Source organism: Agelaius tricolor, unplaced genomic scaffold, assembly GCF_023055355.1.
Source record: "Agelaius tricolor isolate 1412-34295 unplaced genomic scaffold, bAgeTri1.0.p SCAF_23, whole genome shotgun sequence".
NCBI classification, from domain to species: Eukaryota; Metazoa; Chordata; class Aves; order Passeriformes; family Icteridae; genus Agelaius; species Agelaius tricolor.
Window position 1 is genome coordinate 4,969,186 of NW_027269283.1, and position 108,400 is coordinate 5,077,585.

The following is a 108,400-nucleotide window of genomic DNA, read 5'->3' on the forward strand; positions in this document are numbered from 1 at the left end:
TTCTTCCATCAATCAGCTGTAATTCATTGTGGCAGGAAAGAGGATTAAAAACAAATGTCTGGTTATTATTCCAAATTTGTTTTGGCTTGTGCAGGGTACCAGAGGGCGGGGGATGGCAAAGCTTGCCCAGAGAGCTGCAGCACCCTTGGCTGGCAGCCCCCTGGATCTCAGCTGTCCCCACACCAGGAACACCTTCACCCACTCAGAATTCCAGCTGCTCCTGGGAAAGATGGCTCTTCCCTCTTGGAGGCATTTATGTGGGCATCAGCATGTGTGTCCCTGCAGTGAGAGCAGTTGTTGCCCTTTGTTCCTGTGTGGGAGCTGTTCCTGTCACAGGAGATGCCACCAGGATGCTGGGCTCAGAAAGCAGCTCGCTCTCAGGAGCTGCTGGCACTAAACCCATGAGCCACAACACTTCTGCCTGTGTGATCCCAGGCCCTGGAGCATCTCCTTGATTTCTTAATCCTTTGAGCCTGCATAAGTGGAAATTAACTCTTCTGAAGAATTTTGGAAATTCTGCTGCTAGGTCTATGAGGTGCCAAGAAATAATCCAGAGCCCCTTTAGATGAACTCCTTCTTAAGCTTAAAATGTGCCCTGGCTGTGTTCCTGCCGGGTCAGCCTGGGCTTGTATTTGGGTTTGTTTGTGCTTTGCCTGTGTTTTGGATTGCCTTCCTCTCTGCTGAGGTTCAGGGCTCCATCCGTGAGGAGCTTTTGGAAGGACAGGGTGTGCTGTATCTTTCCTGTGAGGAAATGATGGTTGATGCTGCCAGCTTTGGATACACTTGGTGTATAAAACAGGCTGATTAAAAATGTGATAACCTTCCCTCTCAGTAACATGTGACTTTATTTCCAGGAAAAGAGGCATCCCCCTCCCTGGGAACACTGTTGAGGAGCTCCTGAAGTATGTCAGCTATGACACACCACTGACACTCCCCCAGTTTCTAGAGAAATTTAATTACTACATGCCTGCCATTGCGTAAGTACCCTGCTTTTTGCTTTTTCCCCCTCACCCTTGGCAGGATCAGCCTCGGAGGTCCCCTGTGGGCCCTGAGGGTGACAGTGCCACTGCCATCCCTGCAGAGGTGACCGTGAGGCAGTGAGGAGAATTGCCTACGAGTTTGTGGAGACAAAAGCCAAGGAAGGAGTCGCCTACGTGGAGGTCCGGTACAGCCCTCACCTCCTGGCCAACTCTGGTGTGGTTCCCATCCCCTGGGGACAAGCTGAGTGAGTGATCTTGCTGTGCTGGGAGCTGCTGGGTGGCTGGGTGGGCATGGAGAAGGCATCCCCATGCCAGTCAGCCACTGTGCCTTCAAAGGCTGCTGTAACAAACCTCCTTCCTCCTCCCATGCAGTGAGAGCCAGCATGCTTCCACCTCTGTCTCCCACCAATGGGGTTTTTCACCTTAAACGCCTCTGTGTGCTGCAGTGTTTTAATGTCCCTTGCTCTGGGCACTGAGTTCTGTGCTCAACCATCTGGCTGAAGCCCTTCCCTGTGAGAGGGAAAGGAATGTCCCCATATGGACAGCCTGACCACAGAATGGGAGTTTGAGCTGGCAGAGGTGGTGGCTGGTGTTGGAGGGGGCTGCTGCTCTGATCCCTTCCTTTCATGTCATCCCCTGTGTGAAATGTGCCTCTCATTAAATCAGTGCTGGGCTCTGAGGCCCCTCCAGAGTGTGCTGTGGTGGGTGCAGAGCCCTGGGCTTGCAGAGCATTGTGTGCCCCAATGAGGTGCTCTGGCAAAGAGGGGATTCCTCTGCTCAGGCAGGATGGGCAGTCAGTTCCCTAAGGCTTTTCTACATCTTAGTGTCATCTGTGCCTGCTGCAGTGGTACAGGAGTTACACCTGTACCAGGTGAATGTGGCTGTGGCAGGGGTGTAAAAGGGCTCTGGGTGGTCTCACTGGGCAAGTGGAACCTGGGGCAGCCTGTCCTCATGAGGGGCTGCTGGGCTGGACCTGCCTGCCTCCCTGGCAAGTGTCTGGCCTCTTGCTGATGGCTTTTCTTCCCTGCAGGGGTGACCTCACTCCAGATGAAGTGGTTCAGCTCGTAAATCAGGGACTGAAGGATGGAGAGAGGGATTTCCACATCAAAGCCAGGTCTATTCTATGCTGCATGCGCCATATGCCAAGTAATGTATTGCAGCTGCCCTGCTGCTCTGCTCCCTTCCCTGAGGGGTTGGGGGGGATGTCCCTGGGGCTGGGACCCTGCAGGACATGGGGACAGCCCCAGTCTGTGGGGCTGGTGCAGCACCAGACAGTGCTGGGGGTCTCTGGGGGTCTCTGCTCCTTTCACTGTAGGGCAAAGCTCTGCTGGATGCAGGAATGGGGGTCTCTGGGTACAACCAGTATCTGAACTGGTTGTGCCTTGCTAGAGGGACAAAAGGGGCATTTCTGTGCTCTCCTGGAGGAGCTGTGCTCTCTGCTCCCTGCCCAAAGGCCAGAGCTCACCTTGGGCCAGTAAAAGCCATTGGCACAGTGAGCACTTGCATCTGCCATGAGTGGCTGGAGGTCTGAGAGCAAATGGTCATGGGAGGAGGAGCAGGCATCACATCTCACATTCCCTGCTCATTATCCTACAGCAGGATGCTCCTTCCTTAGCCTGGGTCATGGGGCAGCCAGAGAATCCACTGGCAGCAGCCAGTCTCTGCTGGCTAAAGCTGAAAACACAAGTCAGATATACTTAAGGCACATATATAAAATGTTTTTTATAAAATTAGCAGCTCTGACAAAAACTTACGTTGGTAATAGGTGCTGTGACCCAGAATAGTAAGAAAACCCAATTACCAGCATTTCAATGGGCTGCTGAGTTTCACAAGCATCTTCCTCTAGGGAAGGATGCAGCCAGAGAGAGCCTGTGTGACAGCAGCTATTTTATGTGCAGGTTTTATTCTGAGTATCTTCATATCTCACACCAGTTTTATGTGGGCTTAGTAGGGTAGATGGTGGAAAGATTTTTCCTAGTGAGTACATGATTAATTTGTGTCTAGAAATGTCATAAATTATATTCTTGGAAGCTGGTAGAACCTTGGTAGATTTGAAAGTGGGGTTTTCTTTTTTTTTTTTTTTTTTTTTCTTACTTGCACAGTCAACACCAAACAATACTTTGAAGACTTGATCCTTATATTTCTGGTTTGTAGGGGGGAAAAAAAATGTTTTTCTTTGTAGAAACTGGAGAGCTGTCAGGCACTGGCACGGTGATCTGCAGTTACAGTCCCTGCCAGTGCACAAGTGGTAAAGGCAGGAGGTGGCAGGAGCACCCAAGGTTTTGTGCAGCCTGCACTGCCCTGCAGGAGGGATTGCTGCTGCAACCAGCAGAGGTGACATCCTCATACCTGTGTCCCAGCTGATACCCAGAGCCATGATGTGCTTGATAAAAAGTCTTTAGCAGTGCATTCAGGATGTGCTGCACAGTGAGAAGCCACCCTGTAATTAATGAACTGTTGAGAGAAAGGCAGAGATACCTGCCAGAACTGACTCATATTAAACTTGTTAATAAAATAATGTCTCTAACCCGGCAAGTTGGAAAATGGTGGAAAAAAATAGATGATGAAGTTGCACACATCATCCTGGTGTGTTCAAATGATTTGGGGATTTTCTGTACACAGCAGGTGCCTGTTAATTATTAACACAACTGTTTATCTCTGTTTCTTGGCCTTTCTGCTAAGGTTAAGTGCTATGTGAGCTGGTAGATGCAGTTTCTCTCTCAGAGGTTATCTATCCTGATCACAGAGAGCTCTCAAGCAGTTGTTGGCCACTTGTTAGTCTCTTTTTCCCTGCTGGCAAATAGATAAAACTTCAGCTCCTTCCTATCGGGAGCAGAATCCTTGGGAGAGTCAAGGATGCCCTACAACAGCCTTCAGCACAGGGCCCCCCAGAGACCCCTCCCAGCCCAATCTCCTCCCTGGCACAGCTCACCTGGTGGGGCAGATCCTGCCTTTACCCTTACCTTGCCCAGTCAGGGAAGGGATGATAGCTCAGGAGTTGAGGGATTTCTCCAGCCCATCACGTTACAGCCCCTGGCAGTGCAGTTCATCTTACCTCGAGCTACTGCAGCAGTCACTGCTGCTTGGAAGATTTTTAATTAATTTTTTCCCCTGCTTGAAGTGAGCAGAAAAACATGATTGGAGCAGTTTTATAGCTGGTGAATGCATTTAATTTCCCTTTCACTGACAACAGACTGATCAGTTGACAGCTTTTATATTCCTGAAGATCACAGAGATGACAGACCTTTCTAGGAATTTGCTAGCTTTCTTTTTGAGCATCAAATTTTGGGAAAGACTAAAGAAAATAGCTCTAGCCTTCTAGTTATAGGACCAGGATTTGTTCAGAAAAATGCTGAAGGTGTGACCCTTATGAATGCTTCCTCCTGAATGCTGGTGCTGCCTCTCCCAGGCTGGTCTCCAGAGGTGGTGGAGCTCTGCAAGAAGTATCAGAATGACTCTGTGGTGGCTGTTGACCTGGCTGGAGATGAGACCCTGAAGGTGGAGGATTATTCTGAGCATAAGAAGGCTTATGAGGTTTGTGGAATAAGTTTTTAAAAAGAAATTACAAGAAGAATATATATTGAGGGGATGTGTGTGAAGGGATGCTTTTCAAACTGCAAACAGCTGGGACAGCTTAAAAATTAGTTGCAGCTATTAAAAACATTCAGTTAAATAGAAAAAGCATTTGTTTATATTTCCTAAGTGATTAATGGCAGGCATCATTGCTAAAGCATGGTCTTAGAGCTGGGGCTTGGCATGCTGTGAGTGTGACATGAGGTACATGGAGCCCAAATCAACTCCCACTCCTCTGCTGTTGGCTCCTGGGGCTTGGTGAAACCACAGCCAAGGGTGGAAGGGACTGGCCTTTCCAGTCTGGCAGAAATCACTGAGGAGCAGAGCAGAAACCACACATTTGTAGGGCTTTTATCTGATCATCTCAAATGCAAACACTGGAATGGCTTCAGGAGCCTGATCCCAGGCTCTCCCCAAACCTCAGCCTTTGCAGTGGCTCCGAGGGAAGGAAAAGCCTCTCTGCTCTTTGCTGGTGGAATTTGGGGCTGTCAGTCCCCACCATCAGTGGGGAGGAGGTTGTGCACCATCACTGACAGAAAGGGTGGTGGTTTGCAAGCAGTGCTCAGGTCTGAAAGGACTTGGGGCTTCCTTGGGGTCTTCACCCCGTCAGTGGGAGCTGATACAGGGCTGGCCTGCTGTGCTGAGTGAACAGGGTTATTATAGACAATGACAAGGGAACAGGGCTTCATTAACTGATGGGAAGGCAGCCTCATCCTGCCCTGGTGGGCCAGCAGTACCAGGTCCAGCCTCCTCTGTCTAAAGGATGCATCTTGTCTCTGTGCCAGGGGCTCACTCAGGCTCTGAGATGCTGAAGCAACCCCCCCTCCCATCTGTATTAAGTAAAAACACTGAAAAACACTCCTGAGTACAAAGCCCTGAAGGAATGTCTGTGCACAGCATCTGCTGCAAGATGGGGCTTGCAGCCTGTCTGCTGCTGCCAGCTGGGTGGCCCTTCTCCAGCAGAGCAGGAGCCAGGCTTCCCTCCAGGCTCCATGGCTTCCCAAAGCCCAGGTGGCCTGTGACCCCCTGGCAAAGAAATTTTCAGGGTGATCATGGAGCTGCACCCAAAGCTGCACTCACAGGGTCCCTAGGGCTGGGCTCCACCCCCAGCCCCTCACAGTGTCACAGCATTTCTTCATCTCTGCCCTGGGTTGCTTCTACACCCTCACATGTGGCTGCAGCTAGCCAAAAATGCAGAAGTTCCATAGCATGGAACTGCTGCAAGTTTCATGCAGAAAGGCAAGAGGGTGGAGGAAGGGGAGCTCAGAGCTTGCTGCTGTCTGGAGAGGAGGCAGTGGTGAACTCAGGCAGGGTTAAAAGCCCGTGAAGAGCCTGGCTGGGCTCCAGTGGAAGATAACCAGGATTTTTAAGTGTCTCTGTATGTGACATTACCGAGCTCTTGCAGCCCTTGGAGTGCAAGGCTCGTGATCTGTGGGCTCTTGGCACAGGAGCCTTGCTGTGAGAGCAGTGCCAGCCCCAGAGCTGGCTGTCCTTGCTGCAGGTGATGGCACAGGAGGATGTTCTGCCCTGTTTTGCAGGAAGCTGAGAGGAGTGGGATCCATCGCACCGTCCATGCTGGGGAGGCCGGCCCGGCTGCCATGGTCGAGGAGGTATGAGGAGCTCCTGCCTCAGGGCACAGAGGGACAGGCTGTGATGTGCCCTGCCCAGGGCACAGAGGGACAGGCTGTGATGTGCCCTGCCCAGGGCACAGAGGGACAGGCTCTGATGTGCCCTGCCCAGGGCACAGAGGCATCCAAGTCCTCCCCAAATCCATAGCAGAGTGAGCCCTGGGGACATGGGCGCAGATCTTAGGGCTGGAAAGGGATGTGCCAGGGGCCAGCTCGGGGTCGTGGCAGTACCTGCAGTGGGGTGGGGGCTCTGGGCAGGCAGGGCTGAGCTGTGCCTGAGGCTCTGAGTGCTTTTCCTGTGCTCTCTAGGCAGTTTATGTCCTGAAGGCCGAGCGTGTTGGCCATGGATACCACGTCGTGGAGGACCCTGAGCTCTACAAGCAGCTGCTGAAAAAAAATATGCATTTTGAGGTAAGGATGTGCCATGGGGCTGTGACAGCCAGGATGGTGCTGAGTGGAAAACAATCCCTCACTCAGGCTGTGCTACAGCCAGGGACAGGACTTGACACCCAGGTGCTGACCATGTGTACAGTGATGTTGTGTTTATGCCCAAAGCTCCACAGGAAAAATGTTGGGGACAAACCTGTGTGTTTGCTGGGAGCACTGGTGTGCACAGCAGCTTGTGGGAGGGATGTGACAGGGAGAATGGATCCTTGTGTGGCCATGGATAAATTCTGGAGGGCTTATTCACTGATTTATACACAAATCAGGCTGCTGTAACAGAGCAAGTCTGCTTAGAGGGTAGGAATGCCTGGGAGTTACAGTGCATGTAAGGATTTCTTTTGCTTTTCCCCAGAATGGAGATATCCACTAATAGAGGGAATATGTACTTCATGCAGGTGGTTTTGTAGCTGTGATTGGCACAGGGCTGGTGACTGACTGGCCATGGGGAAGATCCCACAGCCCCTGTCACTGTCCTGTGGGCTCCTTGCATCCCTATCCTGGGACACACAAGGGTCTGTCAGAGTAGTGCTGAGGGGCAGCTGTGAACAGAGCTCTAATCTGGTTTTACCAGTGTGCTGAGCTATCTGTGTCCACAGCTGGGGTTCAGATCCATGTGGTTGATTCTGCTTTTCCTGCTCAACTCCCCCAAACAGGTCTGCCCTTGGTCCAGTTATCTCACTGGAGCATGTTCTCCGGACTTCACCAAACACCCTGTAATACAGTAAGACTTCTCAATTATGTGAAATCTCAAATAACCAGGACTTGGGTTGATTACAGCTGTTTTATTGCTTTACAAAGCCAAGGCACAATGTCCTAATTATGTAGGACATTGTGGCATATCCGTGTACCTTGGCACAGGAGAGCCTGGTGCAGCTGGAGGGGTGTGGGGGTCCCTTGGGGAGGCTGCCCTGTCCCTCCTGCCCTGCTCTGAGCTATGGGGCACGAGAAACTACAGCCCAGCCACTCCTGGCAGGTCAGTGCAGAGCCATGAGGGGACAAGCTGAGCCTTGTGCTTTTCTCCAGCAGTCCCAAAGTCTTTGGTATTGCTGCATTTCACCCTATCACAGCCAGTGCTGTGCCCACCAGTTCAAGCTGATTTCCTTGCAGGTTTAAGAAGGATGGTGCCAACTATTCTCTAAACACAGATGACCCCCTCATCTTCAACTCCACCATTGACAAGGACTATGGCATTGTGAAGGAGCACATGGGATTCACTGAAGAGGAGTTCAAGAGAGTTGTAAGTTGGCTGGGTGCTCTGCTGGTGTCTCAGTGCAGCCCAGAATAACCTGCTGGTTTTTCTTTATAAGCTGAAGAGTTTTTAATGGAAAGCAGAAAATTCTGCTCTGGCCTTGTAAGCAGGAAAGTAGGGCCAGGCTCAAAGTACATATCCCAAAAATTCCTGAGTATTTAAAGACCTTTGCTTTGTGCTGGTCTCATTTCTCCTGGGACCGCTGCTAGTGATAGGCCAGAGCAGTTGGCATAAAATAAGGCCATGGAAATGAATCTGAGAGTGGAAACTTTACACTCCCCCTCGCCTGTTGCTGCTCAGAGCCAGGTGCTGGGATGTGCACAGCTGTGTGTTCATGTCTGATGTGTCCTAATGTCCCTGTGTTCCTCCTCTGCCTCCTCAGAACATCAATGCAGCCCAGTCCAGCTTCTTACCCGAGAAGGAAAAGCAGGAGCTGCTCAACAAGCTGCATGAAGCCTATGGGATGGTCCCCAATGCATCCTGACCTGTCCCTGGGAGCCAGCCTGGAGGGAGCCCCTCTTCACAAGAGCCTGGCTCTCCTCTGTGCCAGTGGAGCACTGGCAGGGGGTGCCCAGAGCCAGCCCCTGTTCCTGGCAGCCCTGTGCTGACCCTCACAGTGCTCATCAGAATCAGACTATCACACACACCTACCTGTAGCCCCCAGTGTCTCTCCTAATGGATCTCCAGCTTCCTGTCCTGCTGCTGTGCAAGCAGACTGGGTCTGCCTGCTGGCCTGACTCCCTTCTCCATCTGCTGGGCTTTCTGTGCTGCAAATGCAAACAGAACAACCTCCCTTATGGGTTTGTCCCCCCACCTCCTCTTTCCCTGTTTTACCTGTCCTGTCCCACTGACCTGCCTGGCCCTTGCCTCAGTGCTGAAACATCCACTTTCAGCTCTGCTGTGGCCTGGGTTAATTCACCTTTCCAGGGCAGAGGTGTGCTAGTGCTGGCAGCCCTTTCAGACACAGAGGCTTTATTCTTGTCCCTGTGGGTGGTCACAGCTATATTTACCCAGGGTTAGTCTTGTACTAACAAGACTGGAACAAGAACAAGCTGCAAGCTGCTGCCCCTGCCCGTGCACAGGTGCGAAGGGCATTTCAAACAAAATACAATTTTTTTGGCATCCTTTCTTGCAGAGGAACTCCCATGTATCAGGCCTGCCACTGTCACTGCTGCAGAAGTGCACACCTTGGGCTCAGGCCCCAGCTGTGCCCACAGCTGGCCATGACCATGCTTGCACATGCAGAGGAAGTTGGAACATAATTTTACCACTTCAGGCCAAAATCTGCCTTCTGGGATTTTCCCCACTTTTTTAATCCTGGAGAACTCCTGTGAACTGCAGTTTGATCTTCCTCTTACCTTTGTTTAGGACTTGGAAAAAACGTGATTGATTGCCTGGTTTAACAATTCTGCCCTCTTTCTGATTTGACTCAATCATTAGGCACTCTTAAGGCTGAATAAGTAAATTAACCTGGACCCAATGTCACACATTGACTCAGGTCCCATGTGATTGCTTCTCTCACTCAATTATGACACTGGCTAGAAGTCAGATCTTCAGTTTGGTGTAGAATTTATACAGAGAAACTCACCAAAATTTCCTTAGTGATTTTATGGCATTAGAGTGTTTTTACTCAATAAGCAATAGAGCTGTGCATCCAGAGAAGAGACCATTGTTTTCTTACCCGAGTGTGTGGTGTGCTTTAGCATCCCAGGGCTCTGCCAAGATGCTCACTCCAAAGATACTGTACCAAAAAGTTGCCTTTGAAAAGGGGCCATGGTCACCATTGCCACGGACAGACCATGGACTGGCCCAGTCCCTGCCAGCACTGGTGGTGTGCTGGGAGTATTTCCATTCTTTCTGGGCTTCCATACTGGCCTTCAGAGTAAAATACTCATCTCTGAAGTACGTGGTGCATATATACACATAGCTAGATAAATGAAGATGAGAGAGTGATTTTCTTACTTTTATAATGCAAAAGATAAAGTATAATTTTAAGGACATGATTGTGGTAAGAAACTGGTTTTGGGTCATTTTTTCCAACAATTGTTTCTGAAGAAGAGTTGCTTGCTTGGATTCTGGACAGTTGATTGTTAATCCTGTTTAATAAAATAACAAATTTATATTAAAAGAGAAATCCTTGTACCTTTCTGTTCAAGGGTGACTCTTAGGAGCTGTGGCCTGTGGTGTCCAATCCCTGCTGGGGGTTCATTGATAGGTGTGATGGGGGCTTTGGTACCTTGCCTGCTGCCAGGCTGGCAGGGAAGCCAGAGGGAAGCCTCTCCCTTGCCAAGCATCCCATTGGATTTGTGGCTCCAGGCTGTTCCAGCCTCCCTGTCCTTTTCCCTTCAGTAACACAAGGGCTGTGCACCACTGCTGGAGCAGCAATGCCATCACATCTCACTTTCCAGGTGTTTATCAAAAGTGGTCACTTTTTTTTCCTGTTTCCTGGGTTTTGCACAGTTGGTTGATGCTCAGAGCCAAAGAGGGGCAGTCTGGGCTGCTGGGCTTCACCATCAGCGTGGGCAGGGGAGTGCTTGCCCCAAGGTTTTTGGGTTATTTAGTGCTTTGACAGCTCTGTGTTCAGCTGGAAAGAAGGGCTGGGAGCATCCCTGTGCTCAGCAGCTTTGCAGATGAGGATGTGGCTGGATTAAGGCAGTGCCCTTGGTGTTCCAGCACAGGCAGTGACAGTGGCTGAGCTGGCTGTCACTTGCAGGGGGAACCTGATGCCTCTCACCCAGCCCCTGAGAGAAGCTGGCCAACAGCTCCCTACTCCTCTGCCTAAATATAATTCTGAAACAGATATTTTCTGACCAGGGAGAGCTAAGATTAGCCCACATTTGACTGTTGGAGGTCTGGGTGGTGCTCAGTCCTTCTGCGCTGCCTTGCAGCTCTGTGTGTGTGTCAGCATGAGCCAAAATTGCTGTTCTGTGGTAAGGAGAGCTGGAAATGGGGCTTAAAGCAGCAGGGCCAGGAGCTCCCTGCTGGTTTGCCCCTGGGCAGGGGAAGTGGGAGCAGCTCTTGGCCACCATCCCTGGCTCTGCAGTGACACCCAGCCAGCCCAGGAGCCCTTTGCCAAAGCAGCAGCCAGGGCCCCTGCCTGGCTGCCAAATCCTCATTTCCTGTGGGGGCTGGAGCTGTGGGGCCCTCTGGGCTCCCCCCATGGCCATCACTTCTCACAGACAATTCTCCCTCTGCCTGGCAGCCACTTCTCTGCTGATTTATGGCCTTGTTTAGGCTGATAAATCTCAGACTCGTAATACTCAGTTCTTCTGCAGGCTGGCAGGGAGATGATTTGTCACCAGTGGAGTTTCCCAGGTCAGCTGTGCCCTGTCCCTGTGCTGGTGGCCAGTCCCAGGCTGCTCCACTGGGATCAGTGAAACACCAGCAATGCTCCTGTAGTTCTGTGCTGCAGAGGGAAACACCTCTTCCCACTGGCACCAATCCTGCTGCTTCCTGGGCAGTCAACCTGGGAAATGGGGGCAGACTTTTATAATCTGTGCCCAGCTACACTGTGTGCTGCAACCCCCTGGGGTTTCACAGACCCAAATCCATGGGATTCTTCTTGCACAGCTCTGTGTCTCCCTATGAAACCACCTCACAGCTGAAGGAAAAACAAAGGAAGAAGAAACATCCAGGCAGAAAAAAACACCTTCAGTGCTTGAAGGCTGTGTCATTTATTCCAACAGCTTATGTAGTTTTATCAAACCATCTTTAACACAAAACATGTCTCCTTAAAGACAGAAGGGTGTGAGATCCTACCAGAGATCATCTCAGCTATCAGCTTGCAAAGATAAGCCTGAATTTCAACAGTCAAACCAGCAAAATGTTTCTCCCCGCCCCTTAATAATCTTGAAGTGTTCAAACCTGAAGAAAAAGATGCCTGTGGCTGGTGCTGCTGGGTCTCCAGGTGGGGCTGATCCCCACAGAGCTGTGCTTTGGTCCTTTCCTGATGCTAAGCAGCAGCAGCACATGTGAGTGGTGTTGACATGAGGGCAGCAGGACAGGCTGGGTCCTTTCCCCACTGCCCAGCCTGATGAGGGGCCATGTGGACAATCCAGAGGCCAGGTCTAAGATGAAGATGAGGGTGAGGCTTAGGAAAACCAATAATCTAAATTTCTAACCTATGGAAACAGAATAAATAATAGTCTAAATCTGCAAAGGAGGAAGGTACCTTGGACAGGAAAATCTGGTGTGTCTATTATTACTGAAACTGTTTTTCCCCTAAGAGAAAATTACAGCTAAGGCATCTTGAGAATGGCTCATACCACTACAACCATGGCAGTGTTGCTCTAAACCACTCGGGATGGGGGCAGAAGTCTTTTGGAGGTGCCAGTCCTTGCAGGTGTCTTGTCTCTCTCTACACAAGCACGGTTCCAGCAGAGACATTTGACAGACAACTTGCTGTTCCAGGTTGGCTTTTGTCCACAGATTCAACAAATCCTTGTTTAATGTTCACAGCAAGGCCCTCCTCCTGCCCATCCCACACCCTTTTTGCTCTCATGGGGAGGGGCTGCTTTCCTGCCCCTTTGGTCTTGCTCCAGGGTCGTTGTCAGAAGAACTGGCATCTCTTCGGCTTTCTGCAGAAGGGAGGAGTGGGAAGAAAGCACAGTTACACCCTGCTGAAGACACTTGAAGCCATCAGTGATTGCTGTAGCTGATTTCATCCTGAGAGACAAAAGATTTTTACCTCAAGATCTATCACTCCCCTCCTGTGACCAGATACTCGACCCATCCATGAGAGTGTTCAAGGCCAAGCTGGATTAGACTGGGAGGTCTAGTGGAAGGTGCCCCTGCCCATGGTCCCTTCCAAACCAAACCATTTTCTATGATTCTATGATTAAGAGATTTGGGCTCTCCCTCCACATTCCTGGAGTACAAACACTTCTCAACACGCCTGGCAATGCTGAGAGGGAGCCTCAAGGTAGGGATGTGCACTCACCCAAATTTCAAGTGCTCCAAAACTGTCCTGACAGCCTAGCAGACCCTGAGCTGCTCTGGTAAAGCAGCTCCAATTTGTGCTTACTATGGATGGGTGGATGGACACATGCTGGTATGGTCATGCTGAAAGAAGTACAGTGGGGTAATTAATGTACTTAAAGTGTTTTTATAGGCTAGAGAATTAAGCAAGTAAGGGGGAAAACTGAGTTTCCCTCCTGTAATGATAGTCTGTGTTGTGTTGCTTATTAGTGAAATGAGAGTGGCAGCTTTGGACAGAGGATTGAAGCTCCTCACAGCCTGCTGGCAGCAGACGCTGAGCAGGGTGATGCCTCTGCCACATTTGGGCTGAAGGGGGGGGATTTGGACATGACTGTTGGTGTGAAAGTAATTTCTGTTATTATTTATCTAATATATATATATTAGATATAATAGATATTATATATATTTCTATTGTACATCTATTATATACATTTCTATTATACATATATATACTATATTAATTATATATATATAATGTCCTGGGTTCTGACAGGCAGGAAAGCCCCATCCCAGAACTATTTAAAGGTTGATTTTTTTTTTACAACCAACCAAAATAGAAAAAACAAACCACAACTTGCCCATACATTATTTTTATAAAGCCTAAGGTGTAACTGATGTGTAACTTGCTGTGGCAAGGGTCTTGGCCAGTGAATGCTTTGTTTAAGCACCAGTGAGCAAAGGGCCTGGGCTGGAGCATGCAGTGCCAGGAACCAGGGACCAATCTGTTCACTGAAGAGTCTCCCACCACCTGAGTATGAAGGCACTGACTGAGGCAGTGAGGAATGAGATGCTCATTTTGAGCATCAGTGTGATGCTCCTGGAGACAGCACTGCTCATTTGCGCTGCCATTTCATGCCTGCCCTCCCAGCCTGTGCCAGGAGCTGCTGGGCCCCCAGGTGTGTGTGTGTGTGCATGTGCTCAGCTGCCCTGCTGGACCCCCAGGTGTGTGTGCATGTGCTCAGCTGCCCTGCTGGGCCCCCAGGTGTGTGTGTGTGTATGTGCTCAGCTGCCCTGCTGGGCCCCCAGGTGTGTGTGTGTGTATGTGCTCAGCTGCCCTGCTGGGCCCCCAGGTGTGTGTGTATGTGCTCAGCTGCCCTGCTGGGCCCCCAGGTGTGTGTGTATGTGCTCAGCTGCCCTGCTGGGCCCCCAGGTGTGTGTGTATGTGCTCAGCTGCCCTGCTGGACCCCCAGGTGTGTGTGTGTGTGTGTATGTGCTCAGCTGCCCTGCTGGGCCCCCAGGTGTGTGTGTGTGCATGTGCTCAGCTGCCCTGCTGGGCCCCCAGGTGTGTGTGTGTGTGTGTGCTCAGCTGCCCTGCTGGGCCCCCAGGTGTGTGTGTGTGCATGTGCTCAGCTGCCCTGCTGGGCCCCCAGGTGTGTGTGTGTGTGTGTATGTGTGTGTGAGCTCACCTGCTCCCTGCACAGCCAGCTCCCCCATGTCCTGGCTCAGCTGGCGCATGCTGATGGTGGTGGCCTCTCTCTCGATGTCATGGACAGCGTTCCTCCGGCCAGCCCGGTCGCAGGAGATGAAGTCAGTGTAGGTGCTGGACTCTACCTCCATTGCATCTCTATTCACTTGCAAAATGCTGTGGAGGAAGCACAGCTGTGAGGCCCAGGATGCTGGGCATGGCTCCCTCCAGGTTTAGGTCACAGCCTGAGAGAGCAGCGCCTGTAACTGTGCTCCAGTTCCTCTGACAGCAGGGACTGCAATATCAGACATCACCTCCCTCAAGTGGGGCAATGTGTGGGGAAACCCACCATGCTGGGTGACCCACTGTGCCAGGTGAGGGCAGGTCTTGGGTTTTTTGTGGTTGAAATATCTCTTGAGATATTAGAAAGTCTCTTTTTTCTTAGCCCCAAACTGAAGAAGAAGTCAAGATTCCTCAGTTCTGCTTTTCAAGGTTGTTTATTTTCTCTTATCTCTAATATTCTTTCTCTGACCTGCTGAGATCTGTCTGGCAGGTTGGTTTGTGGCACACTGACCACCCTTGGGGTGGTGTTAGCTTTTTATACTAAGAACTACATGTACTCTATTTACAATAATTTTCCAATACCTATTACCTATGTTAGACAGTCTGTCTCTATTCTAAACCAATCCAAAAGTGTTACCATCACAGCAGAAGATGGAGGACAAGAAGAAGGACAGGACACACCTGTTGTCATCTTATTGCAGGGGTTCCATGCTATTGTCTCCTTTTCAGAAAAGTTCCAAACTTTCTTGGTGTTTTTCATGGGCAGCTCCTCAGAGCACTGACTCTTTCTCCTTCACAAAGCAGCCACTGACTCCAGTTCCCTTCTCACCCAGCCACCCCACTCTTTTATAGCTCTCTTCGTCTCATTGGTCACAGCTGTGGCCTGTTAAAGTCAGGTCTGTTCCTGATCTTTGATAATTGGCCCAGCTGCAACTCCTTAGGGGTAAGATTGTTTTCTACACTATCTTTATTTTCTTATCGTCTATCCCCCTACACATGCCCAGATTCCTCCATCTTGCTTCTTGAATGCCCATTCTAAATTCCCAAAATTCTACTTTTTCACCCTGTGACAAATTAACTATCATTCTGCTCAAACCCTTGTGGCTTGTAAATCCTCACACAAAGTTGGTAACTTTTTCCATGGGCTAAAATCAAAGGCACAGGTGGTTTTGACTCCGTACCAAGGTCTCTGAGCCCCTGGCAGGGTCTCGAGTCCTCCAGAGCAGCCAGAGGGATGTCCTGGGTTCTGACAGGCAGGAGAGCCCCATCCCAGATGCCTGCCTTATTCTGCCTTCTTCCTGCAAAGGCAGACACGGTGTTTGTCTCTCCTGGGAGTTTCCAGCCTTCTCCTTTGGGCACACAAGGTCGCTTGCAGCAGCTTTTCCCTACAGGAAAAGCATTACAGAGAAAGCCCTGCTTCCTCCTCAAAATGCCATGGGAGCCTTGAGCCCAGGCCAGATTTGGCTCACTGCTTGGGGGATGGGGTGGTGATCCAACCTGAATTTGTAATGGGAAATGATGGATACCCACTGGAAAGCTGGGGGAGCAGGGAATATTTTATAGGTGTTAGGTGGTATTTTATACAGAGCTTGGAGCAGTACTGGCCTCCTCTGGCTGCTGGGTGTCACTGAAGAAGCATTGGGCTGGGCTGCTGTGAGATAAACACTTTACCATGTGAAAATCAGCCCTTCTGTGAGACATTTGGATCCCTTCACTGCAGACTTGTGCCAGTGCCAAGTGCACAGCACGAAGAAAGGCCTGGAGCAGCCACTTGTCACATGCCAGCTCTGCTGTGAGCCAGCTCTGAGTGCAGCTGAGGAATCCTTAAGTTGCTGGGTTTTCATTTTGGCTGCTGGCTCCCCTTGCCAGCACTTGCACAGCACACAGAGTGCAGGATGGTGTTGTGGGCATCCTGGCTGCAGGGCACAGAGCTGGCACACACTGCCTCTGCACAGGAAACCTGGAGCTCTCAGTTCCTGTGCACCCTGTCTGGAACTTTGTTTTACTGTGTGGAATCAAGAAATTAATTGCTGTCTTATCTGTGCCTCTGATCACTGTGAAATGTGCCTCCAGCCCCGCTGATTGCTGGCAGTGCTTGGAGCAGGCCCCCATTAGAAACGCTCGTGTGCAGTGAAAACAAATTCATGCACATTTAATGCACATTCACTGCCTTTGTGCCTTGGAGTTAATGACCCACAGAGGAGTTTGCTCAGCTTCCTTTACAAATCCTGCTTGATATTGATTTCCCTGCCAGGGAAATCTGTTGGCAGATTCAGGCACGAGCCTGAACAGGAGTCACGCTCCTCACTTTAATGTTAAGGCAGTAGAAAGGAGATGCAGATGAAGATGCAATAACTGGGATGAAAGAGGTCAGATTCTCTCTGTTCCTGAGCTGAGTAGGGTGCAGGAACCAAAAACCCACAGAAACCCAGCAAGTTTTGGCAGCCCCAGGGACTCCTCTCCTAGAGTAGATGCCAGCTCAGGCAGTGCTGCTCCAGCTCACTGGTGGGATGTGGGGCTTGGCCCACCCAGATCTTGCAGGAGATCCTGTTTCCCCAAAGCTTCCCAAAGCTATTCTTGTCACCACCTGCCTCCTGTACAGACTTGGCATCCATCTAGCTCCTGTTAGATGAGCCCTGGGAAAAGCTGCATCCTTTGCCCTGGGAAGAGATGCCCCAGATGTTTTTCCTCATCTTCTCTCCTTCCATCCCTGGGACAAGGCACTTACTCTGGGTGAGCTCAGTGAGCAAAGTGCCTTTCCCCAGGACTGTCACAGACATGTTTTATGAAAAATCCTTTCCTTAGGATTTTTTCTCCTGAGAAGCTGAGAGGCCTCAGGAACAAAATGTAAGCAATGATTATCTGCTGCTGTGGAATGCAACAGGTGGATCTGTGATTGGGCTCATGTGGTTGTTTCTAATTAATGGCCAATCACAGTCCAGCTGTCTGGACTGTCTTGGTCAGTCACAAGCCTTTGTTATCATTCTTTTTCCATTCTTAGCTAGCCTTCTGATGAAATCCTTTCTTCTATTCTTTTAGTATAGTTTTAATATAATATATATCATAAAATAATAAATCAAGCCTTCGGAAACGTGGAGTCAACATTCTCATCTCTTCCCTCATCCTGGGACCCCTGCAAACACCACCACACAGGACAGGACAAGCATCCATCATTCCCAGGCAAGCTCTCACAGGTCCCTGAAGAGGCTTCCCTAGGAGCGAGCCAGACAAGCCCAGGTGCATCTCCGAGCACTGAGGCCATTCCAGAGCTGCTGTGCTCCAGAGTCCTGCTGCCCTGGGCCCGGGGGCAGGACCAGCAGGTTCCTCCAAGCTGGGGAGCAGGAGCAGCCCCAGGGATGCAGCTTTTCCCCTTGATGTAGCTGCCAATGGTAGTGGCAGTGCTGTGCCATAATTGTATTTATACAATTGTCAATAATTGTATCCCCTCACACGGGAAAGGGATGGGATCCTGAATAAAAGCAGAGAGCAGCAAGTGTGCAGCGCTGGCTCCCGAGCCGGTGGCCGGGAGATGGCGCATGGGATTTATTTATTTCCGTGCCTGGGAGGGCTCCTGCCTTCGGCTCTCTGTGCACAGAGCTGGAGACAGGCAGATTTAACAGTGAAACTTTCATATTTGAGCGATTCCTCCGGGATTTTCAAGGTGGGTGGCTCTCAAAGCCCTTGCAGAGAGATCCCAGCCTCCTCCTCCGGGAAGCTGTTGGGCTCAGAGGGTGATGGGAGCAGTTGCCTCGACTGTGATAGGAAAACCTGACTTTTCAAAGAGCATTTCTGTACTTCCAGGCACAGAACCCACAGTTCTGTGGGTTTTCACTCAGTGACTGCTTTTAACATCTTGCAGGAGCTGCAAAGGAGCTACCTTGCCTCTTGCCTACACAGTCCAGTGTCACTGTGGGCAGTCACTCAGGCTGGCAGGGCGTGCAAAGGGAGCTGCATCACCTGCTGGCTGCCCACCTTTGGTTTCTCATTCTCCCACGGACAGAAGATAGGCCTGAAACTGCAGGAACAATCCCATGGCACACACATACAGCGTGCAAATGTCCCCAGGGCTCTTCACAGAGCTGATTCAGCTTGTCCCCAGAGGGGCCTTTCCTGCCCTCCCTTCCCTCTCTGCTGCTGGTGGTAGCAGAAACAGCCCCTGTGCCCTCAGCACAGTGTGCCAGCCCGCAGGGATGGGGCAGGGAAGCTGGGATCTGCTGCCTCTTGCACATCCTCAAAAGTTTGCAGCTTGGAGGGAGGCAGTGTCCCTCTGCCATGGGGACGTGGTGCTGCCTGTCCTGGGGCAGCTGGCCACAAGTGAAGAAGCCCCTCACAAGCTGCCACTGACACCAGGAATGTCCCCAGAGCTGCCTCTGCTCCTGTGTCTCCATCTGCCAAGCTCTTTGGTTTGGAATATTTTTCTGTGGTATCTTGTGAGTACTAAAAATTCTGAGCTGTAATAGTCTTGGCTTTGCTGGTGGGGACTTGGCTTCCTGAGTGGTTTTGCTGTTGGACTGCACCTGGGCTTGCTGGCATTTTCCAGGGAGATCACCCAGCAGCTGACAGAGCAGCTGGCTCAGCCCTGGGGGCTGCAGCTAAGCCAGCCCTACTCATTTCAGGGCTGAGTTTTGCCCATTTAGAAGGTGGGTGCTGAGAAATTAAAGGGTTAAATGTTTCCTCTGCCTTTTGGTAGAACAAACTGAGGCATTTCTTTTGGCTCCATGTCCCATTGGGTTCCACAAGCCTGCATTTAATTCCTGTGTCCCCTTTGCCTCCTTCCCAGCACAGATGCAGCAAACAGTTCCTGCACACGAGGTCAGAGTGGCAGAGAGGTGACCTGGGCACACCTGGCAGGGGACCCTCAGCCCAGGGCTCTGCCCAAGCTCTGCCATCCCAGCAGTGTCCAGGGCTGATCCCTGGGACTGGGTGGATGCCCAGTCACACCCAGCCCTGACTCCAGTTTCAAGGAAACCCTTCACAGGGCCCTGCATCTGTCCCTTGTCTAGGTTAAACTTCTTATTGCTAGGAAGGGCTATTTTTGGGGTGCTGGTTATCAGCAGGCTGGGCTGAACTCAGCCAATTCCCCCTGCTTGCTTTGTGCCTCCTGCTCTTCCCCTCTCACCTTTCTCACCTTGTTCTCTGCACCTCTGCACAGCTCAGGCCCCTGCTGGCACATCCTCGTCCCTTGGGGCAGCCAGCACAGCCCTGCCCTCCGTGCTGTGCTGTCCCTGGGACACCTGAGGCAGGGACAGGGACGCCCTCAGCCCCCCCTGTGCCTGCTGCAGGCAGTTCCCAGCTTCAGGAGCCCTTTCCAAGGGGCTGCAGCCCAGCTTTGGCCTCATGCTGTCCATTCAGTGGCAGCTGGGACCAAGAGCTGCAGGTTTTGGTTGGAGAAGGCTCCCACATCCCACAGCCCAGCCCAGGACATGCTCTCCCTCCTGCTTGTGGGTTTCACCAGTGGATTTAGCCTGGCACCAGTCCTGCTGGTTCCTGGGCAGTAAACCTGGGAAAGTGGGGGCAGATTTTATAATCTGTGCCCAGTGGATTTAACACTCCCCAAACTTCTGGAGTCGTAAAGCCCCGAAGCTGAACAAAACCTTGCCGAGTTTCTGGGGTGAAATTCCAAAGTTCTGCTTGGGAACAGGGATCTGACCCCTTTTTCTGCTCAAGCATCTCATCCCACCAGCAAGGCATGAAGTGGTGCAGTCTCCTTGCAGCTCTGCCCATGGTGCAGTGCCCCTTGCCCTTTCATTCCAGGGTGCAGGGACTATTCTTAGACCTCTCCTGCTGGGGCCGGATCCATAACAACAGCAAAACACTCCACAGCCCTGCTGGGCTTTTAAAATATTTACAGTGCAGGATGGTTTACTGAAGGGGGGGCCTGGTAGAGCACAAAGAAGGAAGCACCGGGATTTCTGTGCTCCCTGGGGGTTTGCTCTGAGGTTTCCTGCTGGGAGAGTCACATCCAGCGAGGAGAAAAAAATATCCCGTAGGGCTGAAGGCAGCACTTGAGGTCAGGGGGTTTCCACCAACTGTCTGACAAGATCCAGCTGGAATTTCAGCAAATTTTCCACTGGGTCTTGTCTGGGAACAGGCATGAGGGGGTGTGCATCAGAGAGGAAGGGCTCTGTAATGGGGTTATTGGGGTATTTTGGGGTTATTGGGGTATTTTGGGGTATTTTGTGACTGTGTTTTACGTCTCATGATCCCCATGCACCAGAGCTCAGATCCATGGCCAGAAACTGAGCTGAAATGCAGCTGAGGATGAAGATGGTCCTGTTGGGAGCCCAGTCTGGCTGCAACAAGCTGTGTAAGGCTGGGGACAGGGTCTGCAGCAGACACAGAGCTGCCCTGCTTTCCTGTTGGCCCTGTGCTCTCCACAGTGCAGTGGTGGTGATGGCTCTCACTGGCCAGAACTGGTGTGCTCCAAACTGCTGAGCTCTGCCTTTCCTGGTTTGGTGAGAAAACAGGAGCAAGGCAGCAGCCTGATCTCCTACCAGGGCATGTCCATCTCCTGTGCTGAGCAGCTTCTGCCCAGGCAGGAATAGCCCAGGAAAGCCTTACAAGGCTTCAGGGATGAAGAGACATCAAGCTGGGTCCAGCACATCTGTATTTATGGAATGTTTTTCTGTGGGATTCCTTGTAATAACTGTGCACCCTCAGGCTCTTACACTAAATATGATAAATTCAGCCAGGACAGACATCACAGCTGCTCCAGCCCCTGCAATGGCTTTGCAGGAACAGAGCTTCCAGCATTCTCTAGGACTTGCTGGAAAATTTTAATTCCTTCAGGAGGAGAGCAGATACAGCTGAGGTTCAGTGTCCACAAATAGATCCCTTCTTTTCATTTGGCCTGGTTTTACAGTATAAAGATCATTTCATGCCTGTAGAACTGATAACCAATTGCTAAGCCCCGTGTTTAAGATTAGGCTTAGACTGACTCCTCTGTGACTTCACAAACTTTGTATTTAGCTCTGCCAAGCTCCCCAAACTCCTTCCCCTCCCTCCTGGCCTTCAGCACAGCCCCCCCTGCAGAGCCCTCACTGTCCCAAGGCACCTCCTGCTGTCCCACGTCCTCACAGCCACTGCCTGGCTTCCCACTGCTGTAAGAAATGGTGCAGCCAGATTGCAAACTCCCAGCTGAGCCTGGGCACGGGGCAGGGCGAGTCCCTGTGTGCTCTGCTCTGATCCCCGGGGAGAGGGGGAGCTTCAGGGAGGCAGGAGGGCAATGCTCAGCCCCTGTGGCCTCCTGTTAACATCAGGATGTGTGGGTGATGGTGGGAGACAGCTGCCTGTCTGTCCATCCATCCATCCATCCATCCATCCATCCATCCATCCATCATCCATCCATCCATCATCCATCCATCCATCCATCCATCCATCCATCCATCCATCCATCCATCCATCCACTCACCCACCAGGAAGGCAGCCCAGTGCCCAGCTCTGGCCATCCCCATGCCTGCAGCAGGCAGCATCCCTCTGTCCATCCCCCCAAGGCACAGGGGCTGAGAATCTATTCCAAAAATCCTCCACCATGGGAAGAATCACTGTTTGGTGGAGCCCCTCTGCTCCTCCCTCACCTCACTACCGAGCCTTGATGCAGCTTAAGCCTCTTCTGCAGCTTCTAGCTAAGTTGATTAATGGAAATAATTGGTCTCTTTGTGCATCTGGAGACAGTTGCCGTGACAGCAGTTGTATTTTTGTTTTGTTCCCAGGTCGAGCTTGTTTTTCCCCTCTCTCAGCCTCAGGTGCTAATGAATCTGGGCACTCTGGTTTGTCCCCCTCCAAAAGACACCCATGGCTCTGAGGGACGGGTGACAGTGGGGATAAAGCACCCTGAGCCCCTGCAGGCCTTCAGGACATGGGAGGCTGGCACCTTTCTCCCTGCCCATTTTCACCCCCCCAAGGCAGGCTTGTACTGGATGGACACAGAGCTGTGGCTCTTGCATGGCAGAGAGAAGAGAGCCAAATCCTCACCCAAAGCAGCCATGAGCACCCACAGGACCCTCTGTCCCCTGCAGGGACCCTCTCAAAGCTCTGAGGAGTCTGGGGCTTTGAGTCCCTTCTCCATTACTTTTATTTTCTCACAATTTCTTTCTTATTTGCCTTTATGTGCCAACACATTTTTGCATGAACAGCTGTGTGGAAGATCTGCTCGTGCCTGACGCTACAAAGCAGACAAGCCACAGACCAGTGGCCCTTCAGCTGCAGAAGTCCCCCAGCTGCTGTGGCAGGCAGGTCCCATGTATATGTATATATATATATATTTATATATATATATCACCTGTGATATCACCCTGTCACACCCAGGCCCTGGGCTGAACTCCTGTGCAATGGGAATCCCCTTCAGGCTTGGGTTCCTGCCTTCCTCCAGACTGTTCATGAAGAACAGGAACAGTTGGATTCCACCTCCAAGGCTGGAGAATCCCCAGCAGTCCCACAGCTCAGAGGCACCAACCTCTGAGTGAGCATCACCCTCTAAAACCCCACCTGAATCCCTGGCCCAGGGATGCTCGACCCCAGCAGCAGCTCCCCAATACCTTGCAGGCTTCCCTGGGTAAGGAGGAGACAAACAAGTGCTGAGGAGATGCACCTGGGGCTGTTTTCTAGCACATGTGAGAGGAAGGCAAAGTCACAGCAGCCTTTGGTGGTGTAGCTCTGTTTCTGGGCTGGGAGAGACCTCTCTACAAGGACAGAGATGAGCAAGGATGAGTCCTTATTTTTCTGCCTAAAATGAAACAGAGCTATGTAGTCCAGCTCTTCTCTGTGATCTGAGGAGCTGAGCTCTGCTGCTGTGGGAAAGCAGGGCTGGCATGTCTGGGGAGAGTTGTGAGGGCTGTAACTGGGCAGGTTTGGCTGCTGCTGCTGCTTGGGGAAGCTCTGCTCAGAGCAGAGTGCCTGGAGCTGAGACTCAGCCACCTGCCTTGGCTCTGCCTCAGTGAGCCTTGCACAATCCCACAGGGGTTTGCATCCAGCATCCAAAGAGTCCTCCCGACTCAGAGCAGTGGAAGGGGCTGAGAGAAAGGCTCTGAAGCCTCCTGGGGTGCCCTGGCAGCTCCCAGGTGCCTAAAAATAACCAGGGCACCTCTTCAGAGTGTCAGTAGAGAATGAAGCTGGTTAGCAAAGCCAGGCTTAGCTCTGCTCCCTGGGCTTGGCTGCCCTGTGTGTCTGCTCCACTGCTGGGACCCCCACCCTGGCTGGGGAAGGGGGATGAGGGAGATCTGTCTTTGGGGCTATTCCCCCAGAAAAGGGAAGTGCTGGGGTTCAGAGCAGGCTGGCAGTGAGGGGTGGCTGAGGCCCCAGGTGTCTCCATGGCTTCTGTCACCCAGTGGAATCAGGAGCCCCTCTGGCTGTGCTGCCCTGCTGGGAGCCCTGTCTGGGCAGGAGCAGCTCTGCAGGCCTGCACACCTCCTTTGCTGAAGACTTCTGTGCTGGATTTCAGTTTCCTTGTACCTGTGTCAGGTGACAGCAGCTCCTGATCCTTCCTGCAGGCAGGGTAAACCTTTCTGCCTGAGTCCCCAGGGATGTGACACCCAAACCTGAGCTGAAGTAGTGCTGGAGATGTGCCTGTAGCACTACCCTGGGGATGCTCAGTGATCCTTGCCAGCCTCAGGAAAGGGAAAGCTCCCAATAAAATCAATTGCCAAGTATTTCATGTGCAGCCTGGGCAGACCCAGGGCGCCTGCAGCACACGTGGGGAAGGTGCTGGATGCAAGAGATGAACTGAGACACCTGCAAGAGGAGGGAGCTCCTGAGCTCCTGCACTGCAGAGCTCACCCCAAACAGCCCTGGGAGCTCTGTGCAAGGCCAAGCACAGGACAAATGAAAGCAGTGCCATGATCTGAGGACAGAGGGGATGCTCTGAGCGCAGGAGCCCACGGTGAAACCACAGAGAGGGTTTGCCATTTCTGCTGGAGCTGTGAAAGGCTGAGCTTTGGGGGTTCCCTGGACTTGCTGGGCTGACTCCACAACAGAACAGAACTCACATCCAAACAACATTCCCCTGCAAAGCATCTGGGCAGCCTTTGGCAGGGAGAGGCCATGGAGCACAACTGGCACTGGGGCTGCCTGGAGTCAGAGCTGCAACGTGGCTTGGTACAAGGACACGTGGATAATACAGCAGGAAAGTCATTATGGCAGAATTGTTGGCATTTTTTTCCTCTTAGCAGCTTTCTAGCATCTTGTAATTCAGAATACAGAGGGGAGGTCAAGTGACTCAATGCTACAGGAAGGAAAAAACCCATTTGTTTGCAATATTTCCCTGTGAATAAAAGCTTTATGAGCCATAGTGTGAGTCCCTACCTGATTTAGAGGACTTTCCTTCTGGACATGACTTCAAACACGCTTCATGCACAGCAGGACAACAGCTTCTGGGAAAGAAGAAGGAAAAAAAAGTAAGAAAACATTTTCTGTGCTTGTTTTGGGAAGCACAAAGCTCAGCTGCTCTTCCCACTCTGTGTGAGCAGCAGAGGGGTGGCAGGGCTCTGCCCAGCAGGCTCAGACGGAGCCTGGCTTGGTGGACACAGCAGCCCAGGGGCTCAGGGATGTTGTGCTCCAATGGCGCCTCCTCAGGAGGGTTTGTGCTAATGGACTCGGGCTGTGGTGTCAAAGCACATGGAAAGTCCAGCACAGAGAAATCCTCTTTGGTTTTGCTGCTTTCCTTGCCCTCCCACAGGTGCTGGGAGCACTGACACAGCTCATGTCCTGACCTGCACTGCAGGGACCAGCAGCTGCCTCCAGACTATAAATGAATATTGCTCTGCAGCTCTTTAAAGAAGTGAAACTCCCATATCAGCTTCCCTGAGGTGAAAGGGGAAGTTTAATCTGGTTCTGGTCGCTTTGCTGGGTCTGTGTCCAGCTCTTTGGGTCTCTGCTGTTTGTGCACAGCTGAGCCTCCTCCTGCTGTCCCCAGGCCCTGCTCAAAGACATTTCCTCTGTGGCCTCAGCATCTGTGGGTGCTTTGCAATCTCCTGACCTGCAGGGCCCAGCCAACAGGACACTTGCTTATTTTAGCAGCTGTTTCAGCTTTCTGACTATTTTGGAACATCATGGACTGTGTTTTTCCCTTTGTCCCAGGGACAAATGTTAGCAGAACAGAAATCAAGAGATGAGCCACTTAACCATATAAGCAGTAGCTCATCCAGCAATTCATCTGTCTGGTCCATCTGGGCTGAGTACCACTGTGACTGGAACTATTTCCCATCATTTTCCAAACTGGGACAGATCTCCAATCTTTCTCTTTATTTTTTTGACCCACTTTCAAAACTTTGTAGTTGGAGCTGACTACTTGCTGGCTCTGGCCCTGCTTCAAGGACAGGGCACTTGCTGCTTTTATGTGTCAGTTTGCCCATCTGTTAAATGGAGCTATTAATACTCCCTCCCCCTGTTAGATGCTTCAAATATTTTAAAGCACTTTCAGCTCTGCAGATGACAGGCTTGCAGAAGTGGAAAATGCTAATTATGATCATGACAGGAGCTAAACAAAGACACAGGGATTTAACAATAAACTTTTGTTAGTCTTAACCCCATTTATAGCAAAGTGCTTACTGGAAACACTGGACCGGAAAAGAAACAGTATTCCCACAACTCTGGGAATATGCACTGCCCTTTTTGGGCACCAAACAACCAAACAAAAGCAGGAAGGAAGAAACACAGCTTTGGAAATCCACAAGTCTTTATTTTCCTCCTTTGCCTTCCTGCCCTGGCTTGTGTGTTCCACTGCCCAAACAGTTAAACCTCCTGCACTTGAGCAGTGTTGCAAAATATCTCAAAACACGTGGGCCTCTGCCAAGAGAGGCTTAAAGTAAACTGGAGCAGCAATGATGCTCTGAAGTAGAAGTTAGCACTGAGCAGCTCTGTTTGTGATGGGACATGATGGGAAAGCCCCATTTTCTCTCTCAAAACCAGCTGATTTTGGAGACAAAAACTCTTTAGCAGCTGCTATTGGTTTTCCAACCCTGCAGGCCTGGCTCTACCTAGATGTTCCTCCCCATGGTCCTTGCTTGGGCATCTGGAGTCTGCAGATTTGAAGCTCCATCCCCAAAGGCTCATCCTCTTCTGGCTCACCTGGTCCTGCTGCTCCCAGGGTGATGGGCAGAGCTCCAGAGGCCCCTCAGCACAAAGGCCAAGCTGTTTGGAACTTTTATGGTGGCACATGGATTGGTGCCACCTAAGGATGGGCTACAGTGAATTGTTAAAGAACACTTTGTTTTGTAGTTTAGTCCTGGAACACATCAAGGTACCACGGATTATTTTGAGACCCTAGTGGAAATGTTCATTGGCTAGACAAGCATCCATAGCCCATCAGGATGAATTACAAGGGCATCAGCACAGAATTATAGAATAATTTAGACTGAAAAAGATATTTAAGGTCATCAAGTCCACCACTAAGGGCATGTCCCTAAGTGCCACATCCACACATCTTTTTAATATCCCCAGGGATAATGACTCCACTGCTTCCCTGGGCAGCCTATTTCAGTGTTTGACAGCCCTTTTGGTGAAGAAATTTTTCCTAATACTCAACCTAAACTTTCCCTGGTGCAACTTAAGACCATTTTCTCTTGTCCTATTCAATGTGCACGACTGCACATGTTTGAGGTTCAGATTCCCTCCATGGCAATCAGCTGTTACCCAAAAAGAGCAAACACATGGAACAACCTCAGTTCTCTCAGCATTGCTTCAAAATGAATGCATGTTCCAAAAAAACCCACCCCAGAATGTTTTTTTGGCAGAATTCAAGACTATTCTACACAACAGCTGTTGTGGTGCTGCTTTGATCCAGGGAGGAAATCCTTCCCGGTTTCCAGCAAGGTGACAGCAGCAGAGAGAAGGTTGTCCTTGTGTCTCCTGGCTGCTGGGTAAACACCAGGCTGCATGCATGGCTGAGCAGGGCAGCAGCCTGGCCCTCCCAGAGCAGCCAGACTGCCTCATTTAGTGCCCTGTCTCCAGCAGCAGCTGGCATCCCCGGCCTCAGACGTACAAGAAAACCTCTAATTGTAATGGAATGCTTTTCATAAGTCCCTAATGACTCTGAACCAGGAGGTGTTACAATCCTTACAGTGCAATATCCTCTTAATCATAGCCAGGATTGTTTTGTTACTGAGATAACTACCTGATATCCATTAAAATGCCTTCAGAGCTCTTTGCTCCACTGGTATCTCATGGCACTGAGCACCACAGATTAATTACACTTTGTGGGAACAGTAACTCCAGTAAAGTCGGTGACGCTGTGGTGGGGATATGTTTGGCTTATGACATCACTGCAAATATCAACAGAAATGGCATTTTGGTGCTGCCAGGGAGTTCCCCAGCAGGGTTTGTGACCAGCAATGTGCCTGCATGGGGGAGCTGTGCAGAGAGCACCTGGCCCAGAGGGCTCTCCTGGGAGGGGAAGTGCTGGGGAGCTCACTGTGGAAACCAGAAATGGGTGGTGTAAAGTACATATTCCCTTAGGCTCAAAGAGAGTGAGAGTTTTGAAGTGGGGCCCAGAGCAGTTCATAGTCCAACTGCTGCTCTTCCTGCTTGTGCTGCAGGTTCCAGGCAAGGTCTGGAGTGATCTCAGCCTCTCTGACTGCCACCATGAGGAGCTTGGGACAAGGCCCATGAACACATGAACCTTCCCTTCTCCCTGGCTGCTGGCAAGCCTGGGGAGCAGCTTCCCTTATGACTTGCCTTTTTCTAGTTGTGACCAAAAGATAACTAGAAGCAATGGGCTTTTTCCCCTCTTATCCTCTCTGAAATGGGTGTTGTGATGGAAAACTTATTTTTCAGTCCATATAAACAGCTTTGGTGACATTAAAGAAAAATGGTGTGGAGAAACAACTGGAATGTGAAAATGGGAGCAATCAGAACAGGGTGACACAGGCAAGCAAAAAACCAGGTTGAAGCTTCTGCTGTTCCTTTCGGCTCCGTAGATTCACCCTCCATTCTGCCACAGACCTGTGTGAGCCCAGGGAAATCATCTGCTTTGTGTGAGACCCATGTAAAACAGGAATGATGCTGGTGCTTGGGTGCCCAGACAGGCTGGAGGCATTAATGCACAGTAGTGTGCTGCAGGAACTGGCTCTGAAATGTGGGAGATCAGGAAATGTTAGCAGCTTGGAAAACGTCTTTCATAGTTATTTTGGGTGGCAAGGTTGTGTGCCTGTGGGTATTCCTCTGAGTGGGACCAAGAGAACATTGATTTTTCTTTGGAATGAGAGGAAAAAGCAAAATTCCCCATCCTAGCTCCTCATGAGCCTGTACACCCCTCAGAATCAGCCTTGGTACAGAAGTGCCAGGTGGTTGGAAGATGCACAGCTGTGAACATTCCTGGGTTTCATCTCCTCATGACCAAGCTGCCCATGTACTGTAGCTAATGATCTCCAGTTCTCTGAGGCATCTGAGTCTGCACTCTGTGGAAAGTGTCCCCCAAAACGGTGGCATGGGGTGCTCACATCCCTGTGGAACTCTGTCTGAAGGACTCAATGCTGTGTTCTGTGCCCAAGGTACATTAAGCTCTATTGGTATATCCATGTTTATAAATGGCCATTTAACCTGCATTTGCATTATAAACAAATAAAAGACATTGAGGATCTCTTCCTGGATCCTTCCTTCTTAAACACCATTGCTCACAAGGGCTGAAAGGTGGCAATTTCTCAGCTGGGTGGCCACACATTAGCAGGGTGGCTCTTTCCAGCCAAGAGTCTCTGAAGCCAAGCACTGCCCTGCACTGACCAAGCTGGGCACGCTGAGCAAACAGCCCAGAGCTCGAGGGGCTGTCACCATGGGAGAGTCTCAGACACCCAATCAAGCCATACCCACCCCACAAATGTCCCTTCACCCTCGCACTGCATCCCACTGTGGCTGTCTGTGCTCATTGACCCCAGCTTGTCCTCCTCCCAGCTTGAGTCACCAGCACGGCCACCCAGGGCATTGCCTCTGGGTTCACAGCTATACTTGGCTCTTGGTCTGCAGAACCATTCACCCCTTCCAAGCAATGGGAAATTTCCCAAACACGCCTTTGGGGCCAAGGCATTACATGCATGTGAAAGCTCCCCACCACGGCTAGGCTCACTACCAGCTGCTTAGGGGAATCCAGAGAGAGGAAAGACACACAGCTTCGAGGTGGAGGAATTTGCAAAGCCTCTTGAGAATACCACCACACAGCAGTTCTTTTTTTATCCCAAGTCTTGCCTTTTCAAACATTTGCTTGGAAAGCCGGATGCCGGCAAGTCTCCGAGCCTGCTCCTGCTGCCACGCTCCCAAAGCTCCGCGATTGCGAGGGGAGTCCGGGCAGCCCCCGGCTCCTGACATCCCGAGGGATGGAGTCCCTGACATCCCCAGGGATGGATTCCCTGACATCCCGAGGGATGATTCCCCGATTCCCCGATTCCCCCCCAGCACGGACCCGGGCGCCTGTCCCGCTCCCGTGCGAGCACAGAGCAGCCCCCGTGCTGGAAGGGATTCCCTCCGGCAAACCGCTCGGAACAAACGGACACATGTTGGAAATGAGGCCAGAAATCCCCACGGGGGTCACTGATCCACGGCGCTCTGTGATTTCTATGCTCTGAGCCCTCTCTCCCCGCTACCCCTTCGCTGAACCGCGTTATTTCCCGAGCGGAGCAGCCGCCACCTCCCTTCCATCAGCCTGCGAGCGGCTTCTCCCTCCCGACAGCTCAAAATCCGGGAGGCAGCGCTGCTTTTTGAGCCCACGGTTTGCCGGCTCCAAAGCCCTCGCCGCTCGCAGTCGGCTGGGTAAAAGTTCATCGAATCTCCGAACAAACCCCGCTGGTGGCACGGCCAGAAGAGCTCCTGGCTGCCCTCCAGGACAGGTGTCCCTGTCCCCCCCCGCCCCAGCACAGCGAGCACAGCCCCACTTACAGCCCCGGCTCCCGGCGCTGCCGGCCCGCGGTCCCGCCGCCGAGGAGGGGATGGATGGATGGACGGATGGATGGATAGAAGGGATCGCGGCTGGATCCCACCCTCCTGCCCTCTGTGCCCGCTGTGGCGAGCAGCCAAGCCGGCCAGGAGCCTCGCAGCCGGTTCCAGACTCGCAGTTTCCTTCTGCCGGGAGCTGCTAAATGAAGTTGCACTTGTGGGGCCAAGGGGCGTGTTCTCCTCCCCTCGAGTCAGTCCCTGCCTGCTGTAATCCAATGCTCTGCCCGATGATGTCAAGCGGCTCCCGCTCGGCTCCTACCTTACAGTCGGCAGGAGGGATCCGTTTCCTTTTCGCAGCGATCTTTGTTTAGCTTCGGCTTGTAACCCCATCCCCCGGCAGCTGCGTGTGCCCGAGCATCCTCCCTGCGATGCTCGGCGCTGGGCTTTCGGCTGCCGGGCGCTCCCTCCTGCCTGCTGCTCCCCCAGGTTTCCCACCTGCATCCCACCCTTCATCCTCTCCGCCAGGATGGCCACAGACACCATCACACCCCGTGCAGCCTGAGCCATCCCACCAGGTGTAGCAGGGCGAAAGTGCCTCCCAAGAAAAACCTTTGTGCCTCCCAAGAAAAACCCAGCTTTATGTTGTTTTGGAGTGCTTCTTGCTCCTCTGCCTCCCATGGAGTAAATCCCAGGAGTATTTCAGCTCATCTGCCCCTGAGTGCCAGCTGTATTTGGGGGTGAAATGCAGAGCTGGCTGGTGACAGCGCCTGGATTTAAGGGGGAAGGTGCAGAGGCAGTACCCCATTTAAAACCCACACCTTTGTACCACCCTGCTGTGTGAAGCAGGCCCTGGGAGCTCTCAGGGAGCTCGAGGTCTACAGAAGAAGAGGAAATTTTGGATGCTCTTGGTACCACATGGTACCCCATGGATTGAGGAAGGTCCCTTTAGCTGGCATCACCTCCTGGTGTCCCATCGGCCTTGCAGACCCCACTGGGTGGCTGAAACCAAACAATCAAGGTTGCAGTCATCCTCTGGGCCTGAGCTCCTGCCTGGCCCCACCAGTGAGGAGGGAAGGTGTGTGAGCACACAGGAATGTGCACAGTGCTGCCTGGGACAGGGCTCATTAGTGCTAATAGCTTTGCTGAGAGAGTGAAAGATTTGCTCCATCCCTGCCCTAAGAACACTCAGGTCCTCATAACTCAACTGGGGAGCACAAAGGGTGTTTGCCAAGGAATGGATCCAGCCCCCACTCGAGCTAGGTGAGTTTTTGTTTCAGGTTGCATGCAAAGTGAGTGATGTGAGCCAGGAGCACTTTTCCAACTCACTGTCTCACTTAGCACCAGCCAGGCACAGAAGCTGCATCTCTGCATTCCTGCAGCTCTCCTATGACAGATGGGACCCAGAGCCACTCAGTGCCAGGTGAAAAGCATCAGCCTCTCCTCCCACCCCTGCACCACCCTGCACACTTGGACCTTTTCCACCTCTGCTGCCATCACCACCTCCAGCCAGAATCTGTGTGTGGCCAAAAATGTGGTGATTGCTGTGAAAGATACCCACAGGATCAGAGGAAGAGATAAAACCACCAACAACAGCAGCAAGCAGCACAGGAAACACCCTGATGACAATACTGTGGCACAGATGAAGGGGAGTGGACCTCAGTAGAGCAAAACACACCCATGCTCTGTGCATCCCCAAACCAACCTGGTGCAGCCTCCTGACTCAACTCAGTTTTTAGTTCAGAAGCAGCCCCAAGAAGCCCACTTGGTTTCCTGAGGTGCATTGCCTGGCAGAACTCATCTCTCTCCAGCTGTTTTGAGTCACACATTGCTGCTGCTCACCCAAAAGTAGCAGTAAGGGATTCACCACAATGCCCTGCCTGTCTTCATGAGCTGCCAGGGAGGGAGGAGGGCCAGCACAGCCTCAGGAGACTGCTCTGCTGGTCTGGCCAAGGCTGCAGTTTTCCCTTTCCTCCAGCTGACATTTGAAAAGGATCCAGAAGGTTATAGCTCCACACTAACACTTGGAGCACAGGGTTTGGAGGCCAAGTCTGGTAAGAATGCAAGTGCTACCCCAGTTACCCAGGCATTTTCTTGGCAGAATGTGGCCAGTACCATTACAGAGCAGACAACAAAGAACAATGGCAACAGCCAAGTCCTTTGGAAAGCCAGGGGCTCAGTGTATGTACTTCTAAATTAAGGCATGTCTTGTCTTGCTCAAAGCTCCCAATCCTGTGTGTGGTCCTGGAAACAAGCCCCCCAGAGCATCTACAACAAAGTCCATCCTTTTCTGCACACACTTGTGTGTCCTTACAGTGACTTTCTCATCTAACACCATCCCCTGTAGGGACTAGTCAAACATTTTCTATCAAAACTCATTTTAAGTAAAAAAAAAATGCAGTTTCAGTTTTTCTACAGACTGTATTTTTTTTTTTGAAACTGGGAAAAGGGGTGGCAGTCCCATGATGCCAAAGAGTTTGCCTGAAATCTTAGCCTTATCTATTAGGATAAAAATGCATGGCTTTCAGTGTATTCAGTCTTCCTGTTCTTAAGCAAAAGCTGACATTTTACAATAGTGCACATTTTACTCTAACTTCTAGCTGCTGCTCATGCTCACCATCTCTTTTCCTGCTGCTTTGTCCACCATTCATGCCAAGGTGACAGGCAGATGTTAGAGCTGCTGGCATGGCTCACCCTGTGAGATGGGTGGTGTCACAGCCTTGAGCTGACTGACTCAGCTGCAGCCACAATCAGCCTTTAGTGGCCCCTGCTTTACTCACACGGTTTTTTTGGTGAGGTTGTTGTATCCATCTGCCTCATACTGTGCTGTCCTGCGCAGTCCAGGATTGATGGTGATGCCATTACCACTCTGGACAACTGCAGGTTTGGCTCTGCTGCTTTTGACCTTGCAATTGGTCTGCAGGGAACTGTGAATTTTTTAGTTCTGTGCCACAGAGAGGGACGCAGAGAGCAATGCCCCAGGGGAAGGATGGTCCTGTGCTGGCTGGCAGCCCCTGCTGCGGGTGCCACCTCTGCTACTCTGGGACAGCACGGCTCAGGGAAGAGCAAGAAGCTGCCCTGCAGGCTGGCTGTCAACCCTTAGCTGGAAGAGGGACAAAACCAAGCAATCTTAGAGGTCAAATGTCAGGATGAGGTGAGAGTATCCCCAAGGGTGAGTGTAAAGCAGCCCAGCCTGCAGCAGCACCGCTGTGCGGGACTGCACGCTGCCTGACAGCCAGGAAAAGCAGCAGCACAAAGGACACTCTGGGAAGCTGTGGAGCCCAAGGAGACAGGCTGTCACTTCAGAAGGCTCTGACCTGCCTCTGACCCGAATGTTTTCACAGCCTAAGCCTGGCTTCCCCGAGAAGCCCGTGCTGCCAGGGCTGGAGCAGCGCGGTGGCTGCACGCACCTCCCCACCTAAGAGCAGCTTCCCCTGCCTTTCCCAGGCATTGAGGTCTCTGTGTCACTTGATGTCATCAAGATTGCAAGGAAATGTGGAATGGCACAAGACACGCATGGAAAAAATGGGACAACACGTTTTTGTTTTTTCCAGACTTCCTCTCGTAAAATAAATACTCTAAATAAACAAACTATTTTTGATCCAAAAACCCCCACAGAACATATTTCACTGATGTGCTGGGCTCCCCAAGGCAAGAGTGGATTTCTTAAGCCATCAAATAACAGCTTCACTTGGAGATTCATGAGAAGAGAAACCAACAAGTAAAAGCAGCTTTAGTGACAAGCCACTGTTTTTGCTGTCAAGGGAGGGACACAGTTTGCTGTTGATTAGGGAAGAGAGGGTGGGTGTTGGGATGTCGGAATGAATTACCCCGTGCTCAGACCCATTTTGTTTTTATAGAAGTTGCTCATCCAGAAAGGTTCAACAAGTGAAACACGGTAAAGCTTGTAATGAGGCTGAACTCATTAGTGACCCCCCTCCAGGGTCACCCCTATTAGCGGGCAGGGCCGAGCAGGGCTGGGGGAGCCCCCCTGGCACTGGGTGGGACCGTGGGGACACGGCTGCGGCTGCTGGCACGGTGGCTCTGTGCGGGGCTGGCATTCCAGCAGGGCAGAGCACACTCACAAAACTGTTTACTTTGAGCTGAAGCTATTTTTAGCTGCACTAATCTGTGCAGAGATGATAAAGCTTTTCATTGCAAAGTGAGTGGCTGTGCTTTGCTTCTGGGCAATTTCACTCCACGAGCTCATCCCTTCCCCCTTCCCAGTCACTTCTTTCCACTGACCTTATCTCCTCTGCCTCTGTGCCAAACTTGTCCAAAAGGTTTGTCCCAGCTAGATATGTGGGAGTCTCAGCCCACAACTTTTTTTTTTTCCATTTTTCCCTAGGGAACCACTTCAGTTTAGAAAATAAATGAATTTTGTGTTTAATAGTCCCCGAAGTCTAGTTCCAAGGCTTTGGTGGAAGCCCATCATGGACATGCACCTTCTCATCTTTCATTTCTGAAAAATCCCTTCTGTCCAAAGGCTCTTGCAAAAGAAGTCACTTGACAGCACAAGAGAGAAATCACTTGACAATTACCTCTTTGCAGCTGAAACAAATACAAGCAGATCTCCAGCTCGGATCTCATGGCAAACCAGAGTCCCCAGGCAGTGGCAGACTGCCTACACCACGTTCTTCCCAAGGGGTCCCACAGCCCATTCCAAAGTCCCTCACACAGTCTCTATAAGAAGCACTTTACCTGCTGCTGATAGGAGCAAGCATGGCGGCTGGTTCAGGGCACAAAGGCTACAAAACACACATAAATCCTGCTTGGTCAGGGCTTTGTTTGTCTAAAAGACTCCAGAAGCTTCTCCAGAGTAAACCCACAAAGGTCACACATCCAGCACATGCTTCATCAGAAAATCATCCCTTGTGGTAAAAGCTTTCTTGTCTGGGATACAGCGTGAATAACGTCTCTGTGGGCTCAGAGTGTGGTCAGAGGGGGGAAGAACATGCAAGTGTTAATTAAATTGGTTATCCTGCTTGCTAGGAAGGGTCAGATGTACAGAAAAAGCTAAAAATGATTGCCAGGATGAGAAGGTACAGGAGGAAAGGTATTGCTTAAGCTGATCATGACTGACTGCTCAGGTCTTACTGGCAAGGAAGCAGGAGATGTCCTGAGGTCCACAAACAGGTACTTCTTCCCTTTGTCCCTCTGATTCTGACAGAGAATGCAGCTGGAAGAAATCAAAGAGCAGGCTGAGTTGGCAGCTGTGCTTCTCCCTTTTGAAGAGCAAAGGGGTTTGCTGATAAATGAGAAGCAAACAGTCATCCCTGTCAGAGTTTAATTCATGCCAGAGCCACCCAGCCAACAGCTGATTGTTCACCGGTGGTTGGCACCCAGACAAGGATTCCTGTTGCCCATGTGCAGCAGACAAGTAAATATTTTGATTCCAACTTGTGCTGTCAGCTAAATGGGCTTTTATATGACTTTATTCCACAAAGTCTGCAAAGAGGACTACTGCTCTGGAACAGTGAGGGATCCAACTCATGTTATTAATCCTCTGTGCGAGTCAAAGGACTGCAAGCTTCAGAGTTCCCCATGTACACTCATGCTGTACCTATGGCTGGGAAAAAATTCAGCCTAAGCCCTTGTCAAGCTTCCTTGCTTTCCATGATTAAGGGAGTCTGTGTAACCAGATGCCTTCTTTGGAAGCTGCTGACCACTGCAACAGGCAGGATGAGCCCAGCAAGGCTGCTCTGTGTCCTGTGCTCTCCCATGCCCTCAGACATGGTGCCATTTATCTATTCTAGCTCTTCCCAAGGCCACAGACCCTGGGGTCAGGGAGGTGCAGCATCACTGGGACTTTGTCTGAGAGCAGCAGGAATTCACAGTGCTCCATGAGAAGAGCTCTGTGTTCTGGTCAGAGAACAAAATATTCTGTTTGTGCCAAGAGTGTACATCAAATAAAACCGGGTTTGGCTGCTGACCCGGGAGCATTTCCCTGGGGCCCTGCACACAGCCCTCTGCTCCCAGCACTGTACTGGCAGCCTGCCCTGGGCTTCAGTGCTGCCCAGGTGTGCAGTGGCTGCACAGGGAGGGGTAAGATGTGCTGACAGGGCTGCCCTGCACATTGGGTGGCCCAGACAAGGGCTCTGCCAGCCCAGTGTGGACACAGTGGCTGAGCCCTGTTCTTCCCTACCAGCTGTGGGCAGAGAAGAGTGCTGGCTCCTGGGAGGAATGCAGGATGCTGTGGGCCATAGGATTCACCAGCAGGCAGAGCCACCAGCTCTCAGTGAGTTACACCAGTGTCTCAGTCTGAGATCCCTGCTCCTTCGCTACTCGGGCAGTAGATCCTAAGGCATAGACCCAGCCTCAGAAATCTTATTCCTGTAAATAGCCAAGAGAGACAAAGTTAAAGGAGCACCTGTATTATCATCTCCTTTTGGAAGGACAAGCAGCTAAATGACTGGTACAGGGCAGATTTGCACCCAGCCCAGAACATGAACCATGTCTGCTCTGGTACTGGAGCTCCTCCATGGCCATCACAGAGGGATGGCCCAATGCTCTCATGGGTCTGTGCCAGCAGACAGACCTTCCTCACCCAATCATGGCCAATCTCACTCCCTGCTGCTCTGAGAAGTATTTTATGTACTGCTGTTTATGTCATGACTATTCCCTTCTGGTTATTCCAGGGTTTCCAGTTTTCAAAGGGTTTTTCTTACTCTCTTAGTTCACTACATTTGTTCCAGATTCTTACTTTTTCCCAAAGTCGGGCTGAGGTTTTCTGGACAGGTGTAAAATTTTCACTTTCATGCAGGATTATGGCTTTTTGGAGACAGAGTTAAAAGTTTTCATACAGATCCCTGTTGCCATTCACTTTTATGGATAAAATAATTTCTTTTTATAACATATTTCAAGCAATTGTAAAGCTCTCAGCTTTGTAAAACTTGGCCTGACAAAGTATCAAGGGTCTTATTCAGATTATGCAATGCAAGAACAATCTAGCAATAATATTTAAATAGGCAACAGCTTTCTGGAGCTATATGTCAAAACCTTAGCTCCACACCATCCCAAGTTAGATATCTCACAGAGATGTCTTGCAGAAGACCCTTTAATAAAAGAAACTGAAAGTGTCTCTTGGGCCAGACACTTTCAGTTGTATTTGATCTAAATTCTGTGTTTGGGGCTGGTTCCTTTCTCTGAGTGAGAAGTAAATGCCAGTCACCACCCAAAGCAGCCTTTGCCCAAATTGCAGTGGTGCCCAATGGCTCCTCACTCACACAGCAGTGGTGGCAGTGATGTGACCTGTCAGGTATGCAGCAAGCCATCAGTGTGACAGCTGTGCTGTTATTTCTGTATGGACAGACACATTTCTGTGTTTGAACCCTCTTTGATGTGCTGCCCACCCTGCACAGGGCTTGTTCCAGGGAGAAACCTCTACAACACACTGGACAGTGTCCCATGGCAGGGCTGAGCTGCTGACAAGGGGACATGGTACCAAACAGGCATTTGCAGTGCAGAATTGAACACAAAAGGGTCTCAGCTCTCCATCTCTATGGCAACCAGCACGAGATCCTGCAGGTCAGACAAGAAGTAGCATTACCTGCTTTCCTGCAGGAAAGAGGGCCCAAACTGAGTGACCAGAAGGGAAAATCCACTTTATTGTGGCTAAGAGGCTCTTTTAGTTGTTGTTTATCCAAGTATTCAGGCACTGTAATTTATCATTATTAATATTATTGACTCTCATCTGTCTTCAAGGATGAGTTGAACAAGAATGTAGCCAGCTAGGCACATGGAAGGATTTTTCTATGCCTCTTCATTGCAGGGGAAGTTCATCCCTATCTCTCCAAGAGCTCCAGCAAACACACCACTTCTGTCCTGAAGACAAAGAGTCACCAGCTTTTCAGTATCTGAACTAATTTGGGAAGTAAGTCTGCTAGATGTTGTGTTACTGGTTAGCAAGAAATTGTATGAAACTGAGAACTAGCATTAATAGAGAAACAGACCTGCTTTTCCCATCTTTATTTGCACAAGAGAGAAAAACAGACTCTTTAATCTACTGGTTTATTAGATAAAATTAAGATGTAGAATTACAGAAACCTGATAAATTTGATATTGAAATGTTGGATGTTGCAGGGAGAAGTGTGTGATCCCATGTTGAAAATAATTATTATTTTAAAGTAAACCACTACATGATAGGGTTCTTTATCCTAATAAACAATATGGAGGGGTTTGTGTGCTCTGAATTTCATCCCAATTCGCTGCATGCTGACTTCCTCATGTAAGCAGGTCATTTTTGGCAAGGCTTGTGGAATATTTACCACTGTTTGTTCCACGGTGCTTCAAACTGGGACACCACCACAGTCCAAACAAGTGAGCTGTGCCTCCTGGCCATGGATCCAGCCCAGAGAGAGCCAGGAGCTGGCCCTGTCAGTGATGGGATCCACACAGCCACATTTGGGAAGCAGTTAGGAGTCATCTTTAATCATTCAGCACTTTCCGTTGGGTTCGTTTAGTTCCAAGCTGGATAATTACAGCCTCATTATTTTTCTTTTTACAATGAAGACAAGCCTGCAAGCCAGGCAGAATAATTTCTTCTGCTACCGTTGCCAAGATATGATAGCACATCTACGCCATAAGGAATTTGTCATGGTATCAGTTTTATTAATGGTAAATAATGACTCTTCAGTTAAGCAACATCTTCACATCAGCTGGTGCCTAACCATAAAACACCAAGCAAATTTGAAACCCTACAGACAGGTAATTGAGTTGATATTCCCAGTGCCCAGCATGTTTCTTGCTGACCTGCATGTGTCAAGCTTTCCACGTTATTTTTTTTCACTGAAATTAATACCCAGCTACAATCAGACTTTAATTTTAAAACCACAAAAGCTCTTCTAAAAATAAGACATCAAAGTTCCCGTGGCAGTAAATAGAGGCCAGGACTAAGGGAAGGGTGGTAGATCAGGTATCAGGGAGTAATTCATCCTGTCTGTCCACCTTCACTGGCTGGAGGGAGAGCTCAGTTCTTGCAGGGACTATTTCTCAGCCAGAACCCACTGTTAGTGTGGCATACACTGAAACACACAGGGGCATTGCCGTGATGGATCTTGCATCAAATTGTTTGAAGACTGTAATGATACAAAATACATGAAAAAAACAGCTTTGAAAAGAAAATATCCACTAGAACTATACTGTGGGCCTGTCCAGGCATTGGGTTCTGCACAAGCCCTGAAAAACAAGGTAGGAAATACAGTTATACCAGCACGCCTTTTAATTGAAAATGTTAAATTGTCCTGTAGAGTCAGAAAAATTTCTGCCATTATCTCAAAAAACCCACAAATTCAGAACTGAGCTATTATTTGCAGCAGGGGGAAGTGACTCTGTTTCTGCCACTGAGATGCCTGGGTACATCAGGCTGAGCACTGTGACCTGCTTTGGTTTCCTACGGCGACGCTCAGGTTGGCAGGAGCACAACACACTCGACGTGCTGTAGAACGGCTGCGTGCATCTGCAGCTCAGCTTTCTCCAGTGTGCTCTGCAGCAGGAAGCTGGTTGTAAGATCCCCTGATAAACCAACACACAGCCCTCAGTTCTTCCCCTTCCTTCCCTTCCAGGATTGAGACTGTGCCTGTTTCTGCCCCCAGTGCATGTGGACGCTGTGAATGCTGAGCCTTGTCAGTTCTTGCCCTGCACTGCCTTCTGCAAACCATTTGATTTACACCCTCTTGGGCAACAGCTCTATTGAACCCAGAGATGTGACTAGCATGGCATTGTATGATTACACTTCCCCAGTGCACTTTTACTTCTAAATAATCTGGGATGGGAAAGACAGTTAGATAAAGAAGAATCTCATGACTCATTCCCCAATGCCACAGAGGTTCAGAACAACCAGAGAAGAGTTAACAGCACAGCCACCCCCCCCAGTAGTATTTCAGAGTTTCTAAATACAGAGTTCCTTTCTGAGCTGGATGCCCATTTTGGTTATCTGAAAAGTATTTCTGGAACTCTTGGCCAACTTTAAACAAACAAACAGGGAGAAATATTTATGAAGATAACACGGCTGAGAGTGTTTGGTTACTGAGTCTCTCTTAAGTTTAAGGTTTTAGTTTTTAGATTATTTCTCTAAAGCTTGTGAATAGAAGAAAAAAGTGCTCTGGAGATGTTAAATCACACAACCATCCCAGCTATGGCTTTGGAATAACAATCATTCAACTTAGCAAATATCAAACGTGGGAAGGGATTTATCTGACGCATCTATATGATCATGTGAACTCCTTTCTCAAGGAGAAACAGTCTCTGCTGGAGACACAAGAGGAAGGAACTGTTTTGCCTTCTTTAAAAAAATATAACAATATAAGCAACTGTAACATGCTCAAAGCTTCCTGGCACCAATGCAAAAATGCAACATCTGAAATGTCAGCTGGTACGCTGGGAGGATTTACATGATTTAAAAGATTTATGAGAAAGAACTATTTCACTGGCTTCAGAGCATCTTGGAAAGCAGCAGTGGGGGGGACAATGGAAAAGAAGGGGAAAAAATCTCCAGCTAGAGAAATTACCATGGCCAGTATGATTCTGTATTGCTCTTTTTAGTGCAAGAAAAAAAATTGGATCAGGCACTCATAGGATTTTAAGCTGCATTTAAAGATGAATGAATGGAGTCTGCCATGAGTCTGGGATATGCCCCTTTTCTCATATTGCATATTGACTCACATAGTCCTGTGGCTCACCTAAAGCCACACAACTCATTGCTGCTCAAGGCAGGATTAAGTCAAGAAATTCCTGACTTTTCCTCCCACTGTTGTTTCACTAGAAGCTGTTCTGCTTATACACAAAGGCTGGCCAGCTGGATTTCAGTGCAGGCTCTCAGGGGAGAGATGGGGTCACAGAGACAGGGGAAATAAATCCTGCCTGAATAAAAAGATAATATATCAAGCAAGGAGAAGGCATGAAACCATTTGAAACTATAAACTCTGCAACATTTATAAGTATGCTTTGGCAATGCTCAAGTGAAGATTGGCTTGGTTTGTGGCTACCCTCTCCTGAAGTGGGTACTTAAGAGCCTGGTCCTCAATTCCCTGCACAGCCTGAGGTGCTCCAGCACCAAAGTGAGCCCAGCTCAGCTCTGCCAGGGGAGCAGGGGTTGGTGCTGGCTCTGCTGAGCTGGGAGGGGAAGGTGCCAGCTCCAGCAATGCCTCTGGCTCCAAGGCTCCTCCTGGGACAGGTACAGCTGACATCAGCCCAGGGCTGGGGCTGATCCAACAGTGCCAGCCCCATCTGGGTCAGATCCTGCACCCCTGGGGACCCTGTGCTGTTTGCAGGGTACCACATTCACCTATCATGAAACTGCTCACTTCCTCCTCCTTTTTACCAGCCATCTGTTGCTAGTGCCTTCCATGGTTCATTCACAGATGTCACTGCAGATCTTTTGTGCAAAATATTTCTTCCAATCTATCTCTGTTTATGTTTTATTGTTACAGGGTTTTTTAATATAAGCTTTTATTTAATTTTATTTAAATACTTTTCAATACATTTAAGTTCCATGAATGCTTCCATAAACAATGAGATGAAAGAGCTCAGTAATATCATTCCAGGGTATTATATTAAGGTGAACATTTTTCTCCATCTGTTTCACCAATAACTTAAACTAATGCAGTTTCCAGACCAGAGCACATGATCTTAAGGGAACTGAAGAGAGTGAAAAGGTCTCTGGTGACATATAAAGACTTAGAGGAGATTGAACAAAGGTGTCCAATAAAATAAATTTCTGGCCAAACAGAACTGGAAAGACACAGAGATTACAATTCCTTCTATCATAACAGCAGTGACTCATCCAGTTGCATAGTCACTTGGGGTGAAAAAGAAAACAGTTACTCAATCTCTCAGGGATTTAGACACAGAAGAATATATTATGCAAGTTTTAGCTGCGTTACTAATGGCCTTGAAGCACACAACTCTACTATGACTCTCACTCAGCTCAGCAGATCACAAATAAGATGACTCACGTATCCATGACATGATAGGAAAATAGAGAGCCTAAGAAGTGCAGAGGCAGGTGCTAATACAGTCACAGAGCACGCAGTCAAGGGAAGAAGAGATTTATAAAATCAGGAGCAAAGGACTGCAGAGAAATCAGTTTGTGCATTTGGAGACTCGAGGGCATGGAGTGGGTTGATTTTTGTTGGTGTCACATCAGGAGGCTGTGAGTGTGAAGCCAGGCTGTGTGCAGAGAGGAGCCAGGCTCTGGGGACACTCACCTGTGTGTCCCCAGGGAATGGCAGCAGAGCTGGCCCTGGTGTCTGCATGGCAGCGCTGAGCGAGCTGTGCACAGCACCCAGGGAGATCACACACCACTGAAACTCATCCACAAACTTTACAATATTTATACTTGGCAGGACTTCCTACCCTGCTGTGCATTGTGATTTTGTAGAAGCTGTTAACTCTGATTGTTTAAAGACTAATTAAACCCACTGGTGGTGCCAGCCATAGCAGTATTTTGCCCATTATCTCATGACTTACCTCCTCATGGATGAGGGCTTTGATAGCTGTTCTCAAAGCACTGCTTAAAAGCTGAATAGTTGGGCAGAGCTCAACTCAAATTCTGGACTAAACAGCTGGAAAAACAGTTGTTCCAAGAAAACTGTAATTCTTTATGCTCTGGAGCTCAAATCAAAGCACAGATGTAAATGTAGCTTAAAGCTAAACACTTTACAGAAGTCAAATAATTAGGAGGATCATATTAGAAAGGTTTGCCAATACATCTAAATTTGGAAGTTTATGCTGGTCAGAGCACAGTAAGATGTTTAGACCTGCATATGAGTCAAGCCAAGGCTATTATAGAAACACAGACATTGTCTGATTATAATTTTTTAATTTTTACAGGCAGTTTGGCACAGCCATTCCAAGTTGCATTTCCCATCGCCTGACTGAAAGATTCTGGATGGTCAAAGGATTATTCAATTATAATGTGTCTGTGTGATCTATTACCTGCAAAAACACAGCCCATGAAAAGCAGGAACTCTCACATACTTAGGGGAAGATCAGGAAAAATTCTGTGTTTTTGTTATCACAGAAAGGAGACCCTTGAGAGTAACAAGAATAGCACTAACGCACAAGCTTGAGTGACAATTTTTTATGAGCTCAGTTGCACAAAGGAACTGCAGAGAACTGCTTTCAAATGACTAAATCTGACACATTTCCTTTAAATATTACCTAATTCCACGGGGTTTATTCTAGGCATTTCAGCTCACATATGTATGGGATGTAATGTATAGATACAGAAGGGATGCACCATTTCTTTCTGCTGCCAGAGCTGATTAGCAAACCAGAGCAGGGTATTTTTGTACAAACCAGGATAACCTCCTGCCACATCCTGTCTCGTTCCCAGAGCTGACAGTCCTTAGGCTGACTTCATCCTTATCTCCTGTTAAACATGGAGGGGTTTAGGTGATGTGATGCAGAATCAGAGGGGGTTTATGCTGGGAAGTAAAATGAGCACTTGGAAATCTCTTGTTACGTGGACAGTGGAAGGAAAAAGCTTTTTATCTGCATCCTTTGTCTGTGCCCAGCATAACCCAGTGGAGGATCACCAGTACTTAACAAAACTATTTGTCTCATAAATTTCCTGAGAAGAAAACACTTACAGGTTCAAGATTTAGATGAGTTTCATCGCTGCATTACTAATACACAATATTCCAATGTATTGGAGTTATTTGCCCAGGATTACTGGGAACACAGAATTTGTGATTGTGCCTTTATTCTGCATATATTCACTGGAACAAACAGTGAGGGAGCAGGGATATGGCAAAAGCCTTCTTAGAGATCCAGCTGGTGCAACCATAAGGGTAATAAAAATACATCAGCAATAAAGTAAAGGCTCATCTATTATCTGAAAGAAGCACAGTTACAATGATTTATGGAGTGACCTTTTTTTGAAAGAAACCTGTATGTCCTCATGAATAAGGCTGATTGCAAGAGATGATACTGCTAACATAGTGTTCATATATTCTGAGTGTTAAAACTGCTGTGGAAAATAAGTGGCAGGTTTACTGGATGCTCTTTGTCATTTCTTGGCAATTTCAGATGGCACTAAAGCTGTCATTCTGATTATTAGTGCCTTTCTGTGATGGAAGCAGGTTTTTTGGGAGCAGGGACTGTGTGAAGGGTCTGACAGAGTGTAAAGTGATGTGCAATAGCTGGAACTGTTACAGCCAGAAAATATCCTGTAACCCCAGCTGGTCAGTTCTGCCCTGTGATATTGTGCAACACTAATGCCAATTAAAACCAATGCAAACTGCTTTTCTAAACCTCTGTGCAAACTTTTGTCACATCCTTGTGCTGTTACATCATCACAGCCAACTCTCATCCATTTCATTTGCTCCCAGACGTTTGTGAGGAGGAGTGAAATCACTCAGCTGTCCCTCTCCAACTCCCCCAGGCTGCAGCCTGTGCATTGTGCTGGGAATCCAGACCAGCACCGTGCTCTGGGCAGCTGCAGAACAACACCTCCTTTCACCTGGCTCCTCCACCTTCCTCTTCTCCCAAGTTAAAGGAGCCCACCTGCAGCTTTTGCAGCTGTGTACCTTCCAAGTATGAACTGAGCCAGGTGTGAACTGCTCTAGAAATGTCACCTTGAGAAACTCCACCTCTGAAAAGCTCCTGAGCTTTCCCACTTCCACCCAGAGTTCAACACTACAGGGCAAAATTCATGGACAGCGCTCAGTGAGTCATAAAGGAAAAGAGGGGCAGCAAAGTGGTATTAGGAAAAGGTTCTTCATCCCAAAGGACAGGCTGGGACAGGCTCTCCAAGGCATGGTCACTGCCCCAAGCCTGCCAGAGCTCAAGGAGTGTTCGGACAACAGTCCCAGGCACATGGTGGGATTCTGGGCTGTACGTGCACGGCTGTGAGCTGGGCTCCATGATGCTGATGGAGCTGTCCCAGCCTGGGGCATTCTGTGTGATGTGAGTTCTGGGATTCTCAGGGCTGTGAGCTGGGCTCCATGATCCTGTGTCGCCTTGATTTTTTAAGATTTTCCAAGCCTTCTGATGTTTACATTCTTGTAACGAACTTTCTCACACACTTTCAGTAAATAACTTATTGTTTTGCATTCTTTCATAGAAGAAGAGAAATTTGATCAACTGTTAGTTTGTCCAGTGTCATTGGAGAGGTGGCACTTTCACCCTCCAATCCACTGTCACTTTTAAAAGACTATAAATGTTAGAATCAGAAAATAAACTTCCCTTTTCTTCACCTTAAAAACAACGCGTGCACTCGTGTTGTTTCGTGTCCTATAGCAACAATCCTGATGGATCTGTCCCAGCCTGGGACATTCTGTGTGATGTGAGTTCTGGGATTCTCAGGGCTGTGAGCTGGAATCCATGATCCTGATGGATCTGTTCCACCCTGGGACATTCTGTGTGATGTGAATTCTGGAGCACAAGCACTTTGTGTGTGTGTTACCACGATCGCTCAAGAGTGGGAATGAGTTACGCATTCTGCCAGGCTCAAACAGCTTCGAGAGGCTGGGCAGGTCCCTGGTGCCCTGGCAGGGCAGGTGACAGCAGTGTCGCCAGCCCCCGGGCCGCGGCCACTGCTCGCACCACGGTCCCCACAGGCTCAACATGAAGTGGCAGAAGGCTCCCCGCTCGCTTCCTCCGGCATGCCGCTCGTGGCGGTGCCGCCGGTGAGTCACGGTGACGCGGGTGTCACTCACCGGGCGGTGACGTCTGTCACCGCGCCGGGCGTGCCCCGTGGGCCCGAGGGCTCGGAGACACCCGGGGCACGACCCGCGCCCAGGCGCCCTGCGGGCTGCTGGTGCCCAGGGGAAGGGAAAGGCGGTGCGCTGTGTCACAATGCCGGGCGGGGCGGTGCCAGCCCGGTGCCAATCCCCCGGTGCAGGCCGGTGCCCGCCACCCGCGCTGCTGCCATGGCAACGGCTGCGCGCCCCGGCACCGCCGAGCGCCCCCAGCGGCCGCGGGCAGCTATGGAACGGCTGCCGTGCTGCCCAACGGCCTCACTCATTGGCTGTCACGCTGTAGGAACCGCCCATTCACTGTCCTTCTGACCAATCAGCGTCCTCCCTTCCCCTCGGCGAAGGCGGAAGAAGTGTTGATAAACAACATCGCCCCGCCCCTGCCCTCGCTGACCCTTCCGCTCCTCCCCCTGGCGCGGGGCTGCATCGCGCCTTCTCATTGGCGGGCGGCCGTCCCCACGCTGGGAAGCAGCCAATGAGCGTTGGTGGCGGCGGCTCGGGGCGGAGCCCGACTGGCACCGCCCCCGGCCGCGGGCAGTGGGCGGAAGCAGGAAGCGGGCGGAGGGCGGCGGCGGCGGCGCCATGGGGGCCGTGCTCGGGGTCTGCTCGCTGGCCAGCTGGGTGAGTACGGGCTCCGCTCCTGCCCCGAGCCTGCCCCTCACACCCCGAACCTACCCTCACATCCCGGGGAGCGCGGCCGGCCCGGAGCGGTGCTTCCGCTGGCGGCCCGCGTCGGGCCCGGAGTGGGACCACGCGGAGTCCCCGCGGGCGCGGTCCCGGGCCCGCCGGAGCCGGGGCGGCTCCAGCCCCTCGGAGCAGAGCGGTGCCCGGCTGGAGCCGGCCCTGTCCTTGCCAAAGCGGGTGGCTGGGGGACGGGGCCCGCCCTGGCGAGGCCCCGGGGCAGCCCGGGCCGATAAACTCGGTTATCTCCGGGTGTTCGCAAACGCGCTGACAAAAACACCGATTAGCGGCTTATCTGTGCGGGCGGGGAGTGGAGTGTCTCTAAATGCGGCTCGGGTTTTCCTCTCGGTGTCGCCTAACGCGCAGGTGTCAGCTTCGAGGGGAATGCCCTTACTATTCCTTTCTGTGCCCTTCAGATTCCCTGTCTGTGCAGCGGTGCCTCGTGTTTGCTGTGCCGATGTTGCCCCAACAGCAAGAATTCGACAGTGACACGACTTATCTATGCCTTCCTCCTCCTCCTCAGCACTGCGCTTGCCTGCATTATGCTGGCACCAGGCATGGAAGAGCAGCTGAAAAAGGTATGGAGGGGGAAAATCTTTTTCTGACTGTTTTAAATGCCATTACTTGTGCCAGTGACTATTGATTTTCTTTACTTGGAATGGATTATGTGTGAGACACAAACACCCAAGTGTCCTTGTTCCTGATTTAAGAGGCTGGATGTACTGAATGGCTTCTGGCTGAAACAGCAAATTCTGTGAATGTTCCTTTTTTAGTATGTACCTGGTCTCTGAAATCTGACCAGACCTGGAGACTGTCAGTTGTTATCAGAGGCCTGCTGCTGTGGTATCTTAATCTTCCTGGGTGAAGAGTGTTGACATGGGGAGAGACAGATGATAATGAGGTCTGAGCACAAGGTTTTTTTTCCTCTGATCTCTCAGAAGTTTGTTGATTGAAGGCCTTGCAAATGCAGACATAAATTCACAATGAAATGTAAATTCACAATGGAATGTGAATTTATCTTTACCCAGATACCCGGATTTTGTGACGACGGGCTCCACACCCAGATCCCCCACCTGGAGGGCTTTGTCAGCTGTGATGTGTTTGTGGGGTACAGAGCTGTCTATCGTGTCAGCTTTGCCATGGCCGTGTTCTTCTTCCTCCTCTCCCTGCTCATGATAGAAGTGAAAACCAGTAACGACCCCAGAGCTTCCATACACAATGGGTATGTGTGAGCCAGCTGGCTGCCCTTCCCTCCAGCTGCTTTCCTCCTTCCAGCTTCTCTGCTGAGCACAGTGGAAATTCCTTTAGGCATACACAGACAGCTTCAGCTTTCTTTTGGACCCAGTACAGAGTAGTGCTTTGGGCTCCTTAAAAGATCCCTATTTATGTAAGATGTTGAGGGTGCCACACTGAGGTGGGGTAACCAAAAGGGCAGTGCTCTGTGTTTCCATAGAGATGTCAGATTGCAGCTGGTTTATATTTCTGACCTTGTGCTGCCTCTGGCACTCATTGGGTCATTCTCAAGGCCAGTCTGACCCAGCCAGCAGAAACTGGTTTCTGATTTCCAATTCCCTGATTTAACTGAGTTAGTTTTGGGCTGGGTGACTGAATCATCATAGAGTCATTTAATTGGAAAGGGACCTTTGGAAAGCATAGAATCATAAAATTATAGAGTGGTTTGAGTTGGAAGAGACCTTAAGACCATCCACTTCCAACCCCCTGCTGTGGGCTGGGGCACTTTCCACTGGGCCAGGTGGTTCAGAGCCCCATCCAGCCTGGCCTTGAGCACTGCCAGGGATGGGAAGTCCTCGACCTCCCTGGTCAACAGGATCATATGATCCAAAGCCCTGGTTGGAGCAGGACCAAGCTGCTTACAGATCATGTAGCAGCACATGACTGCTGTGTGGGAACTCACTGTGTGTGGAGTAAGACCAATATTTATGATTTCTGTCTTCTTTTAAAGGTTCTGGTTCTTCAAAATAGCTGCCATCGTGGCTATCATGGTTGGAGCATTTTATATCCCTGAAGGGCCTTTCACAAGAGGTACAGTTGATGTTCATCATGGAATTCTGAATTGTATAAGGTCAATCCTTTTCACAGATTAATTGGCAATACTGAAAGTTCTTTTGTAGAAGATGCAGCTTCTGCCCATCTTTGTTGGAGTACCTTGGTCCATCCAGTATTTTGGTGACCAGCTGAAGTTATGGCAATAAGAAATCCCTTTTCAACCTAATAGGTTTTGATTATTAATAATTTTCTACTTCATGACACAGCCACTACTGAGCTGATCTTCTGACACTAGACTGGGGGCAACTTGGGAGACTGACAACTGCTAAATACTTCCCTAGAGTCTCTGAAAAATCTCTGTGGGAAACCTCTACTGTCTGGCCACATCAGAGAAACCTGAAGAGGTTGTTGACCCTCAAAGAAATGTGGCATGATGGCACTTATGTACACAAAGATGCCACATGTTAGATGATGCCTCATTCTGAAAATGTGTTGGGCTGAACATCCCCATGCTCAGCTTGACCAGCATTGGCTGCATCCCTGAAGAGCTGGGATTCCTTCCATGCTCTAGATTGAGGCAAAGTCATTAACAGCATTTCTAATTACAGTTTCAGGTTTTTTCATTTTTTGTTTGCAGTATAATCAAGACTTTTTCTGTTTTTAAACAGAGGTAGCATCCAGATGATGAAAGCTAACCCTTTTTTCTTGCACTCTTTTCTAGCTTGGTTTTGGATTGGTGTTTCTGGAGCCTTCTGCTTCATTCTTATCCAGTTGGTTCTACTTGTGGATTTTGCTCACTCTTGGAATGAGAGCTGGGTTGAGAAGATGGAAGAGGGGAATTCCAAATGCTGGTATGCAGGTAAGAATCTTAGCCTGTAAAGAATTTGTTTGTACTGGCCAGTACCCTGCAGAATATCATTTACTGGTTTGCAGACATACCTAGAATTAAACTGCACAGTGTCCCTGAGTCACTGCTGTAAACTCCTGAAATTAATAGCAGCAGTGTTTCCTTTTTCTTGTTCCATAAAATGTGAAATATTTTAGGCTTGTGAGTAGCACATCTGACAGTCCTAATAAACCACACTTGCCTGGTTTGCAGGGTGTGTGCAAGCTCAGAGCCTGGTTCTCTTCAAACCTGAGCTCTGCTGTGTCCCCAGGAGCTCAGTTGTGTCTGTGACAGTGGCTGCAGTGCCACACTGAGTGTGCCTTGGTGCCTGCTCCCCAGCTGGCCACTAATTACAAACTGCTAATTGTTGTGGTTCTTAGCTCATAGCTAAGAGTGCTGCAACAGCATTATGTAGCTTCTTACAAAGAACAGAGTGGAAACAAAAATGGGTGACCTCAAGCACAGGAATCTAGGGCAGGTAAATGTCCATGAGAAGTGTGCAAAAGCACTTTCTCATTATGCCACTGTGGCCTGATACCAGTTACACTAATTAAACTGCTGCTGAGAGGCAGGTCCTGTTCCCCTGATGGTACACTTTCTCTGAGCTGCTTAGTGAGCCCAAGCAGAAATTTAGCCATACCTTACAAAAATGCACTCTCCTAGTCTGGTTTGGTCACCCAGGCTGCCAGGTGAGGAAGAAAGAGTGTCTTTTTGCAGTGTTAGCTGGACATTAAGCCATCTCAGATGTACTACTAAAACTGTATGTGTAATGTAAATTTTCTTTTTCCCCCCAGCTCTGTTGTCCTGTACAAGCCTGTTCTATGCCTTGTCCCTGGTTTTTGTCATTCTCTTCTACGTTTTCTACACGAAGCCTGATGCCTGCACTGAGAACAAGTTCTTCATAAGCTTTAACATGATCCTGTGCATTACTGTGTCCATTGTTTCTATCCTTCCAAAAGTTCAGGTAATACTTTCCTCTGCTCTTTTCTTCTGACATACCAAGCACGGAAGTGAGAAGGATGTAGTAGCAGTTCAGTCAGAGATAAGAACTTTAAAACTTGGCTATCATAGCTATGCTAGTTAGCAACTTAAAAATAAAATCTTACTCTGAAACCATTTTACTACATAGTGACACATTTCCTGAAGAGAGGCTTTTTTTAGCTAACATGGTTTTGGACTTTGTTTCCATGTGGAGGACTGCTGGCATGGTTTTAGTGGTGAAGGCCCTGGCAGAACAGAGGAATCTGTTAGGGAGTAGCAAAATAGCTGGAGATTTATTTGCTTAATACTGTGGCTTTGAAATTAGGGGTAAACTTGTTTAATATAAGAGGAAAGTTGCATGTTACTTGATTCTGAACTGGTATTGCTCAAATCACATGCCAGATTCACATCTACAAAATTGTTTTAAAAGGTTGAGATTAACTCAGTAACAGCCTGTAACTGAGTCTTGGGCACAAAAAAAAGGATTTGGTTTGCTTTTTCTTCCTCTGTTTGAGTTGCTTTTTGCATAAATTACATAACTCTAAGGAATTTCTTCCAGTCTTTCAAACATAGAACAAAGCCCAGTAGCGATGGTTTTCATGCTAGTAATAGTTTTATCTGTGGTAGTGGGGTAAAACCTTCCAACTCCAGGTAAACCTTGCCCTTTTGACCTTGGCTTGCTCTTCTGCTTTGGAACAGGAACATCAGCCTCGCTCGGGCCTCCTCCAGTCCTCTGTCATCACACTCTACACCATGTACCTCACTTGGGCAGCCATGTCCAATGAGCCTGGTAAGCAGCACTCTGTCTTGACTCACATATTTTGGTGTGAAAGCAGAGGTTGATGGTTATTACAGATCACTCTGTGGGAATTGCTGATCTGTTCAAATCAAATCCAGTGAGGCTGAAAACCTGACTTGACTGATACCATCAAACTGCCTCTTTGCAGAACAAAACTGGAGTGTTATAGGGAGGGAAAAAAGAAACAGTGTCAGGGCATTCTGATGTTATTTATTTATTGTACTCTAGTCTAGTTCACAGGCAGGAAAAATATTGCAGGCAATTTCTGCCTCTGGAGAATCAAAGAGATCAGCAGTTAAAGGGAATGAAAAATTGCAAGTTTACCTTGTCATCTTTTCTTAGCTACATGCTGGCATCTCTCTAATCTGCCTTGAAATGCCTTTCAGAAAGAAACTGTAACCCCAGTCTGCTGAACATCATCACCCAGATCGCTGCACCCACAGCTGTTCCAGCCAATGCCACTGTCCCTCCTGCCACTCCTGCTCCACCCAAGTCCCTGCAGTGGTGGGATGCCCAGAGTGTTGTTGGACTGGTTATCTTTGTCCTTTGCCTCTTGTACTCCAGGTAGGATCTGCACTGCTAACCAGTGGTAAAGAATTGGGGTTTGCCTCCTTTGTTTGAATCTGTTTGAACCTTTGCAAAATGTACCTGCATTTATTCACAGCCAGCTGCCGTCTCAGGCCTGAGGCCAAATGTGGCTCATAAATCTGCATTTTGCTTTGTGCATGAGGATAAGCCTTGTCAGCCCAATCCAGATAACAAAACAACATGTGTTACAAGATGATTGGAGGGATGGAGCACCTCTCCTGTGAGGAAAGGCTGGGAGAACTGGGTTTGTTCAGCCTGGAGAAAGGAAGGTTTTGGGTTGGGGTGATCTAATTGTGGCTTTCCAGTGTCTGAAGGGAGCCTACAAGGACCATGGAGAGAGACTTTTACAAGGTCATGGACTGAAACTGGAAGAGTAAGTTTAGATTAAGTATTAGGAAAAAAATCTTTACTGTGAGGGTGATGAGGCACTGGAATGGTTGTCCAGAGAAGTTGTGGGTGCTGCATCCCTGGAAGTGTTCAAGGCCAGGCTGGATGGAGCTGTGAGCAACTTGGTCTAGGTGTAATGTGTCCCTGCCCGCAGCAGGTGGATTGGAACTAGATAATCTTTGGGGTTCCTTCCAAACCACACCTTTCTATGATCTGGGACTAGGAATGCTGTTTAATTAAGTTAACAAAAGCTTGGATGAAAACAGTTGGAGAAATTTCCTTATGCTTCGAAATGGATGATTTGCTAGTCCCATACATTCATTGTGGCCTATTGCTTGCTTGCTTATCAAACACAGCTGCCTGTAAAAGGAGTTGTTAACCACGTCTCTGTTTGGGTCACCCTGCAGCATCCGCTCTTCAAGCAACAGCCAGGTGAACAAGCTGACCCTGTCAGGCAGTGACACTGCCATCCTGGAGGACAGCGTGGGCACAGGCAGTGGCACGGCCGAGGAGGGCGAGGTGCGCCGTGTCACGGACAATGAGAAGGACGGTGTCCAGTACAGCTACACCTTCTTCCACTTCATGCTCTTCCTCGCCTCTCTGTACATCATGATGACACTCACCAACTGGTACAGGTAAGAGCCAGAGGGGAGGGGATGGGTTCTGTGTGGATGGGGGACTCCTCCTCCTGCCAGGCTGGTGAAGGGGCTGTCTCTGTGCCAGCTGCAGTAGAGCTGTGACTTCTCAATTTAGTGTTACTCAATTGAGGTGTGAGAAGGCAGCACAACACAGTCAGCAGCTGTGGTTCCAGGGCACTACTTCAGAGCTGCAAGGGCAGAAAGTGTGGCTGCTGTTCTTCAGCTGGAGGAGTAGCAGGAAGGTTACACATGGAATTGGTTTCAGGTGGCCTCCTGCAAAGTTTGTTAGAAGCCAAACTTATAAACTGCTGTGTTAGTGGCTCTCCATCCTGGGAAAGATGTGCAGGGACAGCCCTATGTGCTGCTTATCAGAGATGGGATTTCCTACATCTGTTGGAAACACTTGGGCGTGCCCTCTGCTGCTGCAGCTCACAACCACTGCTCCCAGGACATGGTATAAATTAGCAAATACCTCCTTGAACGGCAGCACATCAGCATGGGCAAGCAGGCTTGAAAACTGGGTTCCAGGAACCACAGCCTGTGATGGAGCCACAGGAAACTGCTGGCTTAGTTGTCTCACTGTGTTCTCACAAAGGCTCTTGCATTGGAGTGCCCCAAAGGATTGCCCTCACTTCAGATTCATGAGAGAGGTTCCAAGGAACAGGGGGAGGTGCTTTCTGTGTCTGCTAATGGACTTTTTTACTTTTTAGCCCTGATGCAGATTTCAAAACCATGACAAGTAAGTGGCCAGCCGTGTGGGTGAAGATTACCTCCAGCTGGGTTTGTCTGCTTCTCTATCTCTGGACCTTAGTGGCTCCTCTTGTCCTTACTAATAGAGACTTCAGTTAAGTTCCTGCACCTTCTGAGCTTACAACAGTGGGGAACTCTTTGCTGACAGCCAAAATGTTCATTTATTGCTTTAGTTACTGTTTCGTATGTTGGTATTAAAATGCAGTTGGATAGACAGTTATGTATTGCATAATGCTTGATGCAGCACCAAAATTATCAGTTATCTTTCTATTTTAACCTTTACCAGGGTTATCTTATTACTGCATTTTAAAAATTCACTACAGCTGTGCTGTCAAAGCACAAAAGAATTTATCTATTCTGTCCAAGAGCCACAACCTTCTACTGAATAGAAGTTAACATTTAGTTAGATATGAAGTAATATATTTTAAAGAGCAATTATAATCAGCATAATGCACTACTCTGCTCATGCTTCAGTTTCTGGAAGTTTAAGCCATGCTGCTTGATTTCTACATTCCACTGCTAAAGTTTATTTACAAGAAAAGTTTATTTAAATTACTTAACTTTGTGTTGTGGCAAAAAGCACCCTTATTCCTCACCAAAAGAACAACTCTGAAGTTGAAAAACTGGTTAACTCATAATTCTTTTTAAGACAAACTTGCCCTTTTTTAGAGGCAATTTCTGTGGTAACTTCTTTTTTAGAATGTTTGCCAAATGGAGTGGTAAGTGTATGAGTAGTTTAATCAACTTTATGATTATGTTGGAAAATAGAGCTTATTGATTGATTGGTTTCAGTTGTCCAATATGCTTAATAAAAGTAACATACATGGAATTATTATTATTGGCTCTAAGGCATTTGCACTGTAAACTCATTTGAATAAAGCAAACTAACTACTGAGTGGCCCAGCTCTGTTGAAGTATTAAGCAGCAGCAGTTCCTTCTCCAGTGGAAAATACCCCATGCAGTCTCCAGGTGGATGTGACTGGTTGTTTTATCTGTGCAGTAAATACTAAGTGACAGATTTTTTTGAAACAAACAGTATTTTGTGTGAGCCTGTGAGTCTGTGAGTGTCAAATCCTGTTCCTTGAAGTTGCTCAGTTTAAGTGAACTTTTGTTCTCCACCACATTTTGCTAATGCAGTGCTGTGGTGATTATGTGTAAATGTGGAACTTCTGTGTTGTTACTGGTATTTACAATAAAATATCTCAACATGACACAAGACAAACATATTGAAAATATCAAATGAGCAGTTGTTACAATGTGTTTAATCACTCAGTCATGCATCATAAACTTACACATTTTTGACAACTTTGTATTATAAAATGCAATATAAAAATAAATTTTATCAAAATAAGATGTACACTTAACCACCCAACACCTCTAGGCCCACACAAACAGAAAGCAAAATGAATATTTGAATAAGACAATGATTAATTCAAGCCAAAGTGGTATAAATTTAACAAAATGATACTTAAGATTTAACAATACAAGATTTAACAAAAACGATACTTCAGCCAGTTCCTGAAAATACCTCAGGGCTCATAACATCCATTTACAAGAGTATAAATTCAAGTACTTGTATGTACAGTTTGCAGCTACCTTTTGTGCCACCTAATGCCAATGCAGTTCAAGTATCCTTCCTTATTATCTATTTGATTTGGCAGGGATGGCTTATGTACTGGAAAAGGCATATATAAGCATGGAAAAGAAAGTTATTTCAAGTGGGAAGAAGGAAAAAATTGGTTGTAGTGCTGTAAAAACAAAAAAACCAAGCAACCCCCAAGCAAAAAAACTACCCCTCCTATAAGCTCTTCCTAGCTATTCTCTTAACTTGCAGATAAGGAGATGCTATACATGACACAAATGTTTATTTTCCAAACATGAGAAATTCTGGGAACAAACTGATGTCTTTGCTACTAAGTGCTAAAGCTCAAAGGACATTCTCAGCTCTGTAGCCAGGCACACAAAAGCCAGAGCTGTGCTTTCTGTAGGACATGCCAAGCACTGCTTAGAGAGACTTCAGGGTTAGAGACACAGCAAAAATTCCTGCCTCAGTTCTAAAGCCAAGGAACAGCAAATTAGAAATAAAAGATGCCTGATAAAGCCTGGCTTAATTCAGCATCCTGACATCCACTGCCCAGAAGCCAGCTTTAAGAAAAAGAAATTCTGGAGGCACAAGACTGGCATTTTTCAGCATTGGCAGTTGTGGTGGTTTAAGCCCAGCCAGCACCATGGCTGCTCACTCACACACCAACTCCTGTGAAGAAAATTCTACCCCAGCCAAACCCAGCACAACCCTAGAACCTCATTTATTATGTTTAAATCATATTCTTTATTCTTAGTGAGCAGAGGAAAGAAGAGGGTGAGGTGGATCTAGTCTGCCTACTACTATTGAAGGCATGCAAGAAAATATAAAAGCCTGAAAAAGGGTGAGTTTTGTAGAGGTTCCTCAGCCTTCTGCTGAACACCACTAGGTTTATTTCTTTTTGAAGGACACTAAACTGAATTTTGAATATCCAACTTCCCTCTCTAGTAGTTACATAAGGGGATGAAAGGAGCTGTTCCTACAATCACTATACCCCCACTTCTAACCCTGCAACATAATTAAGGAAAGATTATCAGTGAGGCCTTCATCTCTAATGGTCCATTCTGGTTTTCTCAGTGGTACATTGGGACTGAAATTAAGAGGCACTAAAACAACAGAGGCATCACTCTGTTCTAGCAGTTCAGCAGTGTGGGCAGCCACTGATCTGTCCAAGTCCTGGTGCTGTGTGCTACTGCCTTCTAGGTGGCAAAAAACAGAATTAATTTCTGCAAAACAGAGAGCATATTCTGGTCACAAAGGAGGAGCTGTCTAGCAGTACTCTTTTACCTTAAGTAGATGAAAAGGGTAGTTGGTTTTTTCCCTGCACTAAAGGTAATAGTTACCAAAGAGGAGTTAAAATTGACTTGTAAAGGTAAGAAAAACGAGATGCTTTCACTGAGGGAAATTAATCTCTTCCCACCTTTAATCTACAACTGTTCATGTGATGAGTTTGCTGCTCCTATAGATTCTGAACTGCCACACAGAAAAAAAGCTTCATGGTTTTACCCTTTTCAGAACCCAGTCTCTTTACAATGTCAGGATGACAGGTATGGCATTTGCCACCCCTTAGTTCCAGGGTGAGGTCTGCTGCCAGGTCAGGAAGTCATTACAGAAGTCTCCTTTTGGCAGTGCAGTCATGCTGCATGGGGGCTAAGAGGAAGAAAGACATTCAAAACAGTTTGGCACTTTGAAAAATGAGTGTCTGAGATCCTCAAGATAATTTAGTTTTCTATTTACAGAAACGTAACTGGTGCCTATAATCACATTTGGCACTAAATCAAGATTTCATCCAGAGAAAGTGCTCTAGTGATAAGTTCCCAATTAGAAGGGATGGTCTTTTCCACCAAATAGTGAATTATTTCACTTTGAAGTAACAGACTGTGCTTTCCTCGTCCTCGTGAGGTTTCCTATCTCCACACCATTATAGTGCAGAAAAATGTGTGCAAAGAGTGTGCTGAGAGTTAAGTGAAGACCATTAAATAAAATTAACTTGGGGAGTGGGAACAGCTTATTCAGACACAGGTATCTTACCCTGGTTTGACATCAATGTTAGTTCTGTCTCTAGACAAAGACCTAGAAGCACAGGCATACAAGTTATGGGTAAATATCACAGAGATGATTCAAGTCTAACTTCATACAGGAACATGACAACCAAAGACAAAAGAGGTCAACAAAGTTAAAAACCAAGTTGTAACATTTCACAGAAGAGCTGACAAGCACAGTGAACAAAATGCTACAATATCAGGAAATTTAAGAATGTGCTTTTAAAAAGCCTGTCTGCATTTGGTTTCACAGACTTAAAACTCAAATTCAGCCCAAAGTAATAAGCTAAAGCAGCACCTTGCTGTCCTACATGAAGTATTGCCTTCTATACATCACATGCCAACTGCTACAAAACCTCCTCACACATTCTGGGTATGAGGTACTTATCCAATTCCTTATCTCAAGCAGAAAAGAACTGTCAATGTGGGAAAGTGGCTGACACAGCTTTCTTTTATTTGGTCCTGAACCTCATTATTTGAGGCTGTTGTCCAATCAAAAGCCTTATTCAATGATCTGAAAAACATGCTGTTTTCTGAAAATGAAGATTGCATCTGCTGTATAAACCTTGGTATAGATGCTATGGTAGTAAATCCATCAGTCACAGTTCCTCCAACTATGAAGAGGTTTAAGAGATGATCTCCATACAGGTATTCATGAGTAAATTTTGTTCTGTATTAATTTGAAAGAAATATTCACTGAGATATTTCAGAAACACCAACTCACAATCTAAACCACATGACAGAGGACAGGCCAAATTAAGACTTCTATGGTTTTAAGCAATCTTCACTACAGAATTATATTTTGCAGGGTTCAAAAGCCATTTTCTTTCTTTCACCAGTCTGTCATTACTGGTGTTTGCAGAAGGGGAAGAGACCAGATAATCACAAAGCTCATAAATCATCCACACTTTTCACCCGTGTGGGGTGGGGACAAGAAATTGTCAAGCTTACCTACCTGCAATAATTTTTTCCCTTTATCATTAGAAAGAACAGGCCAGTTGGCACCATTCACACAGAGGTTGATGAGCCTCAAGTCTTCTACATAACTTGTGCTCTTTGCTTTTACCCTCCTCGAACTCTGCCCTGCCCCCATTGTGCCCTCTCCAGCTTCCTTTGGTTCTACAGTGTAAAGTGCCTCAGCAGTGTGTCCCTAAACTGCAGGTTTAGGAGTAAGGCAGAGTTCACAACATCCCTTAGCAGAGCAGATCTTAACTGTGCTGGCAAACCTCTCCCTCCAGTGGTTTGTTAGTAACAGTAATAGAGCTGAGGTTTCATCCCTCGCAGGGAATCATCACACTGCTTTTCATCTGCATCCCCACTCACTAGCAGCTCATGGGGAGAGCTGTCACATGGCAGCACCAGCTCTGAGAAATCATACAGGAAATCCTCTTCAGAGGCCAGCAGCAGCTCATTCCAGGCAGAGATGTCCAGCTTGCCTGCAGTACCACCATACTCCTCAGGAAGGATCACTGGAGGAATGTTTTGGTGAAGGGAATTCAGATCACAGCCATGAAGAAAAAACTGAAGGAGAAAGCAAAAGAGTTTTTAAAGTGCACATCAAATACTTTGCAGCAAACTGCTGGAACAGTCAGCTAACAAGCTTATTTTGAGCTAAAGAACAACTTTAAGAAGTGATGTGTTCATGGGCAAGTGGCAGCACAGAACAGGGGGCAGGTGCATTCAGACACACCAGTGAGAGAAGTCTTGAGACAAAATCCACACCTTGTGCAGATTAAATCCCAACAAGACAGACTTGACATGTGCCTGGGCTCAGGTTTCATATTCAGTTCATTCCCAAGTTCACTCATGGGATTTAAAGTACTTATCCTTGTGGACAAAAAAAAATCATCCTTGGCAACCACAGTCCTGTGGAGAGGACACTTGTGCCACACAGGACCCTTGCATAAGGGAAAAGAGCAAGGAAGGGGCAACACAGTTTTCCTGTGACACCACCTCATGAACTAAGTGCTACTGGGCCAAATAATTAACCACAGGGATAATGTCCTGGATACAGAGCATCTGTACTAAAGTTCCATATTAATATTTGGCCAGTATTGAGTTCCTCGAAGTTTCTGTCTCACAGAGAATTTTCTCAACAGGTGTATTTTTTAAAATTTAAAGCAGAAAGTAAAATGGCACCAACATTTTTCTAACTGTCAAGTATTATCATTTTTCTTTTTTTTTTTTACTTAAGAATGGCCAAGCAAGGAACTGACAAACATTGATATTAATGTTAAAATCACATAGATCCTTACCCTGTTTGCAATCTTTTCCTTCAGAAAAGGCTTGATGATTGCAAAAATGCCTTTGAATATACGAGGCTCATTTATTATGTTAACAGCTTTTATTCGAATGGGGAATCCATCCTGAAGGGTAAAGAAGATTTTTATAATGCAGTTTAAAAAACATTTGCCATCTTTCTCTTTTTAAAATTTTCTGAGACTGACTGCCAGCACAACCCACTGGCTCCCCAACTTTAATCTGAGGTACCAACATAAACCAATACAAGAGAAATTCAGCTTGTTACAGAGAGCAGTCCTAGGATGACATCTTGTGAGCATAAAAACAAAATCAAGGGACAAGAAAACCATCAAAAAATACACTGCTGTCAGTAAATCCTCATTTCTAATGTTGATGTTTATCTCCCTTGACAAGAACACTTAGATAACCCCTGTCCTTTGGGTATTCCCAGCCTTGGTAAGGATGCAGCCACCAAGTGATGTCTGCAGCTCCTGAGGAGGGCACCACCCTCAATGCCAGAGCAGGCTGCTTCTAACAGCATCCAACAAGATTTGGTGCCCAAGATACTCCAAAATGTGTTTTTATGTGAAGAAGGAATCAAATATCACTAGGAAGCACTGTTTCCCATACAGGCCAGTTCAAACAACACTATTGCAGCACTTCTTATTATGGGATTTTTGCTGCAGAAATTTATTTGCAGAAATATTTTTCATAGGCAAAAGCTCATGATCAGCACTTAAGGACTCAGTGAGGTTTCTTTTCTCTATAACAAGCTCTACATATACAAATCAGTCAGTGCTTGGAGTGAAAAGCAGACAAGAGGCACTGCTGGAATATTTTTCTCCATAGGAACATCAGTCAATTACCTCATCTGTACAGGAGCTGCAGCTCAGCAAGGTTGATGCAACACATTTATATTCCACAATACCTTTATGTCCTTCTCCAAGTCCAGCTATTGCTGTGTGAATATCTTCCAGTAGGAACAGCAGGACACCCATGGCTTTGTTTGTACAAATTAATTATGGGCTTACAGTTAAATGATACATTTAGATCATAATGTAAAGGACTGAGTTCTTATAAAGGCCTTCCTTAACTCAGCAGTCTCATCTCCTACACTCCCCTGACTCACCCTATCCTTCCTGATCCCATGGATACAGTAAAGGACGTAACCAGCTCAGGCCAGAACAAAAGTAATGATGGAATGAACCCATTCAAGAGAAGTTTTCTCATCTCACTCCTCCAGACTGTATCAACATTAAATGAAATCATCAGACCTTTAGCCACTTTGGCCATGCTACTCCTGAGTCCTTTCCCCTTCCCATTTTGTCCAGCTTCACCGTGTTTATACCCTTGCTCTAACTTGCAATCCAACACCTTCCTTCTACACATCCAGGCAGAGCTGTTTTCATTATGCCTCTTGTGCTAAAGAAGCCTCTGCCTTCAGGGCATGGATGGAAATCCTCCTCAAATCACACCCATTCAAAAGTCCTCTTAACATTTTTGCAGCAGTACTTGAGCTGGAACCTCCACTTGCCCCATGCTTGGCTCCATCTCAGCTGACAGGAACCATTTAAATATCAGGCAATTTCCTCACTGTCTCATCTCTAACTATAATTCTCTGCTCTCTTTCTTCCTTACCACTACCCAACAGAACTGCTTTTGTCTGTTCCAACTCAAAGTCTGCATTTCTAATGCAAATTTAGTTTTAGGTATTCAAAAGTCAAAAAAAGGGGCAAGTGAGGTAAATTGGCTGTAAGGGTGTGAGAAACTGGTTGGGCAGAGATTGTTTAACTCTGCTAGGGAAAGCCAAGATGATGACATTTGCAGTGACATAGTCAAGAACTCTACACACAGCAGCAGTCATTTACAATGCACAAGCTTATTTTCCCACCAGTTCAGGTCTTACCTGAAGAATTCCAATCACTTTTTTGGCTACAAAAGGACCAAAATGAGACGCCTTAGATAAGCTGACTCCTTTGTAGTCTGCCAGGATTACAATTCCATTCACCTGGGTCTCTTCGGACTGAATGAGTTTTTCTAAGGTTAAGTATATGGCACGAATGTTCTCAGTAATCGGATAATTACTGGGTGTCCATCTGTCTGAGGTTACAAGACAGGGATGGTAAGTCGGAGAGTGAAGATAAGCTAACAATACACATTCCAAAAAACTGATTTTCTGTTCTCCTGGACTCAAAAGTTACTCTGTATAGCCACAGTTCTAGTTCAGAGCAGCTTTTCTTAAGCAAGAGGTAAATGGCAACTCATGTTTACTTCAGGGAGCAAAGGCAATGGTTTTAGGAACCCCGTTCTCCACCCAGCACAGCTCATTAATAGCAGTTTCAGCTCAGAAAGAAGGCAGGTAAATGGAAAAGAGGAGAATGAATGGAGAGAAATTTACAGCAAGCCTGGCAGCACCAAAAGCACATGAAAGACTCTGATAATTTACACAGGAGTCAGAGCTATAGGTTTCTCTCTCTGCTTATTGTAAAAACATTATGTGCTTCTAAGGGTAGGCCCACAGCCCTATTTCAATTTGAGGGACTGCATAATAATTTTCCTTGAGAAATATTTCCTTGAAAAATTTCATCGACCCACCTCACTGCATTTTCATTTTGCCATGACCGCACTTATTGCTGACACAGGAAAAGGAACTGGAATAATGCTGGCTAAGGACCAGCATGTCCCTTCCCCAGTCAGCTTTTCAAATTTGAGAGAGCCCACATAGTCTGTGCAAGTCAGCACTGCTCAGAGCAGAGCAGGGAACAGGCTTTTGGCCCAGACACACCTCGAGGACGGGGAACGGACACACTCAGGACTGAGTACCTGGGCGGATGCAGACGACGTGACGTCCCTGCGGGTCCCGGTGAGGCAGCACAGTGACAAAGCCTGACTCCAGGACAGGCTTTATTGCAGATGGCTTCAGGTTACTGAACACCTCTGGCCAGGTCCTCCTGCAGGTGTGGTAGTTCACCAGGAGCTGAAGAGCTCGATCGTAATCAAACTTCCTGGCTCGGAGGAACCTCAGCAAAAAAGCATCGTCCAGGCAGGTCCCCAGGGAGGGATAGTCCTTGCACACCATATCCCTGAGGGCCTGCACGTCACGGAGCCTCCATTCAGGCTTCTCCTGCAGCTCCTCCCGGGCTTTGGTAACAAGGTCAGGAGACAGGGTACAGACATACTTTGGCCGGTCTGGCAGGAGCTCGTTGTCTGATGGAGACCCCGCTGATGGACTTGTCCTGGTGCAGTCGCTCTCTCCTGACATAATGCAGCAGGAATCTGTCAAAAAACAAGTGCTGCACTTGACAAACAAACCCACAGACTTACAACCACAGTGACTGTTTACATATTTATTATCTTCTGTATCCCTCTTGTTTCCTAACTGAAGATGCTTCCTTTCCAAAACCAGCACTAGAGCCAAGACACAAGGTTCATTTTAATTCTCCTACCAGGATTAGAAAGTGCAAGTTACTCTGATCTCTTTATCCTACCTAGCAGGTAGAGTGCTACCTTGGATGAAACCCAACCAATTAAAGTTAAAATACAGAATTACACACCTTCACTGCAAAGCAAAGAATTTTAATTTACTTTAACGTTTACTTCCTATGCCCAGTTGAAATCTAAAGCAGTTGAAAACTAAAGCAAAGCAAAGATCCCAGTTTCTCATGATTCTCACGCTTGAATTACACTCTCTTCTGAGAAGCTCCCCCACCTAAGCCCAGACAGCCAGGTGTTTTCCTTAACTTCTCTGGCAAACACATGCCAACACCTCTGCCCAGGGGAATGTTTTGGGCAACTCAGGAGGAGCAGCACTCAGGAATATAAGAAATGGCTACACTGCACAGACTGGATGAGCAGGTAAGAAAATTGCAGACTCTTACGCCAGCACTGCATGGATACTGAGGCTATCTTAATTTAGTTCTAACTTTTCAGTGTGATGTCAATATGTCTGACCTGGGAGCTGAAATTCTAAATCCAGTCACAACTGGACAGAGATGAGTAAAAATTAGAAAATCACGAGCCTGCCATAATTCCTCTAGCTGGACCTGGGGCTAGCAGTGCCTTATTTTAATAGAAACATGGCTTTATTTTGCTGAGCTGTTGGCACTCAGTCACCCCCAGCACATCACACGGAACCGCCCGCCACAGGGACACTTGTCACCATAGCCGCCCTCCTCCTGCACTGACAGAGCCCTCAGTGCCTCCCTGCCCTTCCCCAGGTGCGAGGGACGGCCCCCGGCACCGCTCCTAGGGAGCGATGTACCCGCGGGGTACGGCGTGGGCTGGGCAGCACCAACCCCGCCGGACCGGGGCACAGGGGCCAGGGGGCTGCCAGGGCCCGCCAGGCCCCGCAGGCCGCCTGCACCGGAGATCCCGGTCCCGCAGCTCCTGGGCCCACAGCCCGACCGTACCGGAGCTCCGGGACCCGCAGCCTCCGGGCCCGCAGCCCGCCCGTAGCGGAGCTCCCAGACTCCGCACCCGCCCGAACCGAAGCTCCAGCCCCGCAGCTCCCAGACTCCGAACCCGCCCGTACCGCAGCACCTGGAACCTCGGAGCTCCCGACTCCGCAGCGCCCGGCCCCACACCCGCCCGTACCGGAGCTCCCAGACTCCGCACCCGCCCGTACCGGAGCGCCCGGCCCCGCAGCCCGCCCGTACCGGAGCGCCCGGCCCCGCAGCCCGCCCGTACCGGAGCTCCCGGCCCCGCAGCCTGCCCGTACCGGAGCTCCCGCGGAGCAGCCGCGTCCCGGCCCCGCCGCCCCGGAACGGCCCCGGCCGCTCGGAAGTGACGCGGGGGCCGCGCCTGCGCCATGGCCCCGGGGTGGGGCCGCGGCCTCGGGAAGGGCCCGGAGCCTCCGGCGGGGCCGGTGCCGGTGCGGCTCGGGCTGGGTCTGAAATCTGGGCTGCCTCCGTCTGTGGCGGCTGCTCCGGGCACCGAGAGGGGGGCTCGGGGACGCTCCCCGAAGGGACACCTGCCCTTCAGTGCCACCTCATCCTCTATGACAACCGCAGCCACTGCCTCCAGCCGAAGGCAGAATTTTATATATATACACATACATGTGCATAGATACGTGTGTGTGTGTGTGTGTGTGTGTGTGTATACACATATACACATATATCTACACACAAATATATATATGTAAATAATACATATATTTTATAAACCACGTTTTATAAATACATTTTACACTTGTAAAATACATTTTATATGTATAGAGTGTCTTATGTATGAAATACACTTTTATTATGTATATATATGTATATATATACATATGTAAGTATACATACACATTTAAATACACTTGCATGTACACTTACATGTACATACGAAAATATGTATGTTATGTGTGTACATAATATATAATATTGTTATATAATATATGTAATTATATAACACAGCAAGTATACTGATGTATATCATCTATAGATTATATACTAATTATATATAATATATAATCACATATATAAAAATGCATTTTATTTTTACATATATAAATATATATAAATAAATAAATGTGTATATATATATATATATATATATATATACATATGTATATAAAACCAAATATATCCTATATATTTTCTATACAAATACGTATCCCAGGGCCTGTCCCTGCCAGCCTGAGCTGGTGTGGGATCACTGACCAGAGCTAGGGCAGCCTCAAATCAGGCTCCAGGCAAGCACAGCTGGATGGAAACAGGGCCCGAAAGATGTCCTGGCTGTATCCTGGATTTAAACCACAACAGAAGGACTAAATGTTAATAAAAGGAGAATTTTTGGGTAGTTTGGCTTTGGTTTGCTTTTTGACAGAACAGAAAACTATATTATCCCTACAGGAGGTGATGCCTGGTCTGTCTGCATGGAATTTGTAATAAAAAGCTGGTCCCTCCCAGGTTTGCTGCAATGCAAAGGGCACACAGGGAGCGCTGGGGAGGGGGAATGCCACGTTCAACCGCAGAGCTGAAGGGCCAGAGAGGCTGATTGCAAAGGCTCAGCATCCTGCAGGGTGGTTTCTCTCTCCTCTCTCGCTGTAAGCCGCCTTCTCAGCCAGGAGAGGGAGTCGAGGATAGCTGGACAAAGAGTGGGAGCCCCAGGAGCCCACAGTGGGAGCCAGGGCCCTTCTGCAGCTTACAAGGTTCAGCTCTCATTTATTTCTCTGCCAAGGGGTCACCCTTCCAAAGTAGAAAATGTTTCAGTGGTGCTGTGCCTGGTAAGAGAGATGCCAGCACGGGTACAAATGGAGTGTGTCACCAGTGTCACCTGCACAGAGCTGTTCCAGGGAAGAGGAGCACATTCATTCCAGCCTGTGCTCATGGTAAAAACCCAGACCTGGGTGCAACCTGTCAGGCTGGGTCCAGTTTGGATCTGAGTAAACTGGGCCTGTTTGTGATGTTGCTCTGTGCCTTTTCCAGCAGATTTTTGGGATAAATGAGGTTGGAAGGGACCTCAGGAGGACAAGAGATTTTGCATTGCTCCCATTTGCATTCATGCAGCTCCTGGGCACAGAGACCTGCTCCTCCTGCACAGAGACATGACAGAAGCAGCCAGGTGGGACCTGGAGTCCCAGGGGTGTGCTGTGCACATGGGTCTGTGGCCTCCCAGCTGAAGGGATGACAGAATTTCCTGGATCACCTGATCCACCTAATTGCTGATCTGAGAAAAGCCTTCAAAACACCAAACAGCTGGGAAGTACTGGAGCTGCAAACAGGAATTTATGCTAAAGGTTGCAAAATCTGATTGGAATTTGCACCTCTCAAACAAGGGAGGAAAATTTAGCAGGGAGGTGACAGTTCCAGTCCTGACTGGTTAATGGCTGCTGCAACAGGGTGTTAGGAGTGAGCAGGGATGTTTGAAAGGAGTGACATGGGAATGAAGCTCTGTTTTGGGGAACAAGGAGGGCAGGAGATAAGGGAGACTCAGTAACAATCAATTGAGAGATATGGACAATGAAATTAGAAGGAAAAGCTTTAGGCAGGTGAGAGAGAATGATGAAGGAAAGTACAAATGAGGATATTGCACAGTGAAGAAGAGCTGGGAGTGGAATATAATCTGGTGATTGCCCCCAAATGAAGTGACTGCCTTACCTCAGCTTTTTTTATGTGGAGAATGTTGAACTGGAGAGCAGTGGGTGCTGAATGGAAGTGAGGGGGTTCAAGCATCAAGCCAAGTTGTTGGGGGAGTTTGAAAATGCTGGCACAGGAAATCACAGGAACTGTAGCAAGAGCTTCTGTAATTTACTCTTCCTGGTGTTGGCATCCTGTGACTAGAAACCAGTAAAGGCAGAACCTGTCTATAAGGAAGTAAAAGCTAAAAACTGATAACAAACATCTAGGAACTGACAGTCCCAGGAGATGTGATAGCTGTAGCCTGAATTTAAATTCTCCTTCCTAGAAAGGAGAGTTTTGTCCTTGTCCACCACATCAGAAGGGAGAAGGACATGCTGCACCACATGCCCACAACCCTCCCAGCTGAGAGGAGATGAACCCCACCAACTCTGCCACTCCATCAGGTCCAAACCCGCATTCTTTGCAGGAGTTTTCATCAGGAATTGTGTTGTGACCTTGGGAACCACACCCTGAGCCCCATGGGGAATCCAGCCCTTCTCATGTTCATCTCTCCTATCACATGTGATTCATGCCTTTCTCAGCTCTCTGGGTGCTCCCATGCTCTGCCGTTGTGTTATAAATGAGTGGCTGTTGGTGTTGGTTGATATTTAATGAAGTCCATGTAATACTCTTCACTTATTTACTTATCCTATCCCAGTCTTAATACCCAGCCTGGGAAAGTTATCTTGGCTTCTTTAAGCTTTTCCACCATTAGCAATAAACGTTTTACAGTCTTGGCAAGCTGAGGCTGAAAAGCGAGAGCATGACTTCAAACAGCACTGCTCATAGAGAAGGCTTTAAACTGATATTAAATCACTAAACTGTGCAAACCTAACAGTCCTGTCATAAAGATAATCTGGGAGCAGTTCAGTCCAGGAGGGGCTCTGGTCCCTGGGTTGCAGGTGGAACCTCTGAGCCCCACAAACTACAGAACCTTTTTGGGTAACAGCATCAGAGCAGAGAGCCACTCATGCTGCAGGGCTGGACAAGGTCTGCCTGAGTGCCAGGGCTCCCATCTCAAACCTGAGCTGCTCCTCCTGCACCAGTGCAGCAGAATGGGAAGGGCTGGAGGGGAGCAGCAGTTCCTACTAAGGCAGGGCCATGCCAGGCTCCAGGCATGGTGCCTGCCTGTGATACAATCCTCTGTGCTCAGAGGATGAAGTGACTAAGAAAATATTCCCTAAATGACCACCAGTATTCCCCTCAAAGCCTGGAAGTGTGCATCCTCCAGGACAGGCTTCCATGCCTGCTGTCACCCTGTGTGAGGTGGTGTGAGGAGGGGATCTCACAGATGGGAGCCTCAGCTGGGAGCAGCACACACTGGGCTGCAGGGGACCATCCCTGCTCATGCCCTTCCAATGCACAGATGGCACACCAGACCCACACACACAGCTATGGAAACAGGCACGGATGTGCAAATGCACACAAATCTGTAGCATCTGCTGGCAGAGCAGCTGCACACAGGCAGGCATCACCACCCAGGCACACAAAGCTGTGCTAAGGTTCTGATAGACCCCCAGAAAGGCCAGTGTGTGGTGGGACACACACACACACACAGCCTTACCCAGCCCAGGCTTTGAGGGAAGACTTCCCCTCTCCTTGGCTCCACCAGCTTCAAGATGAGCAGTGTTTTTGCAAAAGCTTGGTGAGGAATGTGCTTGGCAGGACCTCTGAATGCTTTAAATATTACAGGATTTCTGCAGTTTAATTTTATAGAATCACAGAATAACTTAGGTTGGAAGGAACCTTTAAAGGTCATCTAGTCCAACGCCCAGTTTGCTCTGAACTGAGCATTTCCTTTCACTGCTTTTCATGATGGAGAATGCTTTTCTGGAAGGAGAGCAGCTGTCTCAGAGGCAGGATGGGTCCCTGGCAGGATTAACCCTTGAAAGGGGCTGTGATGGGGCTGCCCTGGGTCCCTGGCAGCTGCTCCTTGCAGCCCCTCCATGGCTGGCACAGGCTGTCAGAAACACTCAGGTTTGCTCCTGCAAGGAACCAGTTGGTAAATGGTGGAGGATACTTTCCAGGGGTAGAATGAGGTTGGACTGGGTGCTCCAGCTCCTGGGGCTTTCAGCCTGGGGTTCATCAGAAGCCCATGAAGCAGAGATGGGTTTTAGAGTAACCCCTGAGTGATATCTTTGCACTTCTTTGGGGTGAAGGAAGTCAGCTGCATGGTGGACTGTGATGGGAGGGGCTGCATGCAATAAATAGTAGGATTTCAACAGAAAATTAAGAGCCTGGAATGCTGGAGCTGTCTCCACTGCCTCCTCAATGGGTGCACAGCACAGCAGGTCTCCTGTGTGCTCTCCCAGGTGAGAAAGTGCCACTCTAATCCCACACCTCAGAATATGGTTAAGAGAGGGCTAAAACCCACTCAGCAGCAAGGATCCCAGTGGTTGTTCTTTATCTGTGCTGGAAGTGCTGTAGGTCTGAGTCAGGCATTCTGTGTTTGGCACTGAGGTTTCTCTTTGCTGCTTCTCCCTCAAGCTTTTTTCTGAGTAGCTTGTCCCTGCAAATCAGCTCTGAGTGGCTTCCAGGATATGCTTGAGCCAGTGTGCTCCATGTCAGTGGTTAATGGTAAGTAACCCATCAGCAGGATTAATTAAAATGTGTTTTTAAGGCACAGTGGTGTTTTGGGGAGTCCTGGAAAGGAGAAGAGTATTATGGGTTCCTTTATTGTAATGACTTTCCCGGTCAGTGAGGGGGAGCATGTCCTGTTCCAGCCAGTGCTGACACCTGGCTTGGCAGCAGCAGAGAGGAATTCCTGTCTGACTTGGGATGCTTTCTGTGCTGAGTGTCTGTCCAGGCATTCCCTCAGGCAGCTCTTGTGCTGTTTCTTGCACCCTGAGCAGTTCCAGACCCCTCCTCTGGTGTAGGGTTCCCCAGGCTCACAAGGGGTCCCTGGTCTTTGTGAATCCATGGGGTCCCAAGGGACTGCAGGTTCCAGCCAGGCAGAGCCACCAGATGGGAGGGGCAGGAGTGGAGACAGAGCCCAGGGCTTTGTGTAACCCACAACTAAACCCCAGGTTAGGGTGCCCTCAGGCCTCTGGAAGGTTTTGGCCATGATCAGACAAGCCTGGCATCACTCCAGATCCAAAGCCAGAGTAAGCCTAGGAAATGCAGTTCCCAAACCACCTTCTATCCCTGGGTTAGACTCAGAGCTCTTCTTCCCCTGGGTTTGAACTGGGTTGAACTGAACTCTGTTGGTCCCAGCAGCCTCTTCCCTCTCCCAGGACACAACTGCAGGTTGTGACTGCAGGGTTGTTTGTGCCAAGCTCTCCTGCTCACTCTCACATAACGAAGCTGACAATATATTGCCATTTTTATTGGCCTGGCTGGCAATTTTTCAGGCGCTAGGTACGTTTATGATTGTCAGAGTCACACCTCAGTTTGGAATGGGGAGAGGGATTTTAGACATACCCACACCTTACCATTCCTCCTGCAGCCTCTGTGGGTGGAAAGGACTGTGCAGCGTGTGGCCTGAGCTCCCCAGCTGGTTGTTGATATTTGCATTAAGCCCAGGGGGAACTGGCCAGCCTGGCACATGGAATTGCCTGGCTCAGCAGTGCCACGTTGCTGAGCTGTCCCTGCTGCCTCTTGGTGTTCATGACTATCTGTGCCTGTGTGTGCACTTGTGAGTTTAATAGCAGCAATAGTTGCTTTTGTCAGGGATGATATGCAGGCCATAAAACTTGTTTGCCTTTCCCCCCCCCCCCCCCCACACACTAAGATATGAAAGCTGTGGAAAAGGCTCCAAAGCCTGCTGGCTCTTTCAGATGGAAGTTATATAAGGAATATGAAAAGAATGCATTTCATGGTGGCCAAAGGACCTAAAAATACCACTTTTACAGATCTTTGCTTGGACATGATGAAAAGATTCCTCAGCTGGAGATGGAGCTCTCCAGGAAATCATCCCTAGGCTGAGCTGCAGGCACAGAGAGCTCTTGTATTTAAAAACAATGTAAGGGAAGTTGTGTGTCAAAGGCCAATCCTCAGAGCAGCCACCTCCTGTGACATGGGACATGGCCTGTAGGCTCCAGGGAACCCAGCAGGGTAAAACACAGCCCAGGAGTGGCAACACCTGTGTTTTAGGGTGATTCCAGGCTGGAGGGACAAAAGAGGTGAGAGTTGGGATTGAGGACACCAATTAAGGACAAGGTTGCTTCTGGGACAGTTCATGGGGTTTTTTTTTCCCAAGTGAGCTGAATCCAGCAATAAGAAATCTCCTGTAGGAAGTGCACTGATTTAAGATTAACCAGGTAAAGGGCAACCTTGATAGAGCAGTTCATGGGAAGGAGCCCAGGAGAATTTATTGCTTCAAAGATTTGATATTACATATATGGAGTTTTTAGGGCATATACCCAGGTAAAACCAACCATGAATCACAGCAGAGGAGTCCCAGGGGTTTTTTATTAAAAAAAAAAAAAAAGAATGAAGTCCTTTTCTTTCCCTTGACTGGACTAACCACTCAGTCCTGTGTGTGCTGGGATAACATGTCCTGGGACTGCCTTTGGTTCCCTTGTTCAGGCACTCAGCTGTGGTGCTGGGGCTCTGGATCATCACAGGTGCACAGGTTAGTTAAGATCTGTCCTGTTCTCCCAGGTCCTTGACTCAGAGTGGGGACAGGCTCTAAATGCTGTCTCCACACAGCCCTCAAACACAGCCTGCATCTCATCCCTGCTGAGTTCTCACCAGCATGACTGCCACTGGGACACCACTGGATGTGTAATGGGATGGAAAACCAGGCTGCTTCTCATCCCTTGTACCTGGGATGAGACTGCCCACCTCGACTCTCATCAGAGGCAGAGAGGGGGTAAATGAGGGCCAGCTCCTGCAGACAGAGCTGGAAATGCTGGATGCTGCTCCTTCCCAGAGACCTAATCTTTACAGCATCTACACCTCTCCTCTCTTCCTGTTCTCTTCCTGGGCATGCTACAGCTGAGCACAGCCTCCCGTGGTCAGGAAAGCAGGTCATTAAGAGCCTTCTCTAATTGCCAGTGTATTTCTTCACCTTTACAGCCAGTGATAAGTTGATTTTCACTTGATCATCTTACTGTGGCACATAGGCTCAGTCTGGCTCCCACCTGCTGCCAGCAGTAGGGTGGCTGTGTTTGAAACAAAGGACAATCACCCACCCCAAAGTGCTCAGAAATTACCTTTGAAATACAAGAGGGACATAAAATGAACATGTTTGAAATGTGAATAATATATTTTAGCTTCCTTTGCCTGGCTTTCAGAATGTGGTTACTTCAAGCCTTTAAGCTCCCTGGAATCATGAAAGCAAATATTTATTCTCCATGTTTGTTTTTCTTTTAATGAAAATTGGGATTGTCATTCAATCTATGATTCCAGCACACGTGGCTTCAGGACAGACACATTGGGCTTGCCAGGAAATAGTGACAGCTGGCAACAGCATCAAACACTTGTTTGGGCTTTTTTCTCCATACACACATATGCTTTGTGCTCAGACCAACAGGGAGGTTAGCCCCTTGATTTAAAATAAATCCTCCTAGAAGAAAGAAATCCATCTGTCTGGGAAAAGTTAGAAAATATTTTTGCATTTATTTTTCTTTTTTTTTCTTTTTTTTTATGAATACAAACTCTTGTGAAGAAATATTCTTCTGTTTCCATTGGAAGGCAGAAACCAGCAAAAATTAATGTACAATATAAGGAATACTTGGTGCAAATGGACCAAAAAGAATTCCCCACAAAGTATGTCTACGTACAGGAAAAAAGGTTGCTGCAGTTGGAAAAGACAGCTTGGTTATTACAGGGTTGAGGGTTTTTTTTTGCATTTAATCTCCCAATTATAAATAATCAATGTGATTTACAAAATAATTTACAGAAAATGATTGGATTCATCATTGCAATAAATTACTTGGTACGATGCCACCAGCATTGGGACCATACAGCACCTCTGACACCGCCAGCACGAGGGGTTTCATTTTGCATTGGAAATCAAGGGACAGACCTGCAGCTCCTCTGGCTGAGCTGGCTCAGATCTGTCCCCACCAGAGACCTCTTGGCAGCCATAGGGCCACCACCATCCTCATCCTCCTGAGAGGCCAGCGGGGACTCAGGCCTGCCGTGGTGCAGGGCTCTGGGAGCTCCAGCCCTGCTGGCACCTGCAGCAGGAGGGCTCCTTTCCTGCTTTCAGCTGTAAACCAAAGGTCAGATCCGCAGGGCTTTGGCACAGGCAGGCACAGAGGAACAGGGGCAGGAGGGAGCAGAGCAGGGTGGGCACACCCAAGGCTGGGGCAGACCCAAGGGGCTTGGGTGAGACAGGGTTATTTCTTGACCTCTGTGGCTTTTCTCTGCAGGACCCCAAGAATTGTATTTTTGAGGTTGGTGCTCTCAAACACTCTGAGGTCTGAAGGAGTCATAACGAATTCTTATCATGTTATGAAGACCTATAAATCTGTTATCAGCCACTCACTCTAAGCTGAAGGAGTGGCACTGCACTAGAGAAGTGGATTGTGTGGCATATCTTAGCATTAAGTTGGGTCTGAACTGAGATCCTGGGTCCCAATGCTCCCAGCACTTAGAGAGCCCAAGACCTTGGGCCAGCCTGTGAGTTTCAAGCTCTTCTCACCCCACAGGTCTTTCCCCTTCCTACATCTTTCCCCCACTCCCTCTCCAATAGGCATCCAGTGGTCTTCTGACTGCTGACCAGCAGTAGTTGGGCCAGTGATATTTGGGCAGTGCTGCCAGCCTGCAAAGGGGTGACCCCACCCCATTAGCTGAAATCTCTGGAATCCCTTGGTCCCTCTGATTGCCAGGAGGCAGTGAGTGCTGCAAGGGAAGGGTCTGGCAGTGGTTGCCTCTCTGAGCATTGTGGTCAGAGGGCAGGCATGGCACGGAAATATCAAAACCCCTCAAGAGGCAGAGGGATCCAAACAGTGGAGTATCTTGGTGGGCCAGACTTTGCCCCAGCATCAGCTGAAAAGATTTGTTAGGTCTGGCTGGGGGGCTTAGAGTGCAGGTGGGTGACACCACGCAAAGACCTGGGACTAGCCAAGGCTGAGGAGCAGTTCTGGCAGTGCTGCCTGGGCAAACCCCATGTGCTTCACCTGCTGTGCTGCTCCTGGGGGAGCTTCCACCTCCATCAAGTCTGGCTGGACTGGGGACTGTCAGGGGGCTGGCATGGCTGCGGGAGGGAAGCCCTCCACTCCCACAGCACAGGGAATTCTTGTTCACAGGGTCTGCTGTGGCTGAACCAGTGCTGAGGTGGCAGTGGGGCAGCAGCCTGTCCCCAGCCAGTCGCTGCTACCTCCCCGCAGAGGGAGGCAGGAATCTGGCCCTCCTTACAAGGACTGAGGGTTTTGGCAAGGCTTCAGCCTTAGTTCTGGGACTCTGGGGCTGCCCATGGCACGTGCTGTCCGTAGCTGCAGGAAGACACCTTCTGGTGGTGGTCAGTCCAAAAAGCAAGTCCGTGTGTCCGTGCCCAGGGACCTCTGGATGGCTTCTCTTTTCACAGTGGCAGAGTCAGTTTGGGCTTTTCTCCCACACGGTGTTCTGAAGGAGGCTGGCTGGCTGGGGTTTGCTAGATGACCTCCTGTTTTGTGATGGCAGGCTGTGGGATGGACGTGGGCTGCTTGGCCACGGTTGCAATGGCTCCAGGCAGCAGCTTGTACTGCTCTGATCCTGAGCCTGCAGGTGGAGAAGGCTGTGGAGTTTCTGGTGTAGCTGAAGAGAGAGAAGCTGAATTAAAAGAGGGCCTCACAAACCTGACAGCACTGGGATCTGTCCTCAGTCGTGCAGGGTTCAGATGTCAGCACAGCAGAGCCTCTTAAGGGCTTTTGTGTTTGCTGTAGGGCAGCCCAGACATGCAGGCATGGTTTGATGCCCCAGGAGAACCACAATAACCAACACCAAATAAGGGCATTTTGCTGACATTTTGACCTCTACTAACCACACTTTTGGTCAGCCAAGCTCATCTCAGCACAGGGTCCCCAGTGGTGGCCCCATGTGGTGGGCCAGATCCTCCTGTGTTTTTGCAGAGGACAAACTGAGGTGTGTTTGAACCACTCAAGGGAAGGGGAGCCTTTCCACTGATTTCACTAAGCTCTGGATAGGATCATTCATCCCTTAAGGGCTATGTAAAAGTCTGCCAAGGAGTATCTTGTTGAATCAGTTAGTCTGGCCTAATCTAATCTAACCCACCTCTCTGTTTGTCTTTCCCTCCTTTCTGCATAGGAATTTCTCACACGCTCATTACCAGAGACTTTGTCTTGCTTGCAGAATTCCATGCAAGGTAGAAACTACCTCCACAGGCACACTGGAAAGCTCCTGGTTTCTCCCAGGAGCTCTCTGTCTCTGGATATACTCACACATCTGCCCGTTGTGCATCTGAGGAGGCATTGTGTTGGCCACAATGACGTTTGTTCCCAGGTTCTCTTGGATCAGGTGAGGGTGCAGGTGGTGGTGGGTGTGCGGCGTTTCACTTGATGAGCCTAAGAACATGCACAAGACATTAATTGCCACAGTGGCAGAAGGAGACAGCTCAGATGGGCACACCCACTGTACCCAAATGTCCAAGGCTTTGTGCACCATCCCCTTGTGCACAGGTGATTGGAGCACACCCTTCCCTTTTTCCTCCATGCATGCCTTGAACTAACTAACCCCTGCCTGCTGCCTCCATGTCCTCTCATAAAGAATTATATTCCTTAGTCACACCTCCACATGCAGAATAGCACAGTGGGAACTTTTCATTTCATTTTGTCCCATTGGATGCTCCCACTAGAAAATCTAGGATGTTCTTTCAACCTGGGCTTTTCAGACCTTTTTGTTTTGATGAGTCCCTTCTGACAGAGGAGGATTGGTGAAATGGCTGCCAGGTGGGAGTCTGGGGGGTGCACAGCAAAGTTTGTGCAGAGGGCTGGGGGTGCCTCTCTGTAAGCAGAGGCACAGCTGATACATCTCTTTAGATGAGAAGAAGTAGAGGACCCTTGGTTCCCCCAGTCAAGGACAGGGGAGATGATTTTGTGTGAGTCCTGCAGATGAGCTGTCTCTAACTTTTCTGGATAGGGAGCAGTGACCAAGGAGGGTCTCAAGGGGACAACAATCAAGGAACACCAAGAGGCCTCTTGTCAGACCCTCAGGTACTCACCTCCCAGCAGCATCTCCTGCAGCAGGTTGTCAATCTTAGCCATGCCAAAGAGCTTGACGAACTGGATCTGCTCTATCATCTGCCAGGTGATGCTCTGCAGCACGGGCAGCAGCAGCAGCAGCTCCCCGAAGCGGCCCCGCGAGTCGTACTGCCGGTCATTGATGTAATCCTCCAGGCTCACCTGCACCTGGTACCGCATCCTCTTGATCTTGGACGGGTCGCTCAGCCCCTTGGCATCTGCAACGACCCACACAGCCAGCTCTCAGCTCTCCAGGCTGCTGTCTGTCAGTGACAGCTGGGCACAGCCTGAGGGGAGCTGCCCCTGATTGTCTGCTGCGGTGGATAGGGTTAGGATGTGGAAGTTCGCAGGCAATCCCGACATGGGAAGAGACGAGAATGCTGACTCTATGTTTCAGAAGGCTGACTTATTATTTTATGATATATATTATATTAAAACTATACTAAAAGAATAGAAGAAAGGATTTCATCAGAAGGCTAGCAAGCAATAGAATGGAATGATAATAAAATCTTGTGACTGACTAGACAGTCCAAGACAGCTGGACTGTGATTGGCCATTAATTAGAAACAACCACATGATCAAAGATGCACCTGTTGCATTCCATAGCAGCAGATAATTATTGTCTACATTTTGTTCCTGAGGCCTCTCAGCTTCTCAAGAGAAAAATCCTAGCGAAGGGATTTTTCATAAAATATCATAGCTACATATGATATTTTATATGAGTGTGTTCTTTGTTGACGGAGTGACAAAACTATTTTTTGTCTCCTTAAAAAGGGAAGAAGCTTAGAAGTTTCTCTCTTTAATTAGTGAAAAAGCTACTTCATAGGCTTAGAAGACTTCACCTCAAACTTAAGGATAGTTATTTGGACAGAAGCTTAGGCAATTTATTAGAAAAAGAAGTGAACAAAGAAACCGATCGCTTTTGTAAGGTGTTTACTAAGAGCAAGGACTTCCTACACTTGACTCAGTTTTTCTCTGTTTGTTATTTTGCCTTTTATTAAACCTTTTTGTTTTTAACTCTGCAACAGAAGCCATCTTGCTGATTTTTATGCTTCCAAAAGTAGTTGAGCTATTGTAAGTGTGTTATAGCCCTCCAAAAGCTTATAAGATCTAGCTCAAAAAAGCTACTATAACAGCAATGGACAATCTTTCTCAAGACTGACTTCTCTCCTCCCTTTTTAAGAACAGTTTGGCCCAGAGAGAAACACCAGGCAACTTTTCCACCACTCAGGACTGGTGTTAGTCAGCATAATCCAGACTAGGCCCCTCTGATGGTAACCCTCCCCAAGCTGGGGCATACCTGGGTCAAAGAAGATGATGGCTTTCAAGCAGGCATATTCATTGTCATCTATCTGCAGCTCCTGGAAGGGCAGCACCAGCTCGTCCAGGATGCGGATGGCCACACGGTTCACCTCCACCAGCTCGGGGCAGTTCCGTGGGATGATGTGATCATTGCCTGCAGCACAGACACCATCACCTTGTCATTGCTCAGACTTAGCTGGGGTGACAAGGAGTTCAAAATGTACAGAGCTAATGCTGAGATAATTTTGGGGGTGGAAGAATTAAGAAGTTCCTCCTTCAGCCCCTACTCTGTCTCAGAACACCAGAAACTTTGATCTGTTTTACTAGAGCAGCTCATCATTACACAGGAGCCACCCAAGTGAGGAAAAGCTGACCAATGGGTGAGAGCTTTTTTCTCAATCCCACCATGGCCTGCTTACACAAACTTGGGGATGCACCATAAATTTCACACAGTCCCCAACTTTGTCAAACCTCAAGGCCTTGATGTCAGCGAGGCCTGGCTGTGCTTGCTAAAATACAGAACAGCTCAAGCCACTGCAAAAAGGATGTCCACAAACACTGAACCACCCTCTCCTTCACCCCAGCAGGGAAGTGTCACAGAAGCAGACTGGCTGGGAGCAGAAGTGCAATTTTTACCTAGCAGCAAGACATCCTTGAACACCATGGACCTCTTGGCAGCTCCCAGTAACAGATGCTCCCCTGCGTGTGCACGTAGCAGTGCCACCTGCAAGGGCAGGGAAAAGTTATTTGGGTGATGCAGAGACTGAGACAAAGCTGTGATTTCATGTCAGCAAGAAGGAAAGCTCAGCATTCCTGTACTGCACTCAAGGATGGGAGTCAGGGCCCCTCTTCAGTTACAGGCAGAGAAAGAGATTAAATAATGCTCTGTGCTAAATTAGTTATATAAATCCAGCAGAACCAGCAGGTAGGAGACAGCACCTGAAATATCCCATATTCAGGACAGATGCCATGAGCAGGACCATGCTAGACTGTCCCAGGACCTCCCACCAGTGTGGGCTGTTTGCAGACAGCTCCTGCCAAGTGCAGAGCAGGGACCACACTCCATCCTGGGAAGGGAGGAGAAGTACAGCCCCTGCTGCTGGACATTGCTGTCCCTCTGATCTGTGCCCACCTCCCACTGCAATCACACCCATGGGGACCCATGTCCAGATGGGCAGTGGGGTCACCCCCTGGCCACTCATCCCCTGCACAGCCATAGGAACTGGGGACAGGGAAGACAGAGGGATGTTTTTCTCCTCTGATGTTAATGATTGAAGTGTTTCACTTTACACCCTCCAGTGGCTCCTGAGAATGTTCTGAATCTTTTGCCCTCCTTCAGTTAAAAATTTCAGAGATTTAGGCAGAAAGAGAAGTTAACAATCAATTGGACATCCTGACACAGAGACTTCTTAATGTCCAGCCAGGACCTTCTGCTGGAGAAAACAATAATTAAACATTAATAGAGAAATGCTGAAAAGTATGTCCTGATGGGAATGGTCCACTTTTCCAGTGTGTTACCCTCAGCATCTGTCAAAGCCAAGACAAGTCTTACCCTACCAGGAATGCAAGGAGAATGTATCACCCATAGGAGAGAGCTCTGGTTAGGAAAGATGCTGATGTCTAGGAGAGGGGTTTTTGCCTTTTTTTTCACCCCAGATGGTAAAAAGTTTATGCAAAATAAATAGAGATCCTTGCAAAAAGACTGTGCACACATGATACTGGGGAATCTTTATCTAGATGCCAAAATCTAGCCTCTCTCTATTGCTGTGCAAACATGGGTGGATATGTTAGCTGAGCTGTTGGAATTACCAGAGCTGCACAAAACTGAGCTTTCCTACCTGACAAAGCTATGACAAGGAATAGCCCCAGGAAAGAGTGAAGCTCTCACCTAAAAATTTCCTGCCTACTGCAAATTCAAGAAGGCTCAGTTTGTAACCACCTTTTTTGTGTCCACAGAATTTCCTTGTTTGAGCAGGGTTAAAGTGAATTATTTCAAGAAGGCCAAACCATCTCATTTGATATTTGTTCTTGCAGTGATGAACCTGAGATACATCATTCCATTGTGAATTAGGATAAATATACAGTTGTAACACAACAAAGCAGAACCTGAACTTTGAGATGAAATGTCTTTGCCCCACCAAACATGGTAGTTTTGACATTTTGGTGCAGAAGGAGAATGAGGGATTGGGTGTAATCTTTTCTACAAAAGGAGATGTGTTTCATGGAGCAGCATCTCCCTTGTGGGAAGGAAGGGTTCAAACTGTGCCATCTTTAGGCTCTCTTTTCTCCTTTGAGGAATTTTGCAGCCCCACAACTGTAAAATGAGCTCATGTGGAAGTTGCTGTAGTTTGCAGAGTTATTGGCCAGGTTTAGGGCCTCTGTTCCAAATGGCACAAGGATGTGATGGGTTGTGCAGAGCTGCCCCAGGTCTATGCTGGGCTGCAGCCTATTTATTTATATATGCTGTGTAAATGGCATTTTTCATTGGAGTCCATTGTGGTTTCCAGAAATTATGAATTGTATTTTCCTTAGCAGTTTAACAGCTTTCTTATAATTTTAAACAATTTAGCACTTGCACGCAATAGAAAAGAAGGAAACATGCTCCCATTTTAAGAGCACTGAATTCCCCAGATCTCTGGGTGCTACTGGGTGGTTACTAAAGAGCTCAGATTTAGGATTTAGGGGGTTTTGATCAGCTGGACACTCTCAACTGGATATCCTTTTTCTTCATTATATAAAAATTACCTCTAGGTCAATAGAGCTGGAGACTGGTCCTAGCTAAAGAGAACACATGCTGGTTTTGTGACTGTACACTGGACAGACTGGAAATGCCTTCCTGCCTGTGACAGGACCTGTGCTGGCCCTGCCAGAAGTGCTATCCCAGCCACATGTGCTGCTCAAGGCTGGGCACATCATGTCCTCCAACACCTACTGCAGACCTCTGAAACTCAGACATCCACAGGAGCCTTCTTCTTGTACGTCTTTGAGGCTGCCTGGGATCCTGCAGTGCAGTTCTAGAGAGGACACCAAAGCCACTGTGCTTGTCTTCATTAGGGAACCCACAAATGCCATTTTAGTAATTTCTGTTAAATGCAAATACATCCTTGCTTTTTAATCCTAGAAAAAAGATTTTCCACTGCCTTGGGAGCAAACTAGTGTATAGCTTCAAAATTCCATGCTGGGAGCATGGGTACAAACATACCCCTAGGCAGGAAGCAGCAAGAGACAGGCAGATTTTAAATTTTGGGCAGACCTTAGGCTAGAAATCTCTCCTGCTAATTCTGATTACCCCAAGCATTTGTGAAGCACTTCAGGTTTTCAAAGTGCTGTGCAAACCATAATTAATAAATGACTGGCTGACCCCAAAATGCTCATCTGATAACGACCTAATTCAAGCTCAGTGTTATCTGCCTGTGCTCATGGGCTGATTAGAGGCACATGCAAGTGGCCCGTGCTGGCATTGTATGGATTCCTGGCCTGGGCTGGCATTGTATGGATGCTGTTCCCAATCAGCTGCAGCAGTCAGGATAACAGAGTGCACAATGAGCATTTTCTCTGAAGGTCTCAGCTGGCTTTGGCTCCCCGCTGCCTTTACCAGGGCAGAGCGAGGTGGGGTGGATGGAGACACTTGCCTGGTCATCCAGGGGCAGCTCACAGAAGGGGGGGATGTACTTGGCCCACTCCACCAGCACCAGCAGCTGCTGCTTCATGGACTCACACACATCAGAAATATTGGCAATCTTCTTCCCTCGGATGTCTCCGTTGAGCACAGGAACAGGGGATGATATCTGGAAGGAGAGAGGAGATCCTTCAGCTTTCTGTGCCACAGAGGAACCACAGAGAGGAAAATCCCCAGCCCATGGGTTGTGTTGATGCAGACTCCAGAAATTATAATTACATTTTTCTGTTGCACACACCCAGCTCCCAGGACAGGTGACCCAACAAGACTCATTTAAAGTCAGATCAGCCTGGGGTCTCTGAAACGCTGCAGAGCAGAGGCTGTGCATCATCTTGGTAAACTGCAATGCCTTGAATAGACTGGAAAGCACAGAGGAAACATTCCTAAAGCCAGGATCTTCCTCCCACTGAGCAAGTGTGCTCAGTCAAGATCCAGGAGAGAACAGAGGGGCTTGTGTGGCAGTCAGCCTCACCAGCAGAAAGGACACATCTACCCACCAAAGTGCGGAGAGCTGCTCCCCCTTCCAGCCTGCTCCAGAGGCAGGGCTTGGCCAGAGCTGCCCTGTCTGCTTTCCACAGGAGGAGAGCAGGCTCTGCTCCTCTCCTGAGTCATCATGAGCTCACCAGGCCACAGCTTTCTAGGTCTGACATTGCTTTCTGTGAGCACCAGGTCATTAACATTTGACATCACCCACTCTGAATAGCTAAAGACAGACTTTAAAGATAACAGTCTCCCACCTCCCATTGGCTTTTAGGTCCTTTTGGCAAAACTGGGCAAGTTCAAACATGCCCACAGCATGGGTGACATTTGTTACATGGCAAATTATTTGTGATTGCCACTTCATTTGCAAAGCACAACCCTGACAACTCTGCAAGTGCTGTCACACAGAGCTGGACAGAACATCTCCCCCATACCAGGCACCCAACCTCCTGCCTGGTTCTCATGCATAGCTGCTCACCCAGGTCATCTAAAATTTTGCCCTTAGTCACTACTTTATCCTCATGCTTCTGTAAGCAATTAACTCAACCCCATCACTGCCCTCTGCCTGCCCTCTGTGCTCTTGTACAACATCAGCTCTTCCTGTCCTATTCCTGCCAGCACTTGCAGCTCGGACCCTGCTGGCCTCCCCAAGGAAATGGAATTCAAATGCCACCTGCATTTTTTTTTTTCAGGTTGCATTACCTGGAGGCTTTCCAGCTCACCAGCTATTATTGAATAAATAAGATTGTAAAAATCTCACCATGTATTACCCTAATCAGAGGGCCCGGAAGGCTTAGCAAATAAATAAAAACCTCTGGGTGAGTGACCCTAGATCTTGGAGAAAGCAGCTCCTCAGCAGTATCTTGTTCTAATTAGCAAGGCACATAAAAGTTACCAATTACCGTGCTGGAGCCTGCCTTGTTTAATGAATCTCTCTGTGCTCTGTGGGAGAGCAGGAGCTCCCCTGGATTTGTCCATGGTTGTAGTTTTTATCAGCAGACCCTGCTTTCATGTGATGGCACTGCAGGACTCTGAGCCCCAGAGATGCCCTTCCCTTGTAGATGTGGTGACTGGAGACCCCATTATCTCACACCTCTGGGAGCAGCATCAATCTTGTTTTTATCGGGTATATAAATATATTCGGGCCTGCATAGGACAAGGTGAGATGTGGGATGAGATTGGATGTGCTTTTTGTGCACAAGTCTGGCCCTTGGCCATTCTGGCATATCCCCTCCTTAGGGAAGTGGACCTTCCAGCCTGAGCCTCATGTGGAGCCCAGAGCACAGCACATCCTGTCCTGGAGCATCTCCCAGGGCAGCCTTCAGGGCAGTGTGACCCTTGCAGCAGCATGGACTGCCAACTCCACCCCCTGCTTGTCTTCCCCAGGACACAGAGTTCTGTTCTCCCCAGCTCCCTGAAGAGTGGCAGCTCCTGCCTCCAGCACAGCTCCATCCTCATCACTTGTTCTCACAGCCAAACCCTCCCTGCAGGCTGTGTGTGCCCATCCTGTCCTGTGTCCTCCCAGAGCTGTGGACACCATTTGCAGTATCCAGACTCTTAAATCAGAGTCATCTTTGCAATGTGAACACTCTAGGAAACGAATCTTGGCAGTATGTGAGTGGAAACAGGGAATTTCAGGCAAGCACTGGAAAAGGTATCTGCATAAAACAAGCAGGAAACTGATTCCTCATGAAACTGTGCAGGAATCCAAAGTTCCTAACAGCTCATGGGGAAGGGAGGCTGCTCATGCAAGGCCAGCCCCTCGTAGGCTTAGGCAGACACAGCTCTTTGGATGAAATGATTCTACCCTACTTTCTTCCATCAGGCTCTCCAGCCTTCCTGTGTCCCATTAAACAGAACAAATCACTGCATATTGTTACAACTGAGTTCTGGACTAAGGAGATTCAAAGGGATGGTTTCAGGTAACAAATGCTTTTTGAAAAATCAGTGTTGAGTTGGCAGATGAACCACTTAGAAAAGAGGTGATAATTTGAAGACTTGGCTATTAAATACTCAGCTGGCTCTACACTCCAGGTAGTGCCTGATGCTTTTGTACTTGGTAAAGAAGGAAGAAGAGGTACCTGCTGTGCCAGTGCTTCTGCGTGCAGGAGGGCATTGATGGAGGGCAGGCTGCTGTCCTCGTAACTTGATCTGCGGGTGCTGATTCGGTCCCGTTCATTCTGTACAGCTGCAAGAGAGGATTTTGGCTGAGCTGCAGGTGGTTCATGGCAATGCACACTGAAAACTAGCACAGACTTCTGGCATTCCCCTTCCTTAGCTGCAGTTTCCCAGCTTCCCTGCCAGGCAGGGCGGAGGTGCGGCTGTGTCTGGTTTGGGATGGATGCCAGTGAGAGCTGACTGCATCTGGTGGATCTGATTTCTTATTTGCTTTATTAGATTTTCCAGGGATGGTGTTGATTCAGAACCCAAAACACCTGTAGAGTTCAGTGGGGAAAATTTCCTGGCAAAGGATCTGAGTTTTTGATTTCATGATATGGGGTTTGAAAGGGTGGCCATGCTCATGTATGCAGCCCAGAGCTGATGTGTGAAATAGAGGAGTATCTGTGAGGTTTCCTTGCCCACATGACTCCTGTGAGCTCCATTCAGAAAAGCTCCTTGCACTGTGTAGGTGTAGTTGGAAAACTTCTGTCTCAACTACAATAAGGAAGGAAATGCAGAACTGTTCCTGCTGATTCATCCAGAGCAAAAGAGTTCTCTCATACCTTATTGTAAAACCATCCCAGGACAGGTTTCACCCCAGTGTGCCTTCCTGTTTGGTGTAGTCTTGAGGGCTTGGAGGGGGAGGATTTGCCTGCTCTGTCTGTCACGAGGCCTGGGCTGGCTCTAAGTCACCCTGGCCACGCCACTCAGAGCCATCTGCTCAAATAAGCTATTGATCCATGGCAGGGGAAACAGCACAGTCCCTGCCTTGGGCTGGTGGCTCTCTGCATTGATATGTTCTCCATGTATAAATCCAGCTGATAAAAAGTAATAATGAGGCTGGGCCAGGAGAAAAGCCCTGCAGTCAGCGGCTGTAAATAGGAGCTCTCAAGGTTATGCTGCTTGTTATCAGTAGCAGGCCCCCGAGTTCAGTCATGCCATGATGTTTTCCAAATGTTTGCTCAGTATTAGCTGGTCATGCACCTAATGTAACTTCTATTGAATATTAACAGACAACAGCACAGCTCTGGGCAGGGGATGAGCTGCATGGAGAGGAGGATTCCTATATTCTTCAGGAAAAGTTAAGAAAAGTTGCTTGTGATACCACATCTTTTACAGGGAATAAATGTTCCTGCTCAGAGGTCTTCCTGCAGCCACCAACATAACACTGGTCCTTCCCTGTTGTCTTCAAGGACCCTTTTACTCCAAAGTTTCTCCTTGAGGCAGTGTGAACTGGGAGGAGCATGGGGTTTAATTTCCCTGCATGGAATAACGGGGCTGAATGCCTCCCATGAGTGAGACATGAGTGGGGTGAGCTCTGTGGGATGCCTCTGCCCTGGCAGTTTGTCCCTCCACTAACAGGAGCACCATCAAGGCCAACAGGTTCTCCTGCCCCTTCTTAAAACAGGACTAAACAAGGGGAGAATCCTGCCATGGGGACCTGTAAGGGCTGCAGAGACAGGGAGGCAGGGGAGCTGAGGGGGTGAGCATGGGCCATGTAGGGATATCTCTACTCTGTTCATACAGTTAAATAGCAAAAATGCTCCACTTTACTCTGGATCCTTTCTGCTGTGGCTGAAACTAAACTAAACTCACTGCCTCTCTGCAGAGGGTCAGCAAGAACCTATATATCTATCAGGGAAAAAAGGTACAAAATGTCAGTGTGACTTTTGCTGGACTCAGCTGGCCAGCTGTGGGTTTTGTGGTCACTCTGGGATAACAGCACTTGGAGCAGTTTTACCAAAGTATTTCCAAATTCCCAGGCCTTCTTTGAAGTTTCTGCTCTTCAGTGATGTGCAGAAGCATTCCCAAACCCCTCCAGTGGACTGGCAGAGTGGGAGCCCAGGTGCTGTGTGTGTCAGTGTGAGCTGGAGAGCCCTGGGTGTGATTTGTGTGCACAAACATGGGCAGTTCTGAGACACAGGACCCTCCCTAAATCCCCCTGTGGTGGGGGTCAGATCTGTGCCCAGGAGAGCACAGTGCAGGGAACACATGGCTGAGGTGGCTGGGCAAGTGTGCACCTGGCAGGGACCAGCCTTGGCTGCAAGGGCTTCCCCAAACATACCCAGGGGTGAGGGACTGCTGCTGGGGGAGGGCAGAGGCACCCACCTTCCTTCTTCATTCCTGCTCGGAAGCACTTCTTCAGCCTGCAGTACCGGCACTGGTTCCTCTTGTCTTTGTCTACCACACACTGCCTGTTAAACCTGCCAAGGAAGGAAGGAAGGAAGAAAGAAAGGTGTGAGGAGCAGCAAGACTGAGCCTGAAGGCAGGACAAGACAGAGCCCCAAGCTCCAAGATGTGCTTAGAGAAGGTTCCCAGAGGCTCACCCTAAGAAAGGAGCTCCAATCTCTGATTTTTCCACTCTTGCTTTAACCTGTGGTTTCCTTTTTACACCAAAATCTCAGCTCTCCCCTCTGCCTCTGGATGGTCAATAAGGACAGACTAGAACTGAGTCACACACAGGAGCTGAGACTACTCAGTAACCATTAGGGTTAGGATGTCTATAGTGGATTAACAAACCCCCAGGAAAGTTAAAAGTGTGATTCCAACTTGGAAGCTGCTGTTGTGAGTTAGATCCCAGTAGAACTGAAGGAAGAATGCCTTTATTGTGAGTTTTTAAAAGAGGTGGAAGGTTGTAGTAGCCCATTTGTGAGGTTAAGAAGTCAGTTTAAGTCCCTGTATCTCTCCAGGACTACATCTGGGATTCTCAGAGGTTGTTTCTGACCCCTGGACAGCATTGCTGCTCTGCAAACTGCTCTGCTGCCACTTGTACTTCAGAGGATTTGGGAAGAAATCAGCTCCTTCCCTTCAGGCTTGTGTCATCAAATTCCCTGTGCATGGTGGGGAAAACTGATCCCCTATGTGTGTGACTCACGAGCCTGGTGGCCACTTGCAGCATGAATTTCACTTGCAAATTTGCTCTAATTTACAGCAGATTGATCCAGTTTGCAGAGTAAAGACAAAGGAGTACAGAACTGGAGAAGGGCTGCCATCCATGCTGAATTCTGTAGCTTTTGAAAGGGCTTCCTTCTACTCTGCTTTTTAAAGCCCCCAAGCTATGATTTGCCCAAATGGTTGCCTGAAAGCAGCTCTTAAAATATTCCTGTAGTGCATATAAATGCCTCAGCTTCCAAAGAACTGGGCATCTTGGCTTTTCTGATGGAGTTGTGGTGAGGGGGCTCCCTGGGCAGCCACCTTAAATAACCCTGGGGTGCAAATGATGATGTGCTTCACAGGCACTCATAAACCTGGGGCTTCCTTCTGTTTCTCAGGTTTTAGAGTCATGTTGCTCCTCATGCTCTCCATGTGGCTGTCAGGCCATCAGGAGTAACTGACTGAAAAAGCCCAAGGGATTTAGACACTGTGAACTGAGGATTCTTCAGTTTCCTTTGTGACTCTCTACTTGTGAGTTGCTCAAAGCCAGCAGCAGGCAGGTCACAGCTGCTGATGGCACAGGAATATTATGAATATTATGCTGCACCTCGTGGTGCTCCTCAGGTGTTTTGTGTCATGTAACAGGCAGTGACAGCATTGGAGCTGGATGGCAGGCCACATGGCCTGGATGGTCAATAAGGACAGTCTAGAACTGAGTCACATGCAGGAGCTGAGACTACTCAGTAAACATTAGGGATAGGATGTCTACAGTGAACTAACAAACCCCCAGGAGGATTTATCCATTTGGCCCCTAAAGTATGGGACAGGACCTCCCAGGGTCTTTCCCCATTGATCAATCCCAAAGTCAGGGTGGTCACTGAGCCCTCCCAGGTGCAGGCTTAGCTCAGGGAGAGTGGAGGAGGATGCAGGGAGGATGCAGGGCACTTGGAGGGCTTTGCCACTGAGCTGTGAGGGGCTGTCCTGTGTGAGCCACAGATCTCTGTGCCCTCTGTCCTCACCTGCAGGAGTACATGTGGTTCTTCCTGACGCTCCTCCTGAAGAAGCCTTTGCAGCCATCGCAGCTGGAGGCGCCGTAGTGCTTGCCAGTGGCACGGTCCCCGCAGATGGCACACAGCGTGCTCACCCCGAGGCTGCTGGAGCTGCTGAGGCTGGCTGCTTCTGATGGGGATGTGTCTGCTTGGGGAAGGACACAGCAAAGAAGAAGACAGTGAGATAGCCAGCCAACATTTGCTAACTCAGTTACCAGTCAGAGACTCTTGGAGAAACCAGGCAGCTGCAGCCTGGCTGTGTGAGAGATGTGTAAGGAGAGAGTGTGTAAGCTCTCAGTGTTTAATTGCATTTTGGGTGCACTAAAACTTCCTGTATTCCATGGTGAGACCCCTCTTCCTAAAGGCCTGGCAGCAGCAATGCCTTCAGATAAAGTGGAAGCCCATTTTACAGGAGTCACAGGACAGAGCCAAAATTCCTCGGGGATTTGCAGACACTTTGGGCTGCAGTAGTGTGGCCAGAGAAAAAGCTGATGCAGAGTAAAAGCTGAGGCATTACAGCTCAGGGTGAGCAGCTGATTTGTTAGGGAGGTGTTTGTGTTATAGCACTGAAAGAGCCCAACAGAGCCCTGAGAAGTTCCCTTCTCCAGGCATGGAGCTCCAGCTTGCACAGCCCTTCTTTGGGAAAACAAGACTTTAGGTAAATAGCAAACTCAAATGACTTCAGCTGGAAAACTCACGTGGGCAAAGGCTACCCATGCAAGGAAGGACTGATTAAAGAAAAAAGGTGGCACTCTGGCATGGAGAAAGCTGTAGGCTGGGTATCTTCTAAAGTCTGGTAGGATCACAGTGGAAATTGATTTGTCTTGCAGTCCTTACAGACCAAGGGGGACTGGGACTTGCAGGGCTTTTTTTGGAGGATAGGGAATTGCAGCAGGCTCTGGAGGAAAGGACATCTGAAAGGCTAAAAACCATACAAGGGCTACACTAAACCCCTCCAGCAAGCCAAACAAACCTCAAGGCTGAAGGGATCAGCCCTTAATTCAGTTGATCTAATTGTCCCCTCCCATGTACGTTTTTCTGTGTCAGCACAGGCACATCCCCCTCCCTCAGTGGAAATGCCAGTCACAAATCATACCCAGGATCTACAAAGCCATAGAAACCTGCTGGGATTTTTAATGCTTGAGTCTATTGGCCCCTGATTTCAGGGTTTTTGTAGGCTCACTCCGTTAAGGCTCACCCTGGAAGGACCCCAGCTGCTCCCACCTGGCACCCAGCAAAAGGGCTGGTCCCAGCTGGGCTCCCCATGGTAGCCCAGCTGTGGTGCTGGGGGGGCCAAGGCAAGTCTGGCTGGGGCAGAGCTGCATTTTTAGCTTCTATTTTGCAGAGAAAGGGGTATTTCAGCAGGTGCTGCACATCCTGCTCATGCCACCCCTCAGCAGAAGTAACTGGCACAGAACCAACAGTGAGTGAGCACAGGGATTCTTGAGCTCCCTACCTCTGGCAACTTCTTTCATTTCCCTGCCTGCTTTCTGTCTTTCCAATTCCTCATGTCCCTCCTGTGTTTCTTTGTGAGTCACTTTGCTGCCTCTCTGTCCTTGCCTGGCACACCCTGTCACGCAGCTCCAGCAGCACCAGTGCAAGGCTCCTGTCTCCACTCCCAGAGCCCTGAGCTTTCCCAAGGCTGTTCTGGCTGTCTCTTGTCCCTGTGAGCAGCTTGCTTTTGAAAACAGCCTTCCTCCATGCATATCCCCAGGGCTCAGCTAAATGCAGCTCACTCCAGAAGGAAAGTCAAATCCCCAGTTCCAGCTAAACATAGGACTTAGATGTGAGAGGAAGAGCTGATCTGCCTCTAATCCCATTACTTGTATATCTGTGGCAGCCCAGATAAATCCCTTTTTAGCAATCTATCAGGCTGTAATCAGATGAACATAGAGCAGGAAAAACTGGCACTCTTATCAAGGAAATTGCAACATCTCAGTCTAATAGTCAACAACAATGAAATTATTGCCTAATGGATAATTTTCCAATTAAGTTTATTCTGACAAATATGTGCTAAAAATGTGGGCTCTGGCTGCTGCAGTCAAGTGGTAGGGGTTAAGGTAAATGAAAGAAAGAAAAAATCTGACTTTGAGACCTCACAGCTGAGCATTGTTTTAGGACAGGAGCTGCTCAAGAGCCTGTCTGAACACAGGGTGCATTTTGCCTGTGAGAGGCAAACTTGGTCTCTGCTGAGCAGCTGCCCTGGGGCTGAGCTGTGGCAGGCAGTGGCTGGGCTCTGAGCAGTCCTTGGCCAGAAAAAGAGGCACAGGTTCTGCAGGTGGAGGTCCTGCAGGAGGTGTGTCCTCCAGGGCAGTGCCAAAACAGCCCTGGAAGCAAGGGCTGTCCCTGGCCTGGAGCTGGGCCCAGGAGGAGAGGAGTTGGTGCTGCCTGCCCCAGCTGACTCATCCACCCCTGGAGTGTCACACTGGGTCTTGTCACAGGGAATTCTCCTGTCCCTGTGCTCCATGAAGCCCTGGTTCTGGGGCAGGCAGATCACAGCCCCTTGTGCAGATGCTCGCTGGAGGGGAGAGGGGCACGGGCAGGGAGCAGGGCCTGAGCTTCTCCCAGAGTGTCCAGATGGATATCAGCAGAGCCAAAGGGGGAGACTTGTGGCCCAGAGGCAGCCCCCAGGAGTGGAGAAGGGGCTGGGACCCAGAGTGGTGGGGGGTTATTGCACAGCAGAGCCACTTTGGCACTGCAATGTTACATCTCTGACAGAGTAGAGCCATAGGCCAGGGAAGACCCAGACAGGCTGTGATGGAAGAGTCCACAGAGCCAGCACAGCCCTTCTGGGACAGAGGTGCCCAGCAGCCCTGGGGTGGAAGGAGAGGGCTCAGAGGGCCACTTTCTGTGGCTTCATTTAGTTGTTAACCTCATATTTAGAGAGACTTTAGGGGACACTTGGAGAGGAATCTCTTGTTATCTCTGAGCATTTAATCACCAAGACTCTTTGGTTCCCAAATCCCAAATCCCAAATGGGTGGGCCAGCAATGTGAATTCTGCAGGGTGAGGTGTGATGCTACCCTCCTGAAGGGATGGGAACATTTGTCTATCCTCTCAAGGTCCCCATGTCCCTCTGAGTGGGGGCTAAGCCAGGGAAGGGGGTGGCACCCCACACCCCAGTGCTGCACTGGGGAAGGGCTGTGGCTCACAGCAGCTGCAGCGGCAGTGCCTAAATCACTTCTGGCAGTGATTTTCACCCTTACCAGGTGCTAAATGCCTTTCTGCTCCAGGCACTGGCTCTCAGCTCTGGAGGCACAGGGTCAGTTGTCTGTCTGAGCCATCAACAGCACTTCAGGCAGAAATTTTTGGCTGGGGTCTGGGAGACCCCCACCATGTTCAGCCCCTGCCCCATTCCCTGGGCTGAATGTCTGGAGGGGACCTCTCATTCCAGCCAGCTCCTGGTGTGTGCCTGCTGGACACCATCCCACCTGTACCAAACACAGCTCTGCTCTCCCCCTCTATTTTCCCCTGGGGAAACAGAACCCTCCCAAGCGCTCCCCATCTGACACCCCTTCCCTACCCAGGAACATTTTTGTGGCCACCCCAGGGACTTCTCCTCCTGCAGCCCCCGGCTCATCCCACCCAGCAGAGGGAGAAGGTGGAGAGGACTCACCATTGCCCATAGCCAGCACCTGCATGTTCTCAAACTCCAGGGTGGTGTATGCCGGGTCTAGCGCTGCGCTGTAATCTGCCATCTCCATGTCTATGAGGGCTTTGGAAAGGCGCATTATCCTGGGCAAACAGGGGCCAGATTGTACCGATTCCCTTGGCCCAGGCTATTGGCCCTCCTGCCTCCCTCTGCCTTCACTGCGTCCCCTACCTGTTGTCTTTTAATTCAGATATTTCTCTGAAAGGATTTGCTGAGCCTCAAGGCCTATACTCCCAGAGGGGTGGAGGCAGGAGGCAGGGGGTTAATCTTTAATCATCTCACCCATTGCCGAATACTGCTAAGCTTTTTTTTTTTTTTTTTTTGGTGGAGCAGCAGTGATTCTTGTTGACTGTTTATTATTGAATCTCAAGGCGTTTCTGATCCTGGCTCCTGGGTGCAGGCACTCAGCAAGGGCTATTGACCTTGATGCTGAGCTGCTGGTGTTGCTCTTAATTATACCTGGGGTGGAAAATTTGGAAAAACCCTATCAAGAGAACAAGGTTCTTCACCATTTCTGTCACTGCCTTCCTCTCCTCACCACTGTTTGCCTACACCCCTGTTTTTCCCTTCTCTTGCTCCCTCCATCCCTTCCACTCCTCCTTTTCTCTCCCTCACGGTCAGAGAAGGTCAGCTCCTGCCTGGAAATTTACACGTTGCTATGTAAAGTGAAATATATGGCTCCTTTTACTTCTCTATAAACCAAGTCTTACTGGAGGCTGGATGCCCTATAAACAGATCCCATTCTGCAGCCATGCCCAAAGAGCGAGCAGGGCCGAGGGGTGGCACAGACACCCTGGGAATGGCCAGGGTGACTCCAGTCCCACAGCTGAAATCACTCTGTGCTGGACACCCCCAGCCTCGAGTATTGGCTGATCTGTCATAAAAGTTTCATGAGACAGGTTAGAACAGAGCAGCAGGAGCTTTCCTTCTGGGGGTGCCCTGCCTGCTGTCAGCACCAGCAGTGATTCTGTGCCTTGCCCAGATCTGGGTCTGACCCTGCTGGTGCTGGGCAGTAGGGCCAGAGCTGCCTGTGCTCTCCTCCCCAGCTGCCCCACACCACTCCTCCACTTCAGCCAGAACTGAGAGTTTTCAGTGCAATTGCGAGATCATTGAGTGGGAATTTAATCGATCTCTGAATGGCACTGGCTCGTGGTGCAAGAGAATCAGCAATTAATGATTTGGTATCAGTTTGTTCTGCATTGAAAACAGCCCCTGGTTTCGCAACCAGTGGCGGCCGAGTCCACACGCTGCTGATCTGGGCTCCCAGTGCCTTGTGTTTGTTCTTCCCAGGCACCCCAATGAAGCCCCAACCCCACTGGCACCACGAGCTGCCCTGGCCACAGTGCCATCACTGCCACAGCATGAATCCAAGGTCTCTGGCTCCACACCAGTACATGCCTTTGGGGAGTTGTGCTAGTGATGATTTTCTATTCGCATTTTAGGAGCACACGGAATTGTTCAAGCAGCCCTTTGCCCCCCAAAACCATGACCTACATAGCACTTCTGAACAGCTCTTCTACCCTGAGGCTACAGGTCTGAATCTGAGCACAGGGGAGAGCCCCTGCTCTCTCACTTGGGAATGGTGATAAATGATCCTTTGCTGCAGAGAAAGAGTCATTTGGACAGTGCTCCTGAGGGACAGGCCAGAGCTCATGTGCTGGTGGCTCTTCCTTTAGGCAGATACAGTCCTTACCGAAAATTGGCTTTATGATGTGCAGTCTGGGATGGACATGCAAGAGTAGAGTACAGCCCCCTCCATAGCCTCATCCCAGGGACCTCAGTCCCAATCCCAGCCAGGCCACGGTGATCCCTTTGATTAGATAAATGCTACAGACACCAGGTCAAATATGTGCAGGATTTGCCACAGCGTCTAGTAAAATATCGTAAAAGCAGGGCCTGTTCTGCCCTGCTCAGCAAAACAAACCTTTTGCTTCAATAGCCTGCTGAGCAAGGGGGCTGCAAAGGCCATTTACTTCCCAGGCAGGAAGGATTAGAAGGGCCAGGAATAGAAATCAGAGGCAGCATGTGCAGGAGAGCAGCAGATAAGGAGCGGGGAAGTTTGGAGAGCATCAGGTGGCTCACGAGGCTGGGGCTGTCAATGGGACGTGGTGTTTTCCTCCCAGGGCTGTGTTGACTGTTGTTTTCTCACTGCCAGTGTCCTCTGTGGGTCACCAGTGGCCCCTCCCAAATCCCTCATGTTGGTGTGGATGTCGAGGGCCAGACCAGCCAAGGACACCACGCACTTCCTTTGCCCTGGAGATAGGCTCTGATGGAAGCATTGGCTGCTCCCTGGGCACTGTTGTTGGAGATGATGTCCCCCCTGGTGTCTCCCCTTGTCACCCTCGTGTAGTGAGTTTTGGGACAGCTTGCCAATGCAGCTTGTCATGGCTTGTACTGGCCAATGGGACCCCACAGCTCTGTAGCTGTTTTAGGTGGGAGATGTTTGAGTCAGCAGCTGCTTGTGGGGCTGTTTCAAACACTCCTGGTGACAGAAGAGATTTTGCCATTTTTATTCCACACAGAGAGACAACTCATAGCTGGAAGACCTCCATTGATAGGTGAAGGTTGTTCCCAGACTAGGTGCTCTGGGGAAGTTCAGCTCCCAGATCTGCCCCTCTCTCCTGTCCCCATTTTCTGTACACTCTACCCACTGTTTCCTGTGTCAGGACATGGTTGCAAAGGAGACTATGACAGCTCTGGGGCTTGACCTGTTCTGGGCCAAGAGATTATTTAATTTTTATCTGTTGAGGAGCAGTAAATCCTTTCCCACACTGGCACATCATGGCACTAATTCCACCTTATCTATATATCCCTGTCTGGCAAATTCATGCAAACCTAAAGGAGATTCCCTGAAGATAAGATCTGTGCTTCTCAATAGGTGAGGATCAGGAACAGAGTATTTAATAGGGCATTTTTGGAAAGGATGCTGTCACCTACTGTGCTTTCCAACTCTGCATGTCCAGCAGGTGAGCAGGCTCAAGGGGCTCCTCCCTGGTGTTTCTTGAACAGGGTGTTGTAGGATCAGAGAATAACTGATGTCAGAAGGGACCTCAGAGTCTCTGCCCCAGGCTCCTGCTGGAAGCGGGACCAGCTGTGAGAGCAGCATGGGCTCCTTGCAACTTTATTGAACACCTCAACGATGGAGAGCAGCCTTGACTGCCAGCTGGTGCTTGACTGTCCTCATGGTTAGACACTGGCTGAACCTCTCTCCAGTTTTAATGCCCCTTGCTCTCCAGCCATGCACCCTGTGAGGAGCCTGGCCCCATCTTTTTAATGCCCCTGTGTGTGTTATGCTCCTGCAGTCCCTGCTGGCCCATCTCTCCCCCCTGCTGCAGGACACAGCCCTGGCAGCCAGTGGATCCACCAGGCACCCCAATCTGGGGCTGCCTGCAGATGTTCTGAGCTTGGACCATGACCAGGGACCCTCTTGCCCCTTGCTTTTCTCTCTCACAAGAAGTGCCTGGCAGTAAAGCCAGTGCCCAGAGCCAGCAGGACCCCCTCAGCTTTCATCGGCAACGCCATCGCTGGCCTGGCAGCCCCGACTCCAGAGCTCTGCTCCCTGTTATTCACAGCTCCAAGGCCACTGTGGAGCTGCAATATTTCACATGGCTTTTTTTTCTCCCCCTCATGCCCACGAAGCAGAGATGGGCTCAGGTGTGGAACCTCTGCAGAGCAGCAAAGCCCTGAGCACGGCCAGGCCCTGCTCAGGCCCTGCCCGGCCCGCCGCCATTTCACGCGCGAGCTGAGGGGAAGCAGGAAGCCCAGGTACAAGACAAAGAACAAAAGTCCCAGGGGAACGTCACCGGCGTAGTCATCTCCACACATGCAAAGGTCCCTTCTGCCTCTTTTTTTTTTTCCCCTTTGAAATTTCAAATTCCAGTTTGTGGACAAAGTCCTGCCTATCTGAGAATATAGATCTCCGACCACTGACCAAACTCCACTTGAAGCAGTCCTGAGGACTGCTCTTCCCCTTGCCCACGGATGTGTCTGCTCAGTCCTTGGATTTCCCAGGATCATGCTGAAAATTTTGCACTGGAGCACAGCACTGGTACTTGCACAAAGCGGATTTTGCACTTAATGTCAGCAGCTTCCTTTCTGGGAAGAACCTCGGGAATAATCAGGTAGGAGCCTTATCACCTACAATTCATTTGGCCAGCCATTGCAGAGAGAAAAGGAGAAGGAGGAACAAGGGCTTCCATTGTGCTTGTACCAGCAATTTTAGCTCATCATTTAAGTAAGGGAAGGGGAAAAAAAAAGCAGCTTCAGAGGGGATGATAAACTTGAGGGAACATGAGCTTGTGGAGGCAGAGCCACTCTGTATGGTTAACTGATAACTCCAATTTGCCTCTTCTCTCTCATCTTTTCTGATTCTCTCAATTAAGCTCAACTTATTCTCATGCTAATCATTTCTTGACCTGTTTATTCTGCATTAAAAAATTAACAGAGAGCAGTTTACTGCATGACTTGCTCACACAGAATTGCTACAGATTAGCAGGCATGCTTTAAGCCCCTACACTGATTTTTTTGGGTCTCACAGCCAGTCTGCACAGCTCGAGGATGAGCTTTTTTTTCCTGTTTTTAAAGAACAGCTTTTTCTAAAGTCAATATAAACCCCCCTCCTTTCATGCCTTGAGTATATTTGCTCGGTGACTATTTCCAAATGGGAAAGATAAAGCCAAGGGCTTGTGTTTTGTCAGACTTTTTGTAAACAGGGGTATTTAGGCCATACTGTCAAACCCTCCTGCCTTCTACCTCGGCGTGCTGTGACTCCAGAGCAGAGTTGTCAGTGTGTTAATAAGCAGCTCCAAGGAATTTTTTGGGGCTGGAGGGCTGCAGGTCAGTGCAGCTGCATAAGCCCCCAGCTCATGGGGCAGATCTTTGCCTCTGCTCTGGGCAATCATATGACAGACACACAGATGGGGGTCTGCTCCCATGTCCTTCCCCAGAATGTCCCCAGAAGCTGTGAGAAGGCTCCAGGAAAACAGATGATTCAGCAGAGGTTGTTTAGGGTCTGTTTGCCCCTTGCTAGCTGCACACTGCACATCCCTGCCCCAGCAAAACACTTAGTGGAGGTGAAAATGAGCCACCAGCTCCATCCAGGGAGGTGAATCAGAAGGATCCAGCAGTGAGAGGCAGAAGGAGACCACAGCCATGTGCCAGACCTTGCCTGAGGAAGATGCAATCAATTTTATCATCCTGTTCCACAGCAATCACTCTTGGTGATTTGCTTTCCCCAGGGCTGAAGCGCCTGTCTCTGTGGTTGGGGCAGATTTGCTGTTTGGAGCTGGGGGCAATGGCCAGGACAGACAAACCCTGGACAGACAAACCCTGGGTAGACCCCAGACACACTGTCACTGATCAGCATGTGACATGTGGTGGCACCCCAGCACAGCTCGGGGTGACAGAGGCAGCTCCACTGCAACCTTAGGCTGTTTCTGAGCAGAGTTACCAAAAAGTAGCCAAACCAACCAATGCTGTCCTGGTCCCCAGACCACAAAATCCCCATAGGGAGAATTGAGGCAGCTTTTGGGCATGGGGAAGAGTCACTTTAAAGAAGGTATAAGACTCTGCCTGAACTCCTCTCCAAAAGCAGCATGTGCATTTCAGCTGAAGCTGGGATGATGCTGAGCCTGGAGGCAATTATTGGAGCTAAAATAAATAGCTGCTCTGCAAAAGTGGTGGGGAAAGAACTACAAATGTGGGGACAGACAGACCATTTCAGCATATACTGCTCTGGTGATAACACTGTGCTTGCCTTTCTTCCCAGCACTGCAGAGGGGTTTATTATCCTGCCTAACAAGGGCTCTGAACTCTTGAGGAAGTAATTATTATTTCTCCTCAGAGCTGTTATTATGCAAGAACAGTAAATTTGAGCTGTTCCCAGAAGGGTGGCTGTACTGGAAAATGCCAGGGCAGTTGCTGATGTGTATTTGCCATCACTCTGCCTGCACTGAAAGCAGCATCTGGCTCTGGGACCTGCAGTTTTGCGGTTGTGACTCTGGATATCTGCCTGCTCTGTTTTTATATAAAATCATGCAATGAGCCCAGGCCCAAAAGAGGAAGGGGAATAGATTCATCTTCTTCCATTACACCACAGGCTGCAACTTGGCCCAAGCTCCAGCTCCCACCACTGATCCCACTCACCCCCTTCAAGCCCTACACCAGAGGCTCTGCACTCCATCCAAACCCCAACCCAGCAGAGACCCAGACACTTTCCTGCTGAACACTCTCCTGCCTCTTTGGGAGGAAGTCCACAAAAGCTCTGACTTTGCCATCTGCTATTCCAGGTTCACCAACTACACTGGCAGAAGCTTGGCTGAAATCTGGTGGTTTAAGCCCCACTGAAATGGGGGAGCAGGAGCCTCAGGGAAGCAGCAGCACTGGAGAGAGGGTTTGCTGCCAGCAGCAGACACCTATTGCTGTCTGTGCCTTGCCAGCTCACAGATTTAGTGTGGCAGGGATCTCAGCAGCCCCCTCTAGACCTGGGGAGAACTTGTTTAGCAGGTGGATGTGATTCCTTTGGGCCTGAAATAATCCTGAAGCTTCCAAGGAAAAGGATCCCTACCGAGCTCACAGTCTGGCAGGCAAGTGAGTCTCTCCCTTCAGCCCTGCCAGCTGTTTGCAGGGCTTTTAGGTTTCATTGACTTTATACATTCATTATACACACATGAAACAGCCCCTGAATCGTTTCAGCTGTGGAGCAATAGGTGAAGGAGGAGAACAGCCAAAACCAACAGTGGTTACACATCAAGTTTTACCTTTTTTTTTTTTTTTAATATCTTTTTGCAAAGCTAGGTGCATCAGCAAGCGAGGCCTGGAAGTGACCTCCAGTGGCTGCTGGGGCTCTTGGGATCAACCCTCCCTCAAAAGTAAGGCAAAAGACTGCAATGCTGCTGAGGGGTGGAGGGAGAGCTGCAGCAGGGCAAGGGTGTCAGGGGACAGTCTGAGCCTATGGCCCTGGAGAAGGGCAAGTCAGGGGCAAAAAGCATCTTCTTGGACCCAACAGCTCCAGCTGCCCTCCTGCCCCAGGCTGGCTGGCAAAGTCAGCCCCAGCTGGGCAGCTGAACTTGGGGGAACATCTCAGGACAGGGCCATGTGTGCCTGATGGGAGGAAGAACATGGAAGGAGGGAGGCTGCTGCAGGTGGGAGCACTGATGAGTCAAAATTTGGGAGTTTCTAGTTTGTGGAGACAGAAGGAAACAAGTTAGTGCAAAATGCTTTTTCTTTGCAGGAATGCCTGAGTAACCTCTCCCCAATGTCCTCAATGACCAGAGCACAGCAAGGGGTGAGTGAGAGCCAGACAAAACTCAGGAGCTCCATGTCCACAGCAGCTGCACGCCCCCCACACACCCTCCTGTGTGACACAACCCTCCTGTCCACTGCCAGAGAAACAAAAACACAGCAGAAAGCAAGGTATGGGAACATGGGAACACAGCAAGGGCAGGGGGATCACACGTCCCTACAGTTCCAGAAACCAGGACACTGCAGGGACAACTGCCTAACAAACATGGGAACTGCTGATCAGCCTGTGAGTATTCAACCTAGGTCTGCAACACTGGATAACACTATTGTTTGTGCCTTTACATTCCTGCAAGTCCCAGTGCCATTGGCCTCTTGTATCATAAAGAAATTAAAATATATTATGACCATAAACGACATCATTTGAGGAAATGAACCACTTGTAGTAAATGTATCACGGGACACTGAAGCCATGAACTATCCTAAATCAATTTCCAGCTGATAAAGAGTGCAGGTAGTGCTGGGAGCAGCCCCCAGCATGTGACTCCCCACTGGCATGGGATGGTGGGGATGGTGGCTGGGGGTGCAGGCTACCCCAGGAAGCACAAACCCCACCACCAGCACAAGCCCTGCTTGGCAGGAATTGCTTGAGCAAGCAGCTCAATTTTTGCTGAGTCCCAGAGAGGAATGGAGGCTGTTGGGGTGTTTTGGGGATGGGGTTGTGTGAGGGTCCAGGGCTCAGGAAGCACCAAACATGTCCAAGTTCTTCATGGTGCTGGCAGTGGTGTGCAGGAACCTGGACATGTTTGGTGCATCCTAAGCCCACCCAGCCTCCTGGCCTCTACACTGAGGTCCCCGTGGATGCTGGGGCTGAGCACAGAGCTGGCTGGAGGGGGCCACAAAGGGGAACCCTAAAAACCTTTCTGTTAAGGACTCTGTACAACCAGTAAAGTTTGCACTGGAAGTGTTTTTCTCTTAGTTACTTCTAAGCTTTCATTCTGAGGGCTGGGAAGTCCTGCTGCAGATCTGGCTCAGGGGCAGAGGCTGTGCTGCCAGTGGCAGGATCTGTCCCCAGGCCAGCTGAGGCTGCAGCCCAGGGCAGTAATGCCAGGCACTGGGAACTGGCCTGACAATGACTGAATCATTTCCCAGACAGCACAGGCAATCACTGGGGTATCCATGGGATGCCAGCCTGACTCCACCACCGCTTCCCCCAGGAGCCACAGCACCCACCATGCTGCCCATGTTGGGGTACCTCTCTGGAGCCCCAGAACCAACGTGGGGACATGATCCACCACCACCCACAAAGCTGGTATGTGCACCCTGCACGAAGCAAAACAGAAACCAAAGACATGGGGGTCCCATGCTCTGGGGACCAGCAATACCAGGGGGAATGAGCATATTTTGGCAGCTCCAAACCCACACCGGACACCCTTCATTCAATGCCCTTCGTTCACATAAACTCTGCAGCGCTGGTTCTGCAGCTGCTTCTCTCCCTGCTGCAAGTGCTGGGGGAGCAGGGGGGTACCTGGTGTTTCCTGGAACAGGTGGTATCTGCTGCCATTCATCTTCCAGGGGCGCTCACTCCGTGGGCAGGGCTAGGGGAGTCTGGCCCCGGGCTGGGGCCGTGCAGCCGGCGAGCCCCCCGTGGGCAGCGGGGCACGGGCCATGCCCAGGAGCTGCTTGTGGCGCAGAGCAGGGACAGGCTAATCCCTTAATGCTGGTCACAATGAGATTTGATGGGGAGCAGCAGTTTGTGCTGCAGAGCCACAGGTTTTAAAGGGTTCTGGCCACTACCCGGAGGAAAATTATAAGGTGGCTCTGGGTCTGTGCCCCGCTGCCCGTGCTCACAGCAGTGCCTGCTGCTTTCTGGGCCACCTTTCTGAGGTCCCCTGCCTGCTCTCTGCCCTGCCACTGGGTTTCTTTAGGGCAGGGATACCTGACCATTTGTGCAGGCCTGGAGGCTGATCCAGAAATTGTGCCTGGGTGTGTCTAACAGCAGGAGTGGGTCTGACTCCTCAGGGAGAAGCTGACTGCTTTTGCTTTAAAGTGTTTCTATATAAATAGTCAGAACACCATATCCTTGAGCAACAACCTTGGTCTCCCCTCCCAACTGACATTACAATGCAGGATGACTCAGTCCAGAGGGGAGCAGGGAGGCTGCTGAGCACCCAGAGTTTTCTTCTCTGCAGGAAGTGTGGCCCTGTTTATAATGGAGGAGGAAAATCGTGTGAGGGAATAGAGTAGAACTTCACTAGGGTTTCACAGGCACTGAGTGACTGAATTGCTGAAAGGGAAACCTGGGTACCACAGAATTCAGCCTTGTGCTGTATGGCTGTGACCTAACCAGGGCCAGGTCTCATCACCCCCTGTGTCCAGAAGAACCAGCTCAGGGACAAACCCATGTGAAACACCCATTTTCCTGCATTTTCCTTCTTCCTTGGATGACTCTTCCCGCCAAGCCCACCACTGCTTTTGCTGTGCCAAGGAGAAGAGAGCTCATTGCTGTCCTCCAGGCATCAGGCCCCAAGCAGCACTTTAAAGGCACTAGCAAAAGCATTCCTAAACCATTCCTGTCCTGTCTCCACAAGCTTCTGCTTCCACTCAGGCCTGCCTGAGGTATATTTGAGTTAATCTGGTGTGCCCACAGTCAGCAGCTTCCAGAATGCTCCTGGTGGGTCAGGAATGGGGAGTGAGCAGCAGCTCTGTGCCCAGGTAGGGGTGTGCTGGCAACAGGGGCTGATGCCCAACATTCCCACGTGGAGCAGGGAGCAGCAACAAGGGCAGGGCTGGGACTGAACTGTGTGTAACCCTGTGACACCTCCCTGCACCCCTGTGTTGCCACACAGGTTTTAGTGGCTGTAACAGGCAAACACACCCAAGTCAACAGACATTTCTCCCAGACAATGGCAGTCTCCAGGCACACACCCATGGATGAGCCACAGGCAGCACTTGGCTCTGCTTCCACCACCTCAGTCCCACCAGCTTGGTGGCTGTAGCCATGATATTTTCTGAAAAATCCTTTCATTAGGATCTTTTCTCCTGAGAAGCCGAGAGGCCTCAGGAACAAAATGTAAACAATGGTTATCTGCTGCTGTGGAATGCCACAGGTGGATCTGTGATTGGACTCATGTGGTTGTTTCTAATTAATGGCCAATCACAGTCCAGCTGTCTCAGACTGTCTGGTCAGTCACAAGATTTTATTATCATTCCTTCTTTTTCCTTGCTAGCCTTCTGATGAAGTCCTTTCTTCTATTCTTTTAGTATAGTTTTAATATAATATATATAATAAAATAATAAATCAGCCTTCTGAAACATGGAGTCAGATTCTCGTCTCTTCTCTCGTCCTGGGACCCCTGTGAACACCACCACAGGTGGCAGCAGACTCGGCAGGGCTGTGGATCTGAACCCTGGCTGTTTGTCCCCTTGTCCCTCCTGCCTCCTTATTCCACTCTCATTTCCTGTTGCCACCTTTAGCCTGCCCACAATGAAACTCTGCATGAGCTGGTTCCCTCAGGCATCCATCAGTGCTTTGTCCTTTCTTCCCTGTGTGCCTGTCTCCAGAACAGGACCTGCTCAAGCAGCAGCCCCTTACCATGGGGTATCAAGGCTTTGGGGACTGTGTGGCAAAATGATCAGCATCCTTGGGAGCAGAGGGGGACAGAAGTGGCTGAGTGGGGCAGGAGGAGCTGGGCTCTGCCTCCATGAGGGGCACTGGGCCATAAACCCAGCACAGTGGCTGTCGTTGTGTGTTGGCAAACATGTTGAGTGAGCTCGACTGTTGATTCTGACCATATAAACCAGTGTTGTGGCACTTGTTCAGGTTTGTGCAGGTTTTACAGCTCTTGTTCTGAGAAGTACCCATGTATTTGGTTTTGCTCCTTCCTTCAGGTCTATCTGTTGACATTGGCTCTCCTAACCAGAGCGTTGGGTCATGCCAGGAACATGAGTGTGTGTCTCTCCTTGTGTTTCCCACTTTCCCAGGAGTTATCACCTATAAAATCTCACACACACCCATGGCTGGGACAGGTTTCTGGTGCAGAGGCAGGTGAAAGGTGTCTGCTGGTCCCCACCACTGGTTGGTGGGTTTGGGTTCCCTGTGCTCAGTGACAGGAGATGAGCCACCCACCCTGACAGATGGATGAGCAAAGCTGCAGGGAAGGTCCTGCCCTGGAATTCTGGAGTGGAGTGAGCAAGGTCTGAGGTCTGTAGGGCTGTGATGAAAATTAGGCTGTCAAACCAACTTGGATGTGCAGAGAAGGAGAAGATGCTCTCAGAGCACCATCACAGAGGATATGGCTATGCCTGGTCACCCTCGATGGAGGCACACACTATCACCCATTCCTACTTCCAGTCCTCTTCCCAGCAGGAGCTGCCAGCAGCAGTTGTGCCCTCAGGGACACCTTGGTGCTGGAGGCTCAGAGGGCTTGAGCTCACAGTGATGGTCCCCATCTCTCTCTCAGCACCAGAGCTCCATTACTGTGGGGATGCAGCTGGAATCCCTCTGGTGACTGCAGGATTTTGGGATAGAAAATCTGGTCCAGCCTTGCAGAGCCAGAGTCTGTTTGCTCTTTGACTGCTGGTGCATTTTCACGCCCACTTTCTCTGCCCGATCTACTCCTCCCATCCCTTTGGTGCAGCATCCTGCACCTACTTTTATTTTTTGAGACATGTATTTCCTGAAGTGTCTTGCTGAGTAATCTCTGTTGATGCTCAGGCTGAAGCTTGGACAGGAGCTGTTCCTGGGAGGAATTGCTTGTGGGACCCAGCTTTGCTCAGAGGCCCCAGTGCCTCTGCCCAGGACAGGAGAGCAGAGCCCTCAGCCCCGGGTTCACCCTACATCCCCTACCTTGAAATTCACCTTCCGTGAAAATTCTGCAACATTTGCCATTTCCACATACATTTCTGCCAGGAACCTTGTTTGCTTGAATATTTGAGGAAAGCAAACAGAGAAGGAGCCTGAACACAAACAGTCATGGATGTTTTTTTGCAGTCTCTGTCCTGTTCTAACCCCAAGCCTGCCAGCAGAGATACTTGCAGGCATCCCCTGATGTACCCCTTGGCTCTGCCCTGTGCCCCACTGCTGGCCCTGGTCCTGCTCCAAATACTGCTGTATGTAAAAGAAGCTCACCCAGCCCTTGCTGTCTGTGGGACCACCATCACTCACCACCCCTTTGCACTCTTGCTAAGTAAACATTTTTTAATGCCATTTAAGAAATGGCAGCAGATGACTAACAGAGTATGACTGGCAGACCTACATCTGCCCTGCTGAGCTCAGAACATTTCTCAAGCACTTCTCAGGCACTTCCTGAGCCTCTTGCTGCTCACCTTCCAGAGCTGGAGCTCATTTCCCCCTCTGGGCTCACTCTCCCTATAAAAATACCATTGTGTTTCAAGCAAAGCTGAAGTTGAGGGAGTGCTGCTGGCCCCATAAATGTCTGGAATGAGGTGGGAGAAGTCACAGCCCTGTGGGCAAGTGCAGACACCCTGTGACACTGAGCAGCATCCCCAGCTCTTCCCCAAGGAAACCTTCACCAAGCACCAGCAAACAGCTCTTGGGAGCAGTCCAAGGTGCTAACACAGTGATTGTCCCTTTTGCATCCCAGCAAATATCTGTGCTTATTCCTGGCTGCACCAATATCCTGCTCAGGCACTGGAAAGTGCTGACTTTGCCAGCACCAGTGTTACAGCCACCCCAACATCCAGCAGGGATGGCCAGAGTGGGGAAAAGGAAGGGGGCTGTGCCAGGTGTCCTAAGAGCCATCAGTCCCTGATGGCTGCCAGGCCTTGGACACAGAGACCAAGGACTAAACAGAGGTATTAAAGAGCAGCTGAGGAGGAAAAGCTCAGTTCAGGTCATATCTAGAGGAAACCTGTAAAAATTTCAATGCATCCAAGGCTGAAGGCTCCCCTGGAGGACCCAGGTGTGCCTCCATCAGGCATGCCAGCTCCATGGCCTGTCCTGCTGAGGGCTGGGAGCTGCTGGCTGCCAGGGCATCACTATGGGCACAGCTGGGGCTCAGCACCACCACTGATGAGTGAGCTCCCCACTGCTTTGCAAGGGAATAAACTTCCCAGTGACCCTGGGAAGGGTTTGGCCACCACTTTGCCATCTGCAGGATGGTGCATCCCAGCTGCTGTGCCTGCTCTGCTGCCCGGCCCCAGCCCAACCCTACAGAGATGCCAGGGAAGCCAGGCACTGCCCAGTCCCTATCCCACCAAGCCTTCCTCAGCTCTGTTTGGATAACTTTTTCACCCATTTTATTTATGAGAACTCCCCTCCTTCTGCCAACACTCTGAGTTTCCTCTCACTTTAGTCTGGGAGGCCCATCTTGCTTTTTTATTCTCATTATTTCTCTCTCCCCCTTGCCTGGCCCCAAGCTTGCAGCAGGTGCTGGCCAGAGCCTGCTTTTGTCGGGCCACGGGAGCAGATGGGGAGAGCAGCCACAGGTGGGATGGGCAGTGATTCCTCCCCAGCCACCCCACAGCACCTGGCTCTGCCTGCACTTGCCCTGCACTCAACACATGGCTCAGTTACTGACTCACAGACTGAAAAGTTAAAACAAAAACAACTTTAAAAATCATAACTAATAAAAATTATTTAAAAAAAAAATCAGGAGAAAATTACTGTCAGAAATGTTTACCTGCCTGTGTTTAAGGTCACTGATGTGCCAGGGCTGGCAAGTGGCTGCTCACATTAGAGCCAGCTGCAAGTGGGCAGAATAACTTCATCCTAAGTGATTAAAGGGCTTGTTCAGCTCCTCCTGTTGCATGTGTCAGGAGCACAGGTTGCTCACTGCACAAATGAGGTTGGCTTTGCACCCTGGGGCAAAGCTGGATGCAGGCACCCTGGATGTGGGGACAGCCACACTTGGCCACCCTGCACCACCAGGTCTCCCAGGCTGGTGGGAACATCCCTTGAACCTCCCCTTCTGCAAATGAGCTGCAGGTCAGTCCCTGGGAGCTGGGTGGATCAGGAGCCATCTCCCACCAGCAGCAGGGGCTTCAGCCTGGGGGATGCTCGGCACTGGCTCCTCCTGGGCCAGTTCCCACTCCAGGATCCCACCCTCTGCCCATCTCAGAGGAATCAGTCCTTCCTTTCACCAGCTCACATGTGTCCTTCACCACATGGCTCCTTGCACTTTGTCCAAGCAGCACCAGCTGACACAAAGACACAGCCTGCACTAAACAGACCAAAACCTGGACAGTTTTCAGGGCATTTTCCTGCTGCTGGTTCCTGCAGCTCAGAGGCAGGAGTGAACAGAGCTCCTCCAGAGACCTGGCTCCTGCAGGCTGGGGATGCACAACTGGATAAAAGCAGGCTAAAACTCAGCATTCTGTAACTGCTTGATCACAACTGCCTGCTCCAGTGACACTACAGCAGATCATATATAATTCTACACATTTCCATTGCCATAGACCGTGGACCCACCAAAATGCTGACATGGCCTTTGTCTGGCCATGGCTCACTGTGGGGTGATGTTACCTGAAATAAAATGATCTGCAGGGCACTAAAGTGCTGGGGGCTGGGGCAAGGAGGCACATGGCAATAGGAATGCCACAACAGAGGTGGGTTAGGGCTGGAGGTCACACACCTGTGAGAGGCTGCAGGTCTGGATCAAGGGAAGCAACCATCTAAAGTGAGACCATGAGCAAAGTGCAAGAAGCTGGTCTGGGAGTCCCACAAGCCCTCCTGGGGCCTGGGTTTGCACACAGAGTACCTGGAAGGTGGGCTGAGCAGGGGCTGCACACTTGTAAAAGAGAAGAGGAGCAGGATATGAAAAATAGAACGAGGAAAGCAAGGTGGTTTGGTGGGGAGCCCCATGGAGTGTGATGGAAAGCCAGAGGAAGTGATGGAGAGCCCTTGAGAGTGATGGAGAGCCATGAGGATCTGATGGAGAGCCACAAGGAAGTGCTGGAGAGCCATGAGGATCTGATGGAGAACCTCTTAACTGTGAGATCTCAACTGCTGGGATCTCACTGCACAGACAGGCCATGCCCAAGGGAACAGGGTTCCCAGAACCCATGGGACCAAACCAGCTGTGTGGGGATGCTGCCACACAGGCACAGTTGTCCCATCCTGAGGATAACCATGGGCTGATGTCAGCCCAGGCAAGGGCACCTGTCCCCAGGGGTCCACGTGCATTTGTTGGCAGCTGGCATCTGTCACAGCCAAGGAGCACAACATGGGGCTGCTCCAGGCTGGTGCCCACTGCACCACCCTGGGAGCACAGACACAGGCCTGGCAGGCATCTCGCTGTGGCCAGGTGACCAGCAGCATTGTGCCACCTGATGCTGTGCCCTGCAGAGGCTGGAGGCTGCTGCTTGTCCAGGCACTCCACTCCCTGCTGGGAAAGCTGCCCAGCCGTAACGCCGGCCCTCGGCGGGAGCGCGGCGCTGGCAGGTGCCCGCTGTGCCCACTCACAGCCCGGGCATGCCACGGGCCACCTGCAGCCTGTGTGTCCTAGGGCAGCACTTCACCTCCTCTAAATGCTGCCACTTCTGCTGCGATCCCAGCAGCAGCAGCAGCAGCAGCCCCTCTGCCAGCACGTGGGGCCGCTCTGCTCCCTCAGGCACGTGCCTTCCTCTTTGGGTCAAGCAGAGTGAAAGAGAGAAAACGCACATAGAGGATTTACATCACATCCAAATCAGCCAGAACCCTTCTCCTGCCTCCACCTCCAGCCTTGCCTGAGGCGGGGGGAGCACGGTGGGGCTGGGGGCTGCTGCTGGCCGCTGCCAGCCCTGCTCCCCGAGCGACGCCAGGCCGGCAGCGCGGGCGCTGGGAACGCTGTACTCACCATATGGAGCCTCCATCTTAGCGCTTAGCTGGGTGCCTACATTGACCATGTCTCGCCGGCTACCGCTATGGGGACTTGGGGTGAAAACCAGAGGAAGTAGAGGAATAAAAAAGAAATGTAAATAAATAAATAAAAAATGTCTCTCACTAAGGAACTAGGTGAAGGCAGGAGGGAGCGCGGAGAGGCAGGGCGAGGAAACCTGCCTCTCCTGTTATCTTATTGATTCGCTTAATCAGGGCTAATGTGGGTGGAGATGTTAAATAGTAACCAAGCTCTTATGGAAACCAATCTGCAAGGTGCCGTTGCTGTAGCTATAGTAACTGCTGCCAAGCTAGAAACTCAAACACGGCTTTTACTGGACTCTTTTGGGGCTCCCGCTTGCAGATGGTGTCAAGGCCGGGGCAGCCGCCGGGCTGGGGTTCACCCCTGGCCACGGGGAGTGGGGGCAGCCACATCCAGCTCTGCAGTGCCCCAGGCGCTGCTGGGTTTTGTGCCATCACCCGCCCGAGGTGGGAAAACCAGGTCTGAGCCTGTGTACTGCAAAGGGAAAACACAGCCTGGGGGGCCAGGGGCTGTGGGACAAGTGTAGGGACTGGCAAGGGCACAGCAGAGCCTGGCTGAGGCACAAGAGGCAAAATGCCCAGGCCACGAGTTGGAGCTTGTCTGCCTGGTGCCAAACCAGAGAGGTTGCTTGGGGATGCTGTGGTGGATGCAGGGTGATAGCCTGGGCACAGGATGCTTGCAGCTCCTCCCTGTGTCTCTCTGTTCCCCAAATCACAGGTGCCACAGCCATTTATGGTCATCTGTGCTCCTTCTGGGACTGCTGCATCCAGGACTTCATGGTAGCAGATGTGCAGATGGGCTCCCCATGAGGCTGTGGCAGCCCCTGTGCCACTGGGGGCTCCATGTCAGGAGCAGTCTGGGCTGGCAGGGGCTGTGCTGAGGCCAGCAGGGCCATGTGCAACAAGTGTTGCTGAGAGGACACCAAGTACCTGGGGAATCCAGAGCTGAAGCTGAAAAAATGATTATCCATCAGCACAGAGCCTTCCATATCTCCTGTACATCTCAGGAAGAGACCAGGCTGGAGGAGGCATAGAGAGGTACTTCCCAGTCTCAGGATCCCCCCAACAGCTCATCTCTTGAAAGCCTGCAGCCCTGAGGGGGCCAAATTAAGGATATCTGCTCTTCTGGAATGGAAAAGCACAACCCAAGGGAGCATGCAGTGGGGAGAGCGCTGCTGGATGCAGAGGGCTGCAGCACAGGAATCCACAGCTGGATGCTCAAATCCAAGAACTTGTAATTCAGGAACCCCTGAGTTTGCTGAGTGCTGAGAGGTTCTAGAGGAGGAGGGGATGTGGATATTGGGGTGCTCAGTGGCACGGGGGGAGAGGTAGAGCAGTGGGATGGTGTGGGACAGCATGGGCGGGACACTGAGTGTGTGGCCCTTCAGCGTCATCACCAGCCCGTGTCCCAGCAGTGCTG

The 108,400-nt window shown here is 49.5% G+C and overlaps 5 protein-coding genes across 11 annotated transcripts in view; 2 read left to right on the forward strand and 3 right to left on the reverse strand.

The window, feature by feature from the left end:
* Positions 1-9,989, forward strand: part of ADA (adenosine deaminase) — a 19,659-nt gene extending 9,670 nt beyond the window's left edge. The window contains exons 3-11 of the mRNA XM_071446820.1: positions 855-977; positions 1,082-1,225; positions 2,011-2,126; positions 4,390-4,514; positions 6,092-6,163; positions 6,491-6,592; positions 7,279-7,346; positions 7,733-7,862; positions 8,257-9,989. Coding sequence (XP_071302921.1) covers positions 855-977; positions 1,082-1,225; positions 2,011-2,126; positions 4,390-4,514; positions 6,092-6,163; positions 6,491-6,592; positions 7,279-7,346; positions 7,733-7,862; positions 8,257-8,358 — 982 coding nt within the window. The 3' untranslated portion in view covers positions 8,359-9,989. The remainder of the gene's footprint in view (positions 1-854; positions 978-1,081; positions 1,226-2,010; positions 2,127-4,389; positions 4,515-6,091; positions 6,164-6,490; positions 6,593-7,278; positions 7,347-7,732; positions 7,863-8,256) is intronic.
* A 1,540-nt stretch (positions 9,990-11,529) lies between these two features.
* PKIG (cAMP-dependent protein kinase inhibitor gamma) lies at positions 11,530-46,673 on the reverse strand. Of its 4 annotated transcripts, none has more exons than XM_071446865.1 (4): positions 46,548-46,673; positions 24,619-24,686; positions 14,258-14,433; positions 11,530-12,451 (listed from the first exon to the last, which is right to left on the reverse strand). In XM_071446865.1, exons 3-4 carry the CDS (start codon positions 14,406-14,408, stop codon positions 12,372-12,374), a joined length of 231 nt encoding a protein of 76 aa, XP_071302966.1. In that variant the 5' UTR covers positions 14,409-14,433; positions 24,619-24,686; positions 46,548-46,673; the 3' UTR covers positions 11,530-12,371. The 4 variants fall into 4 exon arrangements, with proteins under 4 accessions (XP_071302966.1, XP_071302963.1, XP_071302964.1 ...); XM_071446862.1 differs by lacking the exon at positions 46,548-46,673 and adding an exon at positions 30,494-30,643; XM_071446863.1 differs by lacking the exon at positions 46,548-46,673 and adding an exon at positions 30,178-30,459 and having other exon boundaries at positions 24,619-24,683.
* SERINC3 (serine incorporator 3) lies at positions 46,350-54,484 on the forward strand. Its single transcript, XM_071446856.1, has 10 exons — positions 46,350-46,493; positions 46,970-47,131; positions 47,582-47,775; positions 48,517-48,596; positions 49,282-49,419; positions 50,241-50,410; positions 51,127-51,217; positions 51,613-51,790; positions 52,609-52,836; positions 53,550-54,484. Exons 1-10 carry the CDS (start codon positions 46,455-46,457, stop codon positions 53,686-53,688), a joined length of 1,419 nt encoding a protein of 472 aa, XP_071302957.1. The 5' UTR covers positions 46,350-46,454; the 3' UTR covers positions 53,689-54,484.
* A 331-nt stretch (positions 54,485-54,815) lies between these two features.
* On the reverse strand, positions 54,816-64,295 carry TTPAL (alpha tocopherol transfer protein like). Of its 3 annotated transcripts, none has more exons than XM_071446857.1 (5): positions 64,172-64,295; positions 62,278-62,730; positions 61,361-61,554; positions 59,469-59,579; positions 54,816-58,734 (listed from the first exon to the last, which is right to left on the reverse strand). In XM_071446857.1, exons 2-5 carry the CDS (start codon positions 62,714-62,716, stop codon positions 58,459-58,461), a joined length of 1,020 nt encoding a protein of 339 aa, XP_071302958.1. In that variant the 5' UTR covers positions 62,717-62,730; positions 64,172-64,295; the 3' UTR covers positions 54,816-58,458. The 3 variants fall into 3 exon arrangements, with proteins under 3 accessions (XP_071302958.1, XP_071302959.1, XP_071302961.1); XM_071446858.1 differs by having other exon boundaries at positions 64,141-64,238; XM_071446860.1 differs by lacking the exon at positions 64,172-64,295 and adding an exon at positions 64,079-64,102.
* A 7,630-nt stretch (positions 64,296-71,925) lies between these two features.
* Positions 71,926-107,151, reverse strand: HNF4A (hepatocyte nuclear factor 4 alpha). 2 transcript variants are annotated; one of them, XM_071446742.1, is made up of 10 exons: positions 106,919-107,151; positions 87,200-87,377; positions 85,416-85,510; positions 83,228-83,334; positions 80,620-80,775; positions 77,624-77,711; positions 76,986-77,141; positions 75,667-75,903; positions 74,888-75,010; positions 71,926-74,243 (listed from the first exon to the last, which is right to left on the reverse strand). In XM_071446742.1, exons 1-10 carry the CDS (start codon positions 106,965-106,967, stop codon positions 74,101-74,103), a joined length of 1,332 nt encoding a protein of 443 aa, XP_071302843.1. In that variant the 5' UTR covers positions 106,968-107,151; the 3' UTR covers positions 71,926-74,100. The 2 variants fall into 2 exon arrangements, with proteins under 2 accessions (XP_071302843.1, XP_071302844.1); XM_071446743.1 differs by having other exon boundaries at positions 71,927-74,243; positions 87,200-87,374.
* Between the last annotated feature and the right edge of the window lie 1,249 nt (positions 107,152-108,400).

What these genes read in the sequence shown, in the direction of transcription:
- TTPAL (XM_071446857.1), bottom strand. Translation starts at nt 62,716, where the DNA reads ATGTCAGGAGAGAGCGACTGCACCAGGACAAGTCCATCAGCGGGGTCT. An exon ending in CGTCGTCTGCATCCGCCCAG is followed by an intron (nt 61,555 to 62,277) that starts GTACTCAGTCCT and finishes TTGTAACCTCAG; the next exon opens with ACAGATGGACACCCAGTAAT. An exon ending in AAGTGATTGGAATTCTTCAG is followed by an intron (nt 59,580 to 61,360) that starts GTAAGACCTGAA and finishes TTTACCCTTCAG; the next exon opens with GATGGATTCCCCATTCGAAT.
- SERINC3 (XM_071446856.1), top strand. Translation starts at nt 46,455, where the DNA reads ATGGGGGCCGTGCTCGGGGTCTGCTCGCTGGCCAGCTGG. An exon ending in TGAAGGGCCTTTCACAAGAG is followed by an intron (nt 48,597 to 49,281) that starts GTACAGTTGATG and finishes ACTCTTTTCTAG; the next exon opens with CTTGGTTTTGGATTGGTGTT. An exon ending in ACACTCACCAACTGGTACAG is followed by an intron (nt 52,837 to 53,549) that starts GTAAGAGCCAGA and finishes TTTACTTTTTAG; the next exon opens with CCCTGATGCAGATTTCAAAA.
- PKIG (XM_071446865.1), bottom strand. Translation starts at nt 14,408, where the DNA reads ATGGAGGTAGAGTCCAGCACCTACACTGACTTCATCTCCTGCGACCGG. An exon ending in GCTGGCTGTGCAGGGAGCAG is followed by an intron (nt 12,452 to 14,257) that starts GTGAGCTCACAC and finishes TCCCTTCTGCAG; the next exon opens with AAAGCCGAAGAGATGCCAGT.
- HNF4A (XM_071446742.1), bottom strand. Translation starts at nt 106,967, where the DNA reads ATGGTCAATGTAGGCACCCAGCTAAGCGCTAAGATGGAGGCTCCATAT. An exon ending in CAGAAGCACTGGCACAGCAG is followed by an intron (nt 80,776 to 83,227) that starts GTACCTCTTCTT and finishes CTCTCCTTCCAG; the next exon opens with ATATCATCCCCTGTTCCTGT. An exon ending in GATGCACAACGGGCAGATGT is followed by an intron (nt 74,244 to 74,887) that starts GTGAGTATATCC and finishes CTCTCTCTTCAG; the next exon opens with CTACACCAGAAACTCCACAG.